Raw genomic sequence first — 144,179 nt, 5'->3', positions numbered from 1 at the left:
AGCCCTAATGACTACCATAGTTAGAGAGCAAAAACTTCAGAAAGATTTAATTATTTCTTTTCCCAAAGAAAGACTTGCCACGAATTAGCTTGTTGAAAATTGGCACGTTACCGAAGATACGGTTTTCTTTTCTTGATGAAAATAAATTACTAGCAAATAGTCTCGCCCAGCTGTTGCACTCTTTACAAAATTTTCTGTTGCTATGCCCAGTGCTGAATTTAACCACCCTAAGTTAATAGCTGTAGTCTTCTTTATTGTAGTCAAGAAGATTGCCTTTTCTTCACCCATGCATCTCTAACCTCTCCCATGTAATGAATGTTTACCTACTTTATATTCTTCTTAATCATGTTTTGAAACCCAAATTTCTGATGGCACCAAAAACATGGAACACTCTATCAGAAACCACGGGTTTGAAACGGCCAATGTTCGTAGGTGCCTTTCCCGCTAAGAGTTCGTTCTCATTTCTTGTGACCCAGAAGTGCAGGAAAACATTGCTTCCTTTCCAATTTTTAATATGCAGGTGTTTCTCAGATCTTTATTCTGTAGGGAGCCTTCCTAAAACTCAGGGAGTGTATCAGTTATCTACTGCTGCATAACAAATTACCCCAACACTTAGTGATGTCAGAGAACAATAACATTCATATTTTTGCAATTTCTTGAGTCCGAAATTCTGGAGCAGCTTAGTTGGCAGTTTGGGCTCTAAGTCTTTCACGAGGCTGCAGTCATCTGAAGACTTGACAGAGGTTGGCAGGTCTGCTTCCAAGACAGCACCAAAGACTCACTTCCAAGTTACTTCCACGACTCTCTCATATGGCTGGAAAGTTGGTGCTGGCTATTAAAAGGAGGCCCCAATTCCTCCCTACATATGGTCTCTCCACAAGGCTCCTCTGAGTAAGTGATCCAAGGGAGGTGAAGAGAGAGGCTGCAATGTTTTTTGTGACTGAAAATCAAAGTCACACACTACCACTTCCACAGTATTCTGTTGCACATACAGGACAGCAGAGAGGATGTTAATACACAGTTGTGCATACCAGGAGGCTAGGATCACTGGAGGCTGTCTTGGAGGCTGGCTACCACAGGAAGTAAGGCAAGCATTCTCTCAATTCACTTGAAGTCCACCCCAAATATAAAAATAAAATTACAAGATAAATGCTGCGAAGGTAAGGATTTTTTTTTTCTGTTTGCTGTGCTTACTCCTTTGGATATTACCTAACACAATATTTTCTCAATAAATGTTTGTGTAATGAACAGATAATAAAAAGTCAGGAAAACGTCTTTTTTAAAAAATGTCTCGGTAAAACACTACAAGCACTATATTTTTTCAGTTTCAAGTAAAGCAGACAAATGCCTTGCCTATGTGATCTACAGTGCCTTATCACAATGTCGATACCAAACACTGAGAAAAGAAGACCCATCAAGTCTACTCCAAACGGACTCAAACGCATCAGCTTTTAGAAGCATGATTTCATCAGAGAAGCAATGTAGCCCAGTGAATAGACTCTGGGTCAAAATCAGAAGAGCTCAGATGTTGTCTAGGTTCTGTCACTAATTAGCTTGGTGAACTTGGGCAAATCATTCCACATCTCTGGGCCTCAACCTCCCTACTTATAAGAGCAGAGGTTTGGACTAAATGATATCAAAGGCACTTCTAGCATGAACATTCTGACACTATTTGACCTCAACTTGAATTTCACCATAAACTTAAAACTAGGCTTTTAAGAAGCTATTTCTGATCAAATTTATTGATTAGATAGTTCTTCTATATGCACTAGGTTGGAGGCTAAAATGTGTACATAGGTCTGGGTTGGTTTAAGGTCTGTAGGATGAGTTAAGTATATTTGTATAAAGATTTCAGAAGCCACCTGGGAAAGAATTTACTCTAGTGGAAGTGAGAGTTTGGTTCAAAAACAATGTCTTAAGAATTGGAAGGGAAAGGCAATTTAAAAACAGCCTCACATCTACCTGTCAAATTATTTGATTTCCCAGTTCCTGTTTGCTCATGTCCGAGTACCCAAGAGATGGAGCTCGAAATAAAATGGATGCCTTGAAATCCGCAGCAGCTTGACACAGGGAGTTTTTTCATGTGGCACCTAGAACTGAACACAGGACTCCAAGAGCAGTCTAATCACAAAGGAAGTGAATGTAAACATTCCTTTATTTGGGGCACTATGAAGTTAGAATTTTATTATGGGGGGTGCATTATGTCAACTCCTGATTCACAGTGAGTTGGCAATAATCACAACTTCACATTGTGTTGTAGTAACCACATCTTCACCTGGACTTTATATTAAACATCCACTTGTTAGAATCATTCCACTGTTCTTCTCAGCCCAGGTCCGGTTACATCCTGCATTATGTTGCTTATGCATTGGTGGTATTTCAGTTAGATTCCCCAAACTCCTCACTCCTCCTTCCCCTTGGTCTCCTGCTGCAGCTCCCCATGGCCAGAACCAACCATAAGTCACAGGAGTCCACTGGCAGAGTTCACACAAATCAGCCTCTACCGAGAGCAGGGTGGAGGGTGGAGAGTGAATCTGGAGAAACAAGTGCAAGATATCCAGCACAAGTGGTCTTTTTCTGGGTCATCCAAGAAAAGTAGACCATCCAAGGACCATGAATTTCCATTTTGCACAGCCACTAGAAATTTCTCATTTGATATCGATCTGTTAGTCTGAAACAGGCAGTCCATATGATATATCTTAACCAGGAAAATGCTTAACATACTGTTTTTTCTTAAGTTTGATAGAGATACAATTCACACATCATACAATCCACCCATCTACAGTGTATAAATCAATGGATTTTGACATATTCACAGAATTATGCAACCATCACAACAATCGACTTTAGAACATTTCCATCACCCCAAAGGAGACTCCATATTCATTATCGTTCACTCTTCACACCCCCTCAAACATCTCCATCCCCTGGAAACCACTAATCTATGTTCTGTCTCTATGGATTTGCCTATTCTGGGTATTTCATAAAAATAGAATTATACAAAAATTTTTAATGTCTTGCTTCTTTCACCAAGTGTAATATTTTCAAGACTCATCCACGTTGAGCATATACAGTGCTTCATTTCTTTTTATTGCCAAATGATATTTCACTGTGTGGATAGACCACGTTCTCTTTATCCACTCATCAGTTGATGGACATTTGGGATGTTTGGGACTTTTTGTATAACGCAGCTATGAACATCCATGCACAGTTGTTTTTTTTTTTTTTGTGGACATATATTTTCATTTCTCTTGGTTATATACAAAGAAGTATAATTACTGGGTCATATGGTAACTCTAAACTTTTCAGGAACTGCCAGACTGTTTTCCAAAGTGGCCACACCAGTATTCCTATAAGCAGTATGTGTTTCAATTTCTACACATCTTCACCGACACTTGTTATTTGTCATTTTCATTATAGCCATCCTAGTGTGTGTGAAGTGGTATCTCATTGTAATTTTGAGTTGCATTTCCCTGATTGCTAAAGATGTTGAGTATCTTTCATGTGTTTATTTGTCATTGGTATATCCTCTTTGGCAAAATGTCCATTCAAGTCCTTTGACCATTTAAAAAATTAGGTTATATGTCATTTTATTATTGAATTATAAAAATTCTTTCTATTGTTTAGATGTAAGTCTCTTATTAGATATATATGGTTTGCAAAATTCCTCTCCCATTCTGTGGGTTGTATTTTCCCTTTCTTGATCATGTCTTTTAAAACATAAAGTTTTAAATTTTGATTAGTTCCCATTTACCTATTTTTTTCTTTTGCTGCTTGTGCTTCTGGAGTTACATTCTAGTGCAGTTTTGAAAGCTATTTTTTCCTAGCTTCCTGTTCATGTTTAGAAAAAATCATGTTCTGATTTCCCTTTTCTGCCCCGAATTACTTAGAATAGCAGAAGCTAATATTTGCTAATCACTTACTATGTGCCAGGCTTTTGCTAAGAGCTCAGACAGCTTGGGTAACCAGCCCAGGGCCTCAGGGCTAATAGAGAGCAACCCAGCCAATCTGGCTGGGGAGTCCGTAACTCTCAACCACTTCACTGTCCTACTGAACGTATCTTCCTCACCTTAATATTTGTTTCATTTTTCCAAGGGAAAAGTGATGTATCTGCTGTTGGTGTTGGACAAGTAACTCAGCCCCTGTTCTTTATTCCTTTCCCTTCCCAGAGGTGAGCTCCCAGCACCACCCTTTCTAGGACTTCCAGAATCTGCAAACTCTCCAACACACACAAATAGTCATCCAAAAAGGCAAAACAACACCCTCGTTCATGACACAGAATACTTAAGGCCCTGATGCCACAACTTCAGTGGCTCCCTGACCCCTATCACACCCTAACTATGCAGAGTCTTCTCTTTGGTTTTGATAGTCTAGGGTTTGACAGCCCCCTTTCCCACCGTCTCCAATTGCCTATCAAATCTACCTGAAACTTCAGAAACATCTCTCAGACTCAGCTTCCCTCTCCTATTTCATCCTTCTTGCCATTGCTTCTGTTTAGATTCTTATCAACTCTTAGGTGAACTAACTGAACTGTCTTCACAGTGTTTTCTTCAACCTAATTGAACTGAAATGAATTATTTCTTCAGGGGTGTCTTCCCAGTAGATTATGAGATCACTAAAGTCAGAGACCAAAAAGAATTGATTTGCCCAGAACCTAGATTAGAGTCTGCCATCTAAAGGGATTAAATTAGCATTTGTGGAAGGAATACTCAGTGCCGTACTATGCCCAGCATCTACAAATGCTTTCGGGGGAAAAAAGAGCCTTTGTAATAATAAGGATTGTAATAATAATGACCCAGATATTCCAGGAGCCCTTCCTGTCCTGCTATGTGCATGAACATGGCTAGCACTTGAGGGGTGATCAAGGCAAAGTAGGCATGTTGTCTCTCATTTTAGGGAGTCACCTGCTGGCCTGTAAACATCTCTTTATCTTAATCATGAGAGAGAGTCTGGCCTGTGTCCCTCTTAGACCTGTCTCCACCAGGGCCCACCAAGTGATCAGGAAGTTGCTGTCTTTCTCAAACCCACCCACACCTGTTTCCCTGAGTCCCCCTGAACACTGATGAAGGAGTAATTGAGACAGGGTGGAACCATGGGACCTGGGACCCTTTGCTGCAGTGATTGCACCAGGACAAACGTCTCTCTGAGCAACAAAATACAAAGAAACTACAAGGGACTAAAAATAACTGCATGTACGCCAGTTGGAGCAAACTATGATCAAGACACAAAAAGACCAAAATCCCAGCCGCCACTTCTGAGGAGCCGGGAGCAAAAACAGGGTGTCGGGAACAAAAGCAGGGTACTGTGCATGCCCCCTGCACACAGCATCACCAAAGGGGTGGGGCAAACCCCCTAAGCCACCCTTCTGGCCCGACCCCTGGACACACCCCTACCCTCACCCCATAGAAGGGACCAGCTGCCCCCCACCTTGTGGAGCAGAAAGGAAACTTGTTACTTGTTTTCGCTCCCTCCTGCTATAGCAGGAGCCCTAATAAAGCCTTGCCTGAATTTCTTGTCTGGCCTCATCAATTTCTATTGATTAAGGAGGCCAAGAACCCAGGTCAGAAACATAACCAAAAAAGTTAGGTAAGTATTGCAAAGTCATTCCTAGTAGGAGGACTAGTAGTTATAACCCTACCTGAGCAAGCTGCTCTTTACTAGCATCTGGGGAAAGGTGGAGACGAGCAAACAGGACAAGGACTCACGATTTAGGCCTTGAGGAGCTATCCCAAACGGCTGGTACCTTGCTTTCTAATTTCCTCTCCTCGGGTCTCTGCCGTCCTCCTCTTATATTCTCCCACTAGGTTTCCTAAGTAACAGCCCCATCCTTTTGCCACAGAATGGGGCAGTTTTCTGCCCTATTCTCCACAAGCGGAAGTGGTCCCAAGTGGCTGCCTTCTCTTGTTAAGTGCAAAAATGATTGCCTTGGGCTTCAGCTGGATGCTAATGGAAGATTCCTGTGCCCAGCCTGCAGCTCGCTCTTAAGTGGGAGGAACGTGGGCTGGTTTTGTAGCGGAACACACAGTGTACCTTAAGGGCATTTCACTCTCAGGCAGTGAAGGCTGCCAGGCAGGACAAGTTTCTTCCTAAATTATCTAAAGACAAGTGTCTCCCCATGGTCAGAATTACTCTTCTTCCAAAGACAATGCAGGTCAGTAACAGAGGAGCAAATTATTTTTCAGTGTATTAACATGTTTTTCGCCTGACCGTATTACTAAACTTCTGGCATTGGTGTGATAGTTTTTTTTTTTTTTTTTAACATCTTTATTGGAGTATAATTGCTTTACAATGTTGTGTTAGTTTCTGCTGTATAACAAAGTGAAACAGCTATATGTATACATATATCCCCATATCCCCTCCCTCTTGCGTCTCCCTCCCACCCTCCCTATCCCACCCCTCTAGGTGGTCATAAAGCACCGAGCTGACCTCCCTGTGCTATGCAGCGGCTTCCCACTAGCTATCTGTTTCACATTTGGTAGTATATATAAGTCCATGTCACTCTCTCACTTCGTCCCAGCTTACCCTTCCCCCTCCCCGAATCCTCAAGTCCATTCTCTAGTCTATGTCTTTATTCCTGTCCTGCCCCTAGGTTCTTCAGAACCACTGATAAAGTAGTTTTTGTTTCCTTCCTGAATCTATTTCATTAGAAAGGTCCTTCCTTAGTGGAGAATGTTTGTTTGCTTCCTAGGATAGAATTTGTTGATCCCCAAAGCTCTCCCCAGTTGCAGTGGGGGTGGGAAGGATCTCTGCTTATCCTGCCACAGCAGTAAATAGAAACTTAGAAGTTCACGTGTAGAATCAACAAGATAATTGCAAACGGAATGTTTATGGATTCAGGGCCTTGCTCTGTAAAGTGTCCTTGAGAAACTGAAGGCTTCAATTTCAAAGGAAATAGTGAGGTTCTTAACCAACATGTGTCTTTTTGCCTAGGAGCTGGACTCTTAACTCCACCCCCTCCACTTCCAACTCACTATCTGCCAGAGGAAAGAAACCGATCTAAGATTTCTAAAAGAGTCTTGGAAATCCGAATGTAATTCAATTAACATCTACTGAATGTCTGCATCTGCACCTGCTCTGTGCAGTACTTGGTGGTGAAGATGCAATTTTGTATCATCCAGGGAGAAATTCCCATGGTTTCTAAAATCTTGCTTTGAGAAATCATGCTAGAACAAAGGTTGACACAAAGAGTATTATTTCTTTTGCAATGTCAACCCAACGGCAAAGGAAGAAAACATTTCCCCAAAATGATTTATCTTAAAAACCCTGAGCCCTACTGGGAATTCTCATAGGCTAGGTCATTGGGGTTCAGAGTTTATGGAAAAGAATTCCAAATTCCTTCTGTTCTTTTCTTCAGTACTGACTTCACTTAACCTTGAGAGTGACAAAGAAACGAATTCAAGGAAAGACAATTTTGAAAGGAAAAAAAGGATTTGAACAATAATTCAATCCTAACCATCCTTTCAACTGGAAATATGAACATATTAGTGGTACCAGAAAAATGTGTTAGAGGCTCAACTGGAAAAAAATGTAACTTTTTCTTAAACTCTTTCAAATGACAGAAATCATTCATGGAAATCCAAAAGGGAGCAATCTTGAGGGTGAAACGCTACTATTTTACTAGTGGGTCTTCAGAAATACCCTAAATTTCCATCCATTCCTGTTCTAAGAAATCATCTCCTTCCATTGGAAAATTCCAGGCTTGGGCAAAAGAGTCTATTTAACTTGCATCATAATGCAAAACACTGTTACACTGTTTGCCAGAGAACTTCCATCACTTACCACACTTATCAGGGTAGCTTTTTTTTTTTAAATGATAATTTCCAAATGATTCTAAATTCTCAGATGCATTTGCCCTTCTACCTTCATTCTAATGTCACCTTCTAAATGAAATTGCATCAGCACACATACAAACAGATGCTTTAGAAGTAAGAGTCATTCTTGATAATTTTCTCTTTTCCATTTACCAAAAATACAAGTTTGGTGGGGGGGAGGGGTTGTTTTTGTTTTGTTGTTGTTGTTGTTTTTGGTTTTATATCTCAGGAAATGGTGTCACCTGCTGCTTATTGATCAAAACATACATCTCGTTGACATCCTTGATTTCTCTTTCCCATCTCTGCTATAACCAATCCATCCATTTGTCCCGTTGGCTCTGCCATTAAATCATAGTCAAAGTCTTCTCCTCTCTATCTCCATTGGTCCAAGCCACTGATGTCTTGCACAAAGAGTAAGACTCTGGTCTCCTAAAACCTCTTCTCCTTCCACTCTTGTTCCTCTAACATGTTCTCATAGTTGTCAGTTTGATCTTCAAGATCTTAAATTTGATCACGTTACTCCTTGTCCTCCTGAAATCTTCCAGTGTCTTCCATCGCACTGAAATAAGTGCCCCACATGATTTGACCTGCTTCCTTGCTCTTATCGTAAACTCTCATCCCTTGCTCACTACTCCCAGCCTCTATAAAATGGTGTGTCTAACCCAAATGTCAAATTTTTTCCCACCTCAGCACCTATGTAACCTGTTTTCCTGGAACTCTCTTCTCTAGATTCTTTTCATTATTCTTTCTATCCAACAAGAGCTCCATGGATGAGCAACATAAGTATCACTTGAGACCTTATAAAAAATGCAGAATTGGGCTTCCCTGGTGGCGCAGTGGTTGAGAATCTGCCTGCCGATGCAGGGGACACGGGTTCGTGCCCCGGGCCGGGAAGATCCCACATGCCGCGGAGCGGCTGGGCCCGTGAGCCACGGCCGCTGAGCCTGCGTGTCCGGAGCCTGTGCTCCGCAACGGGAGAGGCCACAACGGTGAGAGGCCCGCGTACCGCTAAGAAAAAAAAAAAAAAAAAATGCAGAATTTCAGGTGCAATACCTCACTGACAAAATCATAATCTGAATTTAAACAAGATCCCCAGGTAATTCATATGCAAGTTATAGTTTGAGAAGGTCTAGCTTAGATCTCAATTCAATTGCCACCTCCTTAGAAAGGCTTAGACGACCCTCAGTCTAAATGAGCTCCCCAAATCACTCTGTATTACACCATGTATTTGATTTTTCTCGTGGCAATTAACTTTAGATGAAAATACCTTATTTCTTAACTAATTTCTTTATTGTTTTTTCCCCACTAGAGTGTAAGCTCTATGACGGTGGGGAGTGGAACCGTGCTGCACTTTCCTTTACCACAACCCAGTGTCAGTAGACTGGCTGTACTGCTCACAGGTGAATGGACCCAAATGTGGTTCCATATCAGGACCATGTTTATATTGTCCACTTCTGTTTTACCACCTGGCTTATTTCAAATAGGTATTTGATGGATGAATGAATATTAAAATACATATTTAACCTTAGTGATCAAAGAGATGGTGGAATAGAACAAGGTTTGGATTTCTGTTTATCTGGCTTTTTCTGACCTAACTACCAGCCAGAAAAATTATGAGTCAAATCAGCTGTTTTGGCATAAATTACTTGCGATACTCTAACTGAATTTAAGGAAGGAAGGAAGGAAGGAAAGAAAGAGAGAAGGCTGGCCTTGAAAGATGACATGGTAATGAATGAAATGGCATTGCAAAGGAACGCATAGGATAGGCTTGCAGAGGTAAGGGAAAGAAGATCACATCTGGCTCCCCAACATGGTATAAATTATGTTAGTTTCTCACTTTCCAGAGCTTGTAAAAGTCTGAGGATTGAAGCTCTATATTTCTTTCTTTCTTTTTTGAATACTTTTATTTTATTTTATTTTATTTTTTTGCGGTACGTGGGCCTCTCACTGTTGTGGCCTCTCCCGTTGCGGAGCACAGGCTCCGGACGCGCAGGCTCAGCGGCCATGGCTCACGGGCCCAGCCGCTCCACGGCATGTGGAATCCTCCCGGACCGGGGCACGAACCCGTGTCCCCTGCATCGGCAGGCGGACTCTCAACCACTGCGCCACCAGAGAAGCCTAAATTTTTATTTTATATTGGAGCATAGTTGATTTACAATGTTATGTTAGTTTCAGGTGTATAGCAAAGTGATTCAGTTACACATATATAAGTATCTATTCTTTTTCAAATTCTTTTCCCATTTAGGTTATTACAGAATATTGTGAAGCTCTATATTTCTTACTGTTCTGCCTAGAATACGTTACCAATTAGTAGCCATTAAGAAAGGGAAAGTATTTTAACAGCATCTGTGTACTGAAAAACCTCAGTCCTGGTTTCTCCTATACTCCACACTACTGCCATACTCACAACACTTCTGATACCAGACGTGTGAGGTTTGTTTGTTGGCTTTTCCCATACCAAGAATTCTGTGACACCAGCTGGGTATCCTACATTTTAACTCAATTCTGACACTATCACCTAGAGATCATATCAGATTCCACAGGTTAAGGGCTCAGTCCCATGAGACCCTACTTCAAATACCAATTGCAAGTTGTAGGTTCCCAGGTTACCCACAACTTCTCTCTGACTTGGCTACAAGTTGGAGGTTCCCATGACCTCCTCCCCCTTGGATTCAATTATTTGCTAGAATAGCCCACAGAACTCAGGGAAATACTTAGTATGTTTACCAGTTTATTAAAAGATATGATAAAGGATACAGATGAACAGCCAGATGAAGATATACATAGGACGAGGTCTGGGAGGGTCCTGAGGCATTACCCTCCCTGTAGGTGGCTCCCCGTAGGTGGATGTATTAATCAACCTGGAAGCTCCCCAAACCCCATGCTATTGGGATTTTATGGAGGCTTCCTGAAGCAGATATGATCAATTAACAACTCCATTTCCACCCCCTATCTATTCACTGGAGAATTGGGGGTGGGGCTGAAAATTCCAAACTTCTAACCATGGCTTGGTCTTTTTGGTGATCAGCCCCCATCCAGGAGCCCACCCAGAGTCATTAGATCAAAAGATGCTCCTAGGGGCTTCCCTGGTGGCGCAGTGGTTGAGAGTCCGCCTGCCGATGCCGGGGACGCGGGTTTGTGCCGCGGTCCGGGAGGATCCCACATGCTGCGGAGCGGCCGGGCCCGTGCGCCATGCCGCTGAGCCTGCGCGTCCGGAGCCTGTGCTCCGCAGCGGGAGAGGCCACAACAGTGAGAGGCCCGCGTACCGCAAAAAAAACAAAAAAGCAAAAAAACCAGATGCTCCTAGTGCTCTTATCACTTAAGAATTGACAAGAGATTTAGGAGACCTGAGCCAGGGACCAGAGGCAGGGACAAATATATATCTTTTCTATTATCTCACAACATCCAATGAAGAAAAATAATCACATGGCAATTTAATGCAATGCCTGATTCTGGATTGGATCCTGGGTCAAAAGAATAAAGAACATTTTGGGGACATTTGGGGAAAGTTTGATTACAAATTGTATATTCATTATTGCTGTTTAACAAATCATTCCGAAATGTGGTGGCTTAAAAGAACAATAATCATTTAGTTTCCCACAGTTTCTTTGCTTAGGAATTTGGGAGTGGCTAGGTTGGGCAGATCTGGCTCAGGGTCTATTATGAGGTCGTACTGAGAGGTTGGCTGGGATTGCCGCCATCTGAGGGTTTAACTTGGGCTTCACGATTCACTTGCAAGGTGATTCACTCAAATGGCTGTTAAGTTAGTGCTGGCAAATTGGCTCCTCTTCATGTGGCTGCTTGGGTATCCCCACTACATGGCAGCTGACATCCCCCAGAGTAAGTAATCCAAGAGACCAAGGTGGAAATTGTAATGCCCCTAGGCTTAGAAATCACAAACCATCACCTCCATCCTGTCGTACTCGATTTGTTAAAGAACCAGCCCTGACTCGAAGTGGGAGGGAACTGCATAAAGGTGTGAATACCTTTATGAGGTGAAGATTGGGTGCCATCTTGGAGGCTGGCTGGTACAGATTTTATATTAGATGACACATTATATTAATTTAAATTTCCTGAATGTGATCCCTGTAATGTCCTTGTTCTTAAGAGAAATGTGCTAAGGTATTTAGGGTGAAATGTCAAAGTGTCAGCAACTCACACTCAAATGGTTGAGCGAAAATAATCACAAACAAAAACAACTTAAAACACCATAGATATTTTTTATATTGTTAACACACATATATTATTATTATTATTATATATTATTAAACTGTTGGTAGCTAGAAATCAGCCAGAGTGGGAGCATTTACACACCACAGAACATAGCAAATACTACAGTCTAGGACTCCTCCTCCCCACATTGCCCAAGAGCCAGTTGTTAAACTTTTATCAGCACATTACTGTGTGTATGTGTGTATATATACACACACACACATATTTACACAGCTACACACATATATATACATATACGGAGACAGAGACAAAGAGAGGGAGGAAGCAAACGAGGCAAACGTTAAAAATCGTGCAGCCTACATGAAGAACACATGGGTATTCTTATAGTATTCTTGCAGCTTTTCTATAGATATGAAATTGTTCCAAATAAAAAGCTGGGGAAAAATTAAAATATAAGCAGGGAAAATATGTAGAGGTGTATCATAGATGAAAAAACACCGGTCATTAGTTGATTTAGTCAAGTTGGATGAGGTGCTTTTAGGGTTTATTATAGTATTCTTTCTACTTTGGCATATCCTTAAAAATTTTTCATAACAAAAAAGCACACACAAAACAAATTAATATACAAAGGCAGTTAACCAGAAAGAAACATATTGCTGATATATTGACAAATGTTAAGGACAAAAATGTTCGTTGAAATTTCTTAATTATGCTCAGGTCAAGTGCTACCTGGCATACCTTAGAGACAAGACATATTCAAAGGACAAGTATTTGCAAGGATATCTGAACTTTCAATAACCATACTACGGATAGGTTGCCTCTAATTTTATAAGGCCTGAACCTTAACACCTAATTCTATTTGATTTTCACTGAGAGTCAAACTGAACAAATAAACATCAGGAATTTGTACATAGTAGGCAATTGATACCTGTGCATTGAATGAATTAAGAGAAGAATGGTTCCCTGTCCTGCTCTCTTTTGGGATAGGTAACTCCGTAAACAAATACTAACACTCTCCTGGCCTAAGATAGAACAATGGAGAGCCCAGTTGGAAGGATGTGTACTACAGCTCTTGAAGCAAACTCTCCTTCCCCTGGGGTATGGAGCAAGGAGCAAGGCCTGCTTTATCACGAGACTTGTATAGTCACACCACACTTGATTTAATGCTTTGCTGTTGCCATTCTGAAATTTTTAATCATTTTCTCTTTGAACTTGGATTTTACAAGTCACACTGATGGGACAAGGGAACATGTGTGTGAGCAGAGGAGATAGGTATAATATAAGTGTCTACACTCTCTCTTGCTGTTCCATTTGCATATAACATTCTGGATGCCCCATGAGCACAGAAGTCCCAGAGATTCTGTGATGCAAGGCAAGAACAAGGTAAGGGAGTTCTATCTACTGGAGGGGAGGGAGGGGCAGGGCACTCACAGCCTTGAGAGGCCCTGCTTTGTGAACCAGAACTTGATTTGAATGCGGAAAGAAAGTAATGGTGTTCTAAATCAGGGGTCCTCAACCCCTGGTCCGTGAACTGGTCTGTGGCCTGTTAGGAACCGGGCCGCACAGCAGGAGGTGAGCAGTGGGCGAGCGAAGCTTCATCTGTATTTACAGCCGCTCCCCATCGCTCGCATTACCGCCTGAGCTCCGCCTCCTGTCAGCATTATGGTGAGTTGTATAATTATTTCATTATGTATTACAATGTAATAATAATAGAAATAAAGTGCACATTAAATGTAATGCGCTTGAATCATCCCGAAACCATCCCCCCTCCCTTACCCCCACCCCTGGTCCATGGAAAAATGGTCTTCCATGAAACCAGTCCCTGGTGCCAAAAAGGTTGGGGACTACTTCTCTAAATGTAAATGTTATTTAAACACTGACTGAAGAACCCTAATAGATCCTTTCTTATTCATGTTACTTCCCTGAATTAGCCAACCACTAACACTGAAAATGATGACATAGAAGGAAAAGGCAAGATGGCGACCCACAGTTTCTTTTCCTTTCACGTGTTTGCTTACTCATCAGTAAACCAAACGTAGAGTGTTGGGAGAATGTGTGTGTATCAACACATGAAGTAAAAACAGTTGAGTTAGTTTTGTCCAGCATTTCCACTGTTTTGGTAAGAACAAAATCTGCATACATGTTTGAGCTATGAAATACAAATTGTATAATTTCACTGTTCTCCATACACATTTAAAGCTCTCATATTTGCATTTAAAATGGACATTGCGCAATATAAAGATGAGTGGTAAAATTTATACTAATAATCTAAAACTTTCATTTTTCTTCACTTAGAATGATACTAAATGGCGAATTAAAAACACCATGAGAAGTTGAAAGAAAGAATGAGGCAGAAAGCATAAACCTTCCTATTTTAAAAATGACTTCTTTCACCTCTAACTTGCTTCTAGCTCCAGTCAGCAAGAGGCCTCTCTAGGGGCTTTTCTGAAAGGGGACAAGTCTTCCTTACCACCCCCAGAAGCATCACAACACATTCTGAATGTACAGGGCTGTGTACTTGCTCCATCTGGTATCATTTCCCTGTGATGTTAAGATTTGCTTATTAACCAAACCTTCTCTGAGTGGAACAGCCACCCAGTGCTTGAGAGGAGATTGTGTTTTGCTTCCTACAGGCTCAAACCAAGGCTTATCCAGACCAGAACAGCCTGGCAACCACGGGTTGGACATGCGGCTTTAAAGTTTAACTTCACACAAACAGTGCCTGCAGTCCAGGGCAAGGTCCAAAAAGATAGGTTCTGACACCCTTCCCTTTTAGTGTCTTGATGGCTTGGGATCATCGAGACCTTTAAGTTTTGGTTTCTGTGGGAGAAGTTTCAGAGGGATAGTGCAGCTCCTCTTGGCCCCATGGCCTGTAGCCAGTTGAGTAACCAAAATTATCTACTCTACGGAGCTCTCCAAGCATGAAGCCCTGGGGAGGGAAATACAAGAGGCGGAAGGTACATTTCACATGGAAGGTTCCATGATGGCTGGTGGAGAGCCCTGGGACATGATGTCAGAAGCTCTCTTCTTTTAACTGTGTGACCCTGGGCAAGGCTCTCCTCCGGTCTAGGTCTCAGTTCCCTCATCTTTAAAGTGGGAGAAATGACACTTATCCTGCCTGCTTCATGAGGTTGTTGTGAACAGTAAAATGGGATGATTTTATAGGAAAAGGCTTCTTAACAGTAAAAACATGACCAGAGTTATAAAAGTATTAAAGGTGAAGCGTTCCAGAAAACAGCTTCAAATTAATGTTTTCGGTTACTTAACAAATACTTATTAAGCACCCACCATTCTGGGTTCCATTCTAGGAGATGGAGATACATCAGTGAGCAAACACTTTCCGTGTAGAATTTGTAGTTTTTTATCCAAGGATAATAACTATCTGAGTTGCAATTTTAAATAGGATCATGTGGCAGATTCTTACAATTATGACCCCTGACGAATCATGCTGTTCCAGGTCCACATCCCCTTGCGATGGATTCTGCTGTTCCCGACTTTCTCATAGGGACCCCAAGCCCTGAGGAGCCTTGAAGCTTCCACTCTTGGCTTTTTTTTTTTTTTGCAGTACGCGGGCCTCTCACTGTTGTGGCCTCTCCCGTTGCAGAGCACAGGCTCCGGACACGCAGGCTCAGCGGCCATGGCTCACGGGCCCAGCCGCTCCGCGGCATGTGGGATCTTCCCGGACCGGGACACGAACCCGCGTCCCCTGCATCGGCAGGCGGACTCTCAACCACTGCGCCACCAGGGAAGCCCCACTCTTGGCTTTTTGAAACGTTCATGCTATTGTGTGAGGAAGCCTGGACTAGACTGTAAACGACTAAGATACCCCATGAAGAGAGAGACCCTGCCTCCGCAGCACGGAGGCCCGGCCGTGGGGGTGAGGCAATGTACATGCTCTGGTCCCAGTCGAGCTGCCAGATGACTGCAGCTCAGGATGAGCCTAGTGAACCCAGCTGGCCCACAGAATCGAGAGAAATAATAAATCAGTGTTTTTAAGAGGTGGCCAGAGAACACCTCTCTGAGAAGGTGATATGTAAATAAGAAGAGAAGAAGGAAGAAGCTGTTAGGGCCTGAATGTTTGTGTCCTCCCCAAATTCATATGTTGAAGCCCTAGCCCCCATGTGGCTGTATTAGAAGATGGGGCCTCTAAGGAAGTAACTGAGGTTAAAGGAGGTCGTGAGGTTGCACTGAGGAAAGGCCATGTGAGGACATAGCAAGAAGATGGTTGTCTGCAAGCCAGGAAGAGAGTTCTCACCAGAAACCGAATTGGCTAGAACCTTGATGTGCACATCTATCCTCCAGAACCGTGAGAAAATAAATGTCTGTTGTTTAAAGCGACCCAGTCTGTGGTATTTTGTTATGGCAGTCTGAGCTAAGATAGAAGCCATGCAGCTATCTGGGGGAGAGCACGGCTACAGAAGGAACAGCTGGTGCAAAGTCCCTGACGTGCGGGTCCGCTGGAGTGTTGATGCTGGAACACAGGAAATAGGGGCAGAATTGGAGGACACAAGATCAGAGAGGGAAGGCATGCAAATCAGTGGACCGTTTAGAAGTTTTGCCTTTTACTCTAGATTAAATGGAAAGTCTGTGCAGTTTTCAGAGGTGGAGTGATATGTTTCCAAAGGACATGCATTTCTGTAATATTTGACTTTTATGTAACGATGAACAGGTTTCACTTTTGTAATCAGAAAAAAAGACATCAGAAGACTTAGAAGACTAAGTGGAAGACTAGAAGACTAACATAATAAGCAACAAGTACAGGCTGTGTCCTTTAATGCCAACATACAGGTACAGAGGAAAGAGGGGAGGGAGAGTGAGGAATAAACGGGTAGGGGGCAGAGATTGCAGCTGATTAAAAGTGCACGTCTTGCTCTGCCACTGCCCTTGGATTCTCTGAGGACCTGTCATGTTCTGTAACTGTCCTCCCACTGTTAATTGTACCCCTGTGGCATGGTGCCTGGCAAGAGATGGAGGCAAGGACAGAGGATGGGGCAAGAAGAGAAAACAAAGCCTGGAGTGAATTTTTCTTGAGAGGAATCAAGGACATCAGATTATCCCAGCACTTAGCATATTGCCCAGCTTATATGGGGTAGAAGCTAGATTGTTTCTTGAAGAAATGAATGAACAGGCCTGAGCAGTCACCCTAAATTATTCTGTACCCCACTCTTCCCATTCTCCCCCTCCCTTCTTTGTTGGTACAACTGAATTCTAAAGGGGATCTTTAAAACAAAGAGTGCGTGTAGTGGAGGGTTGATCTTTGACACACTAAAACAGTATTTAAGTCCTATATACCTCATGACTGTTTCTAGTTTTAAAAATGTAATAAATTGAGCTGAACCTTCACGTGAGGTTGAGATCTCATGGGTTCTCAGATAACCCTTTACATCAAATCGTTTATATCTACGTGTGGATTGGGACTGGCAGCGTTAAAAGTGCAGTGGAATTACCGAATATGAAACAGATAGCTAGTGGGAAGCAGCCACACAGCACAGGGAGATCAGCTCGGTGCTTTGTGACCACCTAGAGGGGTGGGATAGGGAGGGTGGGAGGGAGATGCAAGAAGAAGGGGATATGGGGATATATGTATACATATAGCTGATTCACTTTGTTATACAGCAGAAACTAACACAACGTTGTAAAGCAATTATACTCCAATAAAGATGTTAAAAAATAAAATCTAAAAAATAGATTGGAAAGGTTGTATGAGTTCTGTTATCTTCCAAAAGCTCTACTAACTTTTTTTCTTCTTTGGTTGGCAAAGCAATAGATTGAATAACCAAAAATGCTCAGTGCAAGCCTGGATGGCGAGTCCTTTTTAAATGAGTGTTCTGTTTAAAGTGTAAGTGTGCTTTGCTATAACCAGCAGATGCATTTCCTAAACATTGTGTATAACCCTCTTTTTTCTGAGTTCCAGAGGAGCTAACCCTGATGAACAGAAGGAAAGATTCTTTGTGTTTTTCGAGTGACCACCCCCTTAGCCATCAGGTACTAAAAATCGGGTATACACATATATATTGAAATGAGTTCTTTAAAGGAAGCAATGACCAACTATTTGTGATCAGAGAGATGACTTTCACCCTCTTGAATATATTAGAAAAGGCTGAATACTTTCAGCCCCAGTCTTAGGTACAAGTTTTAAGTTAATCATAAAGAATTACAAAATACTGATCAGCTCAGTGAAGGGTAGCAGAATATGCCGTCCCCAAATATGCCACTTTGGCCTAAGGATTATTTTGAGTTAAAGGAAGTTGAGAAGAAGCAGGTACAAGAAAAGCTCTCTGCCCATCCCTATTTGCCTAAAAGCAAGACATACACCTGCAAAGGTTTCCTGTCTCTCCTCTCTACCAGCAAAGACAGAAGTTAATCACTGGAGACAACTCTAGACCCTTACCAGCTCAGAGATGGCACCAGAAGATCTACACAACAAACTTGGCTAAAACTAGCCCTTATTTACCATTAGTTTCCCCATAGATTTGCCTTCCCACAATTTGCCACCTGTAGAAGCTCAAAGTCTTTTTCCTTTGTCTTGTCACCTCTCTAAAAATTTACTGTTCTTTTGTTAAAATGCTATATAAGCCCAGGTTCTAACCAGTCCTTTGAGTTACTCATCTCTGGGTGTATGCACGATGCACTTATTAATAAACTTCTGTTTGATTTTTCTCTTGTTAATATCTTTTCTCAGTCTGATTTACAGGGCCCGGCCAATGAACCTAAGATATGTAGAGGGAAAATAACTTTTTTTTCTTCCCTGTACCAGCAACCAATTCCATATTCCCTGTACAACTAAAATAGTCAACATGCCTTATGAGGACCCAATAAATTAGCCCAAGACAGAGTTCCTTGCGGCTGTTTTTTTGAAATCTGTCTTCAGGCGTTTGGCCAGATGGGTCATCGGGTATGACCCAAGTTTAGAGAACTACTTAGGAACATTCATAACGGACAAAAGAGGGTTCTTAATAATACGAAGTCTGGTTCCTCTGATTTGCTAAGCAAAACAAACAGATTAATAAATGTATGAAAAGCTGCTTGTGAGACGGTAAGCCCCCAGTGACTTGTCTTTGTTGGCTTTTGAAAGGAGGGAAAGGCACGATTAGTTCCTACTTGGGCAGTATCCATTTCCTGAGCTCTAGAATAATATTACATTAGAAAAGTTTTATTTTCCAGATTTTTTTTTGCTTGTGGACAGATACTCCAAATATTTTAGAAACATTATCAATGAAAACCACTAAACCATGTTAAGTATTCACATGCTTCATGTGTGTTAACTCATTGATTCCACACAAAAAACTAGGCTATGAGGTAAATACTATCATTAACCCCATCTCACAGATAAGGAAGCAAAAGCACACCCATGTTAAGTAACTTGCCTGTGAGACAGTTCCAGTAGATTGAACCCTGGCCACCAGGCTGCAGCTTCTCCGTTCTGGTGACAAAAAGAAGGTACTTGAACTGTTGGCACGAGGCTCTGTTTATACACAGGAAATTAAGCCTGAGGCCAAGAAAATTAATTTAAATTCACACAATTATGAAATTTTAGCAACTAAGAACGCGGTATGAGTATGGTTAACTTACTCCGTAAGCTTCCCCAAAGCAACCGCAACAGCTCTGATTCACTGCAGTTGAGCACGCGTGTTATTTACTATGTCTTTAGCTCTGGCTGGTGGAAGAACTGAGGCTATACTTAGAATGTGTCATTGCGCTAATTTTATTCTGTAAATAATAGAATAACTTTTTACAATATTTTAAAACATCTCCACCTTTTCCCAGGCCCACAGACTTACTGCTCCAGCCGCAGACTTTCTTGGTCACTACTGACTCGAAATTTAGTCCTGGTGCATGACGAGATTCTTTTGCTTGTGTTGGTTGTCTGAGTTGTGTTAGCTCGAAAAAGCTCTACTCACTTTTTACACGGAATCAAAGATATAAAACACACATAAGTGTTTTTCAAATGGCAGGTCATGTTTTGGTGAAAATTTCCTCTGCCAAGCTGAGCTCACTTTAGGTAAGATATCAGAACAAATTTAAATGGATAAGGAAGGAAGGAAGGCAAAAAAAAAAAAAAAAAAGAAATCAAAACACAAATTTGGTGGTGTGTGTGTGTGTGGATTCAGGGGTACCAGCAGTGGGGCGGGGGGGTGTTATTAGTTTCCTTAACTATCTTCACTTTTTCTTTCTTCTAATCAGTTTCTTCCACGTAAAACTGGGTTCTTTCTCTCCACAGACCACAAAAATCTGATTCTTGTCCTAGCCCAGATGGTGGAGTACAGTGACCATCAACAGAAGAAGAGATCCAGTAAAAATAAAGGTCAGGATGATGCAGGCCCTAGGTGCCACCTGGGTAGGTAACGGCTTGAGAATCTGTGTCTGAAATGCCAGGCTGGAAAGTCACATCTGCCCAGAGGATCCGGCAACTGTTACCGTGTTTTGGTGTGCCCACCTCTCTGAACCTGCTGAATGTCACTCTCTACCACATTTACTATGCATCACATAGCTGAGACAGCGCTTTCTCATTTCTGAGTAAATGACCATGAGTAAAGACGGTCATGCCTTGAAAATAGTGATGGGAAATAATTCCATTACCTTGGGCGGACTGCCCTTTCACGACTGTCAGGCAACCGAACAGAGGAAACAAGTCGTAACGCTAAGGGCAGACGCTGAGACACATCAAAAACTTTTCCCTAATACTAAAGAGTGGAGGAGAATCCTAGCTTGGGGGAGATTTATGTAACTGAATGTCAACACAGATTTCAAAACCTCTTTTGGAATTGCTGACAGATCTCCGGACATCTGCTGTGTAGTTTGGTGGAAGAACAGAGCTCTGGTTTTAGGCCTGCCTGAGTTTTGTGACTAGTTTCTGCTACTTATGAGGTGGAACCAGAGACAAGTTAGCCTGACTCAGTTTCTTGATCTCTTAAATGGGGATAATGCCTTTCTCTCAGCAGTCTTGTGAGGATTAAATGAGATCATATATGCACATTGTCTGACTTAACAGTGTTCCTGTCACCTGCCAGCTAGGTGATCTTGGGAAGGCTGCCTAACTTCACAGCTTCTTCATCTCTAAAATGGGGATAATTCATACCTCCCAGGTCTGCTGTGACAAGTAAGTCAGGGTAAGCCGTGTTCATCTAGCATTGAATCCAGTCCACTTCCTAATGTCTTCCTCCACCTTCAGAAATGGAAACTTGAAACACATCATCTCCTAAAGAACAGCAGTTACTTAGAATTGGTATGAGGAAGGTGTAGGCCTGACTATGCCTCTGCTACTTCTTAGGCAGAGATGAAAATGCTGTCTTCAACTTTTCCTGCCGACCGTGATGATAAATTAATAGCAAACTGTGTTTAGGCACCGTTCATCTCTAGGGAGCTCTAGGCACGGTGGTGACATAATCTTCACAGCATCCTGAGGAAGAGGAGATGAGTGATTTAATCACCATCTTCAAGAAGACGGAGGGTTATCATCTGGCTGGTGACCAGTTGTTTCCACCACAACCAAAGCCAGATAAAGAGTCAGCAGGCCCAAGTTGCAGGGAAGATCTGAGTTAAACCCTTCGAGATATGTCTTAAGGAGATTCCTATTCAGGCAGTATTTCATTTCAAAGTACTGAATTATGTGGCTACTATTTATAGCTTTCCAGTGGCAAAGTGAAAAGTATCTTTCTTTACAGTATCTACACAGTTTGGCTTAACACCTGGGTGATTCCTTTGGGCAGGTCTTCCCCTGGAACTACTCTAGCCAATTTTCAGGGTGGGCTACTTGGCAGTTCCCCAGGGACATTCGGAAAAGGCTCTGAGCAGGTTATCCCATGGTTGAGTGAGCTTCAAGCAGCTAACCCAGACCCAGCCTGAAGGTTAAAAAATGCAACGGGTTTGATTAGCTACCTGAGCTTGTGAAGGGTGTCCATGGGCTGAGCACGAGTGCCTATGTCATTAGAGTAGCTGTAGGACCTTCAAAACCTCAGACCCCTCGGAGAATGATATATAATTAATTACAATCAGAAGCAGTAGACTATCACCCTTCTTTCCTGTGGTTGCTATGGTGAACAAATGGTATGGTTGCCAGCAAGAGCGACTGGGGGGCATGGAAGCTGCTATAAACCAGAAGCACCAGCAAAACCTCAACCCCTCCCCAACTAGGGTCCAGCAAGAGGCTGATAGGAGAGGCAGAATCCAACGGTGGTAGAAACATTGGTCACCGGCGCTATCCTCTTCCCAGCCCCTGATGATGGCCAGCTGACTCGTTCTCGATAGGTGTGTTATTTCGGATAACGCTTCTCAAATTTTTACACGCCTGTAAATCACCTGGATATCATCTTGTTAACATACAGATTTTGATTCAATAGGTCTTTAGGTCTGCATGCGTCAGAGCCCTCTATCCACAGAGGCTTAGACAAGACAGATTTTTTTCCTTCTTTATGTAGCCCTGCTCCTTGAAGTTGCAGGGCCCAGGCTTCTTCTGCCCTTTTGCTAGGCCACGCCGGGTTTGTTGTCCTGGTCTGTACAGTCTTCATTGCACCTGTTTCTATATCTGCAGTTTAACCAGCAGGCTTGGGGAAGGGAAGGGCATGCCCATCTCCTTGAGGGCCTGATCGAGAAACTGCACGTTCCTTGTTCCACTTTTTTGGCTAGAATTTAGTCACTTGGCCACATCTAGCTTCAAGTACGGTTGGGAAATATTTTATTTTATACACATTTTATTCTATGCTTGCAGGTGTCCACTGAAAATTCCATGACCACGGAAGGAGAGAATGCATGTTAGGGAAGGCTAACAGTCTCCATCACAGTTGGGGATAAAACTAACGACAGCAGAATGTTACTGAGTACTTACTCTCTGCCAGGCACAGTCCCTTAAATCATTCAATCTTCACAAAAAATGCCATTGGTAGGCATTATTATTATTCCCGTTTACAGATAAAGAAACTGAGGCTTAGAGAGGTTAAGTCGCTTGCTATGGTCGTACAGCTGAGGCCGAGGCAGGATTCGAATCCAGACACTCACTCCAGAGCCTGAAATCTTGGGAGCAAATAAAGAGCTGATTATAGAGACAGCAAGCAGGACAGGGGCAGTTTCTAGCAAAGGGGTCCTGCAGCAGTGGGAGGGTGCTGGGTCACGAGTCAGAGTTCCAAGTAAAAACATCTTACTCATTTCCACGAGCAAGTTGTGGCTTACTTGGGGCAATTTATACATTGTATTTCCAGAGGCAGAAGGATGAAGACAGCACAGCGATTCTTCTTTGGAGTTGGAAGACTTGTGAGTTAAGGGGCTTATTCCCCTGATGTTGGTGGCATGGGCATGACCGTCTCGAGGGCTTGTGGCCTGCTGGTCTTCTGCCCCCTCCCCTGCAGCAGACACCACTCTGAATAGCTGGTGCACTTGTCCCAGAAGAGCGACAGCTGGCCAGGGCTAGATGGGGCCACTGCTTTGTGTCACAGTCACAAGTTAGAGGACATTTGAAAACTGTTTTCCAGGCTTTTTTTTCCCCTTCTTTTCATGAAAGGGGCTTTTTGTTAGTACTGCCTTTGTTTAGGGATGATAAAGGGACCATTTTATTGGAATGAATTACTGACTCGAGTGCTGCCAGAGGTCTTAGCGAGAGGATAGCCCTCTGGCTTCACTTCAGCAGGTGAATGGAAACAACCAATGGGCGTTGGTCTCAAGGGCATTTTGGAGTTTGCTCCATCAGCAACTTTGAGTATAGTTGCTGGCCGAAGTCGAGTCCAGGGTAGGCAGTCAGAGACAGTACTAGCAATAATATTAATAAAACATAACACCTTTTCCTTTGCATATGAAAAATGTCAAACGATCAGGAGGTCTGTTGTCCAGGACTTACAGAGAATGATCTATTTCTACCCACTACTAAATTTCTAAATCTCCACTACTAAAATAGGGTCCCAGTAACAATCTCAGCTCATCTTTCTGAACCTCTGAAAAAGCCAATCCTCTCTGCAGAGCCAACTGAATGTTGGTGGAAAAAAAGTCAAACAGCTGAAAACAAGCCAGATTCTCTAAGACTCTGTGGAATTCACATAGACATGAAACATTTAAAGATACTTTAAAATAATTTTCTTCAAATGGTGCTCCAGGGACTTCAGAAAAAGATATGAAAATACTAGTAAGCCAAACTTGTACATTTTAACTTGTGTTTCCCCCATGTCTAGAGCGTGCGGTGCCAACATAAATTTGTGAAGACATATGGGTTGACGGTATATTTGGGCCCATAATCTCATCTGCTGTTTTATTGAGACTCCAAGACCCAGTATATATTTTTTTTTTTTTTTTTTTTTTAAGACCCAGTATATTTAACGTCTGCTAGATGAATCAGCATTTCTTAGGAAGCCTCTTTTAAAATATGGCTATTTGCAAACAGTGGCAAGGAATGCGGCATTTAAATCAACTGACCGTGAACTCTTCAGAGTTTAAGGAAATCATTAAGGGCTAATAAAATCAATAGAAGTTTGGGTAAGAGCAAAGATACCGCTTGATATCGTCTGAAGGCATGTTAACACCAATCAGCTAGCTCTAAGTGACTGGACCCCAGGTACTGATAAGGAAACAGGTGCCTAATGGCAGGTGCCAGTGGTCAGGCTGTGGGAAGGTCAGACCGGCTCCTACAGGCCTCTCCTCTGACAAGCAAGGTGAGTTGTGGGTAGGCTGCCACTTGTGCCCTTCAAAAACAACAGGCACTTGTCTTAAGAGAGGAACGCAAGTTTCCCAGTCCATAAAGCAAGGATCGTAAGGTCTGGCCTGTTTATCTTACAAGCAAGACAGTGTGGCATCCTTCTAAAGACACTGTACCAATTTCTGCTGGTGGCATTACTACGCAGGGAGAACAGTGCCCTATGTGGCTGGTGGTAAGGAAATGTCCAGGAGTGTTTACAGGCAGAGTTTCTAAGTGCAAAGCTTCACCGAAGCTCCTCTTTAACCAAATGTGCCCCCTCCCAGCCGTTATTCATACACAGATTCTGTACACCTTCTGTATTACAACTGTAATCAATCATTTGTATTATTTGCCTAATTGATATGATCTCCCACGCTTTGTTATAAACCTCCATGTAGCCAGGGGCTGTGACTTATTCCAACAGTTAATCCCCAGTTCCTTGAACTTGCAAGGCACAAAGTAGGTACATAATCAATACCAGCGAAATCAATCAGTGAATGCTGAGAGAGATGGAGGATGTGTACCTGGGAGAGAATGTGCTTACAGCAAAAATCCGCCTCTGCCCCCCGATTTTCTAAACTTGGGCTTTTATAAGCTAGTCTTCTTTCTACCTCAAGTCTTTTAGGAGGAGAGGGAGTAGCCAGGATGCTGGGGCTGGGGTCAGCTGCTAACTCAGCCACAGTGGCTGCAGCCTTTCCTATTAGCGATACTACTTCTCGAGGTATTTAGAAGCTCTATGGCAAGCAAAGATCACCACCGCTTGCAACAGGCCAGTAGCCCGAGATCAATTTTGGGGAGGAAAAGCAAGAATGTTGAGTCCATCTTTTCACATTCTCTGCAAAATCCTTCAAGCCACGCTAAGGTGTGACAAGAGACTATCCACTGTTTCACTAAATGAGTCCAGTCTTATATGGAGAGGACACTACTTTGTTACCTAGAGTGCCAGACAGTTCTCTTCTCTTGAAACAACACTCCTGTAGAATGGCCTATGAAATACCTGTCAACCAATACCCACACAGGTGGCATGGAATATTTTGATTTTCTGAGATGGGTTTAGCCACTTTGTAAGTTAGATAAAGAAGGAAAAACTATCATCCAAAAAGTATATTCTGCCAGCATTTCCCCGGACATGACCCCTCCTAGCTGCAGACAAACACAGGAAGTACAGCCTGTCACTAAAATGAATAGAGATATAGTCAGTTTTCCAACTCAACAAACTACAAATCCTATTTTTTCCCCCACAACAGTGGAAAGGGCAAGTAATTTAATGATACTTGCTCTGAATTTGTGTTATCTTCCAAATGGTGATATACTGGAAGGATGTTAGTCATCAAGCCATTAAATTTTTATTTTGCCTGTAATTAAATTTATTTAAAAATAACATTTTCTATTTATTGGCAGCTCTATAGTAGTGATAGAAAAATGTATCATATAACCAGAACTCCAGACTATGGAAAAACAGCTATGAGTAAGGAGAGCATTCTTTTATTTTTTCTTGTTATTTATTCTTAGAAAACAAACAAACAAACAAACAAACAAAACTCCCTCGACGACCTACACACTTTTACTGCATTCCAGGCCTTTCAGAGTGTAAAATCTATAAAATGGGATTCTCAGAAGCGGTAGCACCAGTTAAATATTATAAGAAGTGCTTATTTGAGGTGCTTGAAATTAAAACAAAAAAGAAATCAGTATTTCAGCGAATCTAAATTTACAAGATCGGACCTGATACGCCTTCAGAGGTCTGAGCTAAAGGACTATTGCACCAATTCAGCAAAGTAAATCAAGACACCTCAAAAAAAGGTGGTATAGTAAGAAAATGTCAATTTAATCATTTACTTTAGCAGGCAAGCAATTTGTAAACATTCAGTAGCGGCAGCATCCAAGTTACAAACAATTTAAAAAGAAACCAAGATTAGTGATTATAATTTTTCCTTCCCTTTCCCCAAAAGAAAAAAGAAAAAGATTTGGAAGTGAATGACTTAACACACTATAAACGTTGAACATTCAGTTATGTCTTCTATCAGCCTTCTATGCATCCTCTCTGTTGTATTTTTAAAGGTGTATCTACTCCTAAAATGCATTATCTTGCAATAACTGGTACATGAGCACTTGCCATCTAGGAAGTTGTTCCTGCACACGGATGTGCACATCTGATCTCAGTTTAAATCCCATTTGCAAAGGGAATATTTATGTCTTGATTCAATGCTTCTTTGACTTCGAGTGGCAGGGTGTCAAAAAGGTGATCTTCCACAACAAGCCCGCTCTTCTTGAGCAGGCGACACTGGCCCAGCTGGGCTGGCAGGCGGTCCAAGCAGTTCCCTTTCAGCTCCAGCTGGGTGAGCTGGGAGAGCTGACCGATCTTCTCTGGGAGGGAAGTGATGCAGTTCTGCCCCAGATTCAAAGTCCTCAACTTAATGCATTTAAACAACTGTTTTGGCAGAACGTCCACTTTGTTCCCCGTGATATGCAAATGCTGCAGGTTCTGAAGTAATCCTATTTCTATTGGGATCATGGAAATGTTGTTGTAGCTTACATCTAAGCATCTGAGTTTCTGTAAACTAAACACTGCCACAGGTAGGGATTCGAGCTTGTTGTTAGAGAAATAAAGTGACTCCAAGTTTTTGACGTGGGTGATGGAGGGTGGAATGGTAACGATTTTATTATGCCACAGTTTTAAACAAGTCAGTCGCTTTAAATGCTGGAAACTGATGATTTCTTCAATTGTGCGTATGTTATTTGACTTTAAATCTAGTTCCTGCAAGTTAGAGAGGCTGAAAATAGCATGTGGAATTCTCTCTAGCTCACAGTTCTGGAGCTCGAGCTCGGCGACATTCATCATCTTCTTAAGGCTGTTCAGTACCAGGAGTTTAGTGCCGTCATTATGAACGACTAACCTTGTGAGATGCGGAGCCACATCTGTAATGTTGGAGGGGACTTTGGTCAGATTGCTCTTCACGTGGAGAATCTTAAGGTGCCGCAACTCTCGGAGGGATTCAAGTCCTATCATCTTATTGTTTTCAGAGTTCAAGTTGCCTATCAAGTACAGCTCGCGAAGGTTTTTGAGCAGATACACCCAGGCGGGAATTTCTGCCACGTCGGTGAACTTCACGTGAAGGCATCTCAAGTGATCACGGAGGAAGCTAAAAGCAGTCTGTTCCACTTTTGCAGGGCAGTGGCAGAGGTGAAGCTCTTGGAGGTTAGTCATCTGAGAAATCTTAGCAGGAATTTTAGCTTCTGGGATCAGCTCGAGTTTTAGCACATCCAGGTCTGTGAGGTCGAAGACAGCATCGGGCACACCTGAGAGCATAAACAGATGGAGCTCCTGCTTGTCCTGGGCGTTGCGTGACACGTGCTGCCTCAGTTTTTCAAATGTCCACTCGTGGTTCAAACTGATTTCCCTCAGTTTATTTTCACTGACTTCCGACAAGAACACCCCGAAACGCTTGGAATACAGCTGGTCATACTGGTCTACCATGTGTAGAAGGAACGCAAAATCATTTTTGACATCTGGAATGTCACTGAAACTGCTCTCTTCTCTGACTTTTTCAAAAGAATATTCCTTCAAAGGTATCCTGAATAACCAGAAGAGAGTGTAGAGGCAGATAAAACCATAAACGCAAATAATGGATATGTAACTGATGAGCAGTTTTTTCAGCATGTATGCCATGTTGTGGGTGCACTCAAACACCTCGTAACCCGTCAGGTGCTCGACTTTGGGCTTGCAGACGTGTTCAAAGCTGATCGCATTGACGAAGTTTGCAGTGTAGCAGAGGATAAAGATGAACTTGGCTGTTTTGATAACTGTTTGGACCACGTAGAGTTTATAGATCAAGTCACTGTCTTCCACGTGAGCACGGAACTTCCTCACTTTCTCAAACAGGGCTTTGGCCTGTTCCCCGTCCTTTTTGTCCAGGATGGTCATGCTGGGGACTTCAATCACGGGCTTTTCAGCTGAAAATTTGAAGCCAGTTTTGCTGATCATTGGGGTGCTGGCGCTGGGGCTCCCTTCATCACTGCTGGTAGATACGTGCTTTGGTAGAGTCTGGGCACCTGTTATTCTCTGCTTGTTTTCCTCCGAGTCTTCGCATGCTGTCTCAGACAACGCTTTAGTAGTCCAAGGAGATTCAAAGCACTTTCCTAATATTGAAACGAAATGTTCTACTTTTGAGCATGTTTTGGGATATTTGAACCAAAAGTTGCTACTGACCATGAGAATAATAGTATGTATAAGAGCAAGGTACGGAAAGTACTTAGAATACCACGGAAGGGCCAGGTGGTAACACATCTGATTAATAAATACATATTGCTGAAAATCCAAGTTTGTTTTTCGGCCTGCTGGGTCTTTCTTTGCCTCCTGATTTGGAACCGTGGAATCTGTGTGAGGATATGTGGCTCTGAGAGGTATGTCAGGTGTCACAGCAGATGCGCCAAAGGAAATCTCATTTGTCATCCGCCCATCTTGGTCTTGGTCTGTGGCTGACTCCATCTTCGGGATGTTGGTGGTAACGTCGGCACTTCCTGGTGGTGTGTGTGCCTTTGAATTTACAGGAGATGGCAATACTGGCAAGCAGACCACCTGATCTTTGGTAAGTTGCATGGTTCCTGCAAAGATGGCTACCATCAACATAACGACAGCCAGGTAATCCATAAACACGTCCCACCATGGTTTCAGGATTCGGTAAGTTGGTTGAATGTCATTAAGTGAAGCAACTTCCGCAAGGGTAAACATTCCTAGAAAACAGGCGAACAAAAGACATTATGACACAGATGCAAGTGAAAACATTAAATGAGAAAATGCTTTCTTTTTCTAGTTTCTTCTTCCATTTTCTCCAACCAACCATTCTCCCTTGCATCGTGCTCCTCCTATGCATCGTTTACTCTACCTGGAATACTTCCTCCTCATTCCTTCATGAGGCTATCAGGTTTCTGTTGCCTTTCCCAGGAAGCCCTCCCTGATCCCTAGTCTGGGTGAGGTGTTTCTCTGATGTGCTCCCACAGGACTCTGTACCTCTATCCATCACAGCCCTCATCACACTGGCAGAACCAACTGTTCACTTGTCTGATCCCCCATAAGATAATAAGTTTCATGGGGACAGGGATCATGTCCGTTTTCCTTACTGCTATACAGTGAATGCCTGAAACACAGCTGATGCTCAACCAGTGAAACACTGTACAGGTTCTTGATCATCACCTTTATCACCATCATCATCATCAACATCAAAATTCCTCAAGAACATTTATTCACGGTCTATATATTGTATTAGGCAGACGAGCATTTTATTAAACTTAATTGCCATTACAAGCAACCTGGACCCAAGTAAGAATAAAAACTCGGGGGCTTCCCTGGTGGCGCAGTGGTTGAGAGTCCGCCTGCCGATGCAGGGGACACGGGTTCGTGCCCCGGTCCGGGAGGATCCCACATGCCGCGGAGCGGCTGGGCCCGTGAGCCATGGCCGCTGAGCCTGTGCTCCGCAACGGGAGAGGCCACAACAGTGAGAGGCCCGCGTACCGCAAAAAAAAAAAAAAGAATAAAAACTCTAAGCCACTCCTCAACATAAAAAGTTAAAGGACCACACAGCAAAGAAACTGTGGGATTCTTGTAACCAGGGACATCTTACAGCTGTCATAGTGTCAACGGTAGTTTTCAAGCACATTGTACTTGGGACAGGTTTTTTTTTTTTTCGGTACGCGAGCCTCTCACTGTTGTGGTCCCTCCCGTTGCGGAGCACAGGCTCCAGACGCACAGGCTCAGCGTCCATGGCTCACGGGCCCAGCCGCTCCACGGCATGTGGGATCTTCCCGGACCGGGGCACGAACTCGTGTCCCCTGCATTGGCAGGTGGACTCTCAACCACTGCGCCACCAGGGAAGCCCTGGGACAGGTTTTGATCCCAGGAGAGAGAAGAGGAGGCTGATTACTTTCCTAGAGGAGGAAGAAAAGGTAAAAAAGGTGGGAGGCAGAGAACACGGCAGTAGAGTACCATAATGTCACATTGACCCTGAATGGTCACCAGCTCGGCCCAGCACATCCCTTCAAGGGCGATAACACCTGAACAACCAACACCAGCATGCTACGACTCCAGCCTCAGATGGCTTTTCTCTTCCAGCACGCAGTCCACGCTGCCACTCCCCAACAAGCGTTTTGGGGCCCTGCCGTTTCCTCCATCCCATTTCCTTTTTTTTCTTTCTGTTGAACTCTGATGTATTCTTCAAGTCCCAGCTCAAGCACTACCTCTTTCTCAAGCTCCTATCATACTGTCTAAAAATAATCTATTTCCAGTGTTAGTCTCTTCAACTAGCTCTTGAGCTCCTCCTGGGTAGAGACTATGTCTTATTCACCTTTGTATCTACCGTGCCCTATTCTCTCCCCTTAGGAACAGAGAAGGCATTGAGTAATGATGATGATGATGATGATAGCAGCTATCATTTGTCATCTTCCCTCCATATACCAAGCACCGTATCAGGAGCTTTGCATCTGATACAATCCCCTGCTTTTGTACACAGTACATTCCTGAAAATGAATGTATTAAAGTTGAGGTTTGGGGGCTGAGGGAAGGCTTCTATTTCTAAAATGCTACACAATCTTATAATATCCACCAGAACTCCTAAAATCAAAAAGACAGGTAATACCAAGGATGTGAGGATGTGGAGCAGTTAGAACACTTAAACACTGCTGCTGGGAGTGTGAATTCATATAACTGTGTTGGCAAGTTTTTGCTTTAATATCTACCAAAGCTGAATATATGCAAACTCTATTGCCCAGCAATCCCACTGCTAACTATATACCCATGAGAAATACACATACTCATCAAAAGACACGAACAAGAACATTTCCAGCAGCGCTCTTTGAAACAGCCCTAAAATGGAAGCTATCCAAATGCCCATTAGCGCTAGAACGGGAAAATGAAATGTGGTATATTTACAAAGTGGAACATCAGACAGCAACAAGAATGAATGTTCTGGTTACAAGGGCATATTCGGTTCATAAAACGTGATCTGTACACTTGAGGCTACGTGCCTTTTTCGTATGCATGCTTCAACTTCAATATGGAGTTTCAAAAAGAAATGGTAAAAGAAGCTGTAGCAGAAACAGCTGCCCTAGGAATGTGCTGGGACACGAGACTGAGGCTTTGCCTCACCCCTGTCCCAGGGCACCCCCAGGCTGGCTGGGGTCAAAGGCCAGGTGAACCCGTAACCTTCTCCGGCAGCCTCCCCTTGCTTGAGAGAAAGGGCCTGCTCTCCCTGGGGTACAATCTGCCACAGAAAAGAGGGTGCAGGGGTATGAATGTACAATGTACAAAAGCTCTGGCTGGTAACAGTTTAACGTATACAGACAGAACACAAGTGGAACACTGCCTGAATTCCATCTAACCTTCACAACATTCCTCTAAGTTGCCAAAGTGTTATTACCTCCCCTTGACAAGTAAAGAAATAGGCTCATAGGAGTTAAGTTGTGGAAGTCAAATAATTAGTGGTGGAGTCTGGATTTAAAACCTCATTTAAGGCCAAACCACCTGTTCTTTCTACCAAATTCTATCATCTCTTTTCTTTACTTCTCATGTTTGGAGTGCTTTACAGTTTGCAAGCTACTTTGCCATAAAATATCTCAATTGATTCTCACAATAACCCAGTGAACTAGGCATTACTATTGCCCAAGGATATGAGGAAACCTGAGGCACAAACATCTTAAATGACCTTCCCGAGCCAATTAAGTGACAGAGCTAACAGAATCTTTCATCTTCAGACCTCTTTCTCTATCACGCTGTCATCCAATGACTGAGCTGTTGGCTAAGGCTTGGCCGTTGAAGGAAAGACCTTCTCACTGTTGTCCTTGGCTTTGAAGAGACAGAGGAGTGAAATTATGTAATCATCACCTTCCCTAAAACAACCTTTTATGACACTGACTCACAATTCAAGAAAACCGCAAGTCAGGCACCATGGAGAAGATAGAAATGGCCCGTCAAGGAGCTCCCAGTCTAATGGGGGATGACAAGCAATAAGTGTGCTATTAATACATGGTAAGAAAATTGCTGACCTGGTTAATGCAAGGTATAGGAGAGGCACAGGACAGGGAAAACTCACATTTGCATTTGGTTAGTGGGAGGATTTCACAAAGATCTGGTTTTTCAGATGAGACTGGAAGGATGGGGACTGCCACGGGGTGGTGGGAATATAATTTTGGCAGAAGTAGTAGCAAGTCAATGACATAGACACATGGGAGAAATTATGTTATAGAAACTACAAATAACTCTAATGTCATTCTATTATTAGTCTAGTATGCCCCTCAATAGGTATCACATTTAATGGGTAAGCCAAGAGATGGAAACCAAGGCATAGATGGTTTAAATGCAGTTATAAGGAAGTGCCTGGGCCATAAGGCAGGAAACCAGTACTTTCCTGCAATGTCAGCCACCGACTAGCTCTTATCTCGAACATAGGACTTCAACTAATGCGTCTGTTCTCCTATTTCACCTATCAAAAACTGGGTGCAGTACTGGGAGTGCTTCAACCACTAACTGAATTAGAGATGCAGTGGCACTTTGAAAATAAAAGTTGCTTTTCATACATTGTGTGTGTGTGTACAAAGGACGTTAAATACACATTCATATAATATAGTGTATTAAGTCTATTATGATCCTCAGGTGACTTTCTAATCTAAAAGTCAAGTCAATGAGAGAGGAGATCGTACCTAGTTATCTTGAGGCTTGATCTCTTTAGTGAGTCAGGACTCAGAATGGTTATAAATGGTCATTAGGGGATTTTTTTTTTTTAACCTGAGGAAGGCACATTAATAAGTACTAATTGTGTACATGCTCTGGGCTCTCCTTTATATGTCTGTTGCAAAGAACTTAAAGAATTACATTATAAGGAAGTGGATTTCACATTCCAAGACTTCTCCATGGCACATATGAAAATCAGCTTAATATACCTGTAAGCAAACATTTCTCATGGAAGTTGAGGAAGCTTTTTGTACTAGAACTGAAAGGGGAATGTTATTGGACTTTGGCTGGACAAAGATGAATCAGAAAATAAAAGAATGGAGCTATATTAGTTTATGATATGTGATTCTGTTTCTTATCTTACGGCCAATAATAATGGAATAAACCAATAACCAATTGGTTCAGAACAACCCTGAACCTGACAACCTGTGAATATACTATAAAACACTGAATTGTACACCTCAAATGGGTGAATTGTATGGTATATGAACTATATCCCGGTAAAACTATTAAAATTTAGGAGCTAGACCTCAATCTTTGTTAATTTTATTGTCTAAACAGACTCTCAACTGAAATAGGAAACTGAAAGTAGATAGGATTATAGCCTAATTGTAGATACTCATGCTAGACTATGTATATTCTAAGTTCAAACATGTTTTTAGATGGCTGCTATGTTATGATTGAACTGAACTGGTTCTGGAGAAAAATATTTAGCATTTTACTTATCCTCTCTAAGCATCCATGCCTCACCTATAAAATCTTGATATCAACACCTCTCAGGGTCATGTGGGTCATGTATTGGAAATACCAGTTCAGGGTCTGACACAAAGTTAAGCCCCCAAAGATGTTTGCTAAATCTGAATGCAGAAAAAGCATCATTAAGGTGAAAGCAAGCCCATCTTAATCAGTCTTTAACTGAAAATGGCTGGGGCAATTTCTTGAATTTTGAACTAGCATGTAACACTATGTTCACAGAATTCATTCTGTAATAAATGATTGACAATAAAACTTTGCATTCAATTTCATTTATTCAAAAACATTTCAATTAAAATTTCTTATATTAGGAGGTGGCATATTATACTAGAAAGAGCACAACTTTGATGCCAAAGAGACCAGGACTCAAATCTTGCCCTTTCTTTCCTGTTTATTAGCAGTATAAACGTGGTAGTGTTTGCTGGAAAACTTACACTAATGAGATTATTATTAGCACACAGAGAAAGTCTAGCATTAAAACAGAAAAATATGATCACTATTAAAACTTAAAAATCTCGTCCCATCTGCACTAGGTCTTCGTACCCCTATTAAAAGGAAGAAAGTCAAATGGCTTTGAAATGTCATTTAATGAAAAGGGTTTAACGTAAGAAGCAGCAAATAGCTTGACTAATCAATCTAATACATACACTTCCCACCTAGGTACGAGTTCCCTACCCGATCAAATACCAACTTTCATTTTCTTTTTACAGTGTTCTGTGAAAAAACAATCAGCCTTCTTGGTCAAACTGGGAAAATGGGAGAATACCCAAGAGACTGGTGAGGATCAAGTTCTCAAATCTTACACAGAAATAAGTAAAAGGAAAACAAATTAAAGTTCATAAAGAGGTAATAAGCTACACACTCACTACGAATAACCCTTCCTCAACACCCAGCATACACGAGCGCATGGATACACACACACCATACCCAATTCAGGTACCTAAAATTCATATGGTTAAAGAAAATGAATGCTTCACATATAGAATGAGAAGGAATGATTCAGTCTTTTTCCAACAGAGCTCTGTATTACTGGTATTATATAAGTGTTAACAGTTATGGATTACAATTATACAAGATACTCTATAGTTGATATAATTCTGTATACAAATGAAACAATTAGTGTTACTCCCTCTTAAAGATTATGATAAGAAATTATACTTTTAAAAGTAGTTTTCTTCTAACACTACTTTGGTTTAGATACCTCAAAAATAACTGAAAAAGATATTTAAAGAAAAAAAGTTCCAGAGTTTTCAGGAAACTTCTTATATAAACTCTATCAAAATCAGATTCCACACTGGGCAAAACCCATCCATTTAATGCCTGAAAGTAGAGGACTATAAAAATTTCAGAACTTGTTAACTATAAAAAGAACTTTATACAAAGTATACTTTAGTACCTATTGGAGGTTTTTCTCTAGAGTACTGCTATTCACAGAGAAAATTTACTTCAAAGCTCAAAGCTGAGAAATGTAACTCTAAATACACTTTAGTAGACCTAAGGCAAAATATCTTAGGAAATATAACAAATGAGTTAACACACTGTTGTGAACTTTTTTGCTTTTTCTTGTAGCTTTTGATTTTAAAAGTCAAGTCCCATGTTTGAGAGCTAGAAATGAGATATTATTCAAGGAACAATACGGAAAAGCCTCTAAATCAATGGCTTCCACATTTTGTTCCACACAACATCAGAGTCTCTTCTACAAATTATCACTAGCGTTCCCCTTAACCACAAACTCTGGCCAACAGAATTTCAGAAATGCTTCAGGACCTACAGGACTCTCTTAATATACCCTCTACTAGAAACTTCATTTTATTCAACAAATATTTATGGAGTATACTCTGTGTGCTGGATACAGATCCTAGAGATAAAAAGGGGAGTAATAATAATAAAGTAGCTGTCCTGACTGAGAAAGCAGCCTGGAGTAAATACAAACAGAAAAAAGAGATAATAGGCAAATGGTTGACTAGCCCCTAAAAAGAGAGCCAGCAGCTAACGGATCTTAATAAGGGATCCAGAGAAAGCCATCCCAAGATCAGAACTAAGTGTCTGGTCAAACCTTTATAATCATAATTTCACCCAGTTTACTAGGCAGCCAGTGGGATTTCTAAGGGGAGCTTTATTTGCATTTCTGCTGCTTCTTTCCATCTGTAAGATAGAAACTTAGACCCAAAATGACCATTTTCCTTTTAAGGTCACTCACCTTCAATCTTGCTTCTCTAGCGTATGTCCGGCACGTGCCTGAAACTGGGCTAAGGGAAGTGAACTAGGATGGAGCTCCCTGAAACCCTAGCAGCTTTCCATGGTTCTGGGAAGTCTGCCACATTCTCTTCCAGCTGTCTTTGGGACAGAATGCCCCTGTGATGACAAACCCATGGATATCTGCTCTGGATATGGACAGCTGGGAGCCCAGCGTTTTTTATTCCTGGTTTGGTAAAGACTGCTAGAAAGCATGTGGGTACCTTGACCCAGTGCTCTACTTACTAACTCTCAAAACACTTCTTGAAGTTAGGAAAAGATACTCAGACACTGATACAGTGTACCTTGGATAGGTAGCTTATTTAGTTAAAAAAAGCTACTTCGCAGTTTATTAGGGACCTTAGCCATCAGTACTAAAAACGTATGCAGAGTTAGACAATGGTTGCTCATGACCCTTCTGAACTGGGAGCTCCATCAGTTTGGCTAGTTCCCTTTCTCCCTCCACCTGGGTTTGAATCCCTAACCTAAAGGGAGGAGAGTTTCTTCCATCTGCATGTCCCCAGGGCATGGCACAGGACAGGCACTTAATAAAGGTCTGTAACTGAATGAATCACGCAGCCCTGTAACAGCATTCTAGGAGAGGGCTCAGAAGGCACTGAACCTGGGAGCCAAATGCTGCCACTATTAATTACAGCGACACGTAAGGTCACTATTAATTATGCCAAAGTCAAAATGACCAGTTCTGACAGGCGTTCTTCAATGTCCAGATGGGCGGTAGTACACAATTCTTTGGAACAGGTTATTCTGAAGGTAACTCATTCTCATAGACCATCTGCATGCAGTTTGGCTCATAATTAAACATTTTACAGGAAAACAAAAAGACACAGGTAAATTTGTCTTTAAAACCTTCAAAACCTTGACCAGGACAGAAGACTGAGATCCGATTTCTGATGGACAGCAGGTGACAAGCCAGTGTGAACTCTAGGGCAGAGGCAAATGAGCACCAATTAAACACACAGCCAGGTGATGTAGAAGGCCAGAGAGGAAGGAGCGCCAGAGAGGCAAACTCTTCATTATATGAGATAATGAAGCTGCCAGAGCCTCAGGCCTTCCTTCTCCTTGTCCACCGGGGAGTTTGCTGCCCTTCCCCCTGGGCAATGGATGCGGAAGTTCTGATTGTATCTAACTGTGCACACACACAGTTTACTAGAGTCGATAAACACTTAAATCAGAAAACCGTGTCAAAGTGTTGAGCAAGTGCCCAGAACGGTAAGTGCTTAATAAGATTAGCCACTGTTATTATTCACTGTGTTCAGTAAGCTGTTTTATAGAAAGAACCCTATACAAATACATCTTTACTACTAGCTGTGAAAAGAAGTTTGTCTTTCATGATTACTGATATGAAGAGCCGTGGAATCCAGATGTTCTCCACTTAGCTTTGGCTTTCAAGAAATCTGGCTAAATTTTATATATGTATTATAAACATTAACTCTTAGCCTGAGTCTTCATTTTTTTTTTTTTTTTTTTTTGCGGTACGTGGGCCTCTCACTGTTGTGGTCTCTCCCGTTGCAGAGTACAGGCTCTGGACGCGCAGGCTCAGCGGCCATGGCTCACGGGCCCAGCCGCTACGCGGCATGTGGGATCTTCCCGGACTGGGGCGTGAACCCGTGTCCCCTGCATCGGCAGACAGACTCTCAACCACTGCGCCACCAGGGAAGCCCCTGAGTCTTCATTTAATTATTCACTTACTCATCCCTTCACCCATGAAATATATACTGTATACTGAAGTACTAACATGAGGCACATTCCTGGAGAAAACTTGGTGAGCAAATTCAGGCGTATTTCCTTTCTCACAGAGAGAAATGTTCCTGTAACTGGATATAGAAAATGGTCAACTGAGAAGAGCTACCAAGAAGAGGAACAGGCAGAGGCAGATTTGCTGTGCAGTGAAAACTCAAGCTTCAGGACACCTTCCTTCCACAGGCCCCTTTCAAGGCCCTGCACCTACTTTTATGTCTCTAACTTGGTGTTCTTTTTCTTAAAGAGGGCTCTTCCCCCAATTTCAGATTCCAGAAAAGCCAGACCTTCCCTGCTTGCCTGGGATTATGAAGGCGGATAACACGGGACTTTCCGCCAGTAAGACTGAGGAGGAAATCAGGACTGACGTGAGGGGTGAAGAAAGAGTGCACGATGGGCTGGACCAGAACGTCCAAAGGCCGTGTGGAGAGAGAGGGAGAGCAGACAATACTGAGGAACTGAAAGAAGGTCAGTGGCCTGGAGCTTGGGGAGTGAGAAGAACGGGTGGTAGGAGATGAGGCCGTGTGAGCGTTTCTGATGGCATCAACCTAAGGGCAGTGGGAAGCCACTGATGTGTTTTTAGTGGAGGGAGGAGGTGGGTTAAGTCAGATTTGTGTCTCTGAAAAGATTACTGCAGGCCTCGTGTACAGGTCAGTGAGGGAAGATGTGAGATGAAGAAGGCAGCTACTGCACTGCTCTGGGCAAAGGACGGAGGGAAAGACTAGGCTGTGACTGATGGAGAACTAAGTGAGTAAGACGGGTGGATTTGTGAGCTAACAGGCCAAAGAAATAACAGCAGGACTCAACAGATTGGATGGGGAGGATGAAGGAGAGAAAGGTGTCAAGGTTGACTCCCAGATGTCTTTTAATTCTCTACTTACTGTTCCATACCCTTCTTCTTTTACATCCATTTACATGGTTTTATTGTAACTGAATCTTCTCTCTTTTTTTTTTTTTTTTTTTTTTAATTTATTTTTATTTTTTTTGCGGTACGTGGGCCTCTCACTGCTGCGGCCCCTCCTGCCGCGGAGCACAGGCTCCGGACGCGCAGGCCCAGTGGCCATGGCCCACGGGCCCAGCCGCTCCGCGGCACGTGGGATCCTCCCGGACCGGGGCACGATCCCGCGTCCCCTGCATCGGCAGGCGGACTCCCAACCACTGCGCCACCAGGGAAGCCCTGAATCTTTTCTCATAAGCCCTTCAAATCCTTTTTTTCCCCTCATACATCTTCCAGAATCCTTTATTCTTTTCTTTTTCTTCAAGTCCTTTTAAAAAGTAGGTAGGTTATATATAATAAATGAAAAGAAATATAAGCCCTCACATACTTGGCCATGAAATCTATAAGCTTAGATAGTTTGAAAAACATTACTTTAGTGTTATCAACATACAGATGATTGACAGCTATCTTTTTGTAATACTTCTGGGGTGAAGCACAATTTTAAAACCCCAAATAGTCTGCATTCATCTATATTTGGAGAACACATACATATGATGTATTTCACTGAACATTATGTGCCACATAATCAAAAGGGAGCCAGCATATAATACCGTAAGAATCCTACCTGTGATCAAAGCCTGTGATTATTCATGCTGATAAAATCTGGTTTCTGGGATAAACTACACAGAACAGTTAAAAAAACAAAAATAAAAACCCTTTATTATATCTTTTAAGGGAGACGGGAAGGCAGCATAGTTTCATTCTTCACTGTGCTTTCTTTAGGTCAATATTAAGATGAGTTTACATTTTATAAGTAAACAATAGCCAAACAGTAGGGTAGCAATAAAGGTGGAGCAAAGGTATAAGGGGTAATAGTATGAGAACAAAACTAAATATTTTAAACGTGTACAAAGATAATCAGGAAATGGTGTAATTTATGCGCAAATAATCTAGAGTCTTTTTCTGAGCTAGTAATTTAAAACGGAATTCAATTCTTAACAAGTTGGTAGCATAATGGATAAGAACGTGGCTTAAGGAGACAGCCTGCCTGAGATTTCATCCCATCTCCACCTCTTACCAATTCAACTGTAAAACAGGAACACAATGTCTCACATCACTTGCTGTGTAAACTTGGGCCTTTGTTTTCCTTATCAGTGAAGTGGGGATAAAATACCACTGTGACCAGATACCAAATCACCCAGTATAACGTTAAGCACATAGTAGGATGCTCCCACACTAAATACTTGCCAAAATTGGCCCTAGATGTCCAAAAAATTGGGGAAGGTGGGAGACCTTGAGGAAAACCCAGGATTGAAATGTGGTGGCAACAGGGAGGAAAGAGGACCATGAAGGCTTTGAGGGTGAAAAAAAAATAATGAAGAAAAGAGAGAAAAGAAAATCAAGAAAACTAAGATAAGGAGGAGCTGACTTCAAGAGAATAAAGGTGTAAATCAAATACCGCAGAGATAAAGGACAATCAAAACTCTTAAAAATCATGAATGACCTTTGATAACATAATCTCTATTATAGTGTAATTCATTATCAACATTAGAAACCATCTTAGAGTTGACTAAAAATGACCCCAAAGGGTTAGCCTTTTAGAGGAATGCAAACAAGGCCTTATTTTAGAATTAGTCATGATAAATTGGTAAACTTGGTGGAATATCACTTTTGTTCTATTTCAAAGGAGTGTTTATTCATATTCAATTTGCTTAATCTTGTTTCTAAGGACTTAGCATCTATATGTGAAAATTACAAATGATCTTTAGAAAAGCAGGTCTGATAGGACGCTTAACCGGAAGACTTTCACTAGCTAAGATGTGCATGGAATTCATGCTCTTCTCCTTTCCCCCAAATTATAACAAACTAACGGAGCTGTAACAGAGAGCCACGGTCATGTGTTATAATTTATAACACTTGCCCCATTTATAAATAATCAGTGACACTATAAAATGGTATCACAATTGAGCAGTCCAGAGTTTGTAAAAAATCCCTAAACCTTCTGAATTGGGAAGGTACATAATTTCTTTACATAATCACTTTAATTATAAAAATACATAATTTCTAACTTAGTATGCTGTAAGTTATCTCAGATGAGTTGCTTCTTTGAAGATTACATGAAGATCTTTGACTCTGGAGATTTGGGGATATTTACTTTCTGCTAAAGCATGGCATCTATTTAACTCTGAAAAAACGGCCCAAGGTAACATTTCTGAAAAACTGTGTTACACGCTTGAGTGCCAATGGTGCCAATGTATTTATTTAAGTATCTACTATTCTAATTGTAGAGATCATTAATGGCACTTCCCAGCCCAGTTCATGTCGTGGCCCACAGAGAAAAGGACATTTTCACATGCTTTTGGGTAAACTTAACAGGGTGAACACAGTCAGGCCCAAGGCTTTCAGCTGATGAATGAACTAATATTTCAGCCATCTGGTACTCATTCCTAGAACACTCACTGGGAATTCCAGACTAAAGTATCAGATATTGGATGTAAACTAAGGTCTAAATCTTCCAAGTGACAGAATTTATCCTTCTGAGGTATGATCATTTTTGGAGCAATTAAATCTCATCTTCCTTTCTTTCTCATGAGAGCCAAAACAGTAAAAACAAATCATTATAACCAAGAAACAACTGGCTCATTTGTGTAAATTTTACATGCAACACACGAGAACTATAAACATACTGCCTCCTGTCTTGATGGACCAGTCTCACTAGGTAGAGGCTGCCAATGTTAAGACTGAGAGTGGCTGTTCAATCATTCATCGATTCATTCTCAAACACTATACATTGTGTTAGGTATTAGGGATTTGTAGTTGAAGATAACTTATCTTGCCCATCAGAGACTTCAGAAAACCTTTGTTGTCATGAAGCCATCAAGTTCATACCATTTACAGTTTCAACAAATATTTGCTTTAGGTGATGTGATAGTTGTTGAGAATATACATAATGTAACAAGATAGATACAGTCCTTGTGTTCCCTCATCTTAAAGATCTGCCCATGCCTACCTTAGGTATTCTTGAAAAGATGAAGCATGAACCACTACACCATCCTGCCCAGAATTATTTAGGGTAAACAGCCCTAAAAACGACATCAAAGTATCTGACTGTCAAGAAAACTGTGATAGCTGAGACCAGGTATATGCAACATGAGTAGACATATAATTCACCTTCTGAACTGGAAAACTCTTGATAGTGACAAATGCTAAACAAGGTGAGATGCCAGGCTATGGTATAACTGGGACTCTCCCAGGAAAACCAGGAGTTGTTGTCACCCTAAGTATGGGCCACATGGGCTGGAAATATCTGATGCCGTTATGTAAGGCATGTATGAACAAGTCTAGATCTTTTTTAGACAAATAATCTGTAGATACATCCTAACTTTGCTATTTGACACTATAGTCAATTCAAAGTAGTTGATGTCTCATGTCTATACTACTTTACGAATGGAGACTGACCTTTTATCACGGTAGCATGTTACATATCACAACTACTTTCTAGTAAGAAATGTAGAATTGAAAAAAAAAGGAAAAGAAATAGACACAAACCATCTAAACAGCATTTCTTACACTTTTCCCCAATAGGATATTGTAGAAAATGATAATATTTGTACTGTACAAAGTGGAAAAGTGCTGAAGCTGCTCCCAGATGGAGTGCTCTGCACTGGGGGCTAAGAGGATTTGTATTTCAGCAAACAGGTACTTACGCTGTTACCTGTGTGCCAAGCCACACCAGCTGAGAAACTGATCCAATATGCAACACACTGATGGGTGACGTTTGCTTACACATCTGAGAGTGAAGAATACAAGGTGGCAGGATGAATGCTAACACCACTGAGAAAGAATCTGTCAACATTACCTTTCAGAAAATGTTCTGAAGACGGTGATAAAATGCTACCAAAAGTTGTACTAAATGAGAAAATATAAATGGCGAGTGCAGAGGGAAATTCCACGCTATGAGCATTATTCTGTATATATGCTCATGTTTCAGGTGCCACCAATTTTTACCACAGATGCATTAGTTGAGGATAAGAGCTACAAACTGCCCTTTTTGTTCATATATTCTTAACCCTGAATAACATTTTTTTTTTTTTTTGGAAGGGGAAGGAAAAACAGTAGAAGGTGTTGAATGAATCCTATAACTTACATATTGCGACTGCCGAAACCTTCCAGAGAAGGTCCAGATGAGTTTTTCAAAAAGATCACTCATTTTCTGCCAGTTTGACTTCTTAATCAACATAGTTCTTGCTTTCTGTGATAAAGACAACTAAGTATCTTCCAGAAACCATTCTCCCTTTCTACTTTTCGGTAACAGACACTCAGTTTAGCTGGGTACACTGCGGCCAACTAGAGATAACATTTCGGAGCCTCGTTTGCAACCAGCGATGGCCATGTGATGAAGCTGGACAAACAGGCTGTGAGAAGAAGTGACTGTTCACTTCCTGGTAACCTCCACATAGACAAGGCTACTGGACTTGGCCTTCCTTTTCCCCTTTTCCTGCTGGCTTGACAATAGGGAAGCAGGCACAAGCTCAGAGACCATGTGCTCATGGCAGAGCTGTCCTGCCAGCCCTTGACTGCTCACACCTGGGCTGTTATATGAGAAGGAAATATCTATCTTATTTAAGCCATTCTACTAGAGGTCTCTGACAGAGCGATTTAGCAGGTGCCACAATTAATACATTTCAAATTACTAAAAAATGCCTCTCAAACAAAAGCATCTAGAAATAGAAAGGTTTGGATAGACTCACTCGTGAGTACTCCTTTGTGGTTTCCCAGAACACAAAAGGGTGGGGGATTCTGCAGGAGTAGGACTCAGGGAATGTGCAACCTTCTCAGATCCAAATCAGAAAGAGACAATAAGGAACCCCTGAAGGGTCTGAACAAAGCGAGTAATGAAATCAGCATTCCAGTTTAGAAAGAATTCTATCCAGAGTATGCAAGGGGGACCAGAGGGAGGAAAGACTGGAGGAAGGGAAATGAGAAAGTTTTACTAGTCAAGATGATTTCCAGGTAAATGCAATTTTTCACCATCAAGAACTAGAATTGGTATAATAAGTTTAAGTAGAGATGTCTAGTAGTCAGCAGACCTGCATCTCAGGACTACTGAGAAGGACCTGGGATGGAATTACATTTTATGACTGATCAGTATATGGAGAGTGAGACCACCCTAGGAGAATCCATATAGAGAAAAGGTCAAAGAACCCTGGAGATGACTAACATTTAGGGCACAGGTAGAAGAAAAGGATTCAGCAAAGATGAGGGAGAAGAAAGGGTCAGAGAAGGAAGAAGAGAACTCTGTCCCAGAAGCCAAAGGAGGCAAACACTTCAAGAAGAGACTGGAAGGCAGTAGCACTTATCACAAGCTAGTCAAGGAAGTTAAGGAGTAAAGAAAGTGACTGCTGGGTCTGGCAGCTGAGAGTCCCCTGAGAATTTGGCCCAAGTTCTCTCCGGGAAGAAGTCAGGCCCACCGTGGGCAAGCAGTAAGTGGGAAAGGGAACATTCGCTTCTCTTGGCTAGGGAGGAAAACAAAAGGCTGGGAAAACAGCTAGAAGAGGAGGCAGGTTTGATGGAAGGGTCTATTTTTTAGGATGAAAAGGAGCAGGGAGTTAGAAGTTAAAAATAACAGAGTGAGAAAGTACAGAGATGTTTTCATATGTCTGTTTCTCATTTCGAGCATAAAGTTAAACCATACACGGTAAACACATTTCTACTGGGAGCTCTCACCCAAGTAGGTATGCTGTTATGACTACATAAAGGTATCAGGATTAAAGGATTCGTAATTCTATGGAAATTCTTAAACAGAGTTTGGATATATATTGTTTGCTTTTCCCTTCAGCGAGCTGGTAAACATTAACCTTGCTAACCACCATATTATTTAGCCGGTCGTAAAACTTTAAAGGGTCCTTTTCAGGGAAAGTCTAAAGGAAAAAAAAAAAGTGCCTTACAAAAATCATTCCGAAACTCATGTAACTTTGAAAAGAAAACACAGCCCATGGACATATGACTGAGTAGCTCTGTATACGTTCAAGGATTCCAAACAGTGTCAGGCTTTCTCACCCACTGAAACTCTCTTTGAAGGTCAAGCATTGAAAGAACTCAAGTCAGATTACACTGAAAGGAAGAAGGTGGGAAAAGAAATATTTACTATTCCCTAAGGAGAGTGTCAGTGACCTAAAGCAGCTTCATTTTCTCCTCCTTTCCCTGGCCGCAGTATGCGGGGGGAAAAGACGAGGTGGGGAGACCATCTTTGGGTGGCAGCCTCAGGCTGCATCTCACCATGCAACACTGAGACTTCTGCAAACATACAGGAGGAGACAAGAACACCATCCCTACTGAGTGACCAAACACTCATACACTCAAGCTCATTAAATTGTCACATCCTCCCTGAGCAGTAGTATTACTGTTCTAATTTTACTGAGAGAAAAACTGAGGTTTAGAAAGTTTGAGTTCGACCAAGAACATGCTGCTAAAATACTGTCAACCAGGATTCAAACCCAGATCTGATTGCCCCTACCAAGCCCATAACTGCCCCCTTCAGCTTATTTTAAATTCGAGATTAGCTCAAATTAAATTAAATCCCACCCCCCACCAATTCACAAGTTATTAGAAGGAACTCTTAAGCGAAGGAGACAAAACCGTGGTGTTCAAAGGCTGCCTCACGACACAAGGAGCAAAGTCTGAAATGTGAAATTACAATTTACAGCCCGAGTGCCACTTAATAAGAGTATTACCTAATGTCTTTATCATCACCTCAGTTTTTAAAAGCACTTGCATGGATTCCAACTAATCTGATCCTTACAAACTACTGAGAGACAAAGAAATAGTGTCAACTTCATTTTTTTGGCCAAAAAAACCATTGCAACAAGGAAACGGCATAGCTGAGATTAGAACTGGAGATTTCCACAGCACCAAGTATACTAGAATGGGCCTCTAATAAGTGTTAGAGTCTCACAATTTTACTTATCTTCAGGAGATGTTAACAAAGTCAGATCAAATATCCAGTGTAAGCTTGTCTTTAAGTCATGAAGATTTCCTTTTTATTCTGAATTCATTTAACATAAACTGTAACAGTAATTATAAAAGTGTAAAGAAGTCATTTGGCCAGCCAGTTCCTAAATGCAACATGTACTAATTACCCATTGTGAACAGAGTACTGCCATAGCTATGATTTCAGGACTGTTAAAGGAGGGGGCCAAGGGCTTAAATTAGAGGTAATATTCTTACTCAGTAAGGGGACTGGCTATATTTCCTACATTCTTAAAATTCTACTTTGCTGAATAAATTTCCTTTAGTGCTTCTGAAATGATGCCCCACTGGCACTCCTATACACATTCTCTTTCTCTTAAATTAGGCAATAAAAAAATTGACATTAGAGAAAATATTTCTACCTATTACTTTTAGTTATGGAGTCATTGGTTACACAATCAAATCCACCAAGTTTCAGCCTGGTAACCTATACCTAATGGCGACTTTCCATGAACTATGGCATGCGAGGAGGTAGTGTGTTTCTCAAATGACTCAGGTCTTTATTCACTAATAATATAACAACAAGCAGAAGAAAAACCAGACCTGAATTGCACAAGCATGATAGTAATACCACTGATATAAATTACAGGCCTCCTCTAAATGACTGTCACCAATCTCGCACAGAGGCTCCTGCCCAGTAAAATCTGCGTTAATTGGTTTTCTTTCTGTTGTTGAAAAACAGACAGTGAGCCAGCTCAGGCAGCATCATGGGAATTTCAGGCGCGCACACACACACACACACACACACACACACACACACACACACACACACACACACACACACACACACACACCCTTTAAAGCCCAAGTGAGTACATCTAGTTTTTAAGGAAATACTAACAAGGAACAGGTTGAGGGTATTTTCCACTGGTTTAAAAATAAAGCATCCTACCCGTTAAAAACAATAAATCTCAGAATTATAGAAACAGGAAGCAGCAGCTGGATTTATCATCCTTCATTTCCTGAGAGTGGTAGTAAGGAACTCCCCCTTGAGACTAAAGCAATGGCGGGGTTAGCCTCCTTCTGCTGGACCCACACGGTCCCCATGCTGCGGCTGCTTGCTCCAGGGCTGGCTGGCCACTTCAAAATCGCCTTGCTCACTGTATCTTATAAAGCTTTCTGTGCCCAGGCCCTACATTTTGAGAAGACAAAAAATGTGACTGGAACGTAAACACACATAGATAACTACCCTGATCCTAGAAGAGCCTAGCTCTCATCTCTCCTAGGCTCGCTCCCGGAGGTTTTGGGGGGACGCCACCACACTCTGAGTGGCTCTGAGCCTTGGGCCAGGGGCTATGTTGGAAAGAGCAACACAGTGGCTGGGTTCGGGCTTCCTCCAGCCACTTGTGATTGTAGCTGAAAGGACTTAGTCTCTCTCAGCCTCATTCTCTCATGGGTGAAATGGCAATGAGACTCCACCCACTTCACAGGGGTGGGATGAACAGTAAAGGAGACTATGAGTGTGAAAATACTTTGTAAATCACACAATAACAGACTAGAGGAACAGCGATATACATCCTTGCAGGAGGGGTTCTACCAGTTCGAAAGCTTTCACAAATATTATGGTTTCGTTTCATCCTCAAAATGATACATGGAGATAAAGGGGGCAGTGGAAGCGTCCTCATCAACACTATCATTGTTGTTTTAAAAATGAGCTAGTCTAGAGAAACACAATACGAAAACTGTGTCCTAGCTCCGTAAGCGAGCATCCAAATCATCTGAAAACATTTCTGGCAGCACATGAGTGGTAAGTACTAGACGAGGAGTCACGAAAGCCGTTCACACATTTCAGGTCGGCTACTCTGGGCAAGTCCCTTAACCTCTCCAGGCAACATGATTCATCCATTTGTCACCAGACTAGTGGGAGACAAAAACAAATTAGACCTGGTTCCAGCAATTGAAGAACCCACTTGGAGGCAAGGGTGGGGGATGGAAAGAAGTGACATATAAACAGATTAACTACAAAACAGTATTTACTTAAAATATAGAGTATGAACAAAGTGCCTCGGGAATCAAAAAGCAGGAAATGACTAACTTTGTCTGGGGGACTCATGGAAGAATTCCTCTCATTTGTAAACTGGGAAAAGAAGGAAATCAGACGACATATTTATCAATGTCCCTCTTGTGGCTAAAACTCTGAGAAAACTAGGCTTAGAGAGATTGTAAGTAACATTAATACACAGCACAACTCCTCTTATACATCCGCTCAGAGCCCACACATCAGTGAAAATAATTTAGGTGGCTTAAGTGCTCAATAACTGTATTCTAGAAAATCCTGAAAAATAAGATTTTTCAGAATATTACCCAAACACAAATCATACTTATAAGTCTGTGGAAGCTTCTGGGAGCTGCGTCTATAGTTAGCCCTATGTGTAGTAATTAGGAAACTAGATCCTAGAGCCAGACTGCCTGGGTTAAACTCTTGACTTTACTAGTTATTAGCTGTGCTACTGGGTAAGTTACTTGATTTCAGTTTGCTTCAGTTTTCTCATTGATGAAATGGAAGTGGTGGTAGGAGTAGCATGCTGGGAGGAGAAGGAAAAGGGAGAATAAAAATAATGATGATGGTGATGATGATGGTAATGGTGATGGTGATGATGGTGATGATGATGGTGGTGAGATGGTGATGATGATGGTGATGGGTGGTGATGGTGATGGTGGTGATGATGATGGTGGTGATGATGATGGTGATGACATTGATGATGGCAATGAAAACAGTGATGATGTCACCAGCCTCCTCACTGTTGTGAAGATTATATGAGCTAATACACACAAGTACTTAGAACAGTACTTGGCACAAAATAAGGGCTACTTGAGTTAGCTGCTATTGTGATTTGCCAAAGTGTATTAATTAGCATTTTTGAATTGCTTCTCTAAAAATACTCTCTTAAGCCTGAAAGTTTCCAATTTGATTTCAATCCACAATTTTCATATTTTTAGAACTGTATGGAAAATTCAATGAATCAATGATGAAATGTAGGTTGTCTGCTTCAGAAACACACTTAAGCAGAATTCTGGAGAATGCAACATACTAAGTATGATTCTGAATGATATTTTGGAAATTACAGAAAAGCAGAAATAAAGGAGGAGGGAAGCCCATATTTCTACAAAATTTCCTGGTGGCGCAGTGGTTGAGAGTCCGCCTGCTGATGCAGGGGACACGGGTTCGTGCCCCAGTCCGGGAAGATCCCACATGCCGCGGAGCGGCTGGGCCCGTGAGCCATGGCCCCTGAGCCTGCGTGTCTGGAGCCTGTGTTCCGCAACGGGAGAGGCCACAACAGTGAGAGGCCCGCGTACCGCAAAAAAAAAAAAAAAATCTCAGCAATCAAGGTAATATTAAGGATGCAACCTTAGCCACACACTGAAAAATATAAGCATTTAAATAACAAAGTTATTTTTTTCTCATTGAATTCCCGTAGAATTTTAGGAAATTATTTGGGTTGTTAACAGCATTTTAGAATTATTATATAGTAACTGTCAGGTGAAATGGATTTTATCCAGGTAAAATTAAACTTCTGTAAATCAAACTGGATGTTTTCACTGGCAGCATCAGCAACACTCACCAAACCAAAAGATTCTGCCTTTAATATTTAATATATTAAACATCATTCACCCATTGGCTCTCAACCAACATCAATACTTACTGACTCTTGAGGCTTGTGGTTTTTATCTTAGTCAATAATGCTTGGGTTCAGGCCTTAAAATTAATCATTAAAACTGGCTGCTGCAAAAAATGTTCACCAGAACCCCAAAAGAATAAAGGGAGGCAGTATATTTATCATGTCCTTACGATGTTCTGAAAAGCATAGGATAGTTTTTCTCTATACAAAACAGGTTTGCTCTGTTATAACATATTCGCAGGACATGAAGCAAAGTAATCCAAACTATACTTTACTGAGATTTAAGTATGTGTCACGCACACTGGGGGAGGGGTTGTACAAAAACTATTTCATTTAATTAATACAACTCCTTGAGGCAAATTATTTCCCTAATTTTACAGGTTAAAAAAAAAAGCTGAGAAATGTTAGGTAACATCATCCTCATAAAGTTCATGAAGCCACAGAGTTAAAAACTGACAGACCAGGAGGCAAAACTAAACACAAACACACTGTTTCGCAGGTTGTCCAGGTAATCATTTTAGAGAAATATAAGGAAGGAAGGCATTCAAATGATTCCAGATGAGGGTATTAGATTAGTCTATTTAATTCTACTAATCAGGAATGCAAGTGATATGAAAAATAAACTTATAAGTGCTTTCTGGACATATGGTCAAAAATTTAGAAATAAAACTTTACAGAAACAGAAATTTTAGGCACCCCAAAAGTCAAAAGGCCACCCTCTCTCATCTAACGAATCCTTATAATCCTAGAATTAATTAAAAACAAAAAGTATAGGGCTTCCCTGGTGGCACAGTGGTTGAGAATCCGCCTGCCGATGCAGGGGACATGAGTTCGTGCCCCGGTCCGGGAAGATCCTACATGCCGCGGAGTGGCTAGGCCATTGAGCCATGGCCACTAAGCCTGTGCGTCCACAGGCAACGCAACGGGAGAGGCCACAACAGTGAGAGGCCCGTGTACCGCAAAAAACCCCGAAAAAACAAAAAAAAAACCCCAAAAAGTATAGTGATATTTTAATAATTTTATAGAAGTGGTTATTTTTAAGATAGGATTCAACATTCAAATAATTTGTGCCATTTATTAAGTTTCTGGTATATCTGGCGCAATGATTTATAGCTCCAAGATTACCTGGGGGCCATGAACTATTCCAATTAGCAAGTTTCCAGACTGCCCTTTTACTGTTTTTGTAATAAAGTATTAAAACAATGCAGCTAGTCCATGTACCAGGAGAGCTGTTACTTTAGTCTCATACAAACAGTTAATCAACCCTTTTAAGACAGCTTTACAATGAATGTGACTAAAAACAACAGGTTGTTCCAGGAGAAATTATACTCAAAGTCGATCCCATTTTCCCCAAACAGCTATTTCTTTGGGTACCTCAAATTCTATTTCTAGAAGAAATAGTAAAGTTCCAGTGGAACTCTTGTCTGACATTGACTAGCTATTGTATCCTAGCAATGGCAATTAAAATCTCTAGGTCTCCAGGTCCTTATCGGTAAAATGAAAGCCTGCGTTATATTGTCCTTATTCTAAGATTCAGTTCACACTTAAAATCCAAACTCAATTACATCCTTCAATGAAAGCCATTTGCCTCCCACCCAATACGCCAAGGCTGAGTAAGCTACTCAGAGTAGCTGAGTCCCCATGCTACCTTATTTGCTGTCGTTTGGGTAGTCATTAGGATATCATTATTTGTTTACCCAACAGACTGCAAGTTATTCCAGAGGAGAGACTGTGTCTTATTGATCTTTCTATATCGGTCATTTAACAGTTAGATTCTAATTGCCTGGTATACAAAAGATATGTAGCAAATGTTCTTAAAATAAATTCTTTGAACCACCCTATCAAGTTGTCATTGGGTACTTTGTTTACACCTAGACCACATCCTGAAGATAGACCAAAGTTCCCTCCCGTAAAGCATCTGCAGTTTAGAAACAGGGCAATCGCGTGTGATGATGAATAATAATACTAGTGCATTTTAAGTCATAAGTTTGAGCTCTACAGGAAAAAACATTCTCTTGAAGTTTAAGATGTCTAAGATCTTTGATGCTTTAACATTTTGTGACCATTTTGCAGGGCTTTGCCATTTTTCCTCTTCCATGTTAGGGGTATGAATCTGTATTATGCTTAATGATTCAACTCTTTGGGGGAAAAAGGAATCTCAAAAGGGGAAAGACTGGGCTTTCCTGGTGGCGCAGTGGTTGAGAGTCCGCCTGCCGATGCAGGGGACACGGGTTCGTGCCCCGGTCCGGGAAGATCCCACATGCTATGGAGCGGCTGGGCCCCTGAGCCATGGCCGCTGAGCCTGCGCGTCCGGAGCCTGCGCTCCGCAGTGGGAGAGACCACAACAGTGAGAGGCCCGGGTACCGCAAAAAAAAAAAAAAGGGGGGGGGGAAGACTGATTCAGAGGTGGAAAAGCCTAAAATACTTGAAGATAAGCAAAAGAAAAAAGTTTAGGAGAGGTTAATAAAATTTTTTTCATGGGGTGGTCTAAGTTAAGAGTGAGGCTACATCAGGCCAGGGCAGGGAAAAGAAAAGAAGTAAAGATAATGTATTTTTTGGCTTGAGAGTGTTTAGCTTCCAAGTTCCCAGACAAAATTTCACGTAGTACTTGTCTGTTCTTTGGTATTTATTTTTCTTGTTCATGCACATCCTGGACGATTAAGACAAATGGGAGTGAAGGCTGCTGGCACTTGTGCATAAAGGCTCAGTGGAAGACAGGAAGTCCAGCACCTGAATGGTGGCCAAGAAGCCCCTCGGGACCCTTTGTGTTCTGAATGTGACCAATCACAGTAGCCTCTCTGCATGAGTAAATGCTGACAGGTTTATACGGAGGGGCTGGAGTTACCTATTCTTTTGTGTTTCTTCTAAAGTAACACCTGAATCAAGATGAGCTGGAGCGCATATTATAAATTCAGATTCCTTCTGCTCCACCTGGACCTACCCTTTCTACAGGAGCCCCCATTGATCTGCAAAAGAGTCCTTGGCAGGCTGGAATGCAATGAGCAGTAAAGCCAACCAGTGAAGCTGCGGAGCCCTTGCCAGCCAGGCTGAGCCGAGATGACTCAGCAGGTTACAGCCGTGACCCTTGCTTTCTGGAGTCATTATTCTGGTTCTTATCCAGTGGCTACTACAAATGCGCACGCATGGATTGGTCTTACTCCAGAGCCCATCTGAGAACATCACAGAGTGGCTACCACAGCTGGGTGCAATCCACGGGCAGGTTTTTCCGCAGAAAGCCAGCCCCAGGTCCTGGCTGACAGCGGGGTTTGGCTGAGGACACCAACAAAAAAATCCTGGTCTACCTTAAATTCTGTAAAACTCTGTTCTTTAAAAAGGGCACAGGGGCTTCCCTGGTGGCGCAGTGGTTGAGAGTCTGCCTGCCGATGCAGGAGACACGGGTTCGTGCCCCGGTCCGGGAAGATCCCACGTGCTGCGGAGCGGCTGGGCCCGTGAGCCATGCCCGCTGAGCCTGCGCCCGCGTACCACCAAAAAAAAAAAAAAAAAAAAGGGCACAGAAGTTGGGGAAAGCAGAAAAGAACAGCTGGGTGTGATTGTGGGGTTCTGTTCAATTCAGTACTTCAATTTCAAAACTAGGACATTAATCATGGTAATGATAATTAATAATAATAATGAATTCCCTTCAGTGATGATAGTGACTTCTTTTTTCTGCCCTTCAGCAGCTGCAATGCACTTGCTTCTGTTTGAGCCCAGTGTCACCATGCAATATATACTCTGCATCCTGCTTCTATTTAGGGTAAAATTCACCTTTGGGTTAAGTTATATACACCACCAGATGTTTGGAAGGCAGTACTGTTTGTCACTTTATGAAGAGGAACTGCTCCTCTCATCATTTTTTAGTCAAATAAGGATTAATTTTTTTAAAGCCTCAAGTGGCACTTGAAAGAAGTCTCAGATGTTGGAAGGGGGCCAGTTAAAACGCCAGGGAAAAGTGTGGCAGCCACATAAAAGGTGCTCCTAAGGCTTCCCTGGTGGCGCAGTGGTTGAGAGTCCGCCTGCCGATGCAGGGGACACGGGTTCGTGCCCCGGTCTGGGAAGATCCCACATGCCGCGGAGCGGCTGGGCCCGTGAGCCATGGCCGCTGAGCCTGCGCGTCCGGAGCCTGTGCTCCGCAACGGGAGAGGCCACAGCAGTGAGAGGCCCGCGTACCGCAAAAAAAGAAAAATTGTGCTCCAACTCCACATTTAAAGCTTTAGCAAGAGCAGTGAAGAAAGGCAAAGCAGAGCGATCTCGGGTTCAGTCACAGCTGGACAGATGCCCTACCTCCCTTTCTTACTGAGTGTCCCTGGAGAGAGGGGCCAGGCCCAATCTACCTTTGAATACCCCACTGCAGGTGTTATGAGAAGACTTTTATTTACTTTTCTCCACCTATCACCTGCAGAGAATTTCCCTCAATAACAGACCTGGCCTCTCTCTCCACCTCCTTCCTCTCTTTGGGATCTGCCTGCCTGCAAAAATGGTGAATGCTGGACTTTTCTCCTACTGGGGAGTAGGAGGTTTTCCCTGCTGGTTGCCAACTTCTGTTGTCCTGCTGTGCCAGGGAAAGAGTGGGTAAATCTAATTCAAGGATGAAATTTCAGAAGGCCTGCTTGGCTGCAGACCCAAAGCCACATTCTCCCAAAAGCATTTTCAGTAATAAAGATGGTATTTTGCTGTCCATCCGCCTGACTCCTTTATCTCTCTCAACTGCTTTTGAATTCAAGCTTGGAGGAGGGGTTATCTATGGGCCTCCTCAAATCTCAAGAGTGGGTGGATCTCCTTGTCTTGTATATCTTACAGTTCTTAGCAACTATTTATTGAAGCTATACGCGCAAAAAAATGCGGTAAGAAGGAAACTAAATAATCTGTTTGGTCTTGTTTGTTCGTGGTCTTATTTGTTCGTGGGTCTTATCTGTTCGGGGTACGTGACCATACCCCATCCTACCAAATGCTGGGGAGGGTAGTCTAAAACATGATATCCAATTTCTGTGTGAATTCTTAGAGGGAAACAATTCATCTAAAATACATTCGAAAGGGAAACAATCACACCCAAAATATTACTGATGGCTTAGTACATGGAAATAGGTTTCTGACCTATGAGAAGCGTTAACCACCTGGAAAGTTTTTTCCAAATGTTTTGCAAGCCAAATGACACAGGTGAAAACTTAACCCTTAGGATGATTTCTTTGCATATGCTGCAACAAACCTGAAGGGCACCGTGAAACGTCTTCACAAGTTCTTCCCCATTTTTACAGCCAGATTATTTCACATTATCAATCTTTTATAAAAGGTTATTTAAAACCTCCAAAATGAAGTGTTTCCATGTAAAAGTTCATGTAGCTAGCATTTGCCTGCATTTGAAAAAGCCAGCCATGGGTAGGAAACATTAACAGCAAGGATACTGAACAGCTAACAGACTTTAACATGTGTCATCATTTTAATTCATCCTGAGGCTACCCTGTGAATAAGTGTTATTATCAACCTCAAATAGGGGAAAACCGTTCAAGAGGTTCAACTCCTTGCCCAAGATTACTCGGCCAATTAACAGTGGTGGCACTAGGACTCAAACCTAGGTCTTGTGATGAAACAATGTAAGTGCTTTCCACGCAGTCTTGATTAGAACTGGGATGGGGGCGCTGCAGGAGTGGTAAACTGAGATCCAGGTAGAGCTCGCCAGCAAAAACACAAAAGTAACCTGGAGCAGACAGAAGAGCAAGCTACCTTACCAAGTTCAGATTCCCCTTTTGTATCCCTGCAGAGTCCTTTTAAGGAAGAAAAGTGAGTGAATTCATTTCTTTTTATTTCCTTCCTTCCTTCCTTCCCCTGGGCCGAACCCACAAAGACACAGTCCAGGAACCAGCCCCGGGGGCAGCTGACATCTCTAAAAACAGTTTCACATCTGGTAAACTATACTGCTCCATTAACTCCAAAGAGAAGCTGAAGGTCCAACTTTCCTGAATTTCCAAGTGGTCAGATGGTCCTTTATAGCCACAATGCACAGCTGAGGCTGGGGACCCCTGAAGGAGCCCAGCTAAGGGTGAAAGGCCTTTGGCTTTCATGGGAGTATGGGGGTACAAGGTAGAGAGATCTTTCCAAAGTGCTCAGAAAGATACCTCTACTACTAAGTTTTCATCCCACCTCCTCACTTTAATTCTTTAGACTCTGCCTTCTCTGGTTTGTCCCTGGAGTAACAGCAAGTCTTGAGTCCTGAGGAGGGGGAAGTTGGGTGGTCTCAGGCTAAATTGGGAATTCCATAATGATCATTTTTCTTAGGGGTGAAAACAATGAATAATCGGATGCCCCAAACCACTAGAACCATTAAATAAAGTGACAAGTGGGTGTTAGATACCAGAATTATCAGGAGTATCTTAAAAGTACACGTACTTACGTTTTGGAAGAAATCAATTCAAAGCTAAATATAAAGTTTCTGGGCTCAACTCAAGGCATCAAATTAGTCTTAAGAACTCCATTCAAGGGAAGTAAAATAAACGACACCTTTTCATGAAGCACAGGTATAACCACACTTAGGAACATCAGCAAACACTCCCCAAAATCAATGTGATAAAGAAGCAGAGGAAATAATGTTTAACTTTCCGAAGAAAACCCTCCTTCTGAAAACAAACCAATGAGCAATGCCAGAATCCTGAAAAGACACATCTCAATGTACGTAACTGTGCTTGCTTGTTCAGTGAGAGAGGTAAGACACCTAACACCACCCTTTTTGGCTAACGATGCCATTTCTCTCACTGGTGAGAACAGTGTCACCCAAGTGGAAATTACGCTTGGCAATGTGATACTGTGTACCTCACTGAAAAGGCGTCCATATCAAACGACTGTTATTTTGATCAATTACTGAGTGAAAAAAAAAGCGATGAGGAGAACCAAAAAGACGGATAAAAGATATCATCTAATATATTTAAGAGGAAGCGCTTTCTGGCATTTCCCCTTGTTTAACAATTCAAACAACTTGCCCCTTGATGGAAAGAAACTCAGAATGAGTTCTTCCTACTCTGTCCGCCCTGTCCCAAGCCCAGCACACCGCCCAGTTCCTCTTCCTCTGAACACAGTACAATGTAATGGTTTAGAGCAGGGGCTCGGGAATCACACTGCTAGAGTAAGAATCCTGGCCCTGCCATCAGCTATATGGCCCTTCAGGTGCGTTACTTAACATCCCTTCCTTTCCACATCAGTAAGACAGAAAAGAACAGCACTCATCTCAGAGGCTGTGATGAGGATTTAATGAATCCACACATGTGCTGCGTTGAGCACAGTGCCTGGCACACAATCACTCAATACATTTAACTCGATAATGACAGTAACGATGACATGGGCCTTAACCAGACTGTGGTGAAAATGAGGGACTGGGGACCACTCAGGGCCTATGCAAAAGCCAAATGTTCCCCTAAGCAACCACACAGAGTCTACCAGGAAAAAGACCTATCATTCTGTGGGCCCAGGGGACTCAGCTTGGCTATTCTTCTCAGTGGCTATAGCAGTTTATCTGAAGGGACAGGTCCAAAGGACCAAAGCCAGGGCAGAAGAGATATGGAGGGACAGAGACAGAGAGCCTGAGTCTGGGAGAAACTAGTTTGGGGCAGTTCTGAGAATGGGTAGCAACCAACAGTCCACAATCACGGGCTTCAGAATTTAGAAATAAAGTTAACAGGCCATTCAGATGGGCATATTCTGTTATTATGAAAACTCTCCACCACTTTTCCTTCAAGGACCCTCTGGCAGGGAGTACCTTCCAAAAACTGCTCTGCCTCTGAATTTCTGTAGCACTCCTTCAAATATTTATGTGCACTTGTGGCATTTAATTATTCTGGAGAATAACTTAACGTCTCGATTTGATGGAAAACTTTGGAGGAGGGCATGAGTCTGTCTTATAGTTAGATGTCTCTTCTCCTGGCCTATCTCTGTCCCAGAGCCTAACACCCACCATGGAAATGTTTAACAAGAAAGTACATAACAAAATGGAAGACTCTGAGTAAGCCAGGGCTATAGAAATACATGCCACTGTACTAAAATAAGCACATGTGGCTAGTATAGAGAAGAGGGCACAGAGCAAAGGAACGCGCTTGCCCCTACCTTTATGAGGCTTTAGTGAAAAGGCTGAGTCCAAGAAGTTTAGAGGTAGAAGATGAAGCCTTCAGCAATCCTAAGTACTGAACAGATTTAATTTAATTTAATTTAATTTTATTATTATTATTATTTTTTGCGGTACGCGGGCCTCTCACTGCTGTGGCCTCTCCCGTCACGGAGCACAGGCTCCAGACGGAGCAGGCCCAGCGGCCATGGCCCATGGGCCCAGCCGCTCCGCGGCACGTGGGATCCCCCCGGACGGGAGCACGAACCCGCGTCCCCCGCATCGGCAGGCTGACTCTCAATCACTGCACCACCAGGGAAGCCCTGAATAGATTTTAGTGTTTCTCTAAACAGAAATTAAATTAAAATAACAAACCGTAAAATAAGACTAAGGAAGTCCAGCAAAAGTCTGTGGGGTTTTTTTTTCATGATTGTTTTGATATTTTTTAAAGCAGTGAATATCAAATTCTCTTGAAACCATTTTCTCATGGTGACTTTGCATTGCAGGTGCCCTAAACACACGCTTAGTCTATCTGGAAATCTAGTCCTACTTGGGCACCGAAGGATTCCCTCTAGGTACGGAGAGGCTGGCATGAAAGAATGGAGCCAGGCAGGGGCAGGTAGGTGGAGAGGGGAGACTGAAGGAGGCAAAGGCGAGGAGCAAAGATGGGGCGAGCTGGAGACCAGGCAGTGACAGAGTAAGGTTAGGGTCTTTGATTCCTGCCAGCTTAAACCTAGAGAGAACTTCAGAGATGATCTAAACCCAGCCTTCTCCTTTTACAGGGGAGAAACTATAACCCATGGATGGTGACTCACTCAAGGCCACAACTGCTGGTTTGAGGCCAGGACTGAAATCTGGGTCTCGTGGTGCCTGCGGAGAGCTCTTTCTACTCAGCACACCTCTGCTTTACACTCCCAGGGCATGCGGGATCAGGGCTCAGACAAACAGCTCAGAACTCAGGCAGCCATGAAAAAGCCCTTGCAGTCTCTCCTACCTCAGCACCATGTGTTGACAGAGTCAACAGAAGAGGCAGGAGAGATTAGGCCCCTGGTTACCACATGGCTTTTGATGAAGCCATTTGGCCTTCTAATAGGATTCACCGGACTAGAAATGTAGGGGGACAGTCTGTTTCTCAGCCAGAAGGAAGTCTGGCTGGATCAGGCTCAGGCTTGACAATTCATGGCATGAAAGCCTACAGCACAGGAAGTATGCACCCCTTACATTCCCTGCCCCGCTCCTGCCTCCATGGGCTGTGGTACATAAAAGGAAATCACCACTGGGCAGCTGGCTTTCTTGATTTCTTGACTCTGAAGAGAGCACAATTGTGGAGAATACACAGGGTGAGGATAAGACACATAACTAACTGTGACAACTACTTTAAGGACAGTCTTGAAGGGATGCCGTTGCAGTTTTGCTGACAGTAAAATCAGGGCGGACACAGGAAATTACCGTGAGGCTCAAGAGAAGCTCCTGCGCAGTGTTCTGCGTGGTTCGCGGACCATCTCTGGTCCCCAATTCAGACCTCGTGAGCTATAAAGGCTTTCTTTATAAAAGAAAGTCCTCTGCGGGAGACTTTCTGTAAATACCACTATGCTTCAATGCCTACCTTGAGCGTTAAACATATACTACACCTGACCTGGACAAAGTGTTCTTTTTTTTTTTTTTTTTTTTTTGCGGTAGGCGGGCCTCTCACTGTTGTGGCCCCTCCCATTGCGGAGCACAGGCTCAGGACGCGCAGGCCCAGCGGCCATGGCTCACGGGCCCAGCAGCTCCGCGGCATGTGGGATCCTCCCAGACCGGGGCACGAACCCACGTCCCCTGCATCGGCAGGCGAACTCTCAACCACTGCGCCACCAGGGAAGCCCCAAAGTGTTCTTTTTAATCATGGGGTTTTGGTGATGTACATAAATCACTCAACCTCATTCCTGTTCCATACCCTAAATGCCTACACAAAATCAGGCAAATGAAGAGGAAAACAGGTGATGACCATTTTAACCTGTATCTCTTGCCTTTCTTCCTTTGAATCCTCTCCAATGCACCCTACTCAATAACAAGTCACTTCTCCCAAGGGAAAGGAAGCCAGCACTGAATGAAACACCTATCAACATTAGCATCACAACTTCCCTTTTCTGTGTTCTCACCTACAAGCCTTTGCTCACTCTGTTCCCTTTCTCCAATTCACCTTGTTAACCTCCACTCTGTCCTCCGTTAGCACCTGTGGGAGGCCTTTCCTGAAATCCCTATATCAATAACCCAGTCCTTCTAACCCTTCCTTGATACTCCTAGAGTATCCTGTGCATTTCTGCCCCTCCACACTCAAATTTAACTGTCACCTGGTTTTAAGCCTATCTCCCTCACTAAGTTAGAAGGTTTCTCCGGGGCAGGAATCAAAACTTACTCACATCGGTTTCCCCAGGGACTAGTACAGCACCTGGCACACAGCAGGAGTGCAACAAATAATAAGTTGTAAGGCATGATCACACACTTTTTTTTTTTTTTTTTTTTTTGCGGTACGCGGGCCTCTCACTGTTGTGGCCTCTCCCGTTGCGGAGCACAGGCTCCGGACGCGCAGGCTCAGCGGCCATGGCTCACGGGCCCAGCCGCTCCACGGCATGTGGGATCCTCCTGGACCGGGGCACGAACCCGTGTCCCCTGCATCGGCAGGCGGACTCTCAACCACTGCGCCACCAGGGAAGCCCCACACACATTTTTTAAGTGGATTCTTAAAGGGACATTTAGGCAGAAACTATCACTCTCATTTTACAGACAATGAGGCTCAGAGAGGTTTTAAGCCTCCCCAAGGCCACTCGTTTTTGATACCGTCTGCCTCCCAGGCTAGATTTTCACTTGACCACATTATAATCAGTTAACAAGCTCCATATAGGAGATAAAACAGAAAGCAATGATGTTCTGATGTGGGCATATACGTAGTGACCTGCACGATAGGTCACAAAAAGTTTCAAATATGGGTAAAATCACTGTTCTGAAAGCAGGACCCCCAATCAGATTTGGAGATGGAGTTTACGTTAATTCTTTTCTCAAGGGCCTTTCCATACTAAAGCTCTGCAGAAATGTCTGGTGGACGCGACATTAGATACAAACAAAGGTTCCGCTGGTTAAAAGGTCATGAAACAAACTGTCTCTGGTTGAACTGCCAACACTGCCTTGGATGTCTTGAAAGAGCTAGACGTGGGACAGCGGCAGCTGTGGCCAAACTAGAAGTGACTGGGATGTGGCTGATTCACCGTTAGGGCGCAGAGAAGCAACAACAGGCAGGATGGGCTTGGTTTGGGTCTTTGACCCTTCACGACCCTCTCAGCTCTTGAGGAAAGAGCTCTCCGCTGAGGAAAGCAGCTTTCGGCACTGCTGCCTCTAATAGGTATCTGATGTTGGGCCCTACCCCAGAGGTGCTGACTTAGCTGGCCCTAGGGTGTGGCCCTCATATCTGCATCTGGAGTGTTTAAACCTCCCTTGCAATTCTAGCATGCAGCCAAAGTTACGGTGACAGGCACAAGTGGAGCATCTTCTGGGTCCTTCCATTGCCATGTATCCATCACTTAAAACACTTAAGTGAACAGCTGCTCAGTACTCTGGGGGTAGTGAAACCACTTTTAAGTTACTTAAAATGAACTTTTCTAGAGATGGAAGCAGGACTTTCCTCTTACTATATCCTTGACTGAAAGATTTTCTAGCCTCTTCTACTCAGGCAGTTCCAATGACAGGAGGAAACTTGCTACCTTTAAAGGCAGTTTGGAATTGTATACTAGAATATGTGAACGTTATAGTTTATATAACTATAAACTATATCTCAGTAAAGCTGTTTTGCGTGTGTGTGTGTGTGTTTAGGGCACTTTATTTTATTTTGGGAACGAACAGTGCTTGTTACAAGAAAGTGCTTTTGGATTAACCTGGGAAATTAACCTTGCTTTATGGTACAATATATAACTACTGGCGCCACTCAGATTTAGTCTGACTCCTCTTCCACTTGACTTCGGATTCAGAGACAACAGTGTTCGAATTCATTTACTAGTTAAGTGACCCACAGCAAATGATCTCTCTCTAAGCTTCAATTTCCTGAACTACAGGAAGTGGGAGTATTTCCTTTGTGGGACTGGTGAGGATCAGAAAGCATCTAATGTCTGGATCACTGTAAGATGCTCAATGAAGAATTATTTCCTTCCCTTCCCAATAAAAGTAGGTGCAGGTCTTCCCCTAAAGTTCTCCTTTTTTAAGCTGAACATCCATGAAGTTTAGCAATCCACAGATACTTAGTGATTCCTCATCAGGGTGTGGTTTTTCCATCCTTCACCCTCCCAGCTCTCCTCCGCTGAACTCTTTAAGATTTTGACAATGTTTGCAGTGGCCTCGCTTCCACAGCACCAGTGGATTCTGGTACAGTGTATGTGGTATACCGTCAACTGCTTACTGGCTCCTGTTGAATGTTTTACAAGTTTTAGGAGCCCAAGATTTTCCCTCCCAATTAACAACTGCCTGTGGGCACTAAACCATATACAGAGGTTCAGTCACATTTCAGAGGCAATGAGTCATCTTTATTTAGCTCCTCAAGGGTAAGTATGAGAATTAGGTGGGAATTCCTTCTGTTATCCGCTGTGCCATCGGAGAGGTGGCCTCCTTTTATTACACCAGAACAGTGCCGTTCCTTTGCTGTAAGCCTCCAGGACCAGGCTCATACCATGCTGCTCCCTACTCCGTCTCTGATCTCTGTCACATTTGCCCCACCCTGTTTTAAATCTGTGATTCTGGCTGGGCGGCATAAAACTGCAGAAATCAAAGAGATCTGGCTAAGGCAGACAGGTTCCAATCATGGCGTTCTCTCTCAGACAAGCTATGTGGCCTTGGGCATGCCATTTAATTCTCTGAATATCAGCACCCTCCTCTGTGAAGACGGGAACACAGTGCCTTTCTGCAGGGGTTATGAAAATTACATGATATGTTACAATACAATGCACAGCCCACTGCCTAGTATATAACAGATACCCAAAAAGTTGAAGAGTAATTATTATCATCACCGCCGTGGTATGGCAATTCCCCGTTCTTAGACTGGACTCTGCCCTGAGTGCTGATCTATTTGGTGAGGGTCCTGACCTCTCTGCTTAGTTCCTGTCCTCTCTTGGCCTCCAGGAGAGGTAAAACCTGATCCTCATACAGGAGCTTCCCCCACCCCTGCCCTTCCTCACAGCCTCTCTCTCTCCAAGCCCCAGTGTGTGGACTTCCTATCAGCACCTGCATAAAGCAAGCAGGGAACCAGGAGACCTGGATTTTAGGTCCTGCTTGGCCACTGGCCATGTGACCTTGAGCTAGCCACACAGACCTTTTAGATCTCTGTTTCCCCTTCCAATGATGGCATTAGACAATATGATCTAAGATTACATAGTTCAAACCTGTTCACATCAAAGTAAAAGATGGAAACTAAAGATAAGTGAAAGAGAGAATGAAGAGATACATCTTTACATAAAAGTTTCAAATCAACATACATGCTACATAGAAGATACATGTACTATATAAAAAATTTCTATATAATACACATATTTATATACAGTTTTCTGAGCTTGCTCAGGGCTAGGTCAAGTTGCCTTTGAAATTTAAGCAGATATTTGGTGTAAAATTACCTAGCTGTGAATTTTTCTAAGCTGTTTGCTTGTAACGATATCTTGAAGAAAACATACACGTCTGTCGAGTGGGTGAAGACAAAGAATTTAAAACTCTTGTCAAATAAGAGAAAATAAATGTAAATGCCATCTAACAGACTTCATTGTTTATTCTATGAATACAGTAGGCTCATCTTTTTGGAGTAGTAATGTAAAAGCTCTACATGTGCTCACAGCGTATTTATTTTTAGGTATATGTAATAATTTGGTTTCTCAAACATTTTTACTGTATTATCACACATGCAGTTATTAATTAACCAGCATGCCTATCTGTTCTCAGACAAGCTGGTGTAGGAATCAGTTAACGCTGTTCCCTGAAACACCAGCCTGCGTGCTCACTGAGGACGGGTGGGCAGCGGGGAGGACACATTCGGGTCCTGGGCTGACAGTGAAAGAACATGAGCCTGTAGCACGGAATATAGCTGCTGCTTTTGTCAACTGCATGGTTCTTTCTGAGCTTGGCAGAACCTTCCCTAACATGTAACCCAGAGCTTCCTCGGCTATAATATAATACACGGAACACCTGGTATTCTGGGGAAAGGTAAGAGACAAATATTTAAGTGGTTACTTGTGATTGCCTTTATGAAGATACACTTAAGTCACTCACATCCAAATAATGATTAAGTCCAAATTATTTTTCTATAATTTAGCTTACTTAATATTGTACCGATGATGTACACGAACTTTTTGTTCCTGGTTTACCCTGTTCCTCAATTCACTTTCGGCCCATTTATGCCACCATCCTTAATTATACGAACTACCTCTGAACCCCAAAGAATATGACTCTGTTCAATTTGCTGAAAGCATTTAACTTACATCTCTCTAAATTTCTATATAAAAGAATGTTCAAGATAAGGGAACATCTGAGTTTCCTATGTTCTGAAAGTTAACACTCAGAGATAAGACTCAGACATTTTCTACTGCACGCTCTACTCATCTTCTAAGCATTTCCCTTCATACTCTTGTGCCATCGGTGCCGAGAATGCTACACAGTTGGCTCCCTCTGAGACAAAGAGCAGAAAAGTGAGAGATATCATGGAGATATGGAGCTCTCTGCTCCCAGAATATACTGCTCCGATGAGAGTTATGGGGGAAGGTTTAGCACATTTTAATCTTAAGCCCATTTGGAAAGAATCCATCAAAAACTCAAAACGCCAATTATCTGCAAATACCAAAACACAACACTCCAAACTAAGAAAGGACTCCAGAGATACATCCAACAAAATTCTTATTTTCCATTATGCTCTACTGAAAAGACTTAAGAGGACAACTTATATCATCTGATTTACACCACGTCTGCAATCATCAAAAGATCTTCAGTCTAAAAACCAAGTGCATGTTTCCAGGCAGTATTTTACACTAGATATTAATGCATCCAAAACAGTAACTCATTACAGTACAATGGGTTTTCTATTTAGGAAATACCATTTTATCTACCCTAGGGAGAAATGAACACTTGGAAAGTAGGAGCATTTTTACCAACTCGAGCATCCATAATTTCCAACATTTTGTTGTGTTTTTGTTTTCAGATGATACTTTGTTCCTGGGGAAATGTGCAAATTCTCTTCTTGCAATTCTAACTTTTTTTGTAGCTATCTGAGCAAACAAGATCAAATTTTAAGTATAAAATTACACGATTTCGGGCTTCCCTGGTGGCACAGTGGTTGAGAGTCTGCCTGCCGATGCAGGGGACACGGGTTCATGCCCCGGTCCGGGAGGATCCCACATGCCGCGAAGCAGCTGGGCCCGTGAGCCACGGCCGCTGAGCCTGCGCGTCCGGAGCCTGTGCTCCGCAACAGGAGAGGCCACAACAGTGAGAGGTCAGCGTGCCGCAAAAAAAAAGTTAACATCCCCAGTGATGAGACATATCAGCATCACGTACCCCCTGGTATGACGTGGACTGGGAAGAACATACCCCTTTTGTGATATTCTAGCCAACAATGCATAACGCCAATCCAATCATGAGAAAATAGCTGAAAACCCAACTGAAGGACTGCGTACAAAATAACTAGCCAATACGCTTGAAAAGTGTCAAGGTCATGAAAGAAAAACTGAGAATCACAGAATGGGGGTGAGGAGTGCCATGTGGGGTCTGGTGTTAGATCCTGAAACAGAAAAAGAAAATTAATAGAAAAACGGGCAACATTCAAATAAGCTCTGCAGGTTAATTGTACTGTATGAGTGTTAATTTCCTGGCTTCTACAATTGTTCAGTGTTCTGTAAGACATTGTTATTAGGGGAAGCTGGGTACAGGGTATTTGAGAACTTCCTGTATTACTTTTGCGACTTTTGCTTAAGTCTAAAAGTATTTCAAAATAAAATGTTAAGAAAAAGTGGATTTACCTGAGCCAGGAGCCAGAGATTCTGCCAGGAGATTAAAGGAGTGAGGAGAGGCTGCCTCAGACCTGAATTTTGAATATTGGGACTCCTAGGCCAAACTACGTCACAGGAAGATTCAACAGGATGATAGAGTGTACACAGAGCCTGGGGCTAGAAATAACAAAAAGTTGGCTCTGACCAGGAAAGTGTAGTGAGAACCACTCTGGATTAAGGTGGTATGTGAGGAAGAGTTGACTCAGCTCCAACATAAAGAACATCAATCAACACACGGTTTGCAATGGGGAGGCCCCAAGGCTCCTGGGGTGTGGCGTTCAAGAACTCTTGCAATGCTTTTGCAGTCCTGGTACCTTTCTCTTTCACTGAGTCAACCTTTTATTTTAAAATAGTTTTAGATTTACAGAAAAGTTGCGAGGCTATTAACAAGAGTTAAAATATACCTCACGCTTGGTTTCCCCTATTATTAATATCTTACATTAGTATTTCATTTGTCACAACTAATGAACCAACATCGGTATGTTATGATTCATTAAAGGTTATGATTTTTGCAGATTTCCTGCTTTTTATGTAATGTCCTTTTTCTGTTCCAGGATACCACATTACATAGTCCTGTCTCCTTAGCCTCCTCTTGGTTGTACCTGTTGCTTAGACTTTCCTCGTTTCTGATGACCTTGACAGTTTTGAGGAGTACTGGTCAGGGATTTGTAGAATATCCCTCAATCGGGATTTGTCTCGCCTTTTTCTCATAATTAGACTGGAATTATGGGTTTGGGGGAGGAACATCCCAGAGGTAAAGTGCCATCTTCATCATGTCATATCAAGGAGAAATACTACCATGACTTGTCACTGTGTTGTCATCAACTGTGACCAGCTGGCTGAGGTGCTATTTGTCAGTTCTCCCCCATTTCCATACTGTACTATTTGGTGGAAATCACTATGTAAACCCCACACTTGGGGAGTGGCAACTATGATCCACCTCCTTGAGGGTGAAGTACCTGCATAAATCATCTGTATATTTTCTGCACAGATTTCTCTGTTCTCCCTCATTTATTTATTTATTCAATCATTTACTTATATCAGCATGGACTCATGAGTATTTATTTATAATTTGGGTTATAATTCATTACTAGTTTATTTTGTTGCTCAAATTGTTTTAGCTTTTACCACTGGAGCTGTTTCAGTTAACTCCTGTGCACCTTTGACAAACTTCCATCATTGTGGGGTTTTGTAAGCAACTCCCTCACTTTCCAGCACAATAAAATGCTCCAGGTTCATTTTGTTGACTCCCTGCCCCAGCCCTAGAATCAGCCATTCTACAAGGGGTTCTGGCTCCTTTTATTAGAGACAGATATTAGAAACCAAGATCTGGGTGCTAGGTGTGCTCATTGCTACTGGAGTGTCGTTGCTTCCAAGCCCTCCCAGCTGGCAAACGTGTGTTTACTAACCCATGTATACATACTTATCTATAAATATTACCATATATATATATTTATATGTGTGTTTAGCTTAATAATCTATTATGTGAATCCATACTGATGTCTCTAACTGTAATCCGTTTCCACATGGATCATTCCTTCCCCTGCTTATCTGTCACCTCCCATTCCACAGTGAAAACCTGGCTCCTACTACCCACTATCCACTTACTAATTTAATTCCAGTATACATAGAGTGGTTTCAGATTCATTAACCTGTACCCTCATCCTCATAGGAAATGTTCTTCAACTAGAGTTGATAAAGTGCTTACGAGCAGCTCCTTTGCCTTCTGTCTTACTGTCTCCGCTCATTTCCAAAGTGATGTAGGTCAGTACCCTTTCCATCTACTCCCTTCAGAGACCTCATTTCATACATTTGTAACACAGCCGGATTGTTCTGTCATAGTCCAAATTCCATCCTGAGACCCTCCCCCCTTAAATGGCACATATCCCTTGGGTTTCTTCTTTCTGTCTCCTCCTGAGGCATCAGGCCATTATCTCAGGGTATGGTCAGTCCACTCATCTCTAAGAATTCTCTCTCCCTCTTCACTTATGGCTCCTAATCTGTCATTAGCCAAAAAACTAAATAGATGAGTTTTATTAGCATTAGAAATAATGTAAGCATAAGCCGGTAACGAATGAGAGCCTGAGATGTTCATCTATGCCAATCTATGGGGAAGCCTCGAATGCCGGTGCACAGGGCTCTCTGTCCTATCCCTGTCCTGACCCACATTTTAAATCAGAAAAAGTTTTGATTGCACAAAACTGAAGAGGATAGCAAATGGGACAGAAAAAGAACTAGCAATAAAAACATACCAACAGTCTGAAAGGCCAAAACAAAATAGGTTAGATTTAGCAGGGATCAAGTTAAATAATTTAATTCAAAAAATTCAAGAGCACGGATCAGGGTAAGAGAACTGGCTTAACAGCTACTGCATCTATGAGAAAGACTTCAATGTTTTCATAGATAGGGGGCTGAATATGAGCAAAGATGAGACTTGGCCACAAACATTACCAGAAGGACAATAATCAGGACAGGGGAGGGGATGGTCCCACTAATCTTTGCACTTGTCAGATCACATCTGCCACTCTGTGTCCTGTCAAACTGACACAACTATTAGGTGAACCAGGGCTGCAAAGGGTCTGGAAAAACTAACCCAATAGGCACTTAGTGAGTACTATGATTCATTCAAGGTGTTATAAAAATGTGCTAGTATCCAAGGGTGATAACAATGAAAATAACCAGATTATCATATCCCAAGCATTGCCCTAAGCACTTTTTCTATATTAAGTAATTTACCCAGATGACTTACTTTGCTTCTTGGTAACTTGTCCAGGTATCTGAGGCTTCCAGATTTCTGCCCACATGAACAATCTCCATATTCAACAGGTTGTGTTTAACCCCTTATTCTCTCATAGTTTACTCCACATGTTTCCCCTCATTTTTCTTTAAAAAAATTTAAATAATTAAACACCAAATTGGTACACACCTGTCATTATTTGGCATAACCTTTTGAAAGTGACTTTTTGATTATAAAGCTAATAATACTCAACAAAGAGAAACTGGAGGATACAGACACAGAGAGAGGGAAGTAAAAGAAATGAAACACATCAGATAATTTTCTGACCATTGTATACGTCTGTGGTGTTCCCCTCCACTTTCTGCTATGAATACATGTGTGGTTTTCATTTTACACTGAAGTTATCATACCGCATATGCATATTTGTATTTGACCTGGTCAACCTGATAAAGCATTTTCCCCTTTTACTAAATGAGCTGTGTGACTGTCAATTTATGGGCTGTGAATATACCATATGTTCTGAGATAAAAACCAAGGAAAATGTTTCCTCCTCTGCTTCATTTTAAATCACTTATTACCAAGTGATTGCTTTAAGGTTTCTAAAAAGATGTCCTTGTCCTTGTAAATGAATGTCGCCTCTTAATTGTGACTGTGATTTAAGGAGCACTTATCTTACTGGATAAGGAGAAATTTTACTGAGTGAGCTAAACTACGAGAGCTACCAGATCCTTCCCCCACTATTTACACCCGTAAGAAGAAACTTGGACAAAAAAGAAAATCCTAACTGTGGCTTCTATCTCTTAGGCAGTTACAAATTACTACCTGATCTGCACCTCTTGAGAAGGGTGCTTCCTGTCTTAAGGCATCTCCCTCACTCTTCACAGATTAAATGAATTGGCAAAAAGAGAAAACATCTTTGGATACTTAAGTTCCTATCACCTGCACGGATGAGGCACTAGACTCCAGAAGAAGATGGGAAAAAAGAATTTCAAAGATCAATGAAATTCATCATGGATGAGGTGTGACGTGGGACAGATTCTCCCAGTAATATCCCTCTCAGCCTCTCCTTACAGAGATAAAGGCAGTGAGGTAAAGTATCTCAACGAATCAGAATAATTTCAATTGTGAAGACTAAACAAAACAGCATTTGTCTCTATGTCCAAGAAACATCTGGTTATGCCTAAAGAAAAATGATGGAAAGCAACCTGGGGAGTGACCTTACATGCTTCTTTGCCTGTTCTGCCTCCATAGCCTGTGGTCAGAAGCTATGGTTTGAGTTGCTGAGAGTCCCGGCAGAGACAGACACCCTGCACACAAGGTCTTCACTGATGCTTAAGCAGGATGTGTTTATTCCACCTAAGAAAAGGGTTAAAGAGAGACAGTAAATACCAGCAATAGCAAGATAAGGATTCTCTGAGGAGCGTAGAAAAATGTTTCTTAGTGCACACAAACCAGAAACTTAGTGCCTTTTTGCCGTTTCCAAATCCCCTAACGCAAAAACACCTTCCTCTGCGGTTTAATACTCTTGTACTATCCTTACTAGGATGTAGTGATGCCATTAGGAAGGCCCTGTATCCCAACACTGTCGGAAAATTAATTATCAAGGCAGAAATAAAACGGAAAGCTGAGGGATGTGTGTTAAGACATGAAATTCCTCACCATGTTTTAGATGAAAGATGTGTTTCTGGGCCCTCACGTGTCTTTCATGACGAATGACACACGTATACACACAGGCATGTTTTAAAATATAGACAATGCCGTATGCAGCTTTTTAGGCAGGAGCCACGGCCCGAGCCAAGGCACAGCGGTAGGTCTGAGTTCACTGTGTGTCTAAGGTTAAACTGGCTGGCGTGACTGCAGCAAAGAATTCATGCTGCATGGTCATACAGAATAACGACAAATGTTAAGGTTTAGCTAGATTTCTGAGGACACTGAACTCCAAACAGAGTTTGGTTTTATTTCGTAGGCGACAGAGAGACAAGACAGTACAGATTCGCAGTTAACATGCAACTGAGCTTTAGAAAGCATAGTCACACCATGATACATGAGGTACATGGTGAGGACATCATGGCTGGGGGTGGGGGAGACTGAGAGGCACTAGAGATTGGCTGGGAGGCTGTTGCCATCATTTAGCTGGAGAGGAGGTCAAGCAAGGTATCAACAGGACCGAGGCAGAAAGAGCACATGGCATGTCTCGAAAGGAGAAACGCAGGTGGGAACTGTTGACAGTCTGAATAGAGAGAACAAAGGTGAGGGACATTCAGTGACGCCAAGCTCTAACAGTATATGAGCTAAACAAGCGATCTTTGGTATTAATTATCAGTCTCCGCACCTCTCTGGTTCCGGCTGTGTCTACAAGTTTTATAAAGCTAATTTCTTTCCACTGTCATACCAACTCTGAGAGGAATTATCATTCTGGTTTACCATGAGGAAGCTGGGATTTAGCGACATTCAGTAGTTTGGGATTTGAACCCATGTTTGTCTTAACTCCATGGCTCTTATATCCATAGTATTGCTTCCCCTGTCAAGGCCTGATAAAAAAAAAACAGAAGCAGCCTGCTCTTCACCATAAATTCTTACCTAAATTCACACAGTCCCTTATATACCCAATACCTATCCTCGTTTTCTTTAGTTTACAGTAGAACATCATGTATATGATTTCTGACATTTGGATGTGAATATACATGGCACTCGGGAGCTCTAATGTGCTGAACAGATGTTCGGTATTATTTTTATTATTATGTGGGCGTTTTCCTTCAGTGACTCATGTCAGGAAATAGAAATGGTTCCATTACACAGAGTCTACCTTGTCTACGGCCCACTCTAAAGATGAACTTATTAAGGCTTACTATGAGATCACTTTCCTTTATAGCAAGATATATAGAACAGACAAGAGTCTGTGTTCACGCGTTTGGGATTCTTGCAGAAAGGCCCGCCTGCAATTTTAGGTACACACTGTAGCACGACCAGCTGCTGTACAGACAGCATGCTCTACTTTCTTCAACAATGACAAGGGGAAAATGGCTAGGATGAACACACTCTAAACTAGCTGGTGTGTTTTCCTAAAAACTTTACCTACAAAGTAGTAGTAATAATGAGTAAGCAAGCAATGGATCAAAGCAGCCACACTCCACCAGGCCCGGGTGCCCTTCCTGAACCTGATGCTGGCAGAGCGTGGCTGGCTGGGCTTTCAGAGAGCATCCAGGTTTTCTAAATTCCCTTACGTCTCCACTGACAGATTCACAGACTGCTAGTGCTGAACAGGATCCGAAGGGCTATTTGACAAAGGAGGTAATTAAGGCCCCAAGAGATGAATGCTCAGCGTTCCTCATTTTCTGCCCAATCGTCCGTATTCCAATTGCACCACTGGTGCAACAAGTTAGGTGTTGTAGAACATACAAGGGGCGGGGGGGCGGGGGGGGGGTAGTAGCGTGAGCTCTTCTGGTTTTCCTCTCCTGTCCCCCTGCACAGCTGAAACCCCACGGTGAGCCATTTTAACAGTGGCCTCAAAGGCCCAGAATCCGCAGCCCCGGCCAGCTCCTCCAGGAGCACCTCTCTCCAGCAGGGGCTTTGCTGAGGGTGTCCTGCACCTGCGCTGACTAGGTCCCCAAAGGGCATGCTCTTCATCTCACTATCTCAGAGTGACCCTGCACCTCAGAAAACCTTCCCCTTCTCCTACTGGTCCTTTTCCCCTAAACTTCAGTCATGCTTGGGTCTCCCCACCTCCCCATTAAAAAAAATAAAACTCATATCTCAGTGAAACTAGGAAAAAAACCTCTATTTTGATCCTGTAACCCCTCCAATCTACCCATGACACTGCCATCAAAGGTAATTTCTGAAGGTACCCTCTGGAACAACCCTCTGAAGAACTCTGCTACTTACCAGCCGAAGTCTAAACTCACCTGACTGGCGGGCGAAGCCCCTCCCTTTCTCACGTCTCCACATTTTCCCACATGCCCCGTGCTCATCGCCAAACAGAACTCCCTGTGGTTTCCTGGGCTTAATGAGTGGCTCAGGCCATTTCTGGTGCTTGGAATGTCTCGGGCCACCTCCTCTCCTCATGCGGAACTGCCACCTATTGTCTCAGGCCTGGTGCAAATGTCACTTTTTTCTGAAAGAACTGCTATTATGGTAACAAGTTAATTTCTGTCTTGCAACACACACTTGGTTGTTCATTAATTCAACCAACATTTATTCGGCACTTGGGCACCAGGTACTCTGCTGGGAATACAAAGACACCTGGAGTCTGAGATACAAAGGATCAAGTAGGGAAAAATTTAAATAGCGGTATAGGCTTCTGGAAGTAGGATACTGTGGCTTCTCTTCTGAGTAGACTGTACACTGCCTGAGGGCAGGGGCTGAGCCCTTTTCTTCAGCATCTTCCCCATCACTGAGTGCCATGTGTGGACGCACAGAACTCTCGAGCCACCTCAATTACAGAATAAACGTAAATGTATTGGTATTTGTCTCCTTACCCTTGAGCAGACTGACATTCATTTTTTTACATTCCCAACAGCCAGCCCAGTGTCTGGCATCAGCAGTCACTCAGTAAATCGAGGGATAGATGAATGAAAGGAAAGAAGGAAGCAAGAAGCAAACCACCATGACAGCAAGGATGTCTGCCTTGCTGACCTTTGTGTCCCTGGGGCTCAGTACCCAGTCTGGCACATCAAGGGAACATAACAAACGCTGAGCAGATAACCACAGCCACCGTCCTTGAAGGACTTGTCTTTCAACCAACTGTCAGGTTTCTAGTCTCTCCCAGCGCACAGCCGGAGGAAATGCTGTGGGCAGGCTTAGGACAGGAAACAAAAGTCCTGTTTCCAACTCCGATGGGAGTGAGGCCTTAGCCTCGCTTCACCCTCCTGGCAGAACTTAAGTACCCGACCCTCGCGAGACATCACTCCACCATCCAGGCAAGGCGTGGACTGAGACTCCTGAACAGCTCATAGAAAGGCTTAAAGTGACCAAGGCCAATGCCATCATTTAGCTCACGGGCCAGGGGTACCCTCTGATTGGCCTTGCTGCTCTGGGCAAGGCTCATTGGGCCAATGACCACTTTGCTCAGTTATCAATTTGGAAATGAAAAGCAGAAGCTAAAAATAAAGTTCAGTGAAAACTGTTCAAGGTTAATGGGATGGAAACCACAAAGAATTCCGGCTCGAGGGCAAGGCCCCTGGCTCTGGGAGATAGCACACAATCAGCAGGAGGCCGGTGGCCCTCGGTAACCTCGCCTGGCCCCTTCTCAGAACTGCTCGAGTGCCGGGGGCCTGCGGCACACAACCTGGTACTCCATTTGTCTTCACCCCACGTGCCTTCAAATTCTTTCTTGAATAAGGTGAGGTATAGATGCAGTTTTGTGTATATCAATTTTATCTCCCCGACAGGAATACCCTCAAGGGAAAAAGTGGTGGTCTGGAGATCTAAATACAAGTTGTCACTGTGTTCGGTTAACAACACCACAAGTAGTAGTAAGCATTTATAAACTGGGAGATTGCATAGCAAAATCCCGACTATTTCTTTTTAACTGAAAGGTCTAGCAGCCTGGGATCCACACACCCGGGGCAATAACAACTAGAGCTGAACTGCCCCCTTTCAGAAGGACCACGTGCCTGCCCTTTCCCACAGTCACCACCCCACTCCTTATTTTTTGATATTTTTACCTGCCTGGCCTTGTGAATACCTGAGCTTGGAAACCATATTTATTGAGTCAACCCAAGCTTAGCCCTGAGCACCATCCCTGACTACACTCTTTCCCTCACTCCCCACATCGAATCAATCAGAAAGTTCTACTTCTCTTTTAAACATTTCTGAAACTCTGAATTTTCCAAATGATTCCCTCTGATATTCACCCTAATCATCTGTTAATCCCACTGGGACTAAATTCCATGGACCCTCTGCTTTTTCACTGTCACTCAGCCCCTCATGTCCTCTCTCCACATGCCTACTACTATTATAAACCCTTCCTTCCTTCCTCACTTCCACCTCTGCTCCCCTCACCCCTCTCTTTCTTCATCCTGCTCATCTGACAAACCACAGCTCTTGTTATAAATCTTAATCTCTGCTCATTCTGCACCTGTAGCCGGGCTGCTGAATGTGGCTGGAGAAAAACATACTCATGGAGACCAACATGATCTATTTTAAATTCATGACCACTGTTCTCAGGTGGGTCCTTAGGTTAGCCTTGGCAATCCTACTATATTTCCCTAGTCTATCACTCTTCCCCTGTCCTAGATGACTATTCCAAACACTGCCTTCTCTTTAGAAATCTCCTCCCCACTCGCAGCTACAAAACCACGCACTTTGTATCTCACCAAGAAAACGGAAGTGACAGAAGACTTTCCACACACTCCCACTTCCACTTGCCTCAAACTTCCTGCATTTAGGCCCACACTCTCTGTCCTTCTGTTTCTGTGGAGGAACTATCTACCCCTATTTACAGCAACTCATACATCTGCATCCTAGATGCCACCTTCTCTAATTTCCAAACCGTCATTCCTAAAGCAGCTGTCTCTTCCTCTCCTTCGTCACCCAACTTCCCCTCGCCACTGGGTCCTACCTGTCAGCAAGCTGCATGCTAGGATTTGCCCACCTTTAAAAAAAACCCTCCTTTGGGACTTCCCTGGTGGTCCAGTGGTTAAGAATCGGTCTTGCAGTGCAGGGGATGCCAGTTCGATCCCTGGTCGGGGAACTGAGATCCCACATGCTGCAGGACAACTAAGCCCGTGCCACAACTCATGAGGCTGGGTACTCTAGAGCCCACGCACCGCAACTAAGACCTGATACAGCAAATAAACAAATAAACATTAAGAAACAAACAAAAAAAAAAACCCTCCTTCACTCCACATCCTTCTCTGGGTTCTGTTTTATTCCTCTGCTCCCCTTTGTAGGAAAACTCCCCAAAAGAGATGTCTACACTCATTCCTACTCTCTGTAAAACCCATCTCATCAGGCTTTCATGCCCCCTTCCACTCCACCAGAATCACCAGGCCAGCTCCCCGGCCCTGTGAGCTGGTCCTCACGCACCAAGCATTCTTCTGCCTTGAAGCCTCGGCCTAGGTTGGCCTTCTGCTTGGCTCACTCCTGCCCCAGTTGTAGCCACACGGCTCCTGGCATCACTCCCTCCAGGCTTCCCTGACCCCCGCCCTCTCACACACACATCTTGACACTGCTTAGCCCTCTTCCTGGGTTTTATTTTTCTCCATAGCCCTTACTGCCCCATGACATATTCTAAATTTGTTCAGCTGTTACCCATCTCTCTCCCCTCTCACTGACTGGCTTTCTCATTATTAAGTTCTGAATATGACTGTGTGTGCAGGCTTTTCTTCTCTACAACCTGGGGATATTCTGAGATCACAGAACACTCCTTGGGTGGTGCAGAGCCTGATAATTCAAAGTACATAACGTGCCCTCTTTAGCAGTCTCCTTTCTGCAGGGAAACATGTCTGCAACTCTCGGACGGGTGCCTGGGAAGGCTGCTAGGAAGCACCTGACGTGTGTCATCCCAACACGGTGAACAGCTATAACTCACTGCAAGTCTTCAGACATCCTGATGGGATGGGTTACACGTACACTCGCCACTTACATACACATAAAAGTATGTATTGAGCGTAAAACTTGATTCGATCAGATGCTTGTCAACAATGTTTTCAAGATTATTTCATAATCCTTCAGAGGCTAAAGTTACTTGGCATACAATTTTTATAGGCATAAAATTGCTTTTGTCCAAATCACTCAAAGCTGTGGTCAGTGTAATATATTCAAAGTAATGTTTGGTTAAAAAGATGCCATCATTTCGTCATCAATTGTCCAGGGAGGGGATAAGTAAAATGAGTACATATTGTACTTAGAAAAACTATCCCATCAAATGGTTCCGCTGTTATTTTTAACATTAGAAAGACAAGAAGAGCCATTTTGGAAATCTCACCAAAGGAAATATGCCAAAACCTAGGAAAAACTGTAGGTACATGATAATCAGCATTACAGATGATAGCATTTTGCACTGCCAACAACCTGATTTTCCAACCATAGTGATATACAGTCATACAACAGCGATGGCTCTATATTAATATGAAAAAAGGTATCTCAAATGCTCTATATACCACAACTTTACTTTTTTAGAAACACTGAAAGGAAAGACATGGAGATGTTAAGAGTGATTGTGTGAAGGTATTTTTTTTCTTTTCTCTAAGTTCCCCAAATTTATCATTTTGCTTTTTAAATGTTACTAAATTTTAAAATTAAGAAAATATAGACAATTTCGACACACATGCATTAACACAGAAAAGCTCGATGGCACATGTCATTTTGTGAACTACTGGGTCTTGAGACTTGAGTCCACATCCTGTTCCAAGTCCCCGCTCATTCCTAACTTCCTCGTTAAATAGTTTCAGACAATCTTCTCTACTTGATAGTGCTGTTTTAATTTCTAAGTAGTTTAGATTTCTATAAATGTTCAGCTTAAAATTATACAACAGAAAATATACACAGAAGGTAAGAGACACCTTAAAATGTTACCTCTTTCAAGAGACAGAATTATATACAAATACCTATCAATATCACTTTTTAATGAAATAGCTATTTCCTTTATTGCCCATCATGTTTTTAATTATTAAGGAATGATACACTCATTTTATAAATGCAAAGACTGAGAGACAAAGTGAGCAGTTATTGTCTCACTAAAAATTCCACAGTATATCTAGGATTTTATACAAGTTGCAATAATTTTGTCAAACTAACATAAATTCAACCATTTATGCAACAAATATTTAGATGTCTCAAATGTAAGGTGCCTAGTGTGCTATAGAAATGTATAAATATACAGTTCTAGTCCTCAAGGAGCTTATGGTCTGGAAATAATGATATGCACACCTGTCAACATCACTAGGTGACTAAAATTGGGATATAACTCCATCTTATTTACCCATGTGTTCTTAACACCTGGCAAACTGTGTCACCATTATCAGGTGCTCGATAAATGTTGGCTGAATAGACGACTGAATGAAAAATGTCAAAAGAGATTATAAAGAGCAATAAAGGAAGAAGAAACCCACTTGGACCAGCAGGACTTGGGATAGAAATAGAGGCAGAAATGAGAAGAGGCCTATGATAGGCAGGTGAGAAGGTGAGATTTAACGTTGGAAGAACTGGAGCCAGTAGTAAGAACCTGCTTTTCATTCTGTGGGACATGGAATGCCACTGAGTATCTTCAAACAGGGAAGTAACGTGATATATGTTATACATGAAAAAATTAATCTGATCTTTTACATTTTGGATAGCAAGTGTGGAACTTGGTTCAGAGGCTATCACAATAGTCCATGCAAGGAGAAATAAGGTACTAAACCCAGGAGGCTGAGGAGGATAGAAAGGAAATAGATTTAGCGTAAGTGGCTAACTGGGCAAGAGCTGCTGCTTTAAATACCGTTTTCTATTTAGATTCAACTGATATTGAGTTCTTCCTATACACATATGACACCTAGACTGGCACTGTCACATACTCAAGGGGCAGTACTTTCGCCCCTCATGTTACGGATGAAGAGACTAAGTCTCCACAGGACACTCAGCAAGTAAGTGGTAGGAAAAACAAATCAAACCCAGGTCTCTTAACTACAGTGTTCTTCCTGGTTTATGACAAATGTTCAACCTAATGAGGTTTCTGTGTATTACAATCTGGAAGTGGAATCTACAGCTCGTCACTCCAATGCCAGTATCATTTGCAGGGAACGCTTTGCCTCTGACGGTCCTAGACGTGACTCTGGAGAGTCATTTCATCTGGATTAGATAATGTGACCCAATATACCTTTCCCATTTCTTATCCAGTTCCCTGTCCCCACACACCCCACATTCAGCTACTCAACATCTCCTCCTTCACACATCCTGAATAAATTCTCTCCTTACCCCTAAGCAACTTCCTCACCTGTAGAATGAGGGTAACAGTACCAAACCACATAGAGACATGCAAAGCATATAGAATAATGTCTCACATATAGCAGATACCAAATAAATGTTAATGAATTACACCTGCCTTCTCCAAACTTATTTGTCTTTTAAAGTTCAGCCTACCTCAACTCCCCTGGATTGCTCCAGGAAGAGTTAATGGCTCCCTCTTCAGTTTTTGTGATTTAAAGATTTTTCATAGTCTCATTTATGAAATTTATGTCCTGGCTGAAGTACACATGCCTATTTCTCCAATTAGAATGCAAAGGTGGTGCTTCATTTATATTTCTGTCCTCGATGGGGCTAGTGTAGTGTGATGCGTATAGTCAGTCCCAAATAAATAGCTGCTGAATTCACTCCTGCATACTCTCATTAGTCAATCACTCATTAATTTTAAAATAAATTTGCAGGGAAGATGATTACACAACACACATAATTAGAACAAATATATCTATTAGTGCCGCATTCAGTTAGTCTCATTCACCTGTGACTTAGGAAAAGAAATCATTCCTTGAACATAACACTATAAATGAAGTAACATCATGGGTTTAATGAAGAAATCTGTTTTTGTTATAATATCTTCGAAGCATACAACATCACAGCATATACCATCTCATCCAGTTTCCTATCCATGTCCACATCCTAACAGAATCGTCTAGAGTGAGCATGTCCAAGGTCTGTTAATGGCAAGACTGCCGGCCAGCTCTAGTACTTAACAAATGTTTCCTTATATTGCGCTTAAGTCAGTCTTCTTATAACTTCTACTCACTAATTCTAGCTCTGCAATTTATATTAATGAGGTCTCTACCCTAAGGAAATCTATAATTGGAACCACAGTATTCTTGATTGCAAGCTGCATCCTCTCTCTACAGTTCAAACAAAAGGAGAGGAGAAACTATTGAATTCATAGCAGGAGAAAAGTTTTTATTGCTTATTTTCTTTCAGCCGAAGTGCTGAGAATGGGTGTCAATAAGCTGGAGATCAATGCACTAAAGAGCAGTAGACAAAGTCCAGCAGGTAAATGATGTGGTCAAGTACAGAGCAGTGAGGTACACAGAAGTGCACGTAAAAGCAGGGCCTGCCGTCAGACAGCCGTGCTTATTGGACAACCTAACACCTCATGGGCTACATCCCATCAGACTTCGATACTTCCACATCTTCCCACCCTGCGATGACCACAGTTTCAGGCCGTACATGGTTTCAAACTAGAGGATATTAATAGTTGAGCATTTTCTCATTCTTTCTGCTCTATGTCCGACGAGTCCATGAAAACTCTCAGCAGGTTCAATGCATCTCAGATACATTCAAACACAACCTAGAATTTGAAAATAAAAAACAAACAGAATACCATGGCCTAAAGGATGGGATCACTACTTGCATAACGAAACAGCCCCTGCCATCTGGGCATAGCTTTCTTCTTATATTATTTGCTTATCGAGGGGTGTTGCAACATGGTCTCACAGATCAAAAAGGCAGCCTTGGAGAGCAACCGTTGAAGCACATAAAATCTGCTGAACACTCTGTTGTTCCATCCTTGGAGAACGGATCTAAGGACTAAAAAGGATTGTTCCATCATTACTGTCTCATAAAATCTCAAAGTAGATTTTCAAGAGGCCACATTCATTGGCTTCTGAGAAGTTTTACAAAGTGATATTGTTTAGTCATGGCAAGTATATAGCACTGGATTATAAGTAGATAATACTGAAGATGGGAAAGGTAACAAATGATCACGCAATTTAAAAACCTACAGCGCAACACATATACATGGAATCTAAAAAAAATGGTTCTGATGAACCTAGGGGCAGGACAGGAATAAAGACGCAGATGTAGAGAATGGACTTGAGGACACGGGGAGGGGGAAGGGTAAGCTGGGACGAAGTGAGAGAGTGGCATGGACATACATACACTACCGAACATAAAACAGATAGCTAGTGGGAAGCAGCTGCATAGCACAGGGAGATCAGCTTGGTGCCTTGTGACCACCTAGAGGGGTGGGACAGGGAGGGTGGGAGGAAGACGCAAGAGGGAGGGGATATGAGGATATACGTATAGCTGATTCACTTTGTTATACAGCAGAAACTAACACAACACTGTAAAGCAACTATACTCTAATAAAGATGTTAAAGAAAACCCATAGCACTATCATTCTGAATACTTTTCTCACTTTTGGATTTCTGCTACTGTTATCATTTACACAAACGCAATTCCCACCTCCCAGTGTGTTCCTGACAGCCCTGCACACGCTTCTATAAAAGGGAAGATAGCAAGCTTACTCATGTTAGCAGACTCTGACATGTCTCAAGATAAAATGGAACCATACTTCCTTTCAACTATTACTAGGATTTCTTCAGCTTAGGAACAAGCACCAACACTATGAAACGTCCTGCTTCTAATTAAATATACCCAGTTTACTGGTGAAGAAATTCTGCAAAATAATGTGGCCATCTACCAGTGTTTGCAGTGACCATCAGTAAAACTCAGACAATACCATGTCACATATATCACATGCTCGGTCACATGCTGGACCCAACTGGGTTAATTGTAGTGAAAACTACATGGAAGGCTATGAAGTATAGCTAGTCTCCAAGTTCAGAACAGACTACACTAGCCATATTAGTGTACACTAGTCATGTTATCCTGGAACTCAAAATCCACTTTCCTTAGAAGAAAAAAATAAAAGGAGAGGGGGTAAATAATAAGAATTACTTTCCTAGACTAAGCTATAAAAAATTTATGAAATAATGGTAAGAGCAGTAAACACTTATAATGTTTTTACTAGATACAAGGCACTGTTTAAGCACTTCACAACAATCTTATAAGGTAGGTACTATCACTCTCCATTTACAAATGATGAAACTGAGGCAGAGAGAAGCTAAGTAACTTGACCAAGGTCAAAAAGCTGCTCAGTGGTGGCGGGGAATCCTAACACAGGTAATCCTAACACAGGTAACACTTACAAATCACAATGGGATAAAATGAACAGTTCTTCTAAAATGCAGTCGTTCTGCACGTTCCTTTCTCCAGGGTCCCTCTTGCCAGGGGCCTGAAGTAAACACTTGTCAGTATCTAAGACATCCCACAGCCAACTCCAGTCTGAAACCTTTGCACTGGTCCTGCACAACCTGTTACAGTAGCCATTAGCCAAACACGGCTACTTAAATTTTTGAAATTAAATTAAAACTAAATAAAATGAAAATTTCCGTTACTCGATCACAAGACCCCACTCTTCAAGTTCCAGTGGCGACCCGACTGGAGAGCTGATAAAATATTTCTATCTTTCTAGGAAGTTCTACTGGATATCTGGCTGCCTGACAAACTTTTTCCATAAAGAGCCAAACAGTAAATATTTTAGGTCTTGCAGGCTGTATGGTCTTTGTAGCAATTACTCAACTCCACCAGTGTAGTGAAAAGCAGTCATAGACAAAACGTAAACAAATAAACATGGCTATGTTTCCAAAAAGTAGGCAGCTGTCCCACGGGCCACAGTTTACCAACCCTCATTCTAGGTGACTAGAGTTTCCACGTATATTTTTCCCCCTAGTTTTGGATCTGCAACTTCTCTTCCTTAACCAGTGGAAAAGGGAACTGTAGCAGGATTATAGACTCTCCCTGTGCTCTCTGTGCAGAGAAACACGTGCCACGTAACTCTCTCATTTCATCTCTTTCCCCTCACAAGGTGCAAGTGCACATACGCCAACCTAAAAGTTCTTAAGAAGCTGAAAATCAGATGGAGGGGCCCCATCCGCAAAGGTTGACTTAGTAGGTTTAAGGTGGAGCCCAGACACCGGCATGTTAAATGAGCCTCCACGGTTGTTTTAATCCTGGCGGTCTGTGGACCACAGTATGAAAAACACTGCTAGCCTTTCAAACACTAGGTGGGAGAAGGGAATGAAGAGTTAGCTGGTAAATTCCCCTCTAGTAGGTGTAATCCCAAACCACACAGAGAAAGCTATCACTTAACCTCAGCAGTTCCCAGAAATGTCCAAGAGTCACTGGAGCAGATTAGAGGGCAAAGGAGGCCTCAAATGGCTCCAGCAGGAAAGAGCTCAGGGCAGAAGGAGGCCTAGGGAAGACAGGTATCTGCCTGGCTTGGAAGGCAGGGGACAAAGAAGCTTTTCAAAAGGACCTCAGGAGCCGACATGCTCCATCACGCTCCCAGCCGGTGGAGACCCACCCTGTCTGGTGTTCCTGGAGCCCAGAGGCAACGCAAGGACTCTTCAAGAGCCTATCTTTCTTTATCTTTCCTTCCTTTATAAATGGATTCATTCACTATTAGCTGCGACCATGCACAATTTCCTCAACATCTTGGTGCCTCAGTTTCCTCACAAAATGAAACAAAGCGTACAAAGGGTTCTTGTGAAAATCAAATGAATTAACATTTGCAAAGCAATCAGAACACTGCTTGGCACAGAGTAAGTGCTTTGTAAGTGCTTGCGAAAGAAAGTAAAATGCCATTTAACATTTAATAATCACTTCCTATGTGTCAGGTATAGTGTCAGATGTAAAGATACAAAAATAAAGGGCACCTCAGAGGAGACGCACGTGAAAACGCTGTCTGATGCCATGTTTATACGGCACACAGTGCTGTGCGCACTTAAAAGATAAAGTTCTACAGCTCTGCCGCACTGCTGTACGTACACGTCATATACTGCACTGTGCGCCTTGGTTAAGACGGCACATTCACGTTACGTGTTTTTTACCACAATAGTAAAAACATCACAAATGAATATTGAGAGGATGTGAGGAGACAGGGGAAAGGAAGTTGACTGTGGTAGTTTGGGACTGGGCAGAAGCAGGAGGGATGTAACGGAAGACCCAATTTCTAAGTGGAAGACTGGATTCCATGCACTGGGGACGGAGCCCAGACACGCACCAAGGAGTTGGGCCAGTGATTTGAGATGGTGTTTATCGTGCATTATTAAACCTCCAGCGACTGTGAAAAAAAACCACCAAACCACCCCCAAAAAATGAAAAACAATTTAATATCATTTATCGTGACATATGATATATATATATAAAACTATAGTTAATAATACACTATTGCATGTTTGAAACTTGCTGAGAAAATATCTTAAAAGGTCTCATCATAAGAAAGAAGACTGTAACTATGCGTGGTGATGTTAACTAGACTTGAGGTGATCATTTTGAATATATACAAATATTGAATCATTATGTTTCATACCTGAAACTAATATAATGTTATATGTCAACTATATCTCAATATAAAAAATATTATCAATCAGAAAATCGGAGGCCTCCCATTTTTCTTCTAGGACAAAACGATTTCAGAAATACTCTTTAGTAATGGCTTTCACTGCAGATTTATGTGGTTGGAATGTTTTGTGATACATGATAGTATCTTCCTAGAAATGAGAATTTGTCATCTTCCTGAAAAATAAAAATCTTATTACTATTCTAACCAACCAACCATAACAACAAAAACCTAAATGTCAAGAGTGTGTCTGGTGGCCCAGAAGGCCCCAGGCCACCTGCCCACCTGCCTGCACCTCCTCTGAACTGTGTCCTCTCTCTGCCTCATAGTTCACTCGGCTCAACCAGGGTGCCCTTCTCCAACCACACAGCTGCTATGTGGCATCTACGTCTGTGTTTCCTCTAAGCAGAATGTTCCTGATGTCCCACCCTCCAGGTCTCTGCTCAAGTGTCACCTAATCAGAAAGGCCCTCCGTGACCACCAACACCACCTTCTCCCGTTACTCTGTTTTCTTATCATGCCTGATTTCTCTTATTAGCACTTATTACAGGAGAGCTAATAGATTTCCATAGAATGTCTACTTATTAGTCCCATTTACTCTATGGTCTCTGGGAGGATCCGGACTTTGTTATACTCACTACTTTTCTCCAGCTCCCAAAACAGTGTGTGGTGTTCAGCAAACGATCAGAAACTCTTTATGATGTGAAATAATAAGAATATGAAGAACACTTAATGGACCCTTATTATATTACGTTATTTTTGTAAAAGCCAGGTGGTCAAACGTTTTGAAGCCTCTCACTTTTAATCACAAGCATATTTTAAAACTTATAATCTAGTAAACTCCCCCCACATTAAACAAATCAAATAGCAATATCTAACTGTCAAAAGGACGTTTGAATTTTGAATCAAATCCAAAAGATTCTACCTGGTTACTTAACATATAAAGTAACTGGTTTATAGCTTCATTTAGGTATTTTGTTTAACTTCATAATGATCTGATGGGATAAAGATGGGATAGATATTTCCCCCACTTAATAATGGGAAAATAGCCAAGAGAAGTTGCCTTGTTACACAAACCCAGATCAGCAACAGAGCTGGAAACAGAGACACCTTTTCCTTCTCAGACTCTGAGTCATTAGGACCAAATGATTCAAATTCCGCTTATGAGATAACCCTATCATGGAAACTACTGAAATGACAGTCATGGCAAAGTCTCAGTAGAACCAAGAATTAAATGGATATGTGAATAAATACCCTCATTAACCAATTCAACCCGCCTCCTCTTCTACCAACCTCTGAACATCTTCAGCCTATTTCTTAAGGCATTATCCTTACGTTTATCTATGAACATCATAGATACTCTAAATGCCACCTTTTGGCTATAAGTCATGTTAAACATCTACATTCAGATTACTGCATACTTCGTCACTACTAGACCATACTGACATCCCACTGACATACATCCCATATGTCAGTACATACTGAATGGAGAGGAGGCCGGGTCTGCAAACGAATGGTAATACGCAGATATATGGCCCCAGTCCTGAGCAAGGATGTTTTTCCAGGTGATCAAGTCATTGCAGTATAACACCAACCCTCATTACTCTTGACCTGAGGCACATCCAAGTACAACACCTCTTCTCAATAAACAACAGCAAAAAAAGAGTTTTGTACTTCTGAAGGAACAATGAAGGAAAACAGATTTATCACTTAGGGGGCAGATGGTCCAATTCCATCTTGTTACAGATGAGAAAACTGAGACCCAAATAAGTTAAAAGATTTGTCTAAAGCCGTACAGCTAGTTTTTGAAAGAGCCACAGCTAGAACCCTAGCCTCCTGCCTCCCAGTCCAGAGTTCTACATTACAAGCTTGATAATCCACACAAATTGGACTTTTTCCTCCCAGTTTTTCCCTTTAATGATCTTTTAGGTTTTGAGCAGAGGAAAATTAGTCATGAAACAAAGTGCCCCCAGACTGTTTGATCATTAAGTGCCCCATAAATATTTGAGTGAACTGAACCAAATCTGGATATGACTTATCCCCACAAGATGCAGAATGTTTAATACTTAAGGCCATCCCAATTGTGATTTCTGGTTTCCATAGTGATAAATAACATTTACTGCTACATGTGGCCTGGCTTACATCTATGAACAAGCATTTCCTGATGAATGGCAACTCCCACAAGATATAATTTCCCAGATATTTTAGACAGCTGATGAAGGAAAAACATTCCCCATAGAAAAGATTAATAACTGATTGGGTCATTCAGCATTGAAAGGCGCTCTAAGTTTGCTATGATACAGCTGATACTCTGCCCTTATAAACTGGTTTTAGGAACATAAGGGTAAACATTTGGGCTTTATTGGCAAACTTAACAGAGAGGATTATAAAGAACCACACCATAAATTTGATTCAATAGTTTTCAATCCTACACAACAACAAAGATGTATTTCTATTTTAAGTCTTCAATCATGAGTTTCAGTCTTACAGAGGACCCTGTGACACTCCCGTTCTACTATAGCCAGCATATTTGGAACATAACAATGCTGTTAGTCCATTCTGGATATGAACATGGGGTGATGCACAAATGAAAAGCCATGGAAAGAAGCCATGAGCTTCAATAACCACCTAGTCCTTCACTGCCTTCAGCTGCCTTTTATGAGGGGTAGTTCTGTAAGAACCAAGCTTATCAAAAATGTTCCAGGTGTTAGGTCATTAAAAATACAAGATGAAAATAAAAAGGGTATATATGTAATTATACTTCCAGAAATATTTTTGTTCTCCTAGCATCATCTTCCCAGAAGGCTGTAATATAGAAACTGATTTTAATTTCTTATTTTTCAACTTTGTGTTGACAGCTTTGAGGGGTTGTTGAGTTAGAGGGAAGGGGTCAAATATTTTTCAAAGAGGACAGCAGGTTTAATTAGTATTTTGATGTTCCCTGGGTCTCTATGATCTCTCCCCTGTGCGATTACAGTAGCCTGTACACACTGTTTCTAAGAACATTTCAACAAAATTACCTTTGGTGAGAACAAGACAACTGTTCACAGTATGGACAGAATAAGTAAATCTTCTGCACTGGAAGCCTCATTTTAATATGGCTTAAAAAACCATCTTTATTCATCTCAGGTCACAAACTATTCCCACCTAATAGTCCCAAGATTCTATCCCAATTTCAACCCTACACTAATCCTCTCCCAACCTGTGGAAATTAAATACAGATACTGTTCAGTTTCTCCAAAGGACAGCACAGAGGTCCTTCAACATCAATTGGATATATTTCTCACAATATGGCCATCCTTACGGAAATTCTCGTGGAAATGTGGAATGAAGAAACCAAAGCTGGGAAAAGGAGAACAGACTGCTAGGGTGTTTGGTACAGAATACGATTGGGTTGATCCACGTCTTGCCTCTTCTGTAACAAACAACTGAACAAAGTTCTGGTCACTACAGTAGAAGGACCCCCATAAAGAATAGAGAAAGGTGACTAACTGCCTCTGGGCAGTTTCAGACTTCATGTCTTGGCAATGAGTGATTTGGCCTGGAAGGGATATGCAACATCTCTGAAAGCAGCTAACAGAATGCTCTCTATGTTCTGCTTCCAGATAATAAGCCGTCCATCGTGCACTCTGGGCAAGTCCATTCAACCAGTCCTTACCATGAAAGTACCATATAGTTAGCACCATACTGGTTGCTGTCAGTGGTAACTTACATTTCAACTAGCGTAACCTGTCGCAAAAGAACTTTCATTTAAATTGAAGACAATATAGTCTCAGGAAAGTGATTAAGTACAGACCTAAGCCATATTCTAACTTATAAAATATAAATTTTAAATTCGACAAGAGATTGCCAGGTACTAAGGAAGAGACCACTCAAGGAACTGAGCTAGGTAAACAGAGGTATAATGGCCCCAAAGACAGAAGAAGGTAAAAGCTACAGATGCCCAAAAGCAAAACTGGAGAAATATGAGATAGCATCTGAAAGCAATAAGCAAATATATATATATATATATATATATATATATAAAATATCTCATACTACTTTTCAGCAGAGCTTTACTTCAGAAAAGAGCCACTGAAGTTATCGAAATAAATCTGTCCACCATCCATACCAAACCACAGGTAACCAGATATCATGGGTCATCAACATGTTCCAACTGCAAATCACCAGAAAGTTTTAAAATGAAGTTAACTGACAGAAATCATTAACTCTCAAGATGATAAAGTATCTTGTTAGTATTCCTGTAAGTAGCAGAAAGAAATGAGTGTTAATGAAAAACTGGAACTCCAGTGCTATCAGAGACCTAAAGATAATTATGTCCTATGTAAATTAATATAAATGCAGAGTCTAAGAACTCTAAGCTTTGAATTCTATTCATATATATTTTAAGTCTAAGCGTAAACATATTTTTTAGGAGTAGTTTAAGAGGATCTCTCCTGAATATCTTAGCCCCCAAAGACTGTTAGGTACAGGCACTTAGAAGAAAAGTGTGTGTGTTTTTAATTAATCATTAATGAGGCTCTAAATACCAATTTAACCTTAGGTAATCATCTACTCACTTTCTTTAACAAAGTACAAAATAGAAACTTTGTTACATTGTATCACCCATGAAACTGTGACATTTAACCCTAGATATACATAAGATAATTTGACTCTGTAAACATAAAACAGTTGCAGGAGAAGACTGAAGATATTCATCATACTAAATGCTTGGGGTCTGTACCTTCTGCAGGAGCAAAAAAAAAAAAAACCTTTTCTTCACTAGCATTTTATCTGTAAACAGCTTACATAACTTTGCAACCTTGAGGCACTAAACACGGGAAGCAACTTCATCATCTATCACTACAATGCAATGTTACTAAATATCTCATCTCAGAAACATTTTGAAGTAGAATTATTAAAGTTCAATTTTATGAATTGAAGGTACGAGTCTAAATTTAATTGTTCCAAGAATAACACACCGTGACTACCCCTGGTTCACTCAAAACTGATCTAACTGAACAAATATTCATAAGGCTGAATTGGGAGGGGTACCTAGTTCCACCCTGTCACTGCTCCCTACAGGGTCTGTTTCCCTTAAACTAAAGCTTTATCTTGAGGAATCCTGTAGCTAAGGAAGGGATGGATGTTGGGACCTACAACTGGGAAAACACCTGCATTATAAGATCGAATTCCGTTGGGGAGGAGCAGAGTCTAAAATGTCTCTCACCAGCTCAGTAAAAAAAAATTCTGTTTCTTGAGTTTCCCTTCTAAATCCTACTTAAAAGAAAATTTTTCAAAAACATAGGAAAACTTTAGTAAAAGCACTAACAGTTAACTAAATGCTTTTCTTGCCTTAAACGACTATGTGATACCAGGAGAAATGTTAATGTTCATCAATTTTCTAGAAAAACGAAAAGGCAGGCAAACACAATCGAACTTCTTTTATCTTCTAATTAAGTTGACTAAAGTACCCAAGATCAAGAGAACCCCAAAGGTTCTCAGACCATCAAGAGTGGGGCCTTGAACCTAAGTCTACCACTGGCTTTGATATTCCTCACCTCATCTCTCACCCAGTCCTACAACTCTGCATCAATACGGCACCTTGCCCATGTATTCTAAGCTAGAATTCTTGAGGCATCTTCAAGTCCTCTATCTCTCAACTCTTGCATCCCCGAGGTTACTAAGTCCTAATGGTTTCACCTTAGAAATCTTTCACATTGGTCCTCTCTTCCCCACTGCCAAATCTAAGCTTTAATCCAAACTCCCTACCACCCATCTCCACCTACTCCAGCCTATAATCCACAATGCCACCAGTTACATTTCTTTAGAAAAGAAAAAGAACATCTAATCATTACCCTCCCAGGTTACAATCCCCTGTCGGTTCTAGGATCAAGTCCAAACTTCCTAAGTGCACTCAAAACTGCAATACCTGCTTCAGGCGCAGCCATGGCCACACCCCCTGCGAGGTTCCTGCCACACCCAACTGCACCTGCAGTGAGCAGGCCAGGGGAGGGATGACAAAATCTCCGTCCAAATAAAATGGCATCAATATGTACATAAAATTCGCATTCTACATCTTCCCAATTCCTGTTGCAAAGACTCAGTGGGACGAGGAAGACTTTTCTGTACGGAGTTCAGTGGTTGAGAGCATTGGCTAGAAGCCTAGAATCCTCTTGGCCTGTCTCTTTAGGGCTGGTGTGATACTGAGCAAGTTCCTTAATGATGCTGAGCCTAAATTTCTTTCTCTATAATATGGAAATAAGAGTAGGACAGACCTCATTCAAGTATTGTGTCGATTAAATGGCACAATGACATTATGTGGTTTTAGCACAGCGCCTGGCATATCCCAGACACTCAACAATTAGCTCTTTATTACTGCAAGAACTGATTTGCCTTATGTAAGGGGGGAAATAAGGTGAGATATATTGACATAAATAAACCTCACTGGCATCACTGAATTCATAAATGCCTTTCATGTGTGTGTGGTGGTAGTCATGGGAGATATTAGGCACATATTTTTGAAGGAATCTGTGCAATCTGAGGAGGTCTGGTAGCATTTATGAATTGTATCTACAGATGCTTTACTTCACAGCCCCATTTTATATAATGTAAAGCTTCTAATTCTCATATCTTATGATTCTAAACTCTTGGTTTGTCTGCTACACTCAAGGATACAACTTCTCCAAAACAAATAATAAGTAATTTGTGATAAACACCAAACAAGATACTGGGGAATATAAGGATGGCTACTGTATTTTCCCACCATTTGAAGGCCATTCTTTGGCTTGGTTGTGTTGGTAGCTTAGCACTTTGAAAGGGAATCTCTTACACTTGGGCCCATTTTCCACCTTTTCTTCCTTCCTTTGCTTATTATGGACAAGGACTCCAGATGTAGGTCCCTGAAAATGTGAGGGCTCAACTCCTTCTACTTAAATTCTGACCTGCCAATAGTCAGCCCACAATGAGGGCAGTTATTTTCTCTCAATCTTCCAATCCCCAAAAGTGTACTTCCTTCTTAAATTGTAACCCCAGGAGTCTAGGAAAACTTTAAGAAAAAAAATTGGTTTAACTAAATGTCTTCACATGAAAAGATGTTCTACATCATTCATCATAGGAGAAATGCAAATAAAGATCACAATGAGATACCACTTCACACCAACTAAGATGGCTATAATCAAAAAGACAGAAAATAATAAGTGTTGGCCAGAATGTGGAGAACTTGAATCTTCATATGTTGCTGATGGAAATGTAAAATGGTGCAGCCACTTTGGAAAACAGTTGGGCAGTTCCTCAAAATGTTAAATATAGAATTACCATATGACCCATCAATTCTGCTCCTAGGTATACACCAAGAAAAATGAAAACGTATGTCCACACATAAACTTGTACACAAATATTCATAACATTATATACAACAGCCCCAAAGTGGAAAACAATGCAAATGGCGATCAACAAATGAGAATGGATAAATAAAATGAAGTATATCTAGTTTCAGTTTTGCAAGATGAAAAAGTTCTGGGTATCTGTTTCACAACAATGTGAGTATAACACTACTGAACAATACACTTAAAATCTGTTGGCATTATCTATTCAATGGAATATTTGGCAAAAAAAAAGAAATGAAATACTGACACATTACAACGTGGCTGACCTTTAAAACATTATGCTTAGTGAAAGAAGCCAGTCATGAAGGACCTCATATTATATGACACTATTTAAATGTCCAGAAGACGCAAATCTACAGAGACAGAAAGTAGACTGGTAGTTGCCAGGGGCTAGGGGGACTGGGGAGAATGGGAATCACTTGTAATGGATACAGGGTTTCTTTGGGGGTGATGAACTATTCTAAAATTGATTGTGGTGATGGTTTGCTCAACTCTGTGAATGTACTTACCACCACTGAACAGTACGCTTTCATTGGGCCAAATGTATGTATATGAATGTTATCTCAGTAAAGCTATTAAAATTATACACGCGAAAAAAGTAAGTGACTTCTAGGTCCTTAGGCTAAAGCCATGATGTAATAAAACGGCTACAACTTTGGGGTCTACATCAGCAAAATTTGCACCAATTTTTCCTTTTAATGTTAAGTGTAAGGATCTGATATATTTGAAATCCTCATTGCCTTCCCTACCCTCTGCTATGTTCTTACTATACTCTCTCCTCAACAGGTGCTCCATGCTCCTGAGGGATTGGGCTTCAGAGTTACCTAGGGAACCACAAATAGGCAGAAAGAGACTCCAACAGAGAGCCTCTAAGGCCTTAGAGAGACCAGAAAACAAGGCTTCTCCATCCTCTCACCAAAAAGGGGCTTGGTAAGATGCAGGGACAGGCTAGCCGGCTAGAGAGAGGTAGAGAACCAAGGGAATGACCCACATAAACCAGAACATCTCCACAAACACAATGATCTGGCTATGGTTTGTACATGGTCTGCTGTGAACGCTATAAGCAAATATTCTCAAATGGGGGTCTCTAGAGACCCACAGATACACTCAAGAATCTGTGACTTCTCCAAATTAATCTTTCAGTCCTGTGTTTTCATTTCAGGGTTCATCTGAAAGAAACTGATATAACTTCACACTGGATCATCTGAACCAACCCTTTACCAACACACTGCCCAGGTATGCATTTATGATTACAGCGGCACTGGGTGATCCTTATCAGCAACGCTTACAGAGTGCGGGCTGGCACACACATGACAATGATAAAGGTCAATTTAAGACACTTACTTATTGATCATCGAGTAAGACTTTGATTGCATGACACCATGGAATGACAGGCAGTGGAGTACTATACTATATTAACTGCTACAGGCTAGTAAGGAAAGGACAGAGGCAGACTGGTCACAACTGATGACATCATACCAAATTAAGGTCAAAAGACATTAAGGCATTCATAATAATGTCTTCACAATGGCATGAAGGTATTATAACAAAGGTTTTGTTTTAGTGGTTCAAAAATTTACAAAGAGGAGGCAATGACAAGAAAAGGAGTTATGTTCAAAACAATGTAAATGAGTCAATTTCTACTATCTACTGACTTCCTCCAGCAGTCTGACACTTGGCTGTATGCTGAAACTGTGAAAATTTTCCACATCTGTAAGAACTAATATTTACAAACATTATATTCCTGTTTCTGATTCTAGCAATCATTGAATTAGATGTATGTTTGATGCTGATTTCAGTAACTCTGGAATGCTAGCCTTATCTTTTGAATGTACAAGACACTGACTGTACTAGCAAGGAAACTGGAAATCATTAAAATCATTAAAATTGTAATTCAAGGACTGCTCACTGGCACAGCTGCTATCTGATGGTCCTGAGATGACAGCAAGCAAGGCCTTCAAGTCCATAATGTGCTTCTGAATAACACATTTATTGCCAACAGGTATTTTTTGCACTACTATTATCAAAATCAAAAGACTCTTATGCATTAAGTATATATTAGGACCCGAGGCAACAACTTTATAGTAATTTAAAAAAATCGACATAGGTGATTCAGTCTCAGCAAAAAATGCATTCATCAAGTTTAATTTAAATTTTAATGGTTTAAAATATTGTTTGCATTTATTGGTGATTTTTAAAATGTTTTAATAGTGGTATAAAAGCTATAAGCATAAGAAGTATATATTTTACTTCATGTTTGTACATGTTTAGTACAATTAAGCTAAGCTAATTTAAGCCAACGGAAGGAGTTGGCTGAAATGCATGTGTGGGCTGTTTGACAAACGCTACTATAAGTAATAATATGGGGGTGATGTGGAACATGTTCATTCATTCAAAAAACATTCAAGGTCCTACTGGGTGCTAGGTACTAGGATACAGTGTGGAACAAGACAGACATGTCTATGCCTTCAGGGGGCTTAGAATCTATTAGAAAAGGCACACGAATGTAACAAGTGAAATGCCAGAGAGGTAGAAGGTACTACAGAAACAAATGGCAAGGGGACTTCATTTAGTTCAGGGGGTAGAAAGGACTCCCTGAAGGATATAACATTTAAGTTAAGAAAAAAGGGAAGAAATAGGAGTTAGCTAGACAAAAGTGAAACAGCAGAGGGGGAAAGAGCGTTCTTGACATCAGACACACCCTTAAGGCTTGTCGTCATCAAAGCACAGCAGACTGGAGGAACAGAAAGAAATTCTGTGAGGCTGCAAGGGGAGTGTGAGTCTGGAGTATGCTGTGGGGTGAGGCAGGGCAATAGCTGTAGATTCCAGATAGAGGCAGGGACTTCCTCTTGCAAGGTCTTGAAGACTCCTCCTGGGGTCTGGCTTTTAACTCCTTAGGCAGGAGTTCTGAGGGCAATTAAGTCACTGGAGGGTTTTACACAGGTCAATGACATTGAGCTTTGTTTTACAAAAACCCCTCGGACTTCAGCGTGTACAGAGCACTGGAGGTCAAGGTCAGAGAGGGCAGCTGGAGGCCGCTTCAGCAGGCCAGGCGAGACAGGACGGTGGCCTCACAGGAGTTCTGCACTGCCGCAGCACACTGGAGAGTTTTAAGACATAATGGATAAAATGTAAGAATTTAAGTTTAAGATAGAATTGAGAAAACTTGGCAATTCACTGCAGGTTGGAGTTAAATGAGAAGGCTATATCATGGAAACTCGCCAAGTGGGAATGGTGGATGGTGTCTTTCACCAGAAGGAGGAAGAACTGCAAATCCTTGTAAGCTGAGGACCACCTGCATTCAAAGGCTGCTTTGTACAAGCTGTTTGAAAAAGTATTTTTGTTTTTCTTGCAATTTCATACCTCTGCATCTATTATGAATAGTTTAACAAAATACTACGGACTTGCATAATCACTCACACCCAGAGGCGGCAATATTCAAAACAAGCCTGTGTTCTTTTTGGAAAGTCTTGGTTCAAAGACAAAAATCTGAGAACAGACACATCTTTTGATCCTTACTATTGACAAGGTGCTTCAATGTAAACCCAAGCACTACTTAAGACCTTTCTTTGATGGGACAATAGGCAACATAGGTACTTAGGTTTAAGAGGCTCCCACTCTGCACCTAATGCCTTAGAAACATGGATTTAAATATCAACAGAACTGGGAATTCAAGCTCAAGTGACCAGTGCACCTGGCAGAATTTAACCCAGCATTAAACCTCTCCATGCAAATTCACAATCTGCTAAGAACAAACAACTCTGGGAAAAGTTTTCCCATAACCCACACCCTCATGAACATTTTTAATATTTCAAAAATGCTTAGAAACCGGAACAAAGCAGTTTAAAAATCTCCAAGGGTCAGAGCAACTAGAGTTAGCTTAAGAATGCATTATACATGAAAGACACCAAGGCTCTATCAACAGGGCATCTTCTTCACACCAAAGCACAAGAAAACAAAGGAAGAACTAAACTAACACAGACCACAGAAAATATCACATGAAAGGAAATTCATGTCTGGCATAGCCTACAAGAGAAAAATCTCAAATAAACAGGCTTGGCTTCTGTGGGCTCCCTGAAAGCAAGGAGTAGAAAGAGGAGAATCATTTTTATTATGAAAGTGAGAGACAGACCTTTATTAATGTGCCACTTTATTAGGATTACTAAGGAAGCAAATAGAAGCAGAGGGTCTTGGGCCACTCTCCCCTGCCTGTCTCCATACAACTTGGCCCATTATCCATTCACGGCACTGCACAATCTACCTTCTGGGTCTGCCTCTACTTCTTTCCCCAGGGGCCGCAGATGGGAAGACTACTGACATGGGTGATCATTTATTTAATCAACACTCATGTCATTCTTATTATGTGTCAGGCACTATTCTAATGCCTCACAAATAAAAACCCACTTAATCCTAACTACTGCACGAGGCAGGCACTATGACTATTCTTGTTTTATGCACAGGGAACTGAGGCATGGAAATTTTGGCTATAAAATTTACCCAAAGTCAAACAGTGCTAGCAAGTGATACAGGTGAGATTTGAACCCACGTTTTTTTTTTTTTTTTTTTGCAGTACGCGGGCCTCTCACTGTTGTGGCCTCTCCCGTTGCGGAGCACAGGCTCCGGACGCGCAGGCTCAGCGGCCATGGCTCACGGGCCCAGCCGCTCCGTGGCATGTAGGATCTTCCCCGACCGGGGCGCGAACCCGTGTCCCCCGCATCGGCAGACGGACTCTCAACCACTGTGCCACCAGGGAAGCCCTGAGCCCACTTTTATTCATCAGAGCTATAAAGGTATTTTAATTTTCTCCATTATTTCTTATATTTTTCATACTTTCTTACAATGAGGATTTACTACTTCTATAATAATGAAAAACGAAAAGACCACTTTTACTTTGAAATACCAAACCAAAAATAAATAAATAAATAAAAACAAGGCCTCGAATGCCTCACGTATGATATCATACCTCATTTGTTGGTGGCCAAGAGGCTAGGCCAGATGATCCTCTTTGGATCATTTGCCATGAGATCTTCAATTCTACGCCCTGTTCCCCGTTACACAGGCAGTAAGGGGAGCAGAAAATGTAGACGAGGCAGAGATGATGAACATATGGTCCGAAAAACTATCCTGGCATCTAGTTCTAGCTTACAAATTGTAGAATCTGGAACAAATGCTGAAGCCCTGTAAGCTTCCGTTTTCTGATCTGACACCTGCGTACAGATAATTATATCTGTCTCCTCGAGTTAACTCATGTAAACTACTTAAAAACATAAATGTGCCTGGCACAGAGTAAGAGATCATAAAACGGTCAAACACAGGAAAACTAAACTGTCTAAATATTTGCCTATGTAGATTATTCCTGGGCCAGAGCAATCCAATAAACCAAAGATTTCATAAAATCATCAAACATGAACAAAAGAAAGAATCTGAGTAAGAACACAGGAAGTTTCGCATCACTGCATTACTCAGCAACCAGGGCTAACAGAGTAGAAACCATCTTTGAGCCACAGGGAAATGACTCCAGGCCCAGAGGCAGCAGTCATGGTACTGCAGTGGAAGGTAAGAAAATAGCTACGGTGGTAGGGGCCACATCTCCCTGCCACATCTCCTTTTTTAAATACAAAGAGTTATGTTTCAAGGAACAAGAAACTTCATGCCTCTGATTCTCCATTTCACTATTTATAAAAGAAAATCATTGAATTGTGTGGCCCCAAAGATGCCTTCCAGCTCTAATAACCTGTACTTCTTTAATGGTATAACCAGATCCTCTTAGTCAAGGTGTACTAATGAGTTTCCATCACATTTCTAAGGGCTATCACTCCTTAGAAATCAAGCAAGTGGGGCTTCAAATAGCACATAGTAAATAAATTTTTTTATGTTGCCCCCTTAGTACCCACAGCAATTCCCTAAAGTTATGTTAAGCGCTCCTGTTAAAAAGAATGCTTCTGGGGCTTCCCTGGTGGTGCAGCGGTTGGGAGTCTGCCTGCCGACGCAGGGGACGCGGGTTCGTGCCCCGGTCCGGGAAGATCCCACATGCCGCGGAGCGGCTGGGCCCGTGAGCCATGGCCGCTGAGCCTGCGCGTCCGGAGCCTGTGCTCTGATATTCTTCTTCTCTCTCAGATATAATATTCACAATTAGGAGCCCGACCCCAAAACAGAGACTTAAATAGAGGAAAAATTAAATGCTACCAACACAGATTTTTACTTTCATAACCTGTTGTATAAAAATTTTTTTCTCTATCCATATCCAACTCCATTTAGTGCTTTCATGACCACCAACTGTGAAGCTGAAAGTGCCATAGTAAAAGCACATAGGAAAGCTAACGCAGCAATGTATCTTGGCTTTTTTAAGGTCTTCGGTGCTGTTCCTCGTGCCAAGTCCAAAGGACACAGAGGATCACCAGCTGTTCATCGATTTGCCCAGGAATCAGACACTGATGGTAAAGCTACCGAAGGAGCTCAGGGCATCCCTAGGCCGTAGGGCACAGGCAGAGAACCGGAGAGAAAATAAAGACTGTAAAAGAATGAATGTGAGGGCAGAAGAAGAACAGAAAAGGGGCAGAGAGTGAAAAGCTACAGAATCAGAAAGAATAACTACACCAAGTGCTTTAGATCTATTGATCTAAATTCACATGATAAGCCTCACATCATTTTATCCTCATTTTAAGGATGAGCAAACTGAGGCTTAGAGAATCTAGATTACTTTCCTAGGGTTGCACAGCCAATACACAGCAGAGTTGGTACTTGAACAAAGTTTTTTCCAGCACAAAGCTTGTGACTGAATATGTACTTTGTGACCTCAGAGGGCATCTCTGGGCCTGCTCCCGTGGGAGGTTTCAGGTTTCTCTACACCCTTGGTCAAGCATGGACAGCCTCTGTGCCCTCGGTGCTGGGACCTGGACAGTGCCAGGCAGTTGAGCCCAGCTCTGCCTGGCTTTAAAGATCTGTTCCCCATATTAAGCTGAAGTCTGTCTCCCAGCAACTTCCACCTGCCTTTATCCCAGGAGATCATCACATCTGCAGCAAATGACGTTTCCTGTCAAAGCCCCTATGGATAACAACTAAACGGAGGAACGGAAAATGTTAGAAAGTTTTCAAGGAAAATATCCTATAAAATTTTTTTTTTTTTTTTTTTTTTTTTGCGGTACGCGGGCCTCTCACTGTTGTGGCCTCTCCCGTTGCGGAGCACAGGCTCCGGACGCGCAGGCTCAGCGGCCATGGCTCACGGGTCCAGCCGCTCCGCGGCATGTGGGATCTTCCCGGACCGGGGCACGAACCCGCGTCCCCTGCATCGGCAGGCGGACTCTCAACCACTGCGCCACCAGGGAAGCCCAAAATTTTTTTTTAAATCTCAAAAAATCCTCGAAATTTTCTTTTTTTAAAAATAGCACTTGTAAGGTAAGGGTAACAAGCTTTGGAATTACTAAACAACTACAGAGAAGGTTGAGCATGGGCTTGTCTTTGGTTAGTTATTTCACAGAGGACAATGTACATCTATTTCTATTAAGAAAGAAATCAGTTGCCTTAAGTTTTAGCATAAAGTATTTACTTTAAAATATGATTAGTTTGAAAGAGATCAGAGTGCAGAGGTTACTTCTTCTAGAAAAGCTGAAAATGTACACTCCCTTAATCTTGGAATGGTTCAGATAAAAGCCTGCCTTAGGGCTTCCCTGGTGGCACAGTGGTTGAGAGTCCGCCTGCCGATGCAGGAGACACGGGTTCGTGCTCCGGTCCGGGAGGATCCCACATGCCGCGGAGCGGCTGGGCCCGTGAGCCATGGCTGCTGGGCCTGCGTGGCCGGAGCCTGTGCTCCACAGCGGGAGAGGCCACAGTGGTGAGAGGCCCGCGTACCGCAAAAAAAAAAAAAAAAAAAAAGCCCGCCTTAAGTAGATTTGTAAGCTTTCTTTCCCAGCTCTGATGAAAGCTTACGTAGGAATGAACAGCTCATCTAATGTGTGACCTACTACTTAAACTTACTGCTTGGCTTTTAGGTTCCATCCACAAAGTGGGAATACTACTTGGTAAAGTGTATTTTAAAACTGCTGTAAAAATGTTGCTTTTCGGTCTAAGTGTTACTGCCTCCTGAAACATAAGAATTACTCATCTAGAACTAAACACTAAAAAAAAGGGCAGGGAACTTTATTTTAGCAAATACATAAAATACTTCATATATTATGTTTTATTCATTATATGTATTTATAAAATGCGTATCAATTTGGCAATTACATAAGGATTATTTTAACGCTCAGTATTTTTATAGGTTACTGCCAAAATCATTTCTGCAATTTTTAAATTTTCACTTCACTGTTTACAACCACTTCCTGAAAGCATAAAATTGGAGTTGGCCTCTTTGTCAATGCACTGTTCTAATATCTAGATCTCATACTGGGTCTTTGTGGCAGGACCATACTTCTTTCAAAGAGCAAATGATTAAGGAAACACATAGAGGAATCATCATGAAATAAAAGGATGAAAAGGTAGCTCAAAATTAGTGCCTCTTGACTTTTTCCTAAGAGTAGTTATTAAAGCATACGGTTTACATTTATAAAAGCAAAGATGACCTATTATACTATCAGCTCTTTTGGGGTGAAAGCTCAGGGCTGCAGATAATCCTCCTTCCCTGTATTTAAATAATGAGAGGATTATTTCTTTCCTCCATTCACAATTCTCACCCCCAGACCATTTCTCACTTAAGTAATTTTCACAGCTGTACCTGAGGAACAAAAAGGCAGAGAGCATGTTACAATGTAGACTTTGACAAGTTAAAACCAGAGTAAAAGGACCAGCAGCAGCAGGTCAAAGGCACCAAGCCAACAGAGATAATGCTTAAATAAATGCGCTAACGTAGTAACAAGCCCTGGACTTTTCATCATTGTTTCTCCACTAATATCTCCATGTATCAAGTCTCTCATTCAGAAATGAGTTTAAAAAAACAGTCAGACAACTAACCTTACTCCCCACATCTACTGAACAGTCTACTAATATGGTTTATACTGCAAATATAAAAATTCAATACCTTTTCCAACTTATCTTAGTAAGCATCCCAGAGACTTGATTTCTGACTTCTCTATTTCTTGTAAAATATCTAACATCAGAATATTATAAAGAAAGCTTGTTAAATTTTACTTATAATTCCTTAAATAGCAATATTTATATTTTTGCATTCCCTTCAAAATTTGTATCTATTTTAACATAGTTGCAATAATAAATGTATTGTGAATGAATTCTTTTTTACACTTATTTAATAACTTTTCTAATTTTTTTGTACATATCAAAATGTATAATTCTATTGGCTTTAAACAGAATATGACTGCTACTTGGTTTCTAACCTTAAATAAAATTTCCTGACACATATAATAAGATACATTAAAATGGAGAACTATATAGGTTTTCATTGGAAGCAGAGAAAAAAGAGTTTGCTTTTTTTAGACTCTCTTCTTTCAGAAGACACAAAAAGCTTCACTTGTCTTTTGTTTACTTGAATGCAGCAGTTAGGCAGCAAAAGATAATAGTCCCAATTATACAGGCTAACAAACTGCAGTATTTACAAAATTTATGACTTTCTTGAAAACACCTGGCAGGTGACTTGGTACTAAAAACCATTTTTTAAAAAAAATCTACATTTCATCTGTTTGCACGGAGCCATGCAACTTTCCTAAACCTTAATTGGGTTTGGTTTACATGCACAAGTAAATTCAGAGGATATAATTAACAATGCAAGAACAGGAGTGATGATTTTCTCTAAAACTTCACAAGGGGGACTGAATTCCCCCAAATCCAGACGGAACAACAGCCTCACACTAGTTACAATATCTTCACCTATTACCATAGGTACCAGCCCTAAACACTCCCCTCCCCACCCTGCCCAAAAAGAGAATGGGTTTCATACCAGCAAACCATAAGAACTATTACAAGTTTTACATGGAAAGCTATACTTTAAACTAGTTTTCGAGTGTTCTTATTCTGCTTATTATTTTTTGAAAGACGGTTAAGAGGCATAGAGACATTCCATGTAGAGGACAACTTAATTATGCAGAAATAGAGGGTTTTGGTTTACTCTGTATTAGATGGAAAACTTTTTTATGTCAAACCACAGGGTGAATTGATGCTAAGTCATTCAGAAGGTTCATTCTCATTGTACAGGCACAGATGGGAGAGGACAAGAACTGACAATCTTCCCAGGGCAAGGTGAGAAGCAGCGAAGCCCCTTCCTATTTCCTACCTGTGGAGTGCTGGTGTGGTGGGACAATGTGCTTACCTCAAGCTAGAAGCAGAGAAAGGGTATAAATTTCAGAACCATGGGAGATTTTCAGCTTGTTCTGCTCTGATTTGCCTTTTCCTTTTCTTCAAAATGAAAAGAGCCTCGTTGTTTCTGATTATAAAAGCAATACTTGTTTGTTATTTTAAAAAATCAGGTAATACATAAAACTATAAAAAAAGAAAGTAAAAATCATCTACAATCCTAACACTCAGACATAACTACTCTTAATGTCTTGGTATATATCGTTCCAAATTTTTTTCTATGCATACACACACAGATGTTTTGTTTTTATCGTTGTTGCTGTTTAAGAAAGTGAGAGATCAATTGTGACCTCCAGGGCCAGGACTAAAAAATTCTGTAAAGGAAATAAATGCTAAAAGAGGAGACAAAATAGAACCATATAAAATGTGCACTTAAAACCACAGAAGGCAGAAAAAGAAGGGGAAAAAAGAAACAAAGAACAAATGCAACAAATAGAAAACAGTTGGACAAACATTGTAGATATTAATCCAACTATATCAATAATCACATGTGAATCATTTAAATACACCAACTGAAAGACACAGATTGTCAGAGAAGATTTAAAAAAGACCCCGTATTTGTTATCTACAAGAGACCCACTGTAAATATAAAAGACTTAGGTTAAAAATAAAGAGACAGAAAGAAAATGAGATCATGTGCTGTCTACTACTTTGAGATGTTTTTCTATCTTTTCTTGAAAGACAAAGAAAAAAAACTAGTCTATTGAGAAAGTCTATAAAGTTCTCAATGTAAACATAATTTCCCCAATACATATAAACACTGTTAAACATTTCAAAATGTTGACCTATGTTATATTTAAGAAATATCAAATTGTATATTCTTTGAGCCTACAAATTAATGACAGATGAATAACACATATTTTCTCCCTAATCTTTCTGATAGCTCAGAAACAAAAATCTGGCAACCATAAGACAACTGATTTCCTTTCTTTAAAATGGGCTGCCACTCCTCGTTTCTGGAAGTAGAGAAATATTAACAAATGTCTCTATTCCTGTCTGGGAATTCATATACTATTATTATTATGATTATCATAGCAGATTCCTTCTTCAATGTAGTTCCATGGTCAGCATGAGCTGCTAAACTTTTCTTACTAGCCAAGCTATGAAATAATTCACTAACCTAGCAAGTTCAAGTTTAGACGCTATATGGATATATAGAAACTCAGTTGGTTTTTCTCCATTCTAAGTTTAATGCTGAAGGACACTTTCCATGGTTGCATGTCTAACATGCCCATACTGATCAAACACATCTTGGAAACAGACTCTCCTAGACATATTTAGGTTACACAATTTCACATATGTCAAAGGTATGTTTCTAAATTGTATATACACATCCTGGTTCCTTGTGTTTCCAAAAAAAAAAGTATTAGACTTGATTTTCTGAGGTTAGAAAGAAAGACTGCAAATTTCCCATTGTGTGATGATGCTGGAATCTTTGATCTCTACTACTCTGAGTTCACAGTCAGGCTACTTAGTTTATTTTGAGAAAGCAAATCCTTCCTGTTGTTTCTCAGGAAATGGAAGAACACATTTATAGACTACGTTTTATTTTTGTGTTTAAATGGTTTTAATTTTTTAAGTATGTCTCACTTTGAAGAATATTTAGTTATGTGGAGATATTAACACTTTCTGAAAGAAATTAGAGCAGGGGGGTGGAGAGAATATTCTCAGACTTAAGCTAACTAAAAAGGCGAATTTTCAAAAAATGTCTCACACGAACTGTCACACCCTGTTTCTTCCTGTGAAGAATCTTCCAAGCATTAAGTTGTGCAATAGCTTAATGAAGACAAAAGGAAATGCCCGAGATTCTCTCAAATATGTAACAGCATAGAGGAATATTAAAGGTTTAATTTTAAAAAGAGTGTCCTATCACCTGCTTAGGCATGTTAAGTCACTACAGTAATCTCTGAGTCACTCACCTGATCTGGATTCACCCTTTAATGCTAGGGTCACACACCCTCCTGGGCTTTAAGATGCCATCCCTGCTCTTAACAGGAGACAGAAACAGTTAATGGCTTTGAAGAATAAACTTTCCAGGGGAAGAACATAGCTAACTGAGAAGAGTGATGAAATGCTTCAAACTGTTTCTGATTTCTCTACGGGCAAAGAAAAGCAAGGTGTAATGAAGGAGATGGGAAGGAGAAAGGACATTTACGTTAAGATGCTACAAATAATGCTTAACCTTCTTCAACTGCTGAATTCTCTCCCACATGGCACACTTTTAACTAAGAGGGAAAAATAAACCCAGTGAAAATAAAATGCAGTCGTATAGGGAAAGAAACAATGTAGATGATGAACGCAAAGACTATGACCACCCTTACGAAATGATGTCTCAGGGAGCCGTGGCACACAGTAAACCCACCCTGTCTGCCCCTTGCCAAACTCCCATTATAGCCCCATGCTCTGTTCCCCCTTTCCTGACTTGCTACCTCTCTCCCATTGCCAGGGGCAGCCCAGGGGCAGAGACCTGGACACGGTCACCTGACGGCTGTCCTAGTCTCACATTGTCAATACTCACTGGCGTCAGAGCTGTTATCAGGACTCATGAATGATAAATGACAGGAATCTAACTACTCTTATTCTTTTGTCCATTCATTTTCGTCCAATGATATACAAGTCTCACAGAAGTCCTAAGAGGTACAAGAGACTTGGGGGACGTGAAGACTAACTTCCTCCAGTGAAAGGTGAGGAAACTGAGGCTCAGAGAGATTAGCTGACTTCCCTAAACTCATTCTCTGTTACTGGAAGAACTAAGACTAGAACACAGGTTCCCTAAGTTCAATTTTTGTTCCCTCTATCTTATTTCCCTCCACACCCTGCCCCGGACCCAACATCCTGAAGCTTCCTTAAATCACCATCTAAACTTAACATTTCAGGCAAGGGCTGTGTGTTTTAGTTTAAAAGGTCATTCATGGGCAGAGCTGGAACTCCCGGCTCGGGGTCTCTTCCCTCTGCTGGCATGGAACTGCCCCGGAGCCCGAGGGGAGGGCGGCCACACTGAGACAGCCGGCTCTGGAGGGGCCCCGGCGGCCAAAGCCGCGACAGTCGTGCGGACGGTGGGTCGGAATCATTGTACCGGAGAAAGGGAAATCTCTCCCAGCAGCCTCAGAAGCAGCAGATTAAAGCTCCACAATCAACCTGATGTACCCTGCATCTGTGGAATACATGAATAGACAACAAATCATTCCAAATTGAGGAGGTGGATTTTGAGAGCAAGAGTTATGATTTTTTCCCCTTTTCCTCTTTTTGTGAGTGTGTATGTGTATGTTTCTGTGTGAGATTTTCTCTGTATAGGTTTGCTTCCACCATTTGTCATAGGGTTCTATCTGTCCTGGTTTTTATGCTTTGTTAAAAAAAAATTTTTTTTCTTAATAATTTTTTTATTTTAATAACTTTATTTTCTTTTATCTTCTCTCTTCTTTCCTTCCTTCCTTCCTACCTTCCTTTCTTCCTGTCTTTCTTTCTTTCTTTCTACTTTTTCTCCCTTTTATTCTGAGCCGTGTGGATGGAAGGCTCTTGGTGATCCAGCCAGGAGTCAGTGCTGTGCCTCTGAGGTGGAAGAGCCAAGTTCAGGACACTGGTGAACAAGAGACCCCCCAGCTCCACATAACACTAAACAACGAAAATCTCCCAGAGATCTCCCTCTCAACACCAGCACCCAGCTTCATTCAACGACCAGGAAGCTACAGTGCTGGACACCCTATTCCGAACAACTAGCAAGACAGGAACACAACCCCACCCATTAGCAGAGAGGCTGCCTAAAGTCATAGTAAGTCCACAGACACCCCAAAACACATCACCACACGTGGACCTGCCCACCAGAAAGACAAGATCCAGCCTCACCACCAGAACACAGGCACTAGTCCCCTCCACCAGGAAGCCTACACAACCCACTGAAACAACTTTAGCCACTGGGGACAGACACCAAAAACAACGGGAACTACAAACCTGCAGCCTGCAAAAAGGAGACCCCAAACACAGTAAGATAAGCAAAATGAGAAGACAGAAAAACACACAGCAGATGAAGGAGCAAGATAAAAACCCACCAGACCTAACAAATGAAGAGGAAATAGGCAGTCTACCTGAAAAAGAATTCAGAACACTGATAGTAAAGATGATCCAAAATCTTGGAAATAGAATAGACAAAATGCAAGAAACATTTAACAAGGACCTAGAAGAACTAAAGAGGAAACAAGCAAGGATGAACAACACAATAAATGAAATGAAAAATACTCTAGAAGGGATCAATAGCAGAATAACTGAGGCAGAAGAACGGATAACTGACCTGGAAGATAAAATAGTGGAAATAACTACTGCAGAGCAGAATAAAGAAAGAAGAATGAAAAGAATTGAGGACAGTCTCAGAGACCTCTGGGACAACATTAAACACACCAACATTCGAATTATAGGAGTTCCAGAAGAAGAAGAGAAAAAGAAAGGGACTGAGAAAATATTTGAAGAGATTATAGTTGAAAACTTCCCTAATATGGGAAAGGAAATAGTTAATCAAGTCCAGGAAGCACAGAGAGTCCAATACAGGATAAATCGAAGGAGAAATACACCAAGACACATATTAATCAAACTGTCAAAAATTAAATACAAAGAAAACATATTAAAAGCATCAAGGGAAAAACAGCAAATAACACACAAGGGAATTCCCATAAGGTTACCAGCTGATCTTTCAGCAGAAACTCTGCAAGCCAGAAGGGAGTGGCAGGACATATTAAAGTGATGAAGGAGAAAAACTTGCAACCAAAATTACTCTACCCAGCAAGAATCTCATTCAGATTTGATGGAGAAATTAAAACCATTACCGACAAGCAAAAGCTGAGAGAGTACAGCACCACCAAACCAGCTTTACAACAAATGCTAAAGGAACTTCTCTAGGCAAGAAACACAAGAGAAGGAAAAGACCTACAATAACAAACCCAAAACAATTAAGAAAATGGGAATAGGAATATACATATAGATAATTACCTTAAATGTAAATGGATTAAATGCTCCCACCAAAAGACACAGATTGGCTGAATGGATACAAAAACAAGACCCATATATATGCTGTCTACAAGAGACCCACTTCAACCTAGAGACACATAAAAACTGAAAGTAAGGGGATGGAAAAAGATACTCCATGCAAATGGAAGCCAAAAGAAAGCTGGAGTAGCAATTCTCATATCAGACAAAATAGACTTTAAAATAAAGACTATTAGAAGAGACAAAGAAGGACACTACATAATGATCAACGGATCAATCCAAGAAGAAAATATAACAATTGTAAATATTTATGCACCCAACATAGGAGAACCTCAATACATAAGGCAAACACTAACAGCCATAAAAGGGGAAATCAACAGTAACACATTCATAGTAGGGGACTTTAACACCCCACTTTCACCAATGGACAGATCATCCAAAATGAAGATAAATAAGGAAACAGAAGCTTTAAATGATACATTAAACATGATGGACTTGATATTTATAGGACATTCCATCCAAAAACAACAGAATACACATTTTTCTCAAGTGCTCATGGAACATTCTCCAGGATAGATCATATCTTGGGTCACAAATCAAGCCTTGGTAAATTTAAGAAAATTGAAATTGTATCAAGTATCTTTTCCAACCACAACACTATGAGACTAGATATCAATTACAGGAAAAGATCTGTAAAATACAAACACATGGAGGCTAAACAATACACTACTTAATAACGAAGTGATCACTGAAGAAATCAAAGAGGAAATTAAAAAATACCTAGAAACAAATGACAATGGAGACACGACGACCCAAAACCTATGGGATGCAGCAAAAGCAGTTCTAAGAGGGAAGTTTATAGCAGTACAATCCTACCTTAAGAAACAGGAAACATCTCGAATAAACAACCTAACCTTGCACCTAAAGCAATTAGAGAAATAAGAACAAAAAAACCCCACAGTTAGCAGAAGGAAATAAATCATAAAAATCAGAAATAATAAATGAAAAAGAAATGAAGGAAACGATAGCAACGATCAATAAAACTAAAAGCTGGTTCTTTGAGAAGATAAACAAAATTGATAAACCATTAGCCAGACTCATCAAGAAAAAAAAGGAGAAGACTCAAATCAATAGAATAGAAATGAAAAAGGAGAAGTAACAACTGACACTGCAGAAATACAAAAGATCATGAGAGATTACTACAAGCAACTCTATGCCAATAAAATGGACAACCTGGAAGAAATGGACAAATTCTTAGAAATGCACAACCTGCCAAGACTGAACCAGGAAGAAAGAGAAAATATGAACAGACCAATCACAAGCACTGAAATTGAAACTGTGATCAAAAATCTTCCAACAAACAAAAGCCCAGGACCAGATGGCTTCACAGGAGAATTCTATCAAACATTTAGAGAAGAGCAAACACCTATCCTTCCCAAACTCTTCCAAAATATAGTAGAGGGAGGAACACTCCCAAAATCATTCTACAAGGCCACCATCACCCTGATATCAAAACCAGACAAGGATGTCACAAAGAAAGAAAACTACAGCCCAATATCACTGATGAACATAGATACAAAAATCCTCAACAAAATACTAGCAAACAGAATCCAACAGCACATTAAGAGGATCATACACCATGATCAAGTGGGGTTTATTCCAGGAATGCAAGCATTCTTCAATATACGCAAATCAATCAATGTGATACAACATATTAACAAAGTGAAGGAGAAGAACCATATGGTTACCTCAATAGATGCAGAGAAAGCTTTCGACAAAATTCATGATTTATGATAAAAACCCTGCAAAAAGTAGGCATAGAGGGAACTTTCCTCAACATAATAAATGCCATATGTGATGAACCCACAGCCAACATCATCCTCAATGGTGAAAAACTGAAAGCATTTCCACTAAGATCAGGAAGAAGACAAGGCTGCCCACTCTCACCACTCTTATTCAACATAGTTTTGGAAGCTTTAGCCACAGCAATTAGAGAAGAAAAGGAAATAAAGGTAATCCAAATTGGAAAACAAGAAGTAAAGCTGTCACTGTTTGCAGATGACATGATACTATACATAGAGAATCCTAAAGATGCTACCAGAAAACTACTAGAGCTAATCAATGAATTTGGTAAAGTAGCAGGATACAAAATTAATGCACAGACATCTCTGGCATTCCTATACACTAATGATGAAAAATCTGAAAGTGAAATCGAGAAAACACTCCCATTTACCATTGCAACAAAAAGAATAAAAAATATCTAGGAATAAACCTACCTAAGGAGACAAAAGACCTGTATGCAGAAAATTGTAAGACACTGATGAAAGAAATTAAAGATGATACAAATAGATGGAGAGATATACCATGTTCTTGGATTGGAAGAATCAACATTGTGAAAATGACTCTACTACCCACAGCAATCTACAGATTCAATGCAATCCCTATCAAACTACCACTGGCATTTTTCACAGAACTAGAACAAAAAATTTCACAATTTGTATGGAAATACAAAAGACCCCGAATAGCCAAAGCAATCTTGAGAACGAAAAACGGAGCTGGAGGAATCAGGCTCCCTGACTTCAGACTATACTACAAAGCTACAGTAATTAAGACAGTATGGTACTGGCACAAAAACAGAAAGATAGATCAATGGAACAGGATAGAAAGCCCAGAGATAAACACACACATATGGTCACCTTATCTTTGATAAAGGAGGCAGGAATGTACAGTGGAGAAAGAACAGCCTCTTCAATAAGTGGTGCTGGGAAAACTGGACAGGTACATGTAAAAGTATGAGATTAGATCACTCCCTAACACCATACACAAAAATAAACTTCAAATGGATTAAAGACCTAAATGTAAGGCCAGAAACTATCAAACTCTTAGAGGAAAACATAGGCAGAACACTCTATGACATAAATCACAGCAAGATCTTCTTTGACCCACCTCCTAGAGAAATGGAAATAAAAACAAAAATAAACAAATGGGACCTAATGAAACTTCAAAGCTTTTGCACAGCAAAGGAAACCATAAACAAGACCAAAGGACAACCCTCAGAATGGGAGAAAAATTTGCAAATGAAGCAACTGACAAAGGATTAATTTCCAAAATTTATAGGCAGCTCATGCAGCTCGATAACAAAAAACCAAACAACCCAATCCAAAAATGGGCAGAAGACCTTAACAGACATTTCTCCAAAGAAGATATACAGTCTGCCAACAAACACATGAAAGAATGCTCAACATCATTAATCATTAGAGAAATGCAAATCAAAACTACAACGAGATATCATCTCACACCAGTCAGAATGGCCATCATCAAAAGATAGAAACGATAAATGGTGGAGAGGGTGTGGAGAAAAGGGAACACTCTTGCACTGCTGGTGGGAATGTGAACTGGTACAGCCACTATGGAGAACAGTATGGAGGTTCCTTAAAAAACTACAAATTGAACTACCATATGACCCAGCAATCCCAGTACTGGGCATATACCCTGAGAAAACCATCATTCAAAAAGAGTCATGTACTGAAATGTTCATTGCAGCTCTATTTACAATAGCCTGGAGATGGAAACAACCTAAGTGTCCATCATCGGAAGAATGGATAAAGAAGATGTGGCACATATATACAATGGAATATTACTCAGCCATAAAAAGAAATGAAACTGAGCTATTTGTAATGAGGTGGATGGACTTAGAGTCTGTCATAGAGAGTGAAGTAAGTCAGAAAGAGAAAGACAAATACCGTATGCTAACACATATATATGGAATTTAAGGGGAAAAAAATGTCCTGAAGAACCTAGGGGTAAGACGGGAATAAAGACACAGACCTACCAGAAAATGGACTTGAGGATATGGGGAGGGGGAAGGGTAAGCTGTGACAAAGGGAGAGAGTGGCATGGACATATATACACTACCAAACAAAAATAGATAGCTAGTGGGAAGCAGCCACATAGCACAGGGAGATCAGCTCAGTGCTTTGTGACCACCTAGAGGGGTGGGATAGGGAGGGTGGGAGTCGCAAGAGGGAAGAGATATGGGAACATATGTATACCTGATTCACTTTGTTATAAAGCAGAAACTAACACACCATCGTAAAGTAATTATACTCCAATAAAGATGTAAAAAAAAAAAAAGGTCATTCATGGTATTCATCTTCCTCTATCAACCAGAAAAACAAACAAACAAAAGAAACACCACCACCAGCATCTAATCCTCACTGACAAAACCCAGCTGGGCCCTCAATGATACAGGACTATTACTTGTCCTATATCAGTGAGCTCCTTTACCCAAGTTAACTGTGAACTCACTTTCGACTGTCTTCTCAGGGTCCCCTCGCTCTCAGCAGAATTCATTTGCTCCTACCTCACGGAGAAAACCCAAGCCATCAGGAAGGAACCTTCTCAACTTCCTTGCAGCCTCCACTTGCGTACTTATCCAGAGTCGCAAGTGTCTTTCCCACCTCCTCTCCTGTCTCAAAGGAATGAACGTCCCTATTCCCTCCCGAGACAAGCCTGCACTCCAGACTCTGGCCACCCTATCTTTTCTGAAACCTTACTCCCTTAGTTATTCTCTCTTCTACCTTCAGTCACTTCCTCTCCACTACTTTCAACTAAAATATAAGCTCTAGTTACCATGATTCACAAAAAATATTCCTCCATGGACAAATGTGTACACACACACACACACACTCAGTCCACTCAGTGCCCCTGCTTCTCAACTCCTATTCTATTCATCTATGACAACCTAGATTTAGACTTCAGAACTCTCTACCAACTAAATACCTAATCACCAAATTCATCTCCCGTTTTTAATCTTTACCTGAACTTCCTGTGGCCTTGGACACACCTGACAGTTTTCCCTATGTAACACCTGGGCGATTTGGCAAGTTGCTTACCTGAGCTTTAGATAGTTTATCTGTAAAGGACAGTAACAATAATTATTTCAGGGGGTAATGTAAAAATTCTCTGACATAATATACGGAAACAACACCCAAAACCCTGGTGCTTAATATTATCATCTGTATTTGTGGATTTCCCTGGTCCTCTTTCTCTCTCCCCTCCTTCTGTCTGTTGTCGTCGGTCCTTGGGCCATCCCTGGGAATTTCAACTATCTGCATGGCTGGAACCACCAGTTCCAGTCCCTCCACAATACACGTCTCCAACCCTGACTTCTCTCCTGGGGTCTGGGTCTCTCAAGATCAGCTGAGTGCCCACAGGCACCCCAACTTTACTTCAAACTGAACTCACTATTGTCTCTCCAAACTTGCTCCTCTGCTGTCTTCCATCCCGATGAATGACACCCTCAGACAGTGAATCTTCCCAACGAGAAACATCAAGAGTCACCTTTCTTCTTCTTCCCTCTTACTCCCCTCCCACTTTCCACCAAACCAGCAAACAATTCTTTCTCCTAAGTGATTCTCAAATCCATCCTCTCCTCTCCTTTCCCGCCATCATCACCTTAGGTCTGGTCCTCATTATGTCTACCTCGATTATTTCAACAGCCACTGGGCTTCTCCCTGCTTTCTTTTCACATACCTTAAGACAGTGACTTAAGCATTTATTTCACCTTTGATGATTCTGCAATGCTGCCAGGAAAAAGTCGACACTTCCAGAAATAGCAATGTACGACCCTAGACAAGACTGGACCAAGAATCTGAACCAAGATGCACCTCCTGCTCTCCTCGCTTCTGCACCACGACCCCTCTGCTCCAGTCCCACATACTTGGTGCTCCTTACCGGGCTCTGAACCTGGGCTGTTTCTTCTTCCTTTTTTTTTTTTTTTTTTCCCGTTCAGCCTGATAAATGATCCTATCCCTCCAATATTTAGCACTAAAATCACCTCCGGCGTGAATTCTTTCCTCACAAACAAGAAAGAACAAAGCACTCCCTCCTTTGTGCCCCACTCTCTATTATTATTTATTACAAGGTATTGCTGTAAAGTGTTCAGTTAATGATTTGTGTGTCTATCTTCTAAGGTCAGGCACTGTGTCATACTCACATTGTATTTTCAGAATTTAGCACAATGACTGGTGTACAGCAGATAGGAGGAGGAGAGATAAGGGAACTAAGATTTAATAGTTTGGAACTCAGCAAATGTTTTTTTTTTTTTTTTTTTACAGTTTTTTTGGAAATTATCTATCCTCCTACTTTTATTTTTATTTATTTATTTATTTTTTTTATTTTTGCGGTACGCGGGCCTCTCACTGTTGTGGCCTCTCCCGTCGCGGAGCACAGGTTCCGGACGCGCAGACTCAGTGGCCATGGCTCACGGGCCTAGCCGCTCCACGGCATGTGGGATCTTCCCGGACCGGGGCACAAACCCGTGTCCCCTGCATCGGCAGGCGGACTCCCAACCACTGCGCCACCAGGGAAGCCCAGCAAATGTTTTTTGAATGAATGAAGTAGTATAGCTGTCAATTACATTAGAATAATTGAAGAAGAGAGGAGCTGGTAAGACAGGTGGACCTGACAGCTGGTGAGATGATCACAGAGGAACCTGAATGAGAAATGGAAAATGTCCACACTGATGAAGTCCTCTCCTGAGGATGTGAGGTCGGTCAGGTCAGAGGCTGGGGCTGTTGTCATTAAATGCAGGTGAATAGCTCCTATTTAAAGCACAATAGGAGAACAATTCCAACAGTCCAAGGACATTGGTCTTATAAGCAGGTTTTGGACTCTAGAACATTCTACATTATCATTTCATCAGACTTTATGCAAGCTTAGTACCTTTCAGTAGGTGGACTGCGTCCCTTTACTATATCCATAAAGCACCTTAAGAACAGCAGACAAAAAAGACATGTAAATGCCTGCTTATCAAATAAAGCAACCTAGCATTTGGTGTGACATACAATGGAGACCGGAGAGAGAGAACGATACCCCCGAGCTGGGAACAGAAGCAACGTAAAACTTGGAGAAAACCCGAGCTGAAACTGGCAGTGTTTTCCCAATAATAAACAAACATCTATAATTAACAGGCTTTCAAGAGTATTCGGTCATATATTACGGCATCACACCTCATAAAACATTCATTCAAAAGCCATATCAGGAATGCATGTCCCAGCTCTATGAGCACGTGCAGATCACTGAAGAAGAGAGGACTCTGAAGTGAAACACCCACTGCCCTACCTAGATGACCAAGCATGAAGGGGAGCCGTGATTGCTTAAAAAAAAGAAATAATAACAAAATCGAGAAGAAAGTGGAATGTCAGGAATGTTAGGGTTACGTTAAATTATGCTACTAAATAAATAATATTCCTGAAGGAGTAAACACATTTCTTGAAAATACATTTGCAGATGTAAAAGGCTAGAGGTGGCACCAAAAATCTGTGGAGAAAGAGTGGATTATTTGGTAAATAGTGTTGAAGAAACTGGCTCACAAGATGAACAGTTTTTAAAAAATAAAAATGAATTTACACCTCGTATCTTAAACTTCGAATCGTTTGAAAACCCAAGAGTAAACCTATAAAGCTAAGAAAGTGAAGAGAGACTATAATATGAGCCTAGAACAGGGAAGCGTTTCTTAAATGACTCAAAATGCACAGACCACAATAATGTTAAAAACTGGTGGGTTCAACTACATTAAAATTAAAGATTTTGTTGTTGTTGTTACTCAAAGGCACCACACACAAACTTATCAGACAAGTGACATACTGGGAGAAAGTATCCACCATATCCACAGCTAACGAGGCATTAAACTTCTAGAATATACAAGGAACTCCACGAGAATTCTTTCAAGGAACTTTTTACAAGAAAAGGGGAAGAGACCCAATTCACAGAAACGGGCAATTAAGTACGTGAAGAGACGCTCAACCTCACTTATAAATCAAAACAAGGCAAAATTCAACCATGAGCCACAATGAACATCTAATGGATAGCAAAAATCAGGAAATTTGTTAATAAGAAAAGAAATCATCGTGTAGAATTGGTGGAGATATAAAACTGACAACAATCTGAGCAGTTCCTCGTAAAATCAGTATGCTATGTCCTAAGATCCAGCAGTATTGCTTGTGGACGATACTGCCTCAAGAAACTCTTACCAACAGATTCAATACACTCATGACTATAAGTATACGTTCCTTGGGGGGCGAAAGAGCATACATACTGCATGGAAGCCAAAAATACTTATAAAAATGTTGACCCTTTCATGTCACTATTCCTGAAGTCGGCATGTTCTGTATGATTTTAACTGAACCTCTGCTGAAAACGTAGGTAAGACTAAACAAAATGTTCTCATTCCTCTTCACAGGTGAGGTTAAGGACAGAGAAAGAAGCAGATGTGATGACAGAAATGTTTTAGCCTGGGGACGGACAAACGTGGATCCGAGGCCAGGCCTCAGCTTGTCCATGTGACCTGGATAAACTACAATCTCCACTTGCCTCAGTTTCTTTACCTATACAAGCGGGATATTACCCACGCTGCACAACACCGGGAAGATTACAGATAATCCAAATAAAGCATTCAATAAATAGAAAGTGATTTTTTCTTTTTAACCAGAAAAAAGAGCATCATGCACTAACCCTAACAGAGTTTGGTGCCCTGCCTAATCTGCCTTCAGCAGAACACCAAAACCTCAGCAACGGGCATGGAAATCGGAGAGACAGATTCAATGTGAACCTATATGCCAGCTTTTCCCACTACAGAACAGGGTAAATAATCTCTCTCCTTCTATACACTTATTGAAAACTGTAAAAGTTAAGATTGGGAGGGCTCTTTTAGCTTCTGCGAAATGAATATAAGGCTGCAGATGGTGGCAGTTATGACGGTGGTGACCCTGGGACTGGTGTCGGAGTCCTGACTCGACAAACATAATAAGGAAGCACCGTAGGCAGAATGTCGGGAGAATGCTCTTAGAAGAACTCCAGTTATCCGTGACTGAGTAACTACAGGACCTCAAAGCTGACCATGAAAACAATTAACCCAGAAACAAGATCAGATCCAAAGTTAGGACTTTACACATTACCTATTTAATGTACAACGAAGACGAAAAATTCCACTTGGGAATCTTTATAACCTGACGGCTAACATAACGTACATCACCATTTCTGCATCTGCAGCCTGGAGCAGTTGTTTTACTTCAGTCCTGAGTCCCAACCTGTGGACTTCAGGATCCTGGCAGAAGTCAGTAGACTGAACCCCTGTCCCACTCATACATGTACTACTATTTTACAAATACGGGAAAATGCTGTGGTGATTCTTTATAATATATATCCAGTTAAGTAATATTAAAGAGTGACTTTGTCACTAAATATTACCAATCATCAGAAACGAGAAGTAAAACTCTGAACAAGTCAAAATCTTTGAAATCCTTTAGTAGTAAATAAAAGTTTCCTGATTTTTGTAAGGGTTGAGAACCACTGCTTTAAAGTTCACAATTTCCAATTGAAGATAGTTTTTATTTTATAATAGACATGAAGGGAAAGAGAGAGGGTTTTGAAAAATGAAAATCCTAATGCACATTTATCTCCATTCCTAGTCCTCTCTTGGCCATAAACTTTTCCTTGGCATTTAACATCAAAGCTAGCTACACTTTCATTCTTAGTTCACAAGCCATTGCAACTGTTTAAAACAGACAGAAGTGGCAGTGCATTGTGTATTAAGAAAATATGCATATATCATTCCATTCCTTACTTATAAAAGAAAAGATCACTCAGGGGCTTCCCTGGTGGCGCAGTGGTTGAGAGTCCGCCTGCCGATACAGGGGACACGGGTTCGTGCCCCTGTCTGGGAAGATCCCACATGCCGCGGAGCGGCTGGGCCCGTGAGCCATGGCCGCTAGCCTGCGCGTCCAGAGCCTGTGCTCCGCAACGGGAGAGGCCACAACAGTGAGAGGCCCGTGTACCGCAAAAAAAAAAAAAAAAAAAAAAAATCACTCAGTTTATCTCCCTTTCCTCTCCCTCCCTCTCCCCCACCTTCTCCCCCCCCTTCTCCTGATGCTTTGACACAATTCTACAAAGGGGAAGTTATAGATCACTACAGATACTTCAATTGTTGAAGACAAAATAAATATTTTATCCAGCATATCCCACTGAAAATATACTCTGAATTTTAATTTATATTCTTCTCGGTGTAACAAAATTCCTAGCTAAAGAGAGCCTCAACATTAAATGTTGCAAAAATAAGAAAAATAAACTTATTTCCATCTGGGGAGTATTATAAAAATATTTAATATATAAAGTATATATGCATTTGCCCATGTCTTTTATAATATAAGCTTTTCAGTAAGTTATCCTGAACTGGGGTGGGGAAGTTGGGGGGCTATGTACAGTGGTCATACATTATGTAGGGTAGTGGAGTATGAAGAGAGCTATATACATCATTTATTAATTTTTTAATTTATTATTTCTTTTCTGGAATGTAAACTATGTCCTAGGGGTAAACCAGAAATGTTGTTTTTTACTCTAAGAAGTTAAAATATGCTACTCTGACCTTTCAAAAAGATACTGTTCACTAAGACCTGACATAAAATATCTGCAAATTAAAATATGCCATTAGAATGTTGGCAGCAGAAAACAAATCACAATGATGCAAACACAGCTAAATCTAGTCACTAACACAGAGGAAGTGTAAATTTCAAACATGGAAAAAACAACAACAACAATAAAACCCCCTAAGCTCTGGGTAGAGAGGAATGGGAAAAGACCTGGAGATTTAGGTGAAGTTAATCTCGAGTCAGTGTAGAAAAGCAAAAGACCATCTGAATCAGCGTTGCCATCTCTTCCTTAAGCGGCCACTTTCCAGATTACAAGAGAGCCAAGCACTATAAAGCAGAAGACTCTTGTTCAAGTCCCAGCATGTCCAATTACTAGTATGACCACTGACAGGTCACATTTTATCAGCCTCAGTTTCCTCGCTCCATCAAATAGAATAAATGAATCCTATTTCAGACTGTTAAACAGAGTAATAAATTATACAGGAGATATAGAAAATGCGCAATGAGGATCTAAAGGCCATTTATTATGATTCCTGGGTTATTATTTAATTAGTATCAAATTCCACTAGGGTGGGAATAAATCCTGTTCCTAAATAGGGGACAAGTTTGGGAGGTCACAAAGGCTGTTCTATTTTATCTTGAAACAGAATGACAGATGCTGAGGAAAGTCCTCAGGTGAATTAATGAATCAGAGAGCCAGGAGTATACCTGGGTATAAAAATAGAGGCAAAATACTATGGTTGTACAGGTCTTTCAAGAGTTTCTCTTAATGACTTGTTTTCACTTTTAATCTCATGATGTATTTGGCAAGAAGAGGCATAAACACAGGCTTCTCACAATTAAATTCAAACTTAAGAAGTCCACATCTATCTAGAAAAAGATAAAATTAATTGCTCAGCGCTCATAGTGTATCTTGGCTACTTAATGCTAACACAATTATGCCAATTACTGATAATATCACAATGCTCAAAGCACCTGCATTTTAAAAGAGATTGAAGTTCTGAAGGCTACTGGAATAATGGGATCTTATAATTTAAATTACCTCCATGCTGCTAATAAGAAAAAGAAAGGGAGGGGAAAGTACAAATGTACCAGGCTGAGTAACTACAAAAGATTTTCCTCTCAAAGCAAAATTAATTATGTAGTAAATAATATTTCACTACAAAAAATATCAGCATTAGAGTGGTATAGTCGGCATAGGACATCACAAATTTAAATTCTACAACCAACCCTGCTTCCCGAGAAAGCTTGACCACCCAGTAAGGTGAAGGGGCTAAGTGCACATAGTACTGTGATTTTGCACTTTCCCTCCCTGCTACAGAAAGAGGCTCTTCTTTGCAGAATCTCACTTTCCTCCCCTCTAGTCATTTGCATGGATCCCTTCTTCCAAAAGAAAGAGAAAGAAGATACTACTGGCTTTAACTTCATTCAAACATTTAAATTGAGGCTACAATCTTCCAATCAAACTGCCTCTCACCTCCTCTCAACCATCACACCTCCTTTAGTGTCCCTCCATAAGACTGGAGTTCAACCAGGTAGACAAATAAAGGTGGGGAAACAAAACGGAAAAGTCCGTCTGATTTAGTCCGCAGAGGAGCTGCCAGGGAAATGAAGAAGCAAAAACTCTGCACATAAAACCAACCTTTCCTCTAGCATTTTGTTCTCCACCTATGCACTTCTGAGATGGAGTAAGACAAGCAATGTGAAACTGTAACCTACCCAGTGAATTTGAGAAAAGTCGTTCTCAATTTTACTCTGACGAAAAATGGCATTTAATGAATAAAGATGTCAGGCTTCTACCTTTAAAAGTACCTCTGTCTCAGCAAGAGAGGCTGGCTAAGAATCCACAACTGGAATTAACAAGCCAGACATCAGACTAAACATCTCAGAACTAGCTTCCCCTCATTCTCGGTCACTACCTTTCCAGTGTGTGTCTGCATCACGAACTCCCTCAGTTCCTGACAGCCTGGCTCTTCCAAAATGGAAAGCAAAGAGCCTGGACTCCTCTGTCTCACCGGCTGAGGAGCTGGTGAGATTTCTCAGCCCGGACACCAAGCCTCTTGCTCCCCTTTCCACCTTACAAATCACCCTCAACTCATCCTCCTTCTCCCCCAGGTCCCCACCCCTCCCATTCACATTACTCTTAATAACACCCAAGCCACCCATTTCTGTAGATAACCCCTGGCCTGGAGAACAAAGTGAAGAACAAAGAGCCGCTGCTTCAGGCGGCAGGAGGAGGAGAGGCGAGGGTGGAGAGGGCAGCTGAGGACTGGGAAGCCTTCCGGGCACAAGCAGCCCAGCCTGGAAAGCTCCTGCCTAGGGTGGGTGAGGAAGCGGGGCAGGTCCCGTGGGCGCCGCGTGCTGCCACGCGCCTTATCGCCGGGGTCCAACGCACCCGGGTAGCAGAGTTTGGAGAGATCTTCCTGGACAGAAAGCAGCCAGGGGGGCGCAACCTAGAAAAGGCACGGCGAGTGAGGCTGCAGCGCGGGAGCTGCAGATCCGCTGAATGACTGACTGAGTGACAGCCCAGCGCCCGGCCCGCGGGCTCGCAACCCAGCCCCGCACCTGGACCAGGCGGCCACCCTGCTCCCTCAGGGCGCTCTCCTCTCCGGGGACTGGCTTCCGGCGGGCTCCGCGAGCTGGAACCGGCGCGACTTCACTCTTCCATCCTGGGACCCGGCGGCACGTTACAGACAGCCCTGCACTTCCTGTTTGAAACACACAGGGGAGAGAAAGACCGAGAGAGATCCGAGTGCCGGCCAAGCGGAGGGAGGGACTCAGGCCGGCGAGGAGGGCGGACGAGGGGGCTGCGGGTTGCATAACCACCGCCGCCCCCCTCGCACTGTCCGCGGCACCCAGCGCTCTCCCGGAGGGCGACCCGCCACCCCGGCGGCCCGCGAGGTGGCTGCCCGCGGCCCGGCCTCCCGCTGCCGGCGGCCTCGCCTGCGGCGCACTGGCAGCCCTTCCGTTTCCAGCCCCCCGCCTGGGTTTCCCCCTCCCCGCGCGGACCTAAGTCAACTACAAGCTGTCCGCCTGCCTCAGTGTTCCTCCTTTCCTTTCCTCTCCTCTCCGCCCCCGGGGAAAAAAAAAAAAAAATCGGCCGGAGGGGAAGGTATAAAGACAAGCTGAGCCTTTCCAGGGGAGAGGAAGCTGGATTTACGCACAATTTTAAACTTAGCCACATCCCAGTATATCCACTACAGCTCAGCTGCCGAAAGAGCTTCTGGATGGGAAATTACTTCTCTTGCGCCTGGCTGACTCAAAAGGGAGAGCGTTCATGCAGCAGCCACGAACTGCCAAAAAAAGTAAAAGATAAAAAAGTATTCCGGGCTCCTAGGCTAGCTGTCTACTGGGATCCTTACCGGCACAGTGCCCTAATATTTACATAAACCAATTCCACACAAAAGATCATCATATAGTGCATTCTTCCAGAAAACAATTAAGTATTTCTCTGGGTGTATGAATCACAGAGCAGTTCCAAAGTTCTGCGTTTGTCCATTCTGTCACCCTCTGACTTGGGTGAACTTCGGGGTAGTGTTTAAAAGATAGTAAACAGGTGGTTTAAGAATCTGCCATAGGCAGAGTGTACCAGCTCTAGGAGTCCGCTTATGCGTTCAGTGCCCAGTTTCTGGGCTTCCAGGTGTGGACAGATTCACCGGTACCCTGCGTGCCCTTGCACACGAATCTATCAGGTTGCAAGGCACCTACAGCACTGTCTCTGATAAAACAGCTCATTTTATCATCAAGGTGATAGCTTAAATAAAAGTTATTCCTGTTTCAAAACTCAACATGGAGAACAGAATATAAAGGATGATTATTCTACATAAAAACTTAAATTTTGACTGAAAGAAAGAAACTGATGGACATTAAGCCCCTGCTAAGCGTTAGCATCTCATTTTAATCTCCCTCTAGTCTTAATATTTCCCAACAGATCTGCAAAAGTCCTATTCTCATATTCCCAATTGAGGAAGCAGGGTCAGAGAAGTTAAGTAACTGTCCTGATGTCTTAGCTAGAAAGTGGTCAAATGGAGAATTGAATAAGAGTTCTTTCCTAAGTGTAAAATCTGGGCCATTTCCTCTAAGCTCTGCTTATTCTCAAAACAATAGTGAATTCTCAGAGAAAAATCAAGCCCATCGACCATCTGTGATCCATTCCTTCATCTCCAAATGAGCCTGCAATTCCATGCTATCACTCTGTTGAACTAGCTAGGCTCCTTACCCACCTGAATAATATGTACCTTGATTACTTGAGCAGAGGACACCGTGCTCTTTCCCATTATCTACCACTGGCTCTGTCCACCTTTTCAGAATTACTCGGTGGCAAAAGTTCAAAAGGTTCTAGGATAGCCACTCATATGCCAAGGTACAAAGTCTATCCAGTTCAGAACCTAATCTGCTGACTAATATTTGTTCCCTGAATTCTCTTCCAACTGGGCCCTTTTAAGAAGGCAAACAAACAAACAAAAACCACACCACACAAAACAAAACATGCATGGACTCCACTCTTAGTGAAACTTGAAATTCTCTCACTTTCCATTTCCTTCTGCTTTGGCACTTAGTTCACACTCACCTGTCAACAGCATGCTGCCATTAGCCTCCTGACAAGCCAAGAAACAGAGCATGTATTAAGAGGTGATTAAGAATCTTGGCAATGAGACCCCAGACACTTGAGCGGAGAGTGAGGGAGAAAGTGAGTGCTTTTGTCTTGTCTCCTGATGAGCTATGTCTCACTCGCCCGTCCCCACCACCTCACTCAGCAGCGCAGACTCTGGAGCTGTAGGGCGTGCAGGTGAAGGGCAAGGACAGTTCAAGTGTGCCGGTAAGGGCTGGGCAGGGGCAGATGCACTCCCGTCCTTCAGGTTCGCACAGTGGCATGCGGGCTTATTACTAAAAACCTCCTGAGGGATCTTAGCATGCTTTTAGGGTCCAGGTCTGCCTCTGCTGCCATCATTTTCCTTCTCTCAGTCCCTTGCTTACCCTGGACCTGTCCACTCTTCATTTCTTTTCACAAACCTAATGCTTCTTCCCAAAGCACTGCCATTGCTTTCCCACAAAGTACCTGGTGGGAGGGAGGGAGGAAGGAGGGCACTGTACTCAAAACTTCTCTCAATTCTCTCTCATTAAAAAAAAAAAAAAGTCAATAATTACCATGTTTTGGATACAATTCTATTTTAAAATACCTTTTGGTATCCCTGCCTTCATTTCTGTTACTCATAAATCCAAGAGCCTAAAAGGAAAACCTCTAAAGAAAAATGAAATTCTTGAGACAAAGCAAAGGAAACATGCTTAAATTAAGCTGTCTGGATCCCAAAGTTCATAGTTTGGATAATACAACATCCTAAGATTGCATCCATTCCTGACAAGTATATATCCCAACAATCACAAGACCAAAGCATCATATCGTACTTTCTCATAGCTCAGCTATTCTCCTGCCCCTTCTGTATTTCATGGAAAGTGTTTCTTCCTTGCCACCATTAGGCAGAAAAAAATATTAAAATAACCACCTCATAAAAAGAGAAAAAAATGCTCCCAGGTAGGCACAAATGACTCCACAAAAAATAAAACTGATTTTGGAAGAATACTGGAGGTTAATTTTGCAAGTCTCCACTCCCTAAGTACCACAGTCCGTGGACCAAGACGGCAAAGTGTGAAAGCCATTTTAGAGGCTCCAAATTAAGTGACAAAAGATAGCTTTCCTGAGGACTAATGGGTGTGGAGGAAGAGATGATAAACTCAGATCCCAAAAACGATGCTCTTTATCTTTCTTCATCTTAAAAGAGAAAGACCTTACTTTGGTGATTAAAAATGTCTGCCACACGATTTCTCTGTGTGAGGAATCTTGGCCATTATGACAGCTGGATTCTCTGCAAACAAAAAAAGAAAAATGACAACAAGCCATCTGGTTACCTAAGAGACTGTCTCTCTGTAATAGCAGCCTTCACAGCGGCATCCCTGTCTCTGTCTTCACTTCCAGGGTAGCACATGCAACAGGCTTTTCTGTGAAGGAGGTCTCTGGCACTCACACTCATCTCCCGGCCTCTGCAAAACCTGGGCCGTGGCTTTCAAGGAAAATGTCTTCAGAGCCAACTGGCTGGCTTGATTGGCATTTACCCACGGACGGTTATTAGCCATTTTCAAGGAGCCAGAGTGTCATTTCCCATGGCAAAAATGTAGCAAGGGGATGCAAATCACCTTTTTAAAAAAGTCTGCCTGCAAGATGGTTTAGGCTCCCTCCTAGGCACAAGAGCCTCCTGGTTTCAAGTAAGTTGAGAAGGAAAGCACTACTCAGAACACCTGCAGCATTACTTGGAAGACCCAGCTACACGTCAGAAACACAGGCGTGGGTGGCTACAGGCGTAAGCTGGTATGTCCCTGAGCTCACTGCTTCAAAGCACACACATCTTGAGCAGAATGAGTAACATTTACATAGGACCCACACATGCCCTGCCTCACTGGATTCTCAGAACTGCCTTTGCAAGGAGGTCTCATTACCACTGTGCTAGAAGTGGAGCTCATAGGTGTTTTTCTCAAAGCAGTAGGTAATGGAGCTAAAATTCACCCTGGGTCTGTTCTTCCTCTGAATTGAGAAGAAATGAGTAGGTGCATTTTGGCTGTGGATTTATTATTCTGTGCTACACATCTTTTGCTCAGAAGAATCTCTCTCAACTATATCACACGATTTCATCAACTTCCCAAGTTGTTTGAAAGAGTAAACTATAAACATGTATTTTCCAACGGGCCAACTGATTCTTAGCAATATGTCAATATAAATTAGGTTAGGTTGCAGCTGAAAAGTATTTAATAAAATAATAAATAAGACAGATCCACAGGTCGATCAAACTGTGATGGACGAAATCTTTTTTTTTTTTTTTTTTTGGTCTGAGTTGGGTCTTTGTTGCTGCACGCGGGCTTTTCTCTAGTTGCAGTGAGCAGAGTCTCTAGTTGCAGTGAGCAGAGGCTACTCTTCCTTGTGGTGCGCGGGCTTCTCACTGCCGTGGCTTCTCTTGTTGTGGAGCATGGGCTCTAGGGCGCGTGGGCTTCAGCAGTTGTGGCGCCACGGCTCAGTTGTGGCTCGCGGGCTCTAGAGCACAGGCTCAGTACTTGTGGCACATGGACTCACAGTTGCTCCACGGTGTGTGGGATCTTCCTGGACCAGGGCTCGAACCCGTGTCCCTTGCATTGGCAGGCAGATTCTTAACCACTGCACCACCAGGGAAATCCCAATGGACAAAATCTTAATACATTTTTTCCAAGTTTCCCTTCTCATTCTTCAGTTAGTATGCAAATATACATGTAAAGTGAGCCATGATGGCTGATGTACTGTGATTCAGTGAACATAAATATGAAAGATTAGCAGGAAACCATATAGGCTTGACTAAATGCAAATACTTGTACATAAGTTAAGAGTATTCAAACTGTTCCTGGCACAGACTGCTAACATGAACAGCCTTGGGTTATTTACTGACTGTTGATCATGATGTGTATGGTGTAGACTAAACACTGTCCTGTAAGACATTTTTCTTTGGAAGGCGTGTTTTGTCTATTCATTGTCTGTAGTGGGTATTTCTGCCTCCTTATTAAAAAAAATTTTTTTTAATTCTCTTTGGGCATCCGTTTAAAAATAATACATTAAAAACCCAACAACTTAAAATGATTTAACAGGTCCAATAAATATAATGTTTATTACTAAGAAAATAATGTTCTTAAAAAGATTTTTTAAATATATAAATATCTACAATTACACACTGGGAAGTAGCAATATAAGAGTTGATAGGGAATAAGTCATATTGTCGACTGAGTATATCAATTCTCAACCACCTATTATAATGGAGTCTTCAAGAAGAAAAGCAATTTACAAATAATTTAAGGTGGCAAAGCTGGACAGTTTGATCTTCATCTCCTTTCCTTTGCCTGCAGTGGAGTGACTAAGGCAAATAGCATGAAAGAGAAACAAAGTGCCTGGAAAACCCAGACACGTTATTATAAACTTTTGAAAGATTATTCATCAATTTTTAAACTAAACCTAGCTAAACAAATTCCAACCACTTTACACGTATTGACTCAATTATTCTGGACAACTCTATGAAGCAAGAACTACCATTACTTCCATATTACAGACTAGGAAACAGACAAGAGCTATTAAGTAATTTGCCTAAAGTAATACTACTAGCAAATACCAGAACTTGGGCAGCCTGGCTGGCCACAGAATCTACTTTTCACCAACACATTTTACTTCCAATGGGGTACACCATTGGCTTGGGCTTGCTTTCTCCAGCATGAAAGTTCACGGGGAATAGTCCCATGCTAAGGCAGAAGGAGAGAAGTGAAAGGGTCAGGGGTTTTCCTTTCTACAGCAAGAATGTAACCACTGGTTGTACACGGTCAGGGATGCAGGGCCTGCTACATGTTGCTGAATAAATGAATATTTAAAGGAAAGGAAAAGATATCTGCCGAACAGCCAAATCAGGAAGAAGGGCTGCTTCCTTACCTTGACCAGAATCCTGGATTGCAAGGCTCCAGGATTGCCCGCCTCCAGCACAACTGAATTAGCAAGGGAAGGGAAGGCACTGAACTCCACGTGCTTTGATTTTGACGAAGCATTTGATAGTGCCCCATACAATCAGGATGGCCAAATCAACTGAAACGTATGTGGCTACAAGAACCACACAGGAGTTAAGCAGGCTGGAAAGAAAAACACTGGATACATCTACCAGTGTGATGAAGAAAAGAACCACAAGGAACAGTATTCAACCTGTATTCAAGTAACTTAGAAATTATTCACACTGTTATAATCAAATTTGCACATAACGTTCATCTGGGAGGGGTGAAAAGGGCAAAGGAGGGCAAGCCAACTGACTTAGTTAAATTAACAAGAGAGGTGAGGAAAAACAGGAAGTTTGGTTTCATTTCCGTTCTCCCTTTAATTTTCAGGGAGGGGCTGAGGATGCCCATTGGGTAGTAACCGCCTCTAGACCTGAAATGCCAAGACTGAACTAAAGGTAAAGTCAGCAATAGCAAGCTGGATATGTTTAAGATTTTAGGACCTTCGGTCTGAACTTCAAAAAGCATGATCCTATTATTCCACGCACCATCAGTAAAGTTCCACGGGAAATAGTATTCCTTTCAGTATTCCTTTTGTTAGCAAAACTCAAAGAAATGAAGGGGCTCAAAGGCTGAATTTAGAGGTCAGATGAAAAAGTCAGTGGTGTATGTATAATCTGGCCCCACGACAAATATGCTGCTCAGGCAGAAGGTCACGAGAATGGTTTGTAAACATACGGCAGGATAAAGCACAGCGGAGAAGGAAAAGAGAAGAGAGCAAAAACTTGGACTAACATTTTTTTAAGCATAAATTATAATTTCTAATTTTTTTTTAATGTTGAGAAATTGCTTCTCCCTCGGTAGAACTGTTTGCTCTCCCAGCAAAATTTATACTTTAAAAGTCAGTCGTTGATTTAGAACTCAAGAAATGGAAGCAGGAAGGGTCTGCAATATTTGGAAAAAAAAAAAAAATGGCCTAACTTCACGCTAGGTCCCAGGAAATGTACAAGTGAGCATCATATCATTCAACTCCTAAGAGACTGAAGAGCTGAACCATCTGTAGCCACCATGCCCCAGGCAGCGGACTCCACAGCTGATGAGAGATTGTCGAGGACAAGAAGGAAATGCTGCATGTTCCATTTCCTTCGAAATAAACAAAAAAAGCGGGTGGGGCAGGGTAGGGGACTTAGCACAAAGGCATAAAGTTTAGAGCCATAGTGCATTCTATTGTAGGCATGAATGGGAAAATTTATGTGAAAACGATGATGCTCTGAGATTGTTTAATATCTATACAGAATAATAAGCAAACGATGAAACCTAAATAGACAGATCTTCCCCCAGGTTTGATTCCTGGCCGCCTCCTATGGTTTATACAAATCATCCACACGATGGCAAACTCACAATTAGCCTCAGAATGCCTACAGGCCCTACTCCCTTATCTGACTGCACCCAGAATCACCTGCAGGCTTTTAAACAGAATGTCCGGGGCAGGGGGTGGGTGGGTGCTGCTGGTGGGCATGGGGTGTTCCCAGAATCTGTATGTTTAAGGACTCCCAGGTGACCCTATGCTGCAGTCTGGTTGGGGAACCTTTGCGGCACACATTCTACTCCTTTCTAGACACTGCCACCAGAATCAGTCACATCAGAGACTAGAGTAAATGATTCCCCTTCTCAAGAACGTTTAATGGAATAACCTTCAAAGGCAATGGAATGAAGTCTCAGTTCCTTAGCAGGACACTCGAGACCCTCTGTGATCTGTCCCGAACTACTTTTCCGCCCTCCTTCCCTCCCACATCCCTCACTCTGTCACAGCACCATTCCCCGAACACATCACACGCTTCTTTTATGTCTTTGGCACTTGCTGCCCCAATGTTCCCTCAGCGCTGCTCAAGTTATTTTTCCCTGTGAAACCTTCTCTGATCTTTCCAATCAAAATTAGTCTCTCCTTCCTCTCAACAAATGTTCAAAAAAATTAGCTCATGCAGGAATTACAGCATACACTGCGTGCTGAGCTGAATTACACCAAACTGCATACGTGGTGGTCTCCCCCTGAAAGCAGGGGCATGTAACACACTCATTTTTCATAATGTGAATGAGAGACAGAACTAGGTTCAAAGTTTAGCTCTTCCGGTTACTTACTAGCACTGTAACCCTTGGTAGGTTATTTAAATACTATGAGCCTCAATTTTATAATCTTTGAAATGGGACACACAAAAAATGATACCTACCTTCATGACTAATTTGAGGATAAAACAGGAAAAGTGGCCCAATGCGGACCACCTAAAATGCACCAAAATGACAGCTGTTGTAAATATTGTTTATCAATTTTTGTTTCCTATCCTACCAGAATGCATTGCAGACATAGGAAGAGTTCCAAAAGTATTTGCCTCCACTCAAAAACAAACAAACAAAAGCATTTACTTTCAAAGTAATAAGCAGTGATTTCTTAAAGCCCTTTCTCCTTGCCCAATTTTGTTCTGTTATGAAGGGCATTTCATAATATTTCTATTGAGAAGTCATCTCTTAATCCCCTTTCTTTCCTTCAAAAATCAATGTACAAAATTCTAACGAACAAGCCCTGTCTGTCCCTCCTCCTCCAGCTTGGCTTTCTGCTTTGAACTACAGTAACTGCACTGCCCAGAGAATTGCCCGCTTCACCCTCACAACAAACGGCACTTTGTAGCAAACTGGAGGCGAGCCCAAAGCAGGAGGGGGCACCAAGGAAAAGGAGTTTGGGCCAGAAACTGAGTGGACACCCACATTATCATCCACACTGTACCACAGGTAAGGAGAGAACAGGAAAGGAAAGAAGCTCAGACCAACGCAAACCTTCCCACCAATTCCCAAGCATCCAGCTCACCACTCACCCAACGGGAAAGACTCCCGAGGCTCACAGAGCGCACGCTGGTCCCCAGCTGCCTAAAACACACGGCCATTGTTGTCAATAAAATATCGTCCTATGTAATAGCTTCTTATCCTCACCAAACCAATCCTATTGCCGTTATCACCCCACCCCCTCCACCAATTACAGGGGATGAAACCCAAGTCGAGAAGTCCAAGGCCACACAGTCAGTAGCGATCAGAAGAGTGCCAGGACTAAACTCAAGTCATCTAAGCTCCAAGTCCTTGGCCCTTCCCACTGTCTTTTATGAAGTGTGAAAAGCAATTTTTAAAACCTTCTCAGAAGCTCACCAAATCCACTAGTTGTAAAGTTAAGAGTTTCTGTCCTCTTAAAAACAAATCTGGTGCCAAGAGTGAGGGCTGTCACAGCAAGGAGGCCCCCCACCTGCAGCCCTTAGAATGATCAGTCCGGTATCTTAGGACAGTGTTCCAGGAAGACCCTTTAGTTTCTGTTCCTAGATGGAAACTGTCTCCTGACAATTCTGTTTGTTCATGTGGTTTGGGGAGGAGGTATTAGGGAAGGAGTATAATTTTCTTTTTTTTAAAAATCAAACCCTGATCCTGAGTTTAAAGCTGAGGTGATATGGAAAGCAAAAGAAGTTTGTAAAGCCTATTTGCAATCCTTGTCGTGAGAAGAGTACAAGAGGCCATAACGCAGTCCTCAAAAGCACAGATTCTGAAGCCATGACTGCCTGGGTTCCAATCACAGCTCTGTCGCTTCCAGCTCTGTGGCCTTGAGTCCCCTGGCTGCTCACAGAGATGGGGAAGTGCAGCCAGACAGGGCAACTAGGCCTTGTTGTTCTCTGCTACAAATGGGCTGTTGTGAGGAACACATGACCTAATACATATAAAGTGCTCCAAGCAGTGCCAGGCACGTGTAAGTACTACGCAAGTGTTTCCTATTATTATTTCCAGAATAGATTACTCTCTACAATTGTGTTCTTTTTCAAGTGTATTTTAGAAGGTTGAAGAAGACTTCTTGCACAATTTGTTAATCCATAATGCCCCAAACCAGCACGATTATTTACAAATTTCACTTCCTGATAGGATCTTCCAGGATTTCCATCTGTGAACTAGAGTCCCGGGAAGAACAAACAGTGGAATTCGAAGAATCTTCCTCCTTCCCAGCAACAGTGCAAGTAAATCTGTACCCATTCTCTCCATACTACAAAGGGGCTTCCATGCTGAGAAACTAAATAAAACAAAACGAAGAACTTATAGCATTGAACTAACTAACATAGGGGAACATCTGTAAAATTTGCTTTATATTCTGAAAACAACCAAAGCGTTAAAAATTTAAAGTTATACCAGCTGAGAAAGACATGGTTCAGGTCACAGAAGGACGGCAATCCTAAGGACTGGGATAAAACCTGCTGATGAATCAAAAGGATTATTTCCCAGAAAATGCTGGAATTCCAAGAACAATGTGCTATCCTTGGGATGATTAAGAGAAAAATGGTTTTAGAAATCCCCTCTCAGGCTAAAAGTCTAGACTCAGCTAGTAACAGAGCTGCTGGAGTATCACCTCTCCTCTCCTTCGGAGAGAACGTCTGTACTACAACAGATTAGACTTAAACAATGGAAGGATTTTCCCCAGGACAGCAGATAAAACTAAAGACAGGAGCACTAGAAGGAAGGGTCACAACACAGGTCTGGGGTCATGGCCTGCCCGGGGGCACCCAGCCAGGAAGAGGGGCTAAAACTCAGCCTGCACTGACCTCCAATCAGCGTGCCTGGCGGGGCAGGTGCAGCCCTGCGGCCACTGACTTCACACGAAGGGACCATGGGGGCTACACCAGTGGCACTGAGCACACCAGCCCCCCGCAAGCCAAACAAGCTGGAGTCCAGAGCCATCCGGGAGCGGCGGGGCTATCGCCGCTCAGACAATGCCGTGGTTTACGGGGTGGGGGAAGAGTGCTTGTCTGTACCGTGGAAACGTTTTCAGCTTTCCTGGTTTACTTTGTGACGCTAGCTGTCGTGTCGTCGCCTCTTCCTTTCCTCACTCTATATCCTCCTGACCTAAATCCTTTCTTTTCCTTTTCACTCCAACTCTCCTTTTGAAGAAGCCACCACACAAGTTAACGTGTACACTAGGAACGGCAAAACAACAGCCCTCTGCCCAACCAGAGCTTCTGCGCTATTTCTGAATATTTATCAGATCACAATGTTCCCTTCTCATGTAAGGACTCCTCTTTTATCTCCCTCTCCTCCCCATAACCCCCAAATCAGTGTTAAGATATAACGGAGTATTCCTCTTCGCCTGTCTTCTGGGGTGGACGATCCTTCTTGCCCTCCAAGCGGCTCTGACCCTTTGTTCTCTGCCACGGGGCCCACCTGCCCCCCCCCACCCCGTATCTTCTCCTACCTGCTGCATTCCCATACTCCGCGTACTTCTCTGAGTCTGTCACTCCTCAGGCAGGACAACCCCTTCAAATGTAACCACTCTGGATGTAACAAACCAAATTTAAAGGGCAGAAATGGTTACCATTACAAGTATGGGGATTTTGGTTTGGTTTGTTCTGCTTTCTGTATATGTGTGTTGTGTGTGTTGTGTGTGTTTTGTGTGTGTGGGGGGGGGGTACATAAAACGATGACATCAAGTTTTGCTTTGTTTCAACTTTTTAAAAGTGTATTATGCTTTTATTTAACTCATATGCTTCCATTTACCTGGCCGCTAAAGGGCTATCTATCTCTAAGGGCCTAAGCTCACAGGCTGTATCCAGCCCCCAAAGCTATTTTGTTTGGTCTGCAGGAAGTTCTTTTTAAAACGTGGTGTTAGCCAATCTTTTAAAATCAGGAGATTTTTAAGTAATCCAGATTTCTGGCTTACACTGAAAAAATCAGAAGCTCTGTCAAGACTGGCCCACATTCCCATATGGCAACAGCTGGCTGCTGAACAGATCTGCTCGACAGGCCCCTTTTAGACAGGACCTGCAGTTGCTGGTTCAGCCCAGGTTCACCCCCCACTCCCTCCTGATCACCCTACCCTGAGGTTGAGTACCAGCTGTCATAAATTATCCCATGTGAGGCCCGCTTCGGGCAGTGTTTGGGATATGCCTGAGACCACAGCTAGCATCTAACTCTCTCTGGTTAGAGCACAAATTACAGATGTAATTATAAAGTTTCTGCTTCGTACAGAATTTTCCAGGTACAAATAATTCATAAAGAAAAGAACTTAGAACTAAACAAAAAGGAAAATGTCCCATAATAGAGAAATACTAGAAAAGAACTAAGTTAAAAGAGAAAGCCTCTGGGTGTGTGTGCATGCGTACGTGCGTGCGTGTGTGTAGGAAGGGGATTCATCTGTGCAAGCTGTGTAACACTGCAGACCATTTCCCAGTTTGTACTTGGTTATTGGCTAAATGTTAATATGAACAATAGAACCATTAAAGTAGAAACTCTAACAGAGTGAATTCGCTCCACTGAAATAATTGTATTTGAGCATAATCAATCTATAAATAAGACAGACTACATATCACATAGATATATGGATATTTCTTGATTCATCATCATTAACTCAGAGGATATGGGTAATGATTACTTGTCTTTAACTGCATATATTTGTGATAGCATTTATTCAGCAAACATTTGGACAAAACACCTTAACAAATATTAGCTACATCTTTATATATTTATGTACAGTAGTGTTGTAGGGTCGGATCTAATTAGGAGGAGGGCACTCAGTGCGTGCTATTACAAGTGGCATTCTATCACCAATATTGATGATAAAAGAGAACAGGGCTAGAGAAAGCACCAAAAGAAGTGATTTTACATTACCCTCTCAATTCTAGAATCAACTTTCACTCAAGTGGTTTTACCGACAGGTTGATGTTTTCTAAAACCACTGTGCGCTGATGAGAACTCTGGCCTGGAAGCCTGCAGAGCTGGGTGCCCCTATAGCTCTCCTCAGCTGTGTACCCACGCTTCAGATCTGGTCCATAAATGAGGAGCATGAACTAGACAAGCTGTAAGGTCTCTTTACACATCAAAATTGGATTCTCTTTCTTTAAAAGAAATATTAATAATATTATAAAATGAATACAAAGAAATCTAAGATAAACGAGAGGAGTGCAGTACATTAAGAGAATGAGTTTTGAAATAAACAAAACTAGCTTCAAATTCCACCTCCACCACTTCTTTGTGATTTTTTTTTTTTTTTTTTTTTGCAAATCACATAACCTCTCAAGCCTCAGTTACCTCATCTCTAAAGTGGGAATAAGTCCACCTTCCACTCAGGATTGTTTTGCAGATTAAATGAGAATGCATGTAAATTCCAGGGCATAGGTCTGGACAATCAGTAAATGCCTAAGAAATGATTATTGTTATTAGCTATGGGTATTCCATAAATCGCTCAATTACTTCTTGACCAGTTAAGTTTAAAAAAAAAAACTAGTTATATCTGATAATAAACTAATTTTAAAAGCTTATTTCAGTAGGGTGCCATTGCAAGAATCATGGGGGTCATTTTCCAAAGACTTGTAGTATTCAAATATTTCTTAGAACTGGCTTGGGAACAAGAGAATTTGACAGATGGCACTTCATTCCCAGTGTGATGGGCATGAATCTGTCCCGTCTCCACTGAGTGAGCTCTGCAGAGGCAGCTTCCTGGTGGCTGACGCCCTTCAGAGAGAACGGCTGCCTTGCACTTCCTTCCTTCTCCCTGCTTTGTAGAATTCATTGCAGTATTGGTGATCTTTTGATGCTGAGATTTAGCAATGGGATTTATGGGTTGCTGGGGAAGTGAAACCTTCTCTGGCAAAGCTCCTATTACCAGCAAGCAGAGAAGGAAAGTAAAAGGTTTTTTAAGGAATTAAATGTTCATGGGATTTCCCTGGTGGTGCGGTGGTTAAGAATCCGCTTGCCAATGCAGGGGACACGGGTTTGAGTCCTGGTCCAGGAAGATCGCACATGCTGTGGAGCAACTAAGCCAGTGCGCCACAACTACTGGGCCTGCGCTCTAGAGCCCGCGAGCCACAACTACTGAGCCTGCGTGCCACAACTACTGAAGCCCGCGCGCCTAGAGGCCATGCTCCGCAACAGGAGAAGCCACCGCAATGAGAAGCCCGCACGCCACAACGAAGACCCAACACAGCCAAAAATAAATAAATAAATTAATTAATTTTTAAAAAATGTTCATAATAGAACCTAACATCCATATGTGTGATCCTTCCCCAATAGCAGGTGTCAAGAGGAGGACATGGACATCCTGAACACCTCAGGGAAGTAGTAATTCCCAGACTTTTGATTGGTACCACAGACTAGTAAAATTTCAAAAGAAGCCTGTTATAAGACTACCAGGTTTTAGGTGACCAAGAAATGATACCAAAAGCAAACCATCACCATCCTTCTATAAAAGGAAAAAAAAAATTAACCCCTCAAAATAAGTGATCCCCAAGATTAAAAAAAAGATCCTTTAAATTGAACAAACGTAATGCTAAAATTAAACACGAAAAGCCTGCTGCACTGTCTTTATTCTTATTTTTCCATAGGCTGGTGTAACTGTCACTATGGATCCACTCTGGAAACAAACTGCAGACAGAACAGACTGCAGGTTGAGCCCCTCATGCCATCCAATCCAGGACACAGCATCTCACGGAGGCACCAAGGGCCACACAGTGGACATCTGCTGTCTTGGTCATCATCTTCCAAGGACACAGATGGATCCTTAAAGCTCCTCGTCTTAACTACCAATCGTGGGCCTGTCAGCCACAAATGTTTCAAAACTTTCTGAAGGTTTCTCCAGTCAATACCAGCCTTTCTGTACAACTATGCAAGATGGTGGTTCTCAGTGTTGGCTGCACACCAGAATCACTTGGGAGTGACGAGGGCTCTTTTCAAAATGAAACTCCGCTCCCAGAGACTCTGACTCAATAGGTATGGGGAAAGGTCTGCGCTCATGTAACTTGAAAACCTTCCGCAGGCTGATTGTGATGCCAGCCAGGGCTAAGAAGAACTGGTACCCTATTTTTTTTGCATTTATCCTGAATTTATATCTTATAAAGCTTTAAGGAATGCACCTCTTCATGCATTCCTTCAGGTGTCAAATACCAATGCAGGGCCTGCCATGTGTGGGGCACTAGGAAATCAGTGGAGCACAAGACAGATACATCCCTGCCTTCACCACACTGACAGAGTACTGGAGCAGGCAGACAAGGAAGCAGGCGACTGAAACAGCACATTCAGGTTTACTAGGATTAGGGAAACAATCCAGGTTTCCTTTGTCCCTAATCTAGTGGTTTCATGGGCTTCAGAGACATCTCCTCCCAGCTATCTTCTTCCAGATACTAGAAACTCTAATGTTTACATCAGAAAAGCAGATGGGCGAGGCTCTGTCCTCATGGAGCTTCCATTCTGGCAGGACTGTCTACCCTTTCTAGGCACCGTTACGTTGCTCACTCCAGCTCTGGTGTCTTGCCTAAAGTCAGGTGCCCATGCTTTGAACAAAGCACAGTAGAAACTCAATTAAGACTGTGTTTTCTGTTTTGTTGCCAAAATCTTTTGATGAAGCTTAGTATTTCCTGTCCTTTTTAATCTGCAACAACAAGCTGGGACAACACTGTGCAAGTATTTTCAAAGCCCTTTCCTGGATTTTCCCACCAAAACATCATCCTATGACAGCGCCATAATTCCCTCCTTAATACCTGACTTCACATTTGCCCACCAAGAAACTCACCTGCAAATCTTCTGATGACTAACATATCCTAGCACAGTTTCCCTGGAGTAAATCCCCATTGGTTAGCTATTTCATAATTCAGAAGAGCTTACTGTCATCTGTAAACCTAGAAATTCCACTGGGTACTCCTTCTTTTGGATCAATTATGTAAGTAAGACCTAAGGGACCCCACTGTTTACACACCTCCAAGCAGAGATGTCTTTAGCCTTAGATTTAATTTGTGGTCTTTAAGGTAGGTGGATTCTAATGCCTGCTCTGTCACTACATCAGATCCACAGGCCTCAATTTCCTCATCTATCTAATTCAAACATTGATCACTCCCATCTGTAAAATTCTCTCCTCCTACTCAAAAATGATACACTGAATCCTCAATCCCAAGGTGACTTCAACTTTGATACAGCCTTTGAAAGTGTAAAAGGACAGTCTCCAAGGGTTTTCAAATATTTCCCCCCTCAAGAAATCTCATAAATTCACAAAAATCCCTTCTTCTCATAGGAATATCCTTCATCTCCAGAGGATACAGACAGGTTTCCCACGTGGGCTAGCACAGAAGTGAGAGCAAGCAGACTGTACCATCTGGACAGGCAACACACCTGCAACGAATTGGGGCACAATGGACATTCATAACAAAGAGATTACACATTTTGGCTATGAGATCTGGAATTTTGTTCTAGCACTCTCTACACTGTTGGATGGCAACCACCTGAATCAAGTAATTTATTTAAATCTAGTTTGCTGGATAGATCTAGAACATTTGGAGAACTTGGCACTAAGTTACCTAGGACTTCTGACCTGTCCACTTCAAAAGACATCCAAGAATGGTAATTTCCTAATGTCTTCTCAGTGAAGACACGTGAAATCTGATAAGTGTGATATTATACCACCCACAAGCTAAAGCTTAGTACTGGGAGAAAGGCCTATCTCTAATCCCCAACACCCCCCACCTTCCCCAAATGTAAAGCTCTCACTAATGAAGTATTTCAGGCACACTAGCAAAAAAAAAGAAGAAGAAAAAAAAACACTTAGCCTGAGTGGGAACAAACTTCATCCATGGTTTTTGCCAATACCAGTTATTACCCAGTTTACCTCTTCAAAAATTTCAAAAGCAACCCGGATTTGGCAAGCTTCAGATTTGCACAGAACATTAGCAATGCTCTTCCAGATGTCTAAACAGAATTACAAAGACCCCAGAGGAGTACCGATTTCAGAAGCTTGCAACAGCCTGAAATAATTTCGAAAGGGCACCTCAGGTGCAAACATTAGCAAGAGCCTAACTCAGTGTAGCTTGGCCACGAACACAAATTTCTCAGACGCCCCTAAACTTGGGGTTAATCAACCCCCGGAATTCACCTCCATCACCCAGCACGCCAGGCTCTCAAACAGGACCAGCAGTGCCAAACAAAGTACTGGGTTTCATGAAGTATTAACATAAGTGACTACAAAGCTTTTGACAAAGTCGTCCTCCACTCCTCTCTCATGTGATTACAAGGCAGAACTAAGATTTTAAAATCCCAAAAGGCCTGAAGACTGGACCAAAATAAATAGGATAGAACTGAACAGGGACAAAAACAAACCAAAAACACGTCCATTCAACTTCACACACACACACACACACACACACACACACAAATCTGCGTGATGAATACAGGATGCAGCAGCTCATACAACAAATATCTGGGAGTTCTGACTGTCCAGAATCCTGTACATGAGTCTGTGATGGGCAGTTTTGTAAGCTTAAGCTGCAGAAAGTAGATGCTTGTGCCTTGGTCTCAGGAAATAGCTGTCCTACGGTACTCTTTGTGAAGCAGATCAGGTCTCAGTTACCATATTCAGTTCCAGTTCGCCATAACTTTCCATGAGAGATGTGGACAAACTGAGAAGACAGAAACCATGTCCCATGCAGGACTGTGAAAAGAATTGGGACTATTCTGCTTTGAGAAAAGTTAATCAGCTGGAGGGCCAGGAGGGGAACGTCATTCTGTCTTTGCCCGTTCGATGGGCTGTCCTGGGGAAGTGGGTAGTTCCAGAGGAAAAGAATCAACAGAACAAAGTTTCGGGGAGGCAGTCTTCAGCTCAAATAATCATCATACACACAGTCCAAAGATATGATGACATGTCTTCATAAGTACAGAGGTCCCTGTTCCTGGTGGTGTTTAAACAGAGGCTGCCTCACAAGTATGAGAAATTACTAAAGTAAAGAAGTTGGACCAAGACTTCTCTAAAATACCAATTTCAATTCTGTGACTCTCCACTTACCCAATATTATACTGCCCTGCTAGCTCATCTGCCACGATCTCTCAAAAATGCCTTTTTCTCTGATTAGAATTTGCCCAGATCCTAACCACTTCTGGCCTGAGCATAGCACAAGTCTCCTAGATTGGCTTCCCAACCTCAACATCCTTCCTCACATGTCAAAACCACCTCTTTTGAGGCCTATTCTGAGATGTAACTTCACTTCACAGCGGCCTTTACCTTCCCTGTCTAGGCAGGGTTCCTCAACCATGGCACTACTGACGTTTCAGAAGGGATAATTCTTTCTCATGGGGGATACCCTGCACATTGCAGGATGTTTAGCAGGCTCCATGGCCTCTACTCACTAGATGTCAGTAGCACCTGCCTCCTAGCTAGGACAAGCAAAAATAAAACCGTGCCCAGATATTCCCAAATGTCTGCTGGGAGGCAAAGTCACCCCCTGTGGAGACCCACTCTTGAGGCAAATGATTAACACCACTGACTTGTGGTTCAAGTTTTCCACTAACTAGATCCCCTCTACCTCCCTTCATGTTCTCTGCTCCAACCAGGCAAACCTATTTTTGACCCATGACACACCTCAACGCTTCCCCTAATACGTGCTCCTTCCCTCTTCCCCAACACACACAGCACTGGCTGGCTGTTTGGCTGGCTCCAAACACCCTTTCCTCTCCGTATTCCTTGGCCTCCTAGACAAATGCAATCCCTTGCTTCTGGTGGTGTCCTCACGTGGGCGGTCTTACTTGCCCTCTGTTCGTATGTACAAGAATCCTCTTCTTCCTGGTTAAGGCATCACAGCACCCACTCTGGTTCTCTGCTTCTTGCTGGTACTTAATAAATATTGGCTGGCATTTCTCAGAATGTCAACATCAGCTCCAATGATACATGAAAAATATGTGAAATCCCATACCAACTGCCATTTCAAGTACATATGTAACCATGAGCACAGTTTTGACAAAACTTTGACTTTTTCATAGCTAGTGCCAATTTACCTACAGTACTGAGACTGAACCAAGTCCGATTTCCAAAGACAGCTACCGAAATAATTCAGCTATTGGGACCTTACAAACACAGCACACTTTAAAAAAAAATTAATCAAAAAAGTTCTGCTCACTATAAAAATTAAGAAAAAAAAGGTCAAGCTTTGACCAAGTTTTTTAAATTCTGTAAACCTTGGCAGAAAGAAAAGGATACAAATATGGCTCAATACTTTAACTGTTGCATCATACACCATTCCACATGGTCATGAAGAGACTGGAGGGCTGGGTCATGTAAGGACAGTTTCCTCTCCAACCTTGTAATGTGTTAGGTTTTAATCAACAAAGTACACACTCACACACCCTCAATAAAAATGAGACAAATCTAGGATAATCAAATATATAAATAAACCATGCCGATTTAAGATTCTGGATTGCTTTTTCCCCAGCTCTATGGATTACCTAATCATTTCATGGGAGGCTCCCTTACTAACCTATAGAGACCAACAACTTCGCCGGAACCCTAGTTTACCTAATTTTCATCTCAGGATCTTTCCTATCTTGTTCTCGTATTTTAACAGGGTTTTAGTCACTCGATGTAGAATACAGGAAAAGAGACAACTCTCACCATGTCCTCGCTGATGGGAGGTGTCTGGTCAGTATTAATGGGCTGTAAAAATAAATGCTGCCTGAAGACCCCATTTACTGGGAATGGTGCAGGGTTCTTCCCACAGGTCTGTACCATGCAGAGGCCCCAGCAGCTCTGGCAGGGAAGGTCTGAATCACTGTCATTCTTGGCACTTGGAAGCGCCCTTCGGTTGTTTATGAAGTAAACAGCCCTAACCAGTACTGCAGACGGGAATTCCCTGCCTGCCCAGACTCTTCCAACGTCTGGCACAGAACACATAATAGGTGCTCAATAAATGCAGCCTGTCTAGAATTTTATTATCAAAGCTGCTAAGGAAAGTTTCCATAAGTCAGCTCTCTCTTTACTCCTGAATCTCTCAAAATACGTCCTCAAAGCTTTCCTTGCCCAACACGAAATATTTTTTTCAAAGTCAAGGAGAAGGAAAGGAGGAAATCTGCAAAACAGAAAGAGCCACATAGGAGTCCAAGTGGCTCAAGTTGGGCCCCACAGTCGGCTAAGGACTCCCCGATACCCATTCCCCATCCCCTGCGCCTCCTGAGTGCTCCCACACTCTCACCTTTGCACTATTTCTTTTCTGGAACCTTACGTCCCCACCTTCTGCCACATACACCCCCAACTGCGTATCCAAATGGGGCCGCATACCCCTCCTCTCCCTCTCCAGCAGGAACCTACCTCTCCTCCCCTCGACCTGCGGCAGCTCTTCTTTACCGTGGCTGGCTTTGTAAGAAACCAAAAAAACTCATCTCTTTATCCATAAGGGATACCCCAAATGAAGGGGGAGAGAAAGAGGAAGGCCCCTATCAACCCTCCAGTAAGCGGAGGTGATGATTTCCTGAGCAACCACTCCCCAAGCCTCCTCCTTTCCAAGCCACTGAACGGGATTTGAGCAGAAGTCCGGCTCCCAAGTGCCCACGCTTCCAAACAAGCTAGAAGCGGATTATACCGGTACCCAACCCGGAGATGGCCCGGGGCGGGCTGGGTGCACCTGCGGGCCCCCGGCTCCCTCCCTCTCGCGCTGAGGGCGGGGCGAGCCCTCACTTCCCAGCCCAGCCCACCCGGCGCGGGAAGGAGGCGGAGGGGAAGCGTTTCTGGAGAAGTTGAAGGGCTCACCTTCTGGGCAGTGGGCCAGCGAGGCCAGACACCAAACACCCACCTCCGGGAAGAATCAGTGGAGCCGTAACCGGGTCTCCCCGCCCTTCCGATGGGGCGGAGGGAGGCGAGAGAAGGGAGCGCGCGTGGGGGGAGCCGAAGGGAGGCGGTCGCAGGCACTGTGCTCTCGCGGGGCCCACTCGGCTACCGCGGCGCCCGCCGCTCAAACTGCCGAAAGCAGAACGATCTTCGGGCCCCAGCGGGCCGAGGCGGGCGCCCGGCCCGGCCCCGCCCGCCTCCCCCGTCCCCGGGCTCCTGGCCCCCCGGCAGCGAGGTCCCAGCCGCAGCCTCCTCTCGGGCCGCGGCGCCGCGGGGCAGGTCGCCGGCGCCGGGGTGGCGCGCGTCGGCTCCGGCACTGCTCCCACCGGCGCAGCCCCCAGCCCCTGCCCCGGAGAGGCGCGCACCAACCTTGGGGGGCAGCTTGGCCGCCTAGCCCGGCTTAGGCGGAGGCGGGAGGTGGCGGCATCACCTGCGGCGTGCGGTGGCTGCTCCCGGACGTGCCGGGGCGGCGGAGGCGCGCGGCGCCCAGGACCCTGCTTTCGCGGCCCCGCCCGCGGCTGCCACCTCGAAGCGCGGCGGAGGAGCCGGGGCACCACGGGCGGCGGCAGCGGCGGCGACGAGAGCAGCAGCACATGACTCTGTAGCGGGGGGAATTAAACAAAGCGTAACATGGACTCCGGGCCCGTGCAGGCGCTGCAGCTCCGGGACCAACCGCAGCCAGCGAGCGCCGCGACTGGCTCGGCCGCAGCCAATGGGGCGGGCTCGGGCCTCCATGTGATGGCGAGCTCTCTCCCCCGCCGGCTCTCCCGCGTCTGCCGGAGGTCGGGGCGCTTCCGCCGCCGGGCGTGCTGTCCGGAGGGGCGGCGTGGCGAGTTCGGTGGCCCGGGGTCTGACGCTGGCGGCGGGAGGCTGCTGGACTGGGCGCAGGTGCAGCCGGCGGGGAGGGGCAGCCGCCGTAGCTCGCAGTCGCCCCATCGCTCAGCTGTGAAACGCCCCCCTGGACAGGGCGCGGGGCCCGGCGGCCAGTGTCGCCAGGCGGGCGCGAGGCCACCTCGGGAACCTTCATCCCCCCGGGGCTATCCTGTCAACTCAAGCTCTGATAGTAAGACGGGGGTGGGGTGGGGGATGCGGTGAAATGGTGGGGGGAAATTTGAGTAAAAGTCGTTTCGGCGGCTTCCAACCCTACGGAGAACGCGCTTTCCTAGGATTTGGGGCACACACAACTTTATCTTGGCACGAATAGCGTCCCACCCTCATTTGTTCAGTGTCTGCTATTAAACATACAACGAGAGAGTCAGTTCTTGTTTTATTGAGTCTACTCTCCCCCCCCCCCCATTCTTTTATGCCAGAAATGTCTTGTATCTGAAGCAGGCAGACGAAAGGTGGTCCTCCGCTAAGAAGTGTTTCCCAGCATGATAGTTTTCCCTCCTGTTTTTGTGGTAAGATCAAAGAATATTTGCAGTCTTTTTCGTGGGTGGGGAAACGTAGGGGTCAAGAAATAACGTCAGGAGGGATGTTTGGAGTTGTTGGTTTTTAACATGACAAATGGTTCCAGCCCAGTACTTCAATATCTCCTTTCATCTGAATCCACCCGTTTCTGTGAACAATGGGAAATCGCATCTCTCTTCTCCCAAGATCTCTCCATGTCAGTGAATGTTCAGTCAGCATTTACTAAGCATCTAAATGCTGCTCATAAGCATGCTGCACAAAATGTTACAGGTACTCAGGAAAGTGTGAGTTCAGATTTAATGAGGCAGTAAAGAGAGTGGTTTTCTAGGGTTTCAGGAAAGACTTCAGAGAGAAGGGGGTAGAACTGACCCTTGGAGAGTGAGCACTTGTTCCTCAGGCACTGGAAGTAAAGTAGAGCAGCACTGAGGAGGAGTATGAACAGAGGTCCGGAACACACTCAAGGCACAGTCCTAGACTACTCACAAGATGACACTAGATTTCCAGCCCTTTTGACATCCTCTTGCTTTCTCACTTTCCCTGCCCTGTCCCTTGTGCCAGCAGCCTCTCCTATTCCACACACCCAGCCAAGGAGGTGTGTAGGCAGGAGCTGTGGCAGGTGATCTAATTACAGTACCAGATTCGCTGATCTGGGAGGTTAGAGCTGTTTTCAAACTGTTAAAGTCTAGTGGTGTGATGTTTGGATTGAAAACACCTCACTACTATAATTAATTTGGAATGTTTTGCTGTTAGTAAAAACACAGTTCTGTGTTTCGATCTCCCCTGAGTTTTAAACTATGATTCTAGATTTGAGAGAAATGTGATTTCCGGAGTGGGATAACTTGAGAAAGGAAAAAAGTAATACTCAGAAAACAGTCAAATGTAGAGAAAGAGGTACATATTCTTATAAATGAATGCAAATTGGGTAAATCCCTTTGGAGGGCAATTTAGCAATTTGGGATGAAATTAATATGTGAGGTTCTTTTGACCAGGCAATTCAACATCTAGGAATTTATACTTTGGACATATGTGTGCAAAAATTATGTATTTCAGAAATATTTACACACATGTAGAAAAATATAAGTACAGGTATGTTTATTACAACATTGTTTATAACAGAGGAAACATATAATGGTGTATAAGTCTAATAACAAAATCCCAGTAGGGAACTGGTTAAGCAAATTTAACTTGTTTTATAAAAATAAGAGACCTATTTGTACTAACATGAAAGAATGTCCAAAATCTGTAAGTGAAAAAAGCAAGTTGCCGAACAATATGAATAGTATGATCCCATTTTATTTGCATATTTTGTCAAAAATACACATGTTATAAAATGTATGCTTAGAGGAAATCTGGAAGCATATATTACAAGCAGTTAACAGTGGTTATCTCTGGATGTGGGATTACTAGGGCCGTTTGCTTTCCATTACAAATTTCTGTATGTTTGAATTGCTTTTATGTTGAGCACCTATTACTTTGATAATAAGAAAAGTAGTAAAAAGGGGGTCCCCTGGTGGTGCAGTGGTTGAGAGTCCGCCTGCTGATGCAGGGGACGCGGGTTCGTGCCCCGGTCCGGGAGGATCCCACATGCCACGGAGCGGCTGGGCCTGTGAGCCATGGCCGCTGAGCCTGCGCGTCTGGAGCCTGTGCTCCGCGACGGGAGAGGCCACAACAGTGAAAGGCCCGCGTACAGCAAAAGAAAAAAAAAAAAGAAAAGTAGTAAAAAAAAAAATTAAGATAAAATTGCTAAGAGCTGTACCAATGACAAATAATGAAGATCACTCTGAGGGTCTAGGAAGCAAAAAAGAGGTCAGCTTCCCCTATTCCCCAAGGAAAACAAACAGGTAGGAGGCAGTAAAGAACGATAACTGATTTGACATTGGATTCAAAATGAAGAAATATGATAGAAGAGGCATCTGAGGCTACTCTAGGCCTGTCTACAGGGATCTGGTGAGGGAAACACAATAAGGCTTCAAGGAAGTTGTAGTCAGCAGAGACTTGAGAATATTTACTGTCCTTTGTTGAGTTATGGTCACAAATCGGCAACTATTCCAGCACTTGTTAAATCTGTATCACACTAATAACGACAACAGCTAACACAGTGCTTGTGATAGGCCAGGCACTGCCCTAAGTACTGTACATGTGTCTACTTTTAGTCCTTGTGGCAACCCTATGAGAGAAATACTACTACTATCCTCATTTTTTTAGAGATGCCTGGAGAGGTTATATAAGCAATCGGAGATCACACAGCCTTTAAATGGCAGAGCTAGACTTTTAAGCCCGGCAGCCTGGCTCTAGAGGTCCAAACACTCACAATACTGAGGACCATATAAGATAAAGACCTTTATACATGCATCTCTTTCTACCAAGTATTGTGATTCTAAGTTGATTTGTGTTTACCTAAACTGTAGCACTTGGCATGCCCTAAGGCACTCAATAACACTTTAAAAAAATAATAAATTTATTTATTTTTGACTGTGTCGGGTCTTCGTTGCTGACGCGGCTTTCTCTAGTTGCGGCGAGTGGGGGCTACTCTTTGTTGTGGTGCGCGGGCTTCTCATTGCGGTGGCTTTTCTTGTTGCAGAGCACGGGCTCTAGGCGCGCAGGCTTCAGTAGTTGTGGCACACGGGCATCAGTAGTTGTGGCTCGAGGGCTCTAGAACGCAGGCTCAGTAGTTGTGGTGCACGGGCTTAGTTGCTTCGCGGACCAGGACTCAAACCCGTGTCCCCTGCATTGGCAGGCGGATTCTTAACCACTGCGCCACCAGGGAAGTCCCAGTAATACTTATTGAATGAGTGAATGAATAATTGACTCTCCTAC

General features: G+C 42.3%; 1 protein-coding gene across 1 annotated transcript; it reads right to left on the bottom strand.

The window, feature by feature from the left end:
* Positions 1–26,446: 26,446 nt before the first annotated feature.
* On the bottom strand, positions 26,447–139,951 carry LRRC8D (leucine rich repeat containing 8 VRAC subunit D). Its single transcript, XM_065884574.1, has 2 exons — positions 139,875–139,951; positions 26,447–29,373 (listed from the first exon to the last, which is right to left on the bottom strand). Exon 2 carries the CDS (start codon positions 29,369–29,371, stop codon positions 26,804–26,806), a length of 2,568 nt encoding a protein of 855 aa, XP_065740646.1. The 5' UTR covers positions 29,372–29,373; positions 139,875–139,951; the 3' UTR covers positions 26,447–26,803.
* Positions 139,952–144,179: the final 4,228 nt, after the last annotated feature.

The sequence above is a fragment of the Phocoena phocoena genome, chromosome 1 (assembly GCF_963924675.1).
Source record: "Phocoena phocoena chromosome 1, mPhoPho1.1, whole genome shotgun sequence".
NCBI lineage: Eukaryota > Metazoa > Chordata > Mammalia > Artiodactyla > Phocoenidae > Phocoena > Phocoena phocoena.
The sequence above is the reverse complement of the archived record's forward strand: the minus strand, read 5'-3'. Positions and strand labels throughout refer to the sequence as shown.

Coding starts and splice junctions, on each gene's coding strand:
- LRRC8D (XM_065884574.1), bottom strand. CDS start 29,371: ATGTTTACCCTTGCGGAAGTTGCTTCACTTAATGACATTCAACCAACT.